Genomic DNA, 144,179 nt, shown 5'->3' with positions numbered 1-144,179 from the left:
GCAAAATTGTTGAAATATAAAACAGGATGATTATGATTCTAACACTGTCAAATTCATGTAAAATGCTAAAGCAAAATCAAGATGCAATTTACAGTGTCAGCAAACGTTTCCACAGACAAGTAAACAACTTCCCTGCTCCTCAAGTCATACAGACCGTCAAATTGCAACATGCAGCTCGGTTATGTCTCCCTTTCACTTGCACATATCATTACAAGCTAGCAAATCAAACAGTATACAAGACAAATTGCTAGCAACGACATGTTCCAGTCTCACTCCGAGCAAGCTAGCTGTGACGTGAGATTCGTGACAGACACACAGAAAATACATTAGACAGACTGTCACGGCATTTTGAGAAATAGAAATGTTATGCTACTTTTTTGGGAATGTTTATAGTAATAAGGCCCAAAGCTTTGTGTGAAAAAATAGCTTCTTAAAATGTTTAAAGATTCTCATACAACTAAAGCTAATGACACGCCTTATGGTTGAAGGTCAGATTTTTCTTGAAATAGAAAGATTACGTCTATAAATAAAAAATACAAGTTCCAAATTAAAGATTAAACTGCGACACGTGAGAAGTGTTCAATTTCATCTTCAGCAAATGAGCTATTAAGAAAAGGATTATGCTTACAGTGACAAGAAATGTAATTAGTAATAAAGCTTTCATCATATTTCCATCAAGTAGGTCTCTTAAATAAATTCCGTGCTCAACCGGGTAAAGATCACAAAGTAATATAAGATACTAAACTGCACAGTTTCACAGTACGGTTTATTTGATGACTGTTGTTTCATAACAATGGCTTAATTGTAAAGACAACACTGCAACATTCATGTGCATCCCAGCAGAAAAAATACATAATTTAAACTGATGTGGAACAGTGGCGACAACTGTAAATATTTCTAAGGAATGACCGCCCTTGTGTTTTGCATGCTGTTCCTAAACGCACCATGTAACTGACGAGTGAGAGGGAGGTCCGGTAGAGTGTGAAGTTTTCACTTGTTTTCATGTTGTTGGCGTCGGCTACAGCGAACAGTAGCCTTGTTGTGTTGCACTAGTTGTGAAATAAATTATTTAAAACTAGGGCTGTCAAACGATTAAAATTTTTAATCGGGCTAATTACAGCTTAAAAGTTAATTAATCGTAATTGATCGCAATTCAAACCATCTATAAAATATACCATATTTGTCTGTAAATTATTGGTGGAATGGAAAGATAAGACACAATATGGATTTATACATTCAACATACGGTACATAAGTACTGTATTTGTTTATTATAACAATAAATCAACAAGATGGCATTAACATTATTAACATTCTGTTAAAGCGATCCATGGATAGAAAGACTTGTAGTTCTTAAAAGATAAATTTAGTACTAGCTATAGAAATTTTGTATTAAAACCCCTCTTAATGCTTTCGTTTTAATAAAATTTGTAAAATTTTCAATCAAAAAATAAACTAGTAGCCCGCCATTGTTGATGTCAATAATTACACAATGTTCATGGGTGCTGAAGCCCATAAAATCAGTCGCACCCAAGCGCCAGCAGAGGGCGACAAAACTCCAAAAAAAACACAAGTAACAAGTGGACATTGCACTGCTGCTGTCATTTTAATCTGTTTGAACGGGGCATGTGCGTTAATTGCGTCAAATATTTGAACGTGATTAATTTTAAAAAATTAATTACCGCTCGTTAACGCGATCATTTTGACAGCCCTGTTTAAAACCTGATGAAGCAGACGACTTCCTTGCCGATGATACAATAATAATTGTCACCTTAACTTATAAAGACTGGCAAACGGAGGTCTGAGAGGACTGTCGAGATCGTAGACAGATTCCGAGCCAGTTCACTGATGCGCACACCATCCTTACGTTTTCTATCATTTCCATGTTAATTTCAATGGTAAGTGTCACCTTTTTCCTTTTTTTCACCACTTGCACTAACATTCTTGGGACCCATGTTGATTCCTCACACGAGAAAATATGCCCTGCGTCCGTCTTGCGAGAAAACAAAGTTACGATACTGTCGTAAATCGTCGTATTTCGAGCATGTCGTCATATGTCGAAACAAATGACAAGTCAAATTAAACGTCGGGTTTCGAAAGGACCATATGTCGATTTATTTGTATTTCGCAGTACCACTGTATTACTGAAAAATTCTGTACTGTAAATAAATGATGATTATAATTTTTATGTGCTTTGCAGTAGGTAAACATGATGTTTTTTTGTAAAATGTAACAGTACTATAATTCTTGACTATGCCAATGACTGCTTATTATTCAGAATTATACAATATTTAAAGACAGTAAAAATAAAGATAGGGCAAAAAAAAAAAATGGCTGTTGGTCTACGTTTAATAACAATTTGCCTATTAGCAATGAGCAAAATGGGGATGTTCATGCAACCGCACTTAATAAAATCCACCTTTAGTTCCATGTAGTGATTTGTTTTTCATTCAAAACATGCTGGACGTCTTTTATGTGCAAATAATCAGATTTAACAAACTCAATGTGATTTGGGTAGTGAGCTAAAACAATTCAAAACAGCCTGAATGGCAGCATCACAGTGGGGATCCCATCGCGCTGTCACAAAAGTCAAACATTGCGCTTTGGAAGGTGCTTCAAAAGGTGAATTGGAACAAAGGCCCTGCACTATAACCATTAGTCAAAGCACCGTTTAATTAGGTGTAGAGCAACAAATCCTCCCTATTCAGTGGCTGGACACTTGCAACGTCAAAGTGGTGTTTTTGGTCTGTGAAAGCCCCCCGTCATAACACTAGAGAAGTGTCCACTCCCTCACAAAAAACACACTAATTAAACTAATGCCTGTGTGTGTTAACAAGCCCACTGTCTGCTTCTCTTAAGTTATTGTCTTTTTAATGGGTGCTAATGGCGAGACAAAGCAGCATTTGCACACTCACTCTTTCTCTATTTATGTACTTACACTGGACGTTGGCCCGGTGAAGCACAACCATACATGAGTTATGTATGATCAGGGGTGAAAGTGGCTAGAATTTCTTGCCGGAACTCCCTGACATAAAGGTTATCAAGGAGCCACAATTTTTTTTGTTTTTCAATTGAGGCAGGGGTGGTGGGTCAAACCTCCTATAACCAGCGAAATGCAAAGAAAACTACTTTTGGCACAGTTATACCGACAACACACAATAAAACAAAATAGGATTTACACATGCATTAAGCTACTCCATGTAACTAGGGCTGCAGCTATCGATGATTTAAGTAGTCGATTAATCGCTGAACAAGTTAGTTCAAATAATCGAGTAATCGGATAAGGAACATGAAAAATTAAAATACCTGAGTTGAGCCTTAAACGGTATAATAAATAAATACGGTATTGGCCCGAATGTAAGACGGTGTTTTTTGCATTGAAATAAGACTGAAAAATTGGGGGTCGTTGTATATTCGGGGTCTAGACATTATACCCACTCACGACACTAGATGGCGCCAGATATCATTGAAGCAAAGGCTGAACTTGATTCCCCAGGCCAAAGCAACCCCTTATGGTTAATGCAGTTATTGCAATTTTGTTGTTTTATCACAATAGATTGGTTTATTTTCAAGCAAAAAGGGGGGGTCGTCTTATAATCAGGGCCGTCTTATATTCGGGCCAATACGGTAAATAAGGATCTATGTACAACAAAAGAACAATGGCTAACTTACATAGCAAAAGTCCGCTAGCTTAAATGCTATAAAATGCTAACGCTTTTTTTTCTTTTTTTTTTGTTTTTCAGAATACTCTTAACAAATCGAACACTTATTCCCCCCACCAAAAACAAAAAACGGCTAAATATACCAATAAACTAAAATTATGAATGCATTTAAAAAAAATATTAGCTCAAACAAATGTTGGCTTATCTTGGTCTTAACATGGAGCAGCTGGATTCAGCCATGTGAAACAAGGCAGACAAGAGGGCAGTATATCCACCCAAATCAATAAAACTAAATGCAAACACTTTCAAAATAAACCATTACAGCGCCACTTTCAATTAAACGCATATACGAAGTAGCAAAATTTAATTCAAATCTTTTTTTTTCTAATCAAATACTCAAGTTAATCGATTAATCGTTGCAGCATTACATGTAACAAAGCATACATGACAAATATGTTCATTCAAAATTGTATTTTTTCAATGATGTGCAAAATAACAGTTAACAAGAACACCAACCACATCTCGAAATGTTTGTTTTCCCTCATTTCCTCACATCTAAATGCAAAACTTCAGTTTTTACTTCTTTAGAACATAACTTAAGAAGGATGTACATTAAAATAGAAAATAATGAAAATATTGACTTATTTTTTAATGTATGTTACTTACATTTTTATAATTTACCAAAAATACCGTAAATTTTTGGACTAAGGCACACCTGACTATAAGCCACCACCCACCAAATTTGACACGAAAACAGCATTTGTTCATAGATAAGCCGCAGCTGTCCTCAATGTTTTATGAGATGTTCACACCAAAAGATATGAACCGGTAAAACTATATTTGACAGCGGCGTCATAAGACTCTCATGAGACCATCATAATTATGACATGACCCTGTCATAAGCATTCATGTCATTTAAGCCTCTTTCACACATACCTAAACACCGTTAAAATTCCAGAATTTAAACAGGTAGCCCTTATGTGTGAAAGCAATTTCCCGGGTCGACTGATACGGAGATGATGAGGACATTTACGACATTTAAGTTGCGTCTTAGTATAATGTCCAGGACTTTCCCGGGCAGCAGTATGTGTGAAAGCAGGCGTTAAATTCCCGGGTCACAGCACGATGGCTGATGTAATTATCATGGCGGGCCGATCGTCATTTCCCCTTTCGCCACTGTAAGACAAAACGCGGTAAACAAACATCGCAATTATCAACATGGCAAACTGGAAATAGCAAAATTAAACCAAAAACATAACGAAATTAAATTGCTACTGGATCGTAGAGCTGAGGAAGAGAGTCCATCGTCCATCTTTGGAAATGTGTTGTTTATGTGTTGTGTCGACCAAAAATCACGTAATGTCCGGGTTATAAAATCGCGCAAGCTGCCCTCCCTGCACAGAGAGCGCCAAGTTGGCAACACGGGACAAGTCTGAGAAAGTGTCCAACCCCGTTGTTCCCGGGATATCTTTCCAGGTGTGAAAGCAATGACACGGGTAAATCCTGCATCACTTTACACGGGAATTTACCGGGATATGAGTCTGAACTCACTTTTGAAGGGATGTAAAAGGTTTGAGTTGAACATAAATTGAGTTAGTGACAAAATTTGCCAGATGACACTTAATGACATCTGTCATAAGCATTCATTAATGCCCATGACATAGTCATTTCATAATTATGACGATCTTATGACAGTCTTTCGACACCGCTGTCAAATAAAGAGTTACTGATTGACCCAAATAAATGAACAAATAAGGTGCAATGGGCTAAAAGCCGCAGGATTCCAAATGAGAGGAAAAAAGTAGCGGCTTTTAGTCCGAAACTTAAGGTAAGTACAAATGACTCTTACATTATGCACCTTGAAATGGAATATACTGTATTTTAAAAGTAATGCAAACATCCACTTTTTGAAATTATAAGGAAATAAATAAGTAACTTAACATGAATGGACAAAAATAAGTCCAAATGTGCACATTAACATGGAAGATGTTCTCAACCTCCCTGTCAAAACAAATAAAATAAAGTAAAATAAAATGAGCCTGAGCTTTCTTTCTCTTAAAGATCGGATTTTCTCTTGAATCATCCTTTTTTAAATCACATTCATTCAACAAGTTGTTCGTCACCTGTCAGTACAACCTCTCTGTTTTGTCCTTTTTTTTCTTGTTCCAGAAACACTTGTATCTGAACCAATCAGAGCTATCTTTCCATGCTGATCACATGTCAGTCCATCGGCCAGTTGAACAGACAACTGAGCACATCGACGCAGCTCGTCAGAGTCAGATAGTATGAAGCCGCTCGGCAGAACTCCGTGGACTAAATAAATAACCAGCTTTGTCAGGTTTTTAATCAGTTCACAACGTGTACAGCACAACACAGCTACTGCCCACCATAGTCGACACCCAAACAGAATATGAAAAGAGAAAGTAAAAAATACCGCACCTCTCTCACTCTGTCGTCAGTCACTTGGTGCGTTCTGCGACAGCATGCAAAACACAACTGCCACATTCGAACCCAATTCGTTACATAATAATACAGTGATCCCACGCTACTTCGCATTTCAAACTTCGCGTTCTCAGTCCAATTTTTTTTCAATTATAAAAATCAATAAATGCAGTATTTTATAGAGCTGTCCCGATCTGATCGCATAGACCCTCTCGCTTGCTGCTGCCGCTTTTCTTGGTCAGGCAGTGCACTGGTGTTGCTTTTTAAAGTTAACTATGATTGACAGACAGTTAAGGTTTGATCTTGCCAGACACGGTTGTAAGCAGAAATTTCAAAGCGCTGCATGCGTCAACATTATTTAACTTGTTAAACAGTTGCTGTGGCAACTCATTGTGTGTAAGTAAGCAGCTTGAGTGGATTTCAGTGGACTCACTCAATGAAGCGTTTAACTCATTTGCTCCCAAAAACGTATTAATACGTTCTATTTTTAATTGCTTCAGTGTCCCAAAGACGTATTTATACATCTTTTACGTTTTTTTTTTTTTTTTTTTTTTTAAACTCTGGCTTCTGATTCAATGAGCTCCAGCGCACAAAGCTGAAAATCCATTTTAAAGCAATAAAACTGGCCACTGGAGGGCAGTAGCGCATTTGATAAGACCCGCAACCCTATTCAACGGCAACGAGAGGCCAAGCCGCAAAGCCGGGGCACCGGCGGAAGACAACCGAATGGATGCCAGTCGGCGGACACCGTGCAGAACAATTAGTAGGACGCCCGGGATGCCAGGCGCTGGACAACCGAGCAGAACGAGCGGGACCACTAGATGCCGTTTAGCCCATGCTGCTCGCGAGCAGAGCCCGCAGAGACTAAAAAAAATTCATCTTTTTGAGAAAGGCAACGATGAGGGAAAAGTTTAACCGGCTGTCGCGGCCACAATGGCGTCATTTTTCAGTTCGTTATGTGTAAATAAATTGTTACTTTGCTATCAAAAGCTCTATTTGTCTTGTTGTTTCTGTCATTTTGTAAAAGGAAAACATTCAGATTGGGATGTAACTAAAGCAAAAAATAGCTGCGTTAAAGTCAAACTTATGTTTGAAATGTATGCTTTCAAAAAGCTCAATTTCTCTGTTCTTAATCAGAAATTGGAAAATTGCTCAAACTAAGCTATTTTCTAATGCTGATTTTTAAAGAATGGAAAAAGATATGAACCTACTTTTTTTCCTGCTGAAAGAAGAGTCTAATTTTTCTTTTGGTGGGTTCCATGTTTATATAGCAATAGAACAGAATTTTCTGTGGGCCTTGCAAAATCAATCAAAATCCAGTAAAACGGCCGGGAGCGAAGGGCCTTGCGCCGGTGAAAATGGCTGGGAGTGAATGAGTTAATAAAGACGAGCATTTTTCTACTTTTTTTCTAATTATTCGTTGGGACAGTAACATGTTTTAAATGTATTATTATTACATTTGAAGTGCTTAAAAGCATGTATTAATTTTTTTTGTATACTTTGGGGGGGTGAATAATATATGTATCTCTTTCCAATGAAAAATCTGAATAACTACATTGAACACACACAATTTTTTGGGGGGGGGGGGGTCGCCATTAACCGTGAAAAACGAGGGATCACTGTAGTTATTATTATATCATTACTATATGCCGATTTGTATTTATAATTTATTTGTTTTACTATGTGCAATTGCCATTTGTAATTGTGCCATTAGTATTTATTGGGATTTAGCATAGGTTTTTGGGCTTTTGAACGCGTTAGATGAAATTATAATGTATTTTTTATGGGAAAATCCCACTCAATTTCTACCATTTCAACTTACAAAGCAGGTCCTGGAACAAAATCAATTCGTATGTAGAGTTACCACTGTAATTGAATGCGCAAATGTATTTTAAAAATAGCTACCATATCTTTATTCAATATTAATTACAGTATATCATTATTATCTTCAACATCAATGCATAGAAACTTAGTGAAAACATTTGAGTTTTTCAGATCACTGAAAAATACAAATGTTAAACGCAAATGTCATTTTTCATGAAGTTAAAAGAAATTTCAAACAAAAAGAACTTTTATCTGTGCTAGTTTAGGCACGTCACATTTAGCCACACGGTCAAATAAAGGACTCAATAAGCGAGTTTGGAATGGGTCATGGACTCTAATAATGCGGGTGGAAAAAAAACAGCACATCCAACGAAGCAAATCTTGTTTGATGGATCCCTGCTGCTAGAGCAGACCACAGACGACCGGGGCTGGGAGGCCCCCTTTGTGTTAGAGACACTCAAAGGAGGAAACACGCTCCAATTTTATTAGAAATGGAACTCTATACAATACAATAACAATTTCCACACAACATAAAATCCAATTATCATCATCTGACCGTGGACTGTGCATTCGCTCAGATGGAAAGGATAAGATCAGCGCTTATACATTTCTTAATGATGAGCAAGTGACTTTCGGATTTTTTTTTTTAAATTTCATAATTATAATTGTAATTTTTCATTAATTGACAATGAGGAATAATTTCACTTCGAGTATAGTTTTGTGATATTTCTATAGAAATAAAGTCTGTGTAAAAGGTAAAGCTAAATGCTATCAAATTTAAAAGCTAAATGTCATGAAATGTTGAAACAAGTTTATTTGTCACACTAAATGTAATTAGAACAAAAAATTATGGTGTTGTTGGTGTAGGTAAAAGAGAATTGTTTCGTGCGAAATTACAATGCAAGTCACAATTTCCCTTTCCCTCTCTTTAACTCTGAAACCAAAATTATGAGTATCTTTCATTTCTTCTGTTGTGGGTGTCGAGGCTGAGCAGTGGCTTTATAGTCAGCTCAGGTCGGTCCAAACACTAGCCGCTATTCATGAGCAGATCAAGTTGATGTGAGATTCCGTCCCTCTTTTGCCCCCCATTTCCATATGAATACGGGATAAGCCAAAGGAAGGGAAAAAAATGCAACCGAGATCGTTGTTCACGGCAGCTGCCACAGGGCGAGGAAAAGCACATTTGGAAAGAAAGGCTTGGACGGAGAGCAACCACTGACAACAGAACAATATTTTAAATTGACTTTGTGCATTATCTTTAGTCAAAATCACGTGCACGGGTAGTCAAGGTCAATCCTGCTGTAGGCGTTTAAAGCCTTAGAAAATGCATACTCATATTTTAAAAATGCTTTTTATGTTTTATTTTGGTCCTGCAAGGCAGACAAAAAAAAGTATCTAAAACTGTAATTTCAAATTAGTGATAAGCAATAGGTTTCTTACTCATTTTTAGTCACTACTTACTCATTTGTGCAATGAATTCAGAAGCATAGATTCTGTCTCTGTACTATGCTATATGTAAAAGCTGTTTTTAGAAACCAATCAAATTGTAGCCAAATATGCAGTATTATTATCTTCAAGCAACATTACATTAGTAACAATATTTTTTACACAAGGGCGTAGGTTTGGTCTCAACATTGGTAGGGACGATATAACAGCAAAACCTGCATGTACATTTTTTTGCTGGGGACGGGACATTAATAAGACCAAACAGATTGGGTCAACGGGGGTCAGGGCTACATTTCTCACGAATATGAACTTAATTAATTGATAGGCTAAATGATCAATGCAAAATAAATCTGTATTCACTTATACTAACTTTCATATGTGTGTTCAGGTGATACACTGTTCGATTAAAACCTTTGTTATGAGAAGAAAAAAACCTGCTATAGAAAAATTTTGAAAACTTCCAGAATAAATGTCTGGATTTTATTAGCAAATTTAAATTGCAACATTTGAACATAAATTATATTAATATGCACAATATATACGAACTTGATAATCTCTCAATGATCCAGGAATGCAAAAAATAAAACCATTTGTCTTAAGACCACTCAACATTGTTTGTCTAAATAAAGAAATGAAATATGATTGAAAAAACTTCGGCGGGGAATAGTAATTGAAAAAAAAAAAAAAAATTCTGCTTTTGTCCACAGGTACAGCAAACTCAAAAAATGAAAGCTCCTTTGGGCTGCTTTAAGACCAAATAAATAAAATAAATCTGAAAACTGTGGAGAAGGGGGTAAACCTTGGTCCACTACATCTCTCACAGTGTAGAATTAATAGAAGAAGACACATACAGGAGGACACGTCTCTCTAAGCAGCTTCCTACTCGAGTTTTACAGGTTAGCAAATTCACAAGGTTTAATGTTATGCTAACGCTGATGCAGGTCGGACTTTCAGTTGCAAAATGAGTGGTGTGTTCCCCACCTCCACAACATTGACGTCTTTTTACATTACTTACAGTGGCTGTTGCTTCTGCTGGCCCCCCCCAAAAAAACAACTACTATTATCCCTCTTCTTCGAAGGGGGCGAACAAAGCGTCTTGTTGTCGACGTGTTGTATTTCTGTCAGGGCTCTGCGTGTGGGAGTGTGTGTGTTTTGGAGTGCAAGTGAAGAGGGGTAAATATGGAACATGATGAATATAATTCACTTAATAACGGTAGGGTCAATTCTATCCTTACAACATACGTATGGGAAGACAATCTAAATTACCCATACAACTGAACTCATTATATAATATACATATGGTTGCTTAAAAGTTGGTGGGGACAATCTGAGCATCCTGAGGCTAAGTCTATACTAAAAAGGATAATTTTTTTGCCTTGTAATTCGGACATTATTTTATAACTGTCTGCACTACATTTGAGGTGCTTTTATAAATGCCACACTCCTGCAAGGGATGCCTGCATTTGCAGAGACTATGCTTGCACATAAAGGAGCAGTGTCATCGTCTGCGTGGATCACCTCTGAACCGGAAGCTTATCATTTTTCAGCATTGTTTGATGTCTACTCTGGGCATATTCAAGCGAAAAATTTACAAGCTCTTTCAGTTGTACAAAGAGGAGCAGGAAAGCCACGTCTGTACCATCCGCCTCCATTGTTTACAATGCTGTAATACCACACAAAAAATGGCGATGACGTCTTTTCCATTGGCTCTGATTTTACACGGGTAGCCGGCGGCTACACTAGAGAGTGTATCCAGTGTTTAACAAATTAGCTGACTCTCTAGCCCGTGTGATAAAATATCCAGACAAGCGGTACATTAGTGTAGCCGACATGCCGTATAGTATAATATTTTGAACGTTTAAGGCCATTATCCTTCCTAGCTTAAACGTAGCCTGAAAAATTGGTGCTGTTATGTTCCTACCGTCCCTTTGCAAACCTGCGTCTTTGTTTTAATAGCTCTATAAAGTGACATATTCACATTGTAAATGCATTCCCTGTAATTTAGGCACAAAAGGCGCACCTGACTATAAACCACACCCACCGAATTTAACAAAAAAAAACTTTTTAAAATTCCAATTATGATCTTAACTTCTGTGGTTTTTGGACTAATAGCCGAAGATTTCCGCATTGTATCATGAGATATTTACACCAAAATACATGTGGCTCATTAGCATGTAAAAATCCTTAAATTAGCTAAACTTGATTTTAAGCAGCTGGGTTCAATGGGAAGGCATTGTACACTGAAAATGATTGTACTTAAAATATATTAAAAGACAATTATTGGAAGGGGGGATGCACCTCTGCTTACCAAGTTCAAATCATATAAATAGCCATCAAGGTCATCATCGTAACCAAAAATGAATGAAATGATGAAAACTACAATTGAAAAAATGGGTAACTATTTACAATAAGGGTCCCTTAATTAACATTAGTCAATGAATTTTTAGACAATAAGTAACCTTATAATAATTCATATAATCCCTTATCTAACTAATAATTACTAGGGTTGTTCCGATCATGTTTTTTTGCTCCCGATCCGATATCGATCGTTTTAGTTTGAGTATCTGCCGATCCCGATATTTCCCGATCCAATTGCTTTTTTGTGCTCCCAATTCAATTCCAATCATTCCCGATAATTTTTCCCAATCATATACATTTTGGCAATGCATTAAGAAAAAAAATGAATAAAACTCGGACGAATATATACATTCAGCATACAGTACATAAGTACTGTATTTGTTTATTATGACAATAAATCCTCAAGATGGCATTTACAGTATTAACATTCTTTCTGTGAGAGGGATCCACGGATAGAAAGACTTGTGACTTTGTATATTGTGACTAACTATTGCCATCTAGTGTATTTGTTGAGCTTTCAGTAAATGATACTGTGGCCATGACCAAATGCATGATGGGAAGTGGAACCATGACTGTGCATAGTGCTACCAATTGATATATCTTCTCTGCGTTGGGAAATAACATAAGGTGTTAAGAAAAAGATCAATTGCTACCTTTCTTCCCCACATTGCTTCCCATGACTAATCGTACGGAGAGGGATTGTAAGGCTTTAGCCAATTAAAAAAAGGCTCCAAAGGCTGCCAAAATTCACTCTACTCATTTTACGCTGCCTTTTATCTCTCTATATGGGTAAAACGGTGCCATTACAGATTGAGCGCGACAATGCATGAGTGGGTCGTGCAGCGCATTCATTAATTGCTATGAATATTTTAACGTAGTACATTTTTTAAAAAATTAAATACCGCCGTTATCAGGATAAATTTGATAACCCTACCTTAAGCCTAAACTAAAGACTCTGGTGGAGTGTAACATATTATGTCTGTAACGTTAAATATAATTAGAAAACGATTTAATTAAAAAATATATATATATATTAAAAAAAGGCATGGCCGATATTTTTTTGCCGATTCCGATATCGATCGGGACATCTCTAATAATTACTATTAATTCACATTAGTTATTGCATAACCAGACAGTAACTAATAGTTAAGTACTAAAGTGCATTTTTTGTGTACAAGTCTCTGGTTGTGATTGCTTCAGCTTCATTCATTTGAACTATTAATGGTTCAGTTTATCTGCTACCCAAGGGTTACATGTGGTCCACTTTTCAAGAGTCAAAAACGCATTCAGTAATGATTATTTATGGTTAAGGGGAGGCACTTAAGCATTTATAATTTTTTACTCATGTGCTACACTTTACAATAAGGGTCCAAACAGTATTCAGTAGTAGTTCAGTATGGTAATACAATACTTATGAGGCATCTGTACGGATATTTGAATATTAGGTAACGAACATTAAAAAATACTGTAGGTTTGCAGCACCCAATGATTCACAGGGCAATGTTTCCCGATTTAGAAGAATATATTCAGTTACTCGGACCAGTATACATTAATAACTGTATTAATGAACTAATGTATATGTGAATTAACGTTTAATATTGCATTACATTATTTGTTTAATGGTACTTAACCATTAGTTTAGTTACTGTCTGATTATGCATTAATAAAGGGATTATATGAATTATTATAATGTTACTTAAACATGAGTTATTGTCTAAAATGGATTAACTAATGTTAATTAAGGGACCCTTAATGTAGAGTGTTGACAAAAAAAACATTTCCGTTAGCTGAAAAAAAAAACAAAGAACTGAAACTATTGCGTGTTTACAAAACAAAATGTTTTCGTTTTGATACTCATTCCTTTGTTGTCATATTTTATTCCCAAAAGCAATATTTACACGTCAAAATAAATCATTTGAGTTATGTTACTTTTTAAACTCCTGCACCTGACAAATAACCAGATTTATAAAGGATTAAACACAAATACTAAAACTAATAACGTCAAGAAAAATGAAAAAACTGAACCTGAAAAAAAATACCAAATCCAATCTTATAACTAATTAAATGAACAGAATTCAAGGGGAAAATATATGAATATATAATTAAACTATAAAGAAAAATTAAAGAATCCAGGAGACCATTAATATTAATAGTGTCTTAATCCTAAAATCATGTTAAATACTTCTGTAGTTTAAATAAATAAATAAAAGAATTGCACAGCCTCATAGCCGTGAAAAGCCCTTCTCTGTGACTGGGCCAGTCAGGCCCGAAGTCACTTGTGTCCTCATGGCCTCCTGCTACACACAGCGACAATGTCACAAGCTTCTATTGTTCCATTCGACTGTTTGGCCGCAGACAAACCTTTGTTCGCTCAATCTGTTTGAAAATGGATTTGAAAGCGAGATCAACGAGCCAAGAGGGGTGGGTGGGGGGAAGAGCCAGCTAATTTCAGTGACCAAAGCTTGCTGTAGTCACATTAGGATGACCACTGCGTTCACAACAGCTGGCAGACACACTGAAACTCCGATTCTTATTCACAGGTTTTTTTTTCCACTGCAGTGATGCCTGAAATAAATACCAGGTCGATCTGCTCCCTCACTCTGCAGCATGGGAAGAAATGGTGGTTGCAGAGACTCCAGTTGTATCAACTGCCTATTTCATCGATCTTCATTGCTAGACTATGTGGGCCATTCCCAGAATTGGAGGACAATCTTTCTGTTGCTCTACTATCTGAATCAAAAATAGAACCGTTTTAAAATGAAATTGAAATGTATTGTTTTTTATTTGCTGTCTCCTCTAACTGCGGGATTATTGATTTTAATAAATATAATTAGGGCGGTAATTAATTTTTTAAATTAATCACGTTAAAATATTTGACGCAATTAACGCACATGCCCCGCTCAGATTAAAATTACAGTACTGTGTAATGTCTGCTTGTTACTTGATTTTTGGTGTTTGGCGCCCTCTGCTGGCGCCTGGGTCCAACTGATTTTATGGGTTAGTACCATGAGTGAGCATGGTGTAATTATTGACATCAACAATGGCGAGCTACTAGTTTATTTTTTGAATAAAATGAAAACATTAAGAGGGGTTTTAATATAAAATTACTATAACTCGGGGGGGGGGGGGGGGGGGGGGGGGCAAACCGGTCCTCGAGGGCCGCAGTGGGTCCTGGTCTTTGTTCCAACTGATTCAGCACAGACAGTTTAACCAATGAGGTTTCAGTGGAAACCAGAAGCACCTGACTGCAATCAACTGATTGCACTTGTAAGAAACCAGATTGTTGAAAGGCTGTCCTCATGATGGGTATGAACAAAAACCCGCACCCACTGCGGCCCTTTGTGGAATAGATTGCCCACCCCTGCTATAACTTGTACTCAAATTTATCTTTTAAGAACTACAAATCTTTCTATCAGTGGATCCCTTTAACAGAAAGAATGTGAATAATGTTAATGCCATCTTGTGGATTTATTGTTATAATAAACAAATACAGTACTTATGTACAGTATGTTGAATGTTTATGTCCGTCTTCTGTCTTATCTTTCCATTCCAACAATAATTTACAGAAAAATATGGCATATTTTATAGATGGTTTGAATTGCGATTAAATACGATTAATTAAGTTTTAAGCTGTAATTAACTCGATTAAAAATTGTAATCGTTTGACAGCCCTAAATATAATACCACAAATACAGAGTGACCCCCCTCCCTCCCAAAAAACGGTAACTTTTTAACAATCCAATAAAACCAAGAGCGTTCAAAGAAAAATACTTCATTCATTGTAATTGAAACCTTAAAACATGCCATTTGCATACTTAAAATTAGCTTTTGACCATTGTTGAAGAAAAAAAAAAAAAAACGGACTTTCTGCATATTGGCAGACATGAGCAAGTGCTAGCACTTCGAGACGGTGACCTTGAGTAAGTCAACAATATGCCATTTTAGTCACCATGGTTATCCGGATGAAATTCACAGTATAGCGGTAGAGTAAAAATTTTACTCAAGTTGCGTTACTTTAAAATAATATTACCCGAGTAAAAGTAGTCATCTAAAATAGGCACTGAAGTACAAGTAAAAAAGTATTTGGTGAAAAGAATACTCAAGTAATGAGTAGCATTGTGAGTAACTGCTTCCGATGTTTGATTTTTTTTCGCAGTACAAAGTTATCTATATAAACTGTTATTATTATAGTGTGCTATAACCTATTAGCTAACCACATTAAGCTAAAGAAATAAAATTATATATGGCGGAAAACACAGACAAGACTTAAATGCAGTGTCTGCTCTTGCACCCCTCTTTAAAATAAACTGCTTTACTTTAAGCCAAAAGAACTGTTGTGTTTGACAGAACAATATGTGTATATGCTGCCATAGCAGATTCATGGCACATGAAACCCCCGAACTATTTTTAATTTGCCCATTTACCCTAGAAACCCCCGTTTGCAGACGTCGCGCAATCACTTTTGTTTCAACCTAGCCATAAAAAGAAGGTAAGTAATCGTATTTATTATTCGAAATGTGTGTCATTTTTAGCTTAGAATCATTAATTGATGTCTAATATTTAGTTAAAAAAAATATATATATATATATATATAAAAAATTATTCACTCGCAAATTACGTCACAATGAAAAAATTGGCGGCTGGAAAAAAGTCACGGATCTGTACCGCATAATTATCGCTAAATTGTATTTTTTTCGTTACTGTCGCATTTTCCCCAATATTTTAGATGCTAATAATCGGGTAAATATATATATATAAAATAAAGGGTAAATATATGAAAATCAAAATCTCGACCACTCCTTATGTCTCCGATTTCTGCATCGCGACCAATGTTATATTACCATGTTTCACCCTTAAAATCCCCCAAAAATCCAGCTGTGGCCATTCACAGCTGTGTCTTGACACTCTGTGATACATGCTACAGAGTTTTGGGATTGAAAAGAGGTAAGTACGCAATAATGCCTCGTTAAAATCATTGCGTCTTTAATTCTGCTCTCGTGTGCTCCCAGGTAGGGTTTTGCTGTTTAAAAAAAATTTTTTTTTTTTTTTTTGATGCCCTCCTGTTCAAAAATTTTCTTCCCCCCAAAAATTGAGATATTAAGCTTTCCAATGGTGTATCAATATCGGACAATTTTGATCTTTGGCCAAATTGTCTCAGAGCGGAACTTGCCTGAGTGTTTTGCGCTATATATATATTATATTGAATTCCGGCGAGAGAAAAAAAATCTACAGAAATGAAGCGGTATTCATCCAAAGAGCATGCGTGCCCACTAGTGGAGGTACATCCTTCTAAAAACAGCATTCCTATTATAAAACTTAGAGGGTCATATCTCCAGTTTTCTGTGGTCAGTCGTTACCAAATAAAACCTGTGAGAGAGATTAAAACCCACTCTTTCGAGTCATGTTGACAGAGGCGCTCTATGTCAAATTCTTAATTTTTTACAGTGCTTTAAAGACGCCACATGATTGAACAGGCCGGAGTGATCATAGCATGCTTGAGTCTGATTGGTATTATGGAGTCATGTGATTATTGTTTGGACGTCCCATTGGTGAAACTGGTAGAGCCACTCCTGGCGTCGCTGGCAAAAAAAAAAAAAAAAAAAAAAGTAAAATCTAACATGTAGAATAAAGAGGAAAACCTATCCAAATGTAGCCCAAAGTAGTGGAGTAAGAGTAGAGTAGTACATTTTTCTCAAAAAGTTACTCAAGTAAATGTATCAGAGTAAATCACTACCCATCACTGCAGATGAGTAGGTTTTAAGGAATACATTTGTACAGGAGGATGCCATTTAAAGAACGCCATTTAAAAAAATAAAATTCCATCACTGTTTCTTAAATGCCATGTTTTAAGGTTTCGATTATTCATTCGTTCATTTTCTGAACCGCTTATCCTCAAGAGGATCACGGAGGTGCTGGAGCTTATCCCATTTAACAACGAGCAGGAGGCAGGGTACACCCTGAAAGGGTTGCCAGCCAGTCGCAGGGCACCTACTAGTCCTTCTCAAAAAATTAACATATTGTGATAAAGTTCATTATTTTCTGTAATGTACTGATAAACAGACTTTCATATATTTTAGATTCATTGCACACAACTGAAGTAGTTCAAGCCTTTTATTGATGATTTTGGCAAAAAAGTCAAGAAAAACCAAAAATCCCTATCTCAAAAAATTAGCATATTTCATCCGACCAATACAAAAAGTTTTTTATTACAAAAAAAGTCAACCTTCAATTAATTATATCAGCTATGCACTCAATACTTGGTAGGGAATCCTTTTGCAGAAATGACTGCTTCAATGAAGCGTAGCACTGTTGAGGTGTTATGGAAGCCCAGGATGCTTCGATAGCGCCCTTAAACTCATCCACAGTGTTGGGTCTGGTGTCTCTCAACTTCCTCTTCACAATATCCCACAGATTCTCTGTGGGGTTCAGGTCAGGAGAGTTGGCAGGCCAATTGAGCACAGTAATGCCATGGTCAGTAAGCCATTTACCAGTGGTTTTGGCACTGTGAGCAGGTGTCAGGTCGTGCTGAAAAATAAAATCTTTATCTCCATAAAGCTTTTCAGCAGATGGAAGCATGAAGTGCTCCAAAATCTGATAGCGAGCTGCCTTGACCCTGCCCTTGATAAAACACAGTAGACCAGCATCAGCAGCTGACATGGCACCCCAGACCATCACTGACTGGGGGTACTTGACACTGGACTTCAGGCATTTTGGCATTTCCTTCTCCACAGCCTTCCTCCAAACTCTGGCACCTTGATTTCCAAATGACATGCAAAATTTGCTTTCATCTGAAAAAAAGTATTTTGGACCACTGAGCAACAGTCCAGTGCTGCTTCTCTGTGGTCAGGCGCTTCTGCCGGTGTTTGAGGTTCAAAAGTGGCTTGACCTGGGGAATGTTGCACCTGTAACCCATTCCCGCACACGCCTGTGCACGGTGGCCTGGATGTTTCTACTCCAGACTCTGTCCACTGTTTCTGCAGGTCCCCCAAGGTCTGGAATCAGCTCTTCTTCACGATCTTTCTCAGGATGCGGTCACCTCTTCTGGTTGTGCAGTGTTTCCTGTCACATTTTTTCCTTCCCACAGACTTCCCTGTGAGGTGTCTTGATAACAGCACTCTGGGAACAGCCTATTCGCTCAGAAATGTCTTTCTGTGTATTAGCCTCTTGCTTGAGGGTGTTAATGATGGCATTCTGGACAGCAGTCAGGTCGGCAGTCTTGCCCATGATTTCGGTTTTGAGTAATGAAACAGGCTGGAAGTTTTTAAAAGCCACAGGAATCTTTCGCAGGGGTTTTGAGTTAATTCGTTGATTCAGATGATTGGGTCAGAAGCTTCTTTAGAGTACGTCTTCATGATATGCTAATTTTTGGAGATTTTTTGGTTTTTCTTGACTTTTTTGCCAAAATCATCAATTTTAAAACAATAAAAGGCTTGAACTACTTCAGTTGTGTTTAATGAATCTAAAATATATGAAAGTCTAATGTTTATCATTACATTACAGAAAATAATGAATTTTATCACAATATGCTTTTTTTTTTTTTTTTTTTTTTTTTTTTTTATTTTTTTTTTTTTTTTTTAGAAGGACCAGTTGAGACAGACAACCATCCACACACATACTTGCAGACAATTTGAAGTGTTCAATCTGCTTACCATGTATGTTTTTGGGAGGCGGGAGGAAGCCGGAGTACCCGGAGAGAACTCACGCAGGCATGGGGAGAACATGCAAACTCCATACAGGCAGGCCGGAGCCGGGATTGAACCAGAACTCTGAATATCATAACTGTGTTCCAATTACCATAAATCAAACACATATTTGTTAAAAAGTTCCTGTTTTTTGGGTCACCCTGTTTGAATTAATATTGGTGGAACAAGTATCCCACAATGTGCACACAACCTTGTTACCATAAGTTTTAGCATGCCAGAAGAAGAAAGCAGTGAATCACATGATTCACTGGACTTGGTATCATCATACAGTTTTCCAAAAGAATGGGTGTAGCAAATGCGTGTACTCTTCTCTTCCCCCACTTTCTTTTTTGATAAATAGTTAGCCTTGATGAACTGTCTGACTCCACCACACACATTCATGTTATGTATATAAATGACTGGTGCATGGTAAATATTGGTCCGATAATTATTGGTCTGATAATAGGAATTATGACGTCATCCCAATTAATCCTTAATAGGGCCGATAATATGTTCTGTAATATTTTTGGCACGGTGTCGGTGGATTGGGTTGTGTGCGTTTGTAAATCAAGCGCTCCCTTTCTGTGACGTCACACTCAAGTGTGCCGCAAGGCTGGCGAGAAATGCATCTTAATAAGCCACTGAAAAGAAAACAATCGCTTCAATGGTGTTTTAAAAGAGTACGAGGACACGCGGGCTGCGAATGAAGCTGCCCATCCAATTCCAAAGCCAATTCTAAAGCCAGCTAATAAGCCGGGGTTGTACCACGAGGCCTTTGAAAAGTTTCACGAAGATGATTACAGAAGTGATGGCGCTAGACAACCAAGCCTTTTCCCTAGTCGAAAACATAGGATTCAGGCGGCTTCTTAGTCATTTACTTAGGTTCCTCATTCCAAGCCGCCGCCACGTTTAAGATGAATGTTTACTGGCAAAGTATGACGAGATTGCCACACGCTTCCATCCAACGATCGGCAACCATGCACGGCATGTAGGTTTTCACCCCGGACATACAGTATAGAAGTGTAATGTTAGTCCTGTCAGCATGCTTGGTAGGACTTCGTAGTATGCAGAGAAGAAACCTCATAATTTATTAAAAATGGGTTCACTCACTGCCGTTTATATTGATTATTATAAGGCAAGCCATTAACCCTTTTTGTTCTATCATATTTTTGTTATGAGGAATGAGTGATGCACCTTGCTATATAATGTTTGCATTTTACAGTGTTAGTTATAAGTTAGTAAATTATTGAGAGGCCTTTTGGTTATTGGTAGGCTTGATTTCCTAACCTGTGTCCCAGGTTAAGAAAGTTGTTTCATGAACCAAGACCACAACAGTCTCCTCTTCTATAGCACCAAATATTTTTGTCTGATGACAAAGCACAATACCTGTTGGGTTTATGTTTTAGTTCAGTGCTCATTGTTCAGGAAACACACCTTCAATTATATTGACTGATTGTGCTTGACTCAAATTATATTTATTTGAAAAAATGAATATTGGCACTTCATTTGAAGTCAAGACTGTTCGTGTTTTTGATTTGTTCATTATAAAAATGTTCATGTCGTTATGAAAAATCTTGTTAGGTCAAAGGCAAATCTATGTTGAATTCACAACTAGTTTTTTTTTCTTTTAAACCTCCAGGTGTTCAAAAACTCGATATCGGTTTTAAAAAATGGCAGAATTAGACAATCATCTTTTAAATTTCCTTTACTTATGTACAGGTTTGTCATTTTGATCAAAGTCAAAAAGTCTAAAACAACTTTATTGTCAAACTTGCAGTGGGTACTGGATGTCAGTAATAGCCAGATAAACAGCTATTTTCCAATTGTTTTGTTCCTTATACCGGTAATAATGTTCATGTCATTATGAAAAATCTGGTTAGGTCAAAGGCAAATCTATGTTGATTCCACCACTAGTTTTTTTAAACCTCCAGGTGTTCAAAAACTCGATATCGGTTTTAAAAAATGGCAGAATTAGACAATCATCTTTTAAATTTCCTTTACTTATGTACATGTTTGTCATTTTGATCAAAGTCAAAAACAACTTTATTGTCAAACTTGCAGTGGGTACTGGTTGTCAGTAATAGCCAGATAAACAGCTATTTTCCAATTGTTTTGTTCCTTATACCGGTAATAATGTTCATGTCATTATGAAAAATCTGGTTAGGTCAAAGGCAAATCTATGTTGATTCCACCACTAGTTTTTTTTTTTTTTTTTTTAAACCTCCAGGTGTTCAAAAACTCGATATCGGTTTTAAAAAATGGCAGAATTAGACAATCATCTTTTAAATTTCCTTTACTTATGTACATGTTTGTCATTTTGATCAAAGTCAAAAAGTCAAAAACAACTTTATTGTCAAACTTGCAGTGGGTACTGGATGTCAGTAATAGCCAGATAAACAGCTATTTTCCAATTGTTTTGTTCATTATAATAATGTTCATCTAATCATGAAAAATCTGGTTAGGTCAAAGGCAAATCTATGTTGATTCCACCACTAGTTTGTTTTTTTAAACCTCCAGGTGTTCAAAAACTCGGTATCGGTTTCAAAAAATGGCAGAATTAGACAATCATCTTTTAAATTTCCTTTACTTATGTACATGTTTGTCATTTTGATCAAAGTCAAAAAGTCAAAAACAACTTGATTGTCAAACTTGCAGTGGGTACTGGACATCAGTAATAGCCAGATAAACAGCTATTTTCCAATCTTGAGTAAAAGCTAATGTAGTATGATTATAACAAATATAGTAAATATCAAATCATCAATAAAAAGTATTAATATTCATCTGTAGCAAGAGCTAATCAAACCTTTGATATTTTATTAATCCTATTGATGAAGAGGGAGCAGAAAACAAGTGAACTGAAGGCCTGCTTTTCAAGAGCTTTAAATCCAAAATGTAATGCAATTCTGGAATGACTCATGTTCATATGATAACTGCTACTTACAAAAAAGCTCATTCTAGTGTATGAAGTGTTTCCATCCACACTGCAAGGTCAATTACAACCACAATGAATCCCATTACTCTCCCACTGACATTTTACACGCCTGGCTCAAAATTTGTGGGTCACCATTTTGAAACATAATAATTGTGTACTGAAAATAATTAGAAGATGAGAGGTTTGGATTATTCTACTATGAAGAGACCCCTTCAACAGCAACACTTAAGAAAATGCATTCTTGGCAAGTACTGGCTATTTGATACATGTGACAACAATCGTCTTTTCAACAGTAAGGACTGCGGCAAAGTGTGGCAAGCTGGAACTCAAAGCTGAGAAAAAACAAATTTCAGTTACATTTTGCAGTCACGGATCTGAAATTTGTGAATTATACAGTATATTGTACACACTGCAAAAACACACGTCCTTAAAACTAATTAAATTCATTTGTTATCAGTGTAAATACAAGAAATAAGTGAATAATCTGCCAGTGCTTCAAGTAAATTTTACTCAGATTTTTTAATATTATAAATTTGAATATTCAATCTTAAAAAAAGGTTTGAAATGTTCTCAATTTAAGAATAGATATTGTTCAAAAGATTATTTGAAATCAATTTTTATATGCAAATTTTGCTGAAAAAATAACTAACTTATAGATATATGGGCCTAGTAAGAAATAGTGATATTTACTTAAAGCAAGTGGAATAATGTGACGCATTAATCCTTTACCTAATTTTAGTTACTTTAACACTCAAAACAAGATGGAGAAAATCATTTGACTATATTTAGGAAAAAAAGAATCTGATTAAGACGTTATAAATTTGCAGAGCAGGTTGTAGAGATTTACATTACTTACAAAAAAACAGTATAACACCAACAACTCATGCAGTTTCATGTGGTAAGCAGCTAATCGCTAGCATGCTAATACAAACAAAAACAATTGAAAAAAGACCCCACCCCTGCCACCGGCTTGTCACAACATACGCAGTACTTTTAACGCTTTGACAGTGTAAGTTTTCTAGTTACCGTATTGGCCCGAATATAAGACGGCCCTGTTTATAAGACGACCCCCTTTTTCAAGACTCAAGTTTGAAAACAGACTTTTTGAACACCAAATTAATTTTTATACAGAAAATAATTACAGTACATCTGAAACAAATGATTATAACAAAATATTTGAGAGAAAAAGTTCTGAACATTTAAATATGTAAACTAAGGTGCAATCACATTCGTAAATGAATGGCTTCTGGTTTTTGAAATGTAAATAAACCAATCTATTGTGATAAAACAACAAAATTGCAATAACTGCATAAACCATCAAAGTGAAGTCTAACTGTAACTGTAGTCTTGAAACAAAATTGAATAAAGAAATCATTGAAATGATGCAAACTGGTTAAACTTGAGAGTAGCTGAGACTTGTCATAACAGAACATCACTTGCTTAAATGATATCTGGCGCCATCTAGCGTCATGAATGGGGAGAGTAGCTGAGATCTGTCATGAAAGAACATCGCTTCAATGATATCTGGCGCCATCTAGCGTCGTGAATGGGTATAATGTCTAGACCGTGAATATAAGACGACCCCCCTCTTTTTCAATATTATTTCAATGCAAAAAACACCGTCTTATATTCGGGCCAATACGGTATTTAATTTTAAATGGACAGTTAAATTTAACAGACCATAATGTGATGTGACACGATGTAAACCAACCATTTTCAACTATTGTCCCATGTAGGCTACAATACAACACAACTGAGAGTGCTATGCCTGCCTGCTAAGCAACAAAACAGTATTACCAAACATCCTGTGCCTGCCCCCTCCACATCCCTGGGGTTATCAAGCCCTCAGTGATCAACAGTGATGCGCCTAGATTTTTTGACAGCAAAGTCATGTTCCACTGCTGCTTGTATGTGCTGTTTCGGTGATGGATCCGTATTAGCGTTTGCTATAATACACAGTGTGTTGTAAACCCAAGATAAATCCAGAGTCTGTTCAGCCTCGCGCACCTGCTCCCCACAGACTAACATATATCCCTGATCTCCCATCACCTTCTCTCTCCTCAGCTCAACGCAAGCAGCATGTCTTGTCATACCGCAGCTCACTAGGCTACAAGCGGCCGGTGACAGAATTGAATCAGGCTTTGCGAATGTAAAAGTTTAGTGTTAGCGGCTGTTGTTCACTTATCGATATCACCGTCCACAGCCAACTCTAGCCCTAATTCTCTGGCTTTTTGTCCCCCTTTTAAAAACTTCATCATTTTTTTCCTCATTCACCTCTATGATCTTCATCTCTTTTTCTTTTTTCTTTTCAGCGCACCTGATTAATAACGACTTGCCATGTTTAGAGTTCATAACAGACAGATTTTAATTTCCCGCTTCAGGGCACGTACGTAGTTTGGCCTTGTGTGTTTCCAGAGCGGGGTCAAACCATTCTCTGCTAAGACATTTTGACATATTTGAAATATTTAATATGTTAAAGTTTTTAAGTATGTATAGAGTAGAACATAATGTTTAATCAGACAATGATTTGAATAAAAAAGAAATATGTGAATGTAAAGTAAAATAAATTTAGGGTCATTCAGGGGCCCCCATGGTCCTGAGGCCCGGGACAACATACCCAGTTCCACCCCCTGTCGACGGGCTTGCATTTTAGCATTAGATAATAATTTCCCCCTTTCAAATTCAAAACTGATACAGCTAAGTTAGCAAGCTAATGTTTAAGGCTACGTTCATACTACAGGACTTAATGCATGAATCCGATTTTTTCGAGTTTTTCCGACTCGAGTGAGGCATTAACTTGACGGTCTGACCGTGACAAGTCGCATAAAACTGGACCATTTCAAATCTGATCTGAGTCACTTTCGTATGTGGTTCAAATCCGATCTGGGCCACATTTTTCCAGAATGTCGCGGCGGTCTGTACTGTCAAGTCTCCCAAATCGGAATTCATGCAGCAATTACGTCATCAAAGAGCGAGAGAGACGCTACTGTAGCGGTGCAGCTGTGCGTTATTAGCGCCTAGCTTGCATTGAACACGGCTTTTGGGGAAGGGCCTGGCTTGACAATAGTCATAAAAAAATAAAAATGGTTTAAGGATAAGCCTGAGAATGCTCGGTTTTCTCTCTGCTCTATTGTTCAACATTGCTTACACGACCGAGAGTCGGGGCAAACTGCCCGTCTGTGTGCGTGACATGCACAAACAATGCGTGCATTCTATCGATCCATATAAACTTTGAATATAAGCCTAAACGGGGATTATTTGTGTCCTCTTTTTGAAAAGCAAAATATGATATCCCTGGAATGACGGATGACAGCCAGCATGTGTTGTCATATGTTTTGATGCTTCTGCGCATGCGGGTCTTCTTGCTCAGCGCGTGTCGGACTGCGAATTAGTGCACATTCGTAATACTTGAATGGTCTCAATGGACAAAAGCAGTCTGAACGGGCTCGCCAAAAAAACAGATATGACAAAAAATCGGATTTGTGCATTAAGACCTGGAGTATGAACCTTGCCTAAATGAATTCCTGTTTAAATTTCTTCTTAATTTGATAGCGCCAAAATTTAATGTTTTTTTTCTCTCTCTTCACAGATATAGAGATGCCTGAAGCAAGCATTTGGCATGCCGTTGGCCTACTATCATTTCTTATCAATTATTTTATTGTTAAACACTAAGCCGGCATCACATAATATTTTCATGGCATAAAATGTGACACGCCAATGTTTTTTAATGCTAGCACGGTCCAAATGTGACGTTTATGTTTTTATCTTTACATAAATAAGAATGCCTGAAGCACGCATTTGGCATGTAGCTGGCCTGCAACCTTTTTTATCAAATCTTTTATTGTTCAACATTAAGCATGCATCACATACTATTTTCATGGCATAAAATGTGACGCAATTTTTTTTTTTTAATGCCAGCCCAGTCAATGTTGCCCGTAGGTCGGTTGTAAAGAGTCATACTCAGCGAGTCAACTTTCCACTGAGCAAACCAGTTTCTCCTCTGTTCCGACAGAGAAATGCCAGTTAAAAGAAAAGAATAATGTAAATAAGATTTAGTCAATGAACTAAAATACATCCCTGTGTTTCTTAACCTTAACCGAACCTTTAGACTTACACATTGAACCCCTGGGGTTTGATCGAACTCTGGTTCCTAACTTATTCCCTCTTGTTAACGGTCACGTTGACAACAGAAAATGACTCATCTGTGGTAGTTGCACCGACAATTGGCAGTAGAGATGGCCCGATCAATCAGGATCGATCGAGTCCGATCACATCATTTTCAAAGTATCGGAATCGGCAAAAAAATATTGGCCATGCCTTTTTTTAATATATATATATATATATATATATCAGGGGTCGCGTTAACCGGATATTTTCCGTCGTTGACCGGTTTTTTAAAACGGTGACGGAAAAAACTGACGTCCGTCCGTCATTTTGACAGGTTGCAATTCACACCCCAGACCACAGGGTGGCGAGTTAGCATATTAATTAGCTATTGTCTCTCTTAATGCATGACGTCGTTGGCTCTTCTGTCAGAATATTGTAGCGTCACCGGGGTCTGGCGGCGGCACCGTGATTGACACATCAACGCGAGGTTCTTATTGGTGCACCCGGTGTGCCAGCGCGTCATCCAATTGATGGACAAGATTGCCGCCCAATCACATGACGCCACAACTCCGCCCCCCTGACTGGAGCCGCCATATTGTGTGTCAGCTGTTCATGTTTACACATTACCGCTACGTACATGCCTCCTATTACTGCTCGTTAATATTAATAATCAAAATGGTGAAGGCGTGTGTGGCGGTTGGTTGCTGTAACAGAAAAGATAGACGGAGAGACTTGAAGTTCTACCGTATTCTGAGAGACCCGGGAGGATGAGAGCGAGATGGACTGCTGTAATTCGACAAGAAATCTGGGCACCAAACGATCACCACAGACTATGTAGTAGTCATTTTATATCTGGTAAGATGCATTTAATATATATTTAGAAGATTTTGAGCTGACAACCACAATTAAGATCATTGTGTGACGTTGGTGATTGGGGTCTATATCGTTGCCTCTTTTTCTTTGGGGGTGGAGTTGTTGGCGGTAAGCAGAGTAAAAAGGGAGAAAAATACCACGACTCCCGTGTCTAATTTTTCGCCGCCAAGCAAGCGTTACAATATTAATTAAAAATGAATGAAAACTAAATACTATTGAATATGTCATCATTATCATTTTAAAAATTTAAGTGACCGGTAAATATAGGCTATGACCGGATTTTTATGACCCTGTCAGTCAAAATGACAGACAACGAAAATGTCTAGCGCAACCTCTGATATATATACATATATATATATATATATATATATATATATATATATATATATATATATATATATATATATATTTAATCGTTTTCTAATTGTATTTAACGTTACAGACGTAATATGTTACACTCTCCAGAGTCTTTAGTTGAGGTTTAAGGTAGGGTTATCAAAAATATCCCGATAACGGCGGCAATTAATTTATTAAAAAATGTGTCACGTGTAACGCAATTAATGTATGCGCTGCACGACCCTCTCACTCATTGTCGGGCTCAATCTGTAATGACGCCGTTCTACCTATATAGAGAGAGAAAAGGCAGCGCAAAATGAGTAGAATGAATTTTGGCAGCCTTTGGAGCCTTTTTTTAATTGGCTAAAGCCTTGCAATCCCTCTCCCTATGATTAGAATTATCATGGGAAGCAATGTGAGGAAGCAATGTGGTAATTGATCTTTATCTTAACACCTTAATTTATTTCCTAACGCAGAGAAGATGTATCAATTGGTAGCACGACGCACAGTCATGGTTCCACTTCCCATCATGCATTTGGGATTTCCACAGTATCGTTTACTGAAAGCTCAACAATACACTAGATGGCAATATCTAGTCACATTTATACAAAGTCACAAGTCTTTCTATCCGTGGATCCCTCTCACAGAAAGAATGTTAATAATGTAAATGCCATCTTGAGGATTTATTGTCATAATAAACAAATGCAGTACTTATGTACTGTATGTTGAATGTATATATTCGTCCGAGTTTTATTCATTTTTTTCTTAATGCATTGCCAAAATGTATATGATCGGGAAAAATTATCGGGAATGATTGGAATTGGATCGGGAGCAAAAAAAAAAAAAAGCAATCGGATCGGGAATATCGGGACCGGCAGATACTCAAACTAAAACGATCGGGATCGGATCGGGAGCACAAAAACATGATCGGAACAACCCTAATTAACAGCATCAAAAATCTGGATCTGTAACACTCATTTCACTATATGCAATGTTAATACATTGGATCTTTAAAATGGTGCCCAAAACACATTCACCATCTCCTTTCCACAAAAAGTCCGAGCTATACATAATTGCTAACTAGGACGCATTTAGAATGAATATTGGGTTTTGTATAGAATCGGCAAAAAGCCAACAAATATCCATCTCCCCCTTTTAGGAAGAAGTTTATACAGTATTTATGCCCTTCTAAGACCTTGAAAAACCTCTGGACTTGCACTTAGTATGTACCTAACCTTGACAATATGTCAGTATAACAACGCAGTCATGTGTTGGATTCTTTCACACTGTGATTGATGTTCTGTAAAAGGATTAAAGGATTGTTTTGATTATTTTTACTGCTGCAGACTTCAGTCCTGCCTGATTGCTATTAGCCAAGTCTCCTCCACTTTTATTTACACTGCGATAACCACACTACTAAGGAATTTGACCTGATTATATCTCTTTACAAGTCTACCCACTGAAAGGGAACACAGAAACATGGTATAAAATTTAAAGTACTGAACATTTAATGTAGAAAATGCAAAGATTGTATGAATAATCAAGTGGGCACCTTCTTATGGGAACTATTTTTCATTTGTCCACAGGTGAGCTACACCTGCGAGTCACCTGACTGAGAATTTGTCAATACCAAACGTTTTTTTTGTTTTGTTTGTTTGTTTTTTTTAAAACAAAAGTTCCAAACATGTTACAGTTCTGTACTTGTTAAAGTGCTTCTGCTTTTTTCCAAGAGTGTTGCGGAGTATAAAACATATATCTTTTTGTATCTTTCAGCAATGCCATTGTATTTCTGGATTATTTTGTTACTTTTTTAGCTCTTAAAAGTGGAAAAATATACATATAAATTGAGCCTGAATGATTGCAATTTAATTTGCCAAGGCTCCACACTTACTTTTTGCAGTTGTTGCTCTGGTGCGCCTAACTTTTTTCCTAACTTTCTTATTCACCTCAACAGGGGTGCTGAACGTCACTCACAGCAGGGGTTGCTGAGAATCTTATTTTGTTTTTCACATCCAAAACAGCCGTTTTGGTCCAAATATGTCATGCTCACGCTTTTCTTCAAACAAGACGTGCACAATGGCAGTGCACACGCATGCTGGATAGTTTATATACTACTACTAGGCTACTACAAAGACAGCATTCTATTTCACCTACAGTGTGTGATGGAGTTTTTGTATTGGAAATAAAAACACTCTTATATTTTAATACCAGTCACCGCAGCTAGACGGTGCATGTGAAACCAGAAGGTCGAATAAGCCTCGGTGTAACGCCCACTTTTCACAACACTCAAATAAATGGCACACGAATATTGCTGTTGCCAAACAGCAACAACAAACAATAATATGGCTACATTGCAAGCTATTTGAAGTTCTCCAGAGTCTAAATCTGCAGCTAACTTTTCCTCGCTAGGCACTGTTATAAACTATCATAATCATTTTCGACCTCGAATTGAATTTTGGAAAATTTTGCTGTTTTTCTAAAGAAAAAAATAATCACTGATTCGTTTTTGCACCATGTTAACACCTTCTCTGTCAACAGTTAACTTTTCCGATCCAATAGCGCCTTATTCAATGTGACCTGGTAGCAAGGTGTCAGGTGGTGACCATGTTATTAACAAAACAAAACAAAAAAAAACTTTCAACATACAGTATATATTTAATCCCCAAAGTTAAATACGCTATTGTTTCAATATGTTTTATTTATTGATTTAATTTTACCAACAACAACAAAAGTATACTAGTATACCCAAATGCTTTTTTTCTCCCCAACACCTGGGGGTGCTGCAGCACCCGATTCTTTTCACCCGATTCCGTTCCTCTGAAAAATGGCACGATCGGCCCTAGTATCTAAGGGTGTAACGGTCGACAGGGATATATTAAACCGTTTCTGTTCGATTCACTTGCGTACGATTTCGGTTTTGTTTCATGCATTTTCTTTTTTATCCGAAAAATTATGATTAGCACGAGCAAAGCACTGACGCCACGCCTTAAGTTATGAATAAGTTGTTTAGATTTACAGCCTGCAAAGTCCTTTAAATTACATGCTTGACAAATAGCAGCGTGAAAAATGCTAGCGATAGGCTTGAGCAGTCTTACATCACTACTGTTGGGCCAGCCCGCCTCGAGCAACTGGCGGCACGGCGATGGGCGCTCAGGCAGCGACCGGCTTAAGACACATCCGCCAGTGCTAGCATTGTTGAATACTTTTTTGGCTTCCTCGTTAAACTTATCAATGGACAAAGGCATGTGGATAAAGCCGTAGTTATGTCAACAATTGCCGTACAGTTATGTAAATCCACTTAAAATGGCACAATCAGACAATGAATATTGAATCTACATGTAATAAAGTCAGCTAGACATTGTCACTGCTCTATGTGCTTTCTGTAGAAAATGTGAATATTTTCATCTCTCTCGCAAAAAAACTTGGATAATTACATTTGTCATGTTCAGGTTGTTACTACTGAGGATTCAAAGCATAGTTGTGTTAGTTCATTCATAATTTTATGATGTCATAATTGTTACAATTGTTTATTTATGTTTTAATATCATGAACTCAGGTCGTCTATTGGTTATGACATATCAGACTTACGTGATTTTGACATAACAATGCTGGTGTCTCGTTCGCCGTTTTGTCTCCAGTCATTTTTTTTTTTTTTTTAGTCGCGTAACAATGTTTCGTCCACCACCTTTCAGCATTGATTGTAAGTACGGTATATTATTGTACATTTAATTTGGTTATTTATTACCGTATTGGCCCGAATATAAAACGGCCCTGATTATAGGACGACCCCCTCTTTTTCAAGACTCAAGTTTAAAAAAAGACTTTTTGAATACCAAATTAATTTCTATACAGAAAGTAATTACAGTACATCTGAAACAAATGATTATAACAATATATTTGAGAGAAAAAGCATGTTATTTTGCCTCATTCAAATCTTAATATCTGAACATTTAAATATGTAAACTAAAGTGCAATCACATTCGTAAATGAATGGCTTCTGGTTTTTGAAATGTAAATAAACCAATCTATTGTGATAAAACAACAAAATTGCAATAACTGCATTAACCATCAAAGTGAAGTCTAACTGTAACTGTAGTCTTGAAAAATATCTGAATAAGGAAAAACATTGCAATAAAATAATGCAAACTGGTTAAACTTGAGAGTAGCTGAGATCTGTCATGACAGAACATCGCTTCGATGATATCTGGCGCCATCTAGCGTCGTGAATGGGTATAATGTCTAGACCGCGCATATGAGACGATCCCCTCTTTTTCAGTCTTATTTCAATGCAAAAAACACTGTCTTATATTCGGGTCAATACGGTAAATCTAAATGGTTGATCTCTAATTGCTATGAATATCTGGTATATCATTTTACTAATCTATACGTGCGGTCCGCTTTCCTTTGTTGCACTCGAACTTGTTTGAAATCACGACAATGCTACTTTCCGTTAGCTTCGAGAGTTGCTTTCACGTTGGAAAGCGGGTGTGAACGCCAGTTAACATTTCAAGAAGGCAGAAAAACAGTAAACGGCACTTATTGAGCAGCATTCGTTTTCACTGGACCAGGTGCAACTAATAGCTGCTGTTTACCTTGTTGAATTGCCCAAGATTTGGACCTTATTACCCCTTGGTATTATTGTGCAGCCAGTGAGGTATGTTTTTGTAAGCAAATATGTCTCTACTGATTTACCTTATAGCATTACTGTACGCTCTTTGTCATTATTGTATTTTATTTTTTTAATTGTGTGTTCATAATTTGACGTTGACAAATTAATAAATATCAGTCGTAAAAAGAACTATGGTGTGATCGATGTTACTGGCAGGAAGTAATATCTATCCATCTTAATTTTTTACCTTATGTGACGGCCCCTGGCCGTTTAATAGTTAATTTTCTCAGACTCTTTCAGTCAGCTGATCGTCACCTCCGCCAGCTGGCTGCCTCCCCTTCTACTGTGACGTAAGCTGATCGACGCCGGACGGACCGACAACGTCACCGCCGCTGATTGACCACGAAAAAGGCGGCAGGCTTCAAAAACCTGCCGCTGTCAACGCTCGGAGAGGTCGCATTTGACAGCATTCTGCCGCGGTCCTCCTCGCCAGCTGTTTGCTCGCCATTCACGCTCGTTTGCATTTGATCGCTAGTCTGATACACTCCCGCTTTTTCGGTGAGGTCTTTTGTGTTTATTCGTTATTGGATCGTTTTTGTTCACCACTGTAAATAAGAGCACTGAAGCAAGTAAGGGTAAGTCGCCATTTCTGTTCAACCCGTTTTCTCCTGTTTTGTATAGAGTAGGAAGTTAGGTTAGAAGCTGTCTTTTCTTTGTTCCTTTTACATGATCAGGGTTTAGTTAGTGGGTGGGGTTTAAGTGTAGTTCCTTTTGTTTGTTGTTTTGGCCTGGGCTTACCCTGAAGTCCCGCTTCGTCGGCATTCTGTACATATTCATTGCGAGTTTGATTGTTGTGTAAATAAATTTGTGTCCACTCGTACATTTGTGTGGCTTGTTTTATGTTACGCCCTTCGCGAGCCGTCCTTGGGACGTAACACCTTATTTTATCAATATGACGTGTATTACATGTTTTGGATTGTTATTTTGAGATTTAAGGGGTATTTAGCGGGTACTTAAAGGTTTATTTCCGATTTAATCTGGCATTTGGGTTACGTCGCCAGCGTAAGAACGGAACTTGTTCATAAACTGGAGGCTACCTGTATATTGAAATCACACCCAAAAGGTTCATTTTTATTTATATACACAAGTTCTATTGCTTACAATTTTATAAAATACAATAGTTTAGTTTTTTCGTGCATTTTTTGTTCTTAAAACGAACCCAAATTAGCCATTTTTTTAAAATACCTATTAAAATAATTTAAATGCATCATCCATTTGTCAACTTTCTGCATTATTAATGTGCAAACAAATGCACTTCATTATTTTATAAGCGTTCATCACAATATAAAATGATCTGTAACATAAAAGTCAGCCGTTTCTTGTATTTAAAAAAAAAAAAGAAGAAAAAAAAAACCTGTTCCAACCAACGCAAACACTTTATCTTAGCTGAAAAAAACAGTGGAGAAAAAAAAACGGTCCATCTTGTGCCCCTCAATATTCATTGCTCCCGTTTAATTTATTTTGGGCGCATAATCCTTTCAGTTTCAACAGCAAATTTAACAGTCCCCAAGGTCTAAGCACCAGACTGGTCAATACAAAACCAGACACCTAATTACTGAGCACACCACACTCTCCTCCAACCCCTCCTCCCTTCTTTTCTCGCTCTCTCTTCTTCTCGCAGCTGTGGGGTTCGTATACACAAGAGCAGCAGTCAGGCAATATTAGGTTTCCACTTCCCAGGTCTGGCTTAAAAGCCTGTCCCATAATGGCTCTTCAGTCATACAAACACGCATTAGGTTTCTTCGAAGAAATAACGCACTCCGTTGGAATATACAGTGCAGACATTGCACAATTTTGAGAGAGCAAAAACACGTGTCTTTGTCTTCCTCCATGAACGCTCTCGAAATGTTGTATATTAGGTGGTTTTAGTAGTAAACAAATATGCCATCAGAGAAATCACCATTGAGAATGTCTTGTGTTTACGCCATTACAAGGGGGCAATTACTTAGTACTTGTTGTCAGGTAATAAATTATGAGTCCCAAGTTGAGAGGGTGTTTAACAAAAAACAGCTGACCTTCCTCTCAGCAGGATCTGTACTTTATCTAGTGCACTACCCCGATAGTAAAAGTAGGGATGTAAATCATTGGTTGCATGACAATACAATATCGATTTTTTGCAAAAGGATATTTACTGATATTACAAATTCTGCCATGATTGGGTTAAATTCCTTCAATTGATTTCTTAGAATATTATGTACCGTATTTTTTGGACTATAAGTCGCAGTTTTTTTTTCATAGTATGGCTGGGGGTGCGACTTATACTCAGGAGCGACTTATGTGTGAAATTATTAACACATTATGATATAATTTCACGTTATTTTGGTGTTTTGGAGTGACACTGATGGTTTGGTAAACTTGTTAGCATGTTCTTTATGCTATAGTTATCTGAATAACTCTTAATAGCTATGGCCACGTTCGCGTTCTGCCTTTGGCAATGTGTGTTCAATTGTATTATTGACTTTTTTTATATTGAAATTAGGGCTGTCAAACGATTAAAATTTTTAATAGAGTTAATTACAGCTTAAAATTTAATTAATCGTAATTAATCGCAATTAATCGCAATTCAAACCATCTATAAAATATGCCATATTTTTCTGTAAATTATTGTTGAATGGAAAAATAAGACACAAGATGGGTATGTACATTCAAAATACAGTACATAATGACTATTTGTTTATTATAACAATAAATCAACAAGATGGCATTAACATTATTAACATTCTGTTAAAGCGATCCATGGATAGAAAGACTTGTAGTTCTTAAAAGAAAAATGTTAGTACAAGTTATAGAAATTTTATTTTAAAACCCCTCTTAATGTTTTCGTTTTAATAAAAATTTGTCAAATTTTCAATCAAAAAATAAACTAGTAGCCTGCCATTGTTAATGTCAATAATTACTTACACAATGCTCATGGGTGCTGAAGCCTGTAAAATCAGTCGCACCCAAGCGCCAGCAGAGGGCGGCAAAACTCCATAAAACACAATTAACAAGCAGTTCACTGTACTGTCATTTAAATCTGTCTGAACGGGGGGAGTGTGTTAATTGCGTAAAATATTTTAACGTGATTAAAGAATTAATTAATGCCCGTTAACGCAATCATTTTGACAGCCCTAATTGAAATGCATGCTTTTAGTTTGTGGCACTTTCACGCCCAAGTGGGGGCGCACTCGCACTTGTTTATGCGAAGAAGAGCGCCAGAAAAAGACGGACAGCTACGCAGCGTCTGAGCGAGTGGGCGAGAGAGAGAGAAACACGGCTGCGAACCTACGTTCATTGTTTATGCTTGTAATATATCTTTACAGAGGCACCGCCTGTGTGTATCATCTTTTCTGTTGTTGTTGTTGTGTGTTTTCCACCCGCGATCAGACACTGAGATCCAGTTGTGTGGTTGAATGATGTGCTAATGCTAGCAAACGCATGCTAACTGTTTGTGTCATTGCTGTAATATCAGCTAATTATCATTTCTTTACGTTGATGCGAACCTGTTTGGTATCGAGGACGAAATTCATTAGTATTATTTCTATTTTTAGTTTCACTCTTCAAATGATGGTGTCATAACTACGGCCAAAATAAAGTCAGCAAATTATACAGATGTCCAGCATCGTCATTTGGGAGTTTAGCTCGCTGTATAGCCAGGCCCGAGCCATAGCGCCCTGGTGAGGACAGTATACTCGCATTTCGTTGTTCATGCATCATGTAACATGCATGTTGTTCTCTATTGTATTTTTATATTAAATTGCCTTTCAAGATAACATCTGTTCTATGTGTTGGATTTTATTTTAAATTTCCCCCAAAAAATGTGACTTATACTCCGGTGCGACTCATATATGTTTTTTTCCTAATCGTTGGCCATTTTATGGCTGGTTCAACTTATACTCAGGTGCGATTTATAGTATGAAAAATACGGTACATATTGAACACAACCAGGCCTATTTCACCTAAAGCAGGGGTCAGCAACCCAAAATGTTGAAAAAAATGGATGGGACTAAAAAAAAAAAATAAATAAATAAAAAAGACAAACAAACAAACAAATATGTCTAAAGCCGCAAAAAATTAAAAGCCCTATATAAGCCTTATAACCATGTTACTACTTTACTCTTACTACCAGTACTGTTGTACAATGCCGCCTTAGGTTTAACTTCATTCCAATATTAATGATTTAGAATGTGAACTGAAATATTCTAAATAACATTAAAATAAATGTAGTCCTTAAGGTGAGCCTAAACCCACAGCCACAGCTCAATATTATTACCATCAGAACAAAAATAATTATTTTCCATAGAAAGCACGCGTGTATGACTCGTACCATGTTTACATTATACACACACTCTTTCTCAACACAAACAGTTGCCAGAGAGAAAAGAACATCTTTTACCACCGCTAGACACTCTAAACATGCTGGAACTCTCATAGCTGGTAGGAAATGTTCATGACAGTGTTTACTAATCATTAATTTTGTATAATTGTCAAATCATATTGGCGGTATTGCCTCCTCGGTAGCCACCCTCCGCAAATATATTTTACATGTCGGTTGGACCTTCTCTAAGCCTCGGCCGTCTGTAACTTTTCTGTAGCCGAAGTATTCCATACCATTGATTTCATGTTCTTTGATGGGCAGGAAAGTTCAGGAGTTTCTCCTCCTCCAGCCATCGTGTAGCACAGCTGACTTACTGAAACTGAGCAACAACCGGTGGAGGAGGGTTGAGCCTTGCAGCTGCAAGCGGGGGATTTCTCCATGCATTTTCGAGACCTAAAAAATAGCCAAAACCTTAGGGACCGTATGACAGAAAATGTTTGCGATTTTGATACCTTGACATTTTCATACCACAGTATACCGTAAGATCAAGTGGGAGAACACTCCCCACCTGACATCCGCAAGATATCAGCCCTTAACTAACTTGTTCAAATACCACATAAAACAAACGATGCAATACAATAATGCCCGAAGCATAAGACACTCTAAAACATAGGCAAAATAATATGTGTAAATGATTTCTCCGTGAGCTTTTGAAAAATAAACATCTTTGTCGAAGTTCGCTCCTGTGGAAAGAAACTTCATCATATTTAAGTTCAAAGACTGATATTAATATTAGGGCTATCAAACGATTAAGATTTTTAATCGAGTTAATCACATCTTAAAAATTAATTATTCGAAATTAATCACAATTCAAACCATCTCTAAAATATGCCATATTTTTCTGTAAATTATTGTTGGAATGGAAAGATAAGACAAGACGGATGTATACGTTCAACATACTGTACATAAGTACTGTATTTGTTTATTATAACAATAAATCCACAAGATGGCATTACATTATAAACATTCTTTCTGTGAAAGGGATCCACCGATAGAAAGAAAGTAATTCTTAAAAGATAAATGTGATTACAAGTTATACGAATTTTGATAGTTTGTATATTGTGACTAAATATTGCCATATAGTGTATTTGTTGAGCAAAACGGAATATTTGAATAGAGTTTGACCAACGTCTGAGAATTATTTTGCATAGCTATTTTGATTGGGAATGCCAGTTGTCTTTGCATTGAGCACTCTTCTTTTTGTGAACATTATTATAGGAATATTTTTGTTGTTGTGCTTTCACTAAATGATAGTGTAGCGACTTAACTGCCCAAATGCATGATGGGAAGTCGGGCAACCATGACTGTCAGTGGTGGCTGCAAATGGTATATCTTCTCTGCGTTGTGTTCAATACAGGGTGTTAAGAAAAAGATCATCTCCTATCATTCTTTCCCACATCGCTCGCCACAATTGTTATAATTGTTGTGGAAGAGATGCCAAAGCTTATACCAATAAATAGCGCGGCTCCAATGAATGCCTGTATCCACTCCACTCGCTTGTGTCTGCCTCTTAGCTCTCAATATACCATAATTTCCCGAATATAACGCGGACTTTTTATCCCCAAAATCAACTTGTAAAATCATGGTGCGCATTATAAACGGGTAAATGGATGGAGACAGAAATATATACAGTATATATATATATATTTTTTTAATTGACACGGCCACGTTGTGTTGAAGAAACGTATGCGGCGAACCGTTGCCGACAATTACGGTACGTGACGTCACCATTTTGTTTTGGTAATACTTCACTCTGATCGGCCGATTGATTTCGTCTGTGTTAAATTCTGCTTTTTTCACTCTTCATAAAGCACAGAATTTAGTTCCTTGAACTCATTTGAGTCAAAGTTTATTACAGCTCCGCAACTCGGACCATAACAAACGTAACAACACAGACTTCCTGTGTGTGTCCGTCAACTATATCTGTCCCTCGGGAAACTCAAACCCAAATAACAATGGTTCCTATTGTTACTGTCGTGTCGACATCGATGAGCTCTCTCGGATTTTCATTTTACCGTATCAATCTATGGAAGAAACGTTGATTCATCATGATGAAACGAGCAAGTTATACAGCAGCCTTTAAAAGAAAAGTCACATCTGTTTTGTTTTCTCCTAGATTCTGGTAAGTTGGAGAAGTTGTCAAATCATATTATTACCGAAAATATTGTCAGTTTATGGTAATGTTTTGAACTACCAATATGCTATGCTTGTGCTGTGTTTCACCATTCAGTAAAATGACATTTCTGTATCTGTACACGAGCTCTGTTTTCTTGTATTCTTCTATTTATTAGTGCTAAAATTAGGGTGCACGTTATAAACGGGTACAATAATTTTCCCTAGATTTTACAAGTAAATTTGGGATGCGCATTATACATGGGTGCGCCTTATATTCGGGAAATTACGGTACATAAAACGGAGCCATTGTAGTCTGTTCGCGCCAATGCGTGAGCGGGTTGTTCCGCACATGCGTTAAATGCGTTAAATATTTTAACGTGATTAATTTAAAAAATTAATTACCGCCCCAAAACGCGATAATTTTGACAGCCCTAATTAATATACAAGTTAAAAATAGTCCTGTTAGAAAGTCATAGCAAAGTTAATTGAAAGTTCATATAATTAAAAAAATAATAATCAAGGGGAAATTATTATAAACTATGCATTTTTTTTACCCTGCCTATTGAAAGAATCGGAATCGAGAATTGCTTGGAACCGAAATCGAAACGTGGAATTGGAACCATTTAAATTCAAATGATGCCCAACGCTACTTTTGCGATTTTCTTTAGTTTTCCTTCAGTCATGGACAGCAATGGCAATGGAATGTGTGTATTTGAAGCTGAAGCTAATCAATATTGAACAACAAATGTTGCTAATACAAATGTTGAAGCGTAGGCGACACAGGAGATGTTGCGAACATTTGTAGGCAACACAGGAGACGTTTGTGAATGTTTGAAAACGGCGGTGTTGTTATGCTGAACCGGAAACAACGTTCTGAGTGGATCAATCACAGACGTTCACGTCACACGCGTTGACTTGACTCAAAAGTCAGGATTTTTTGGAGGTGCATGTCAGGCTATGGTGTAGGCTCGTAAATCGGGTCTGCGTTAACAGCGTAGGTCCGCCATCATTGCTACACAGAAGCATAAATCAGCCTTTGGTGTGCATGCGTATTACATTTACGGGCTCAATGGAAAAAGGCTGTCTGAACAGGCACGCCAAAAAAAATGAAAAATCGTAATTGGACACTAAGACTTTGACACTTTCATGCAATTTAAAAATGCAGACGATTTAAGACCTATCGGACAAAATTCTGTCATTTTAAGACGGACAGTATTATTAAATTTAAGGCTCTGAAGAACTACCAGCCAATTTTTGAAAATGAATAATAATGACAACTTTAGAAATGTATGATTATATGAAATAGAATAATATTTAAAGAAATGACAAGGGTAAAAAGTCTTGTAATGTGGTCCCATATCTGTCCAGCGTTCAAATGTTGTATTTCTATGAGATTCAATGAGAACCCTATAAAGGGTTAAGATCACTACCTTCAGACAATGGGAAGAGTTAGCCCCTCAGTGACCCGAGAGGAACGCCCTTTGTCCCACTGCAAATGTTTGCCGTTGCCCATTGTGTCCGAATTACCCATGCACCCCTCCTCACCCCACAGTTTGAACGTGGCGACCCGCTGCCCTGAGCTCCTGCCCACACAGAGGAAATACATACACAATCCCATATGCATGGTTACATACAGATACAACCGATAGCACAAAGAACCCCCTTTACCAACGGATGAGTTTCTGTCAGCTTAAACAAATTGCCATTGATCCTTGACCTGGCATAGGAAATTGCTTTAAAATGTTTTAAAAACAAAAGTGGCTCATAACTTTAAATGAATAAAGGAAATAACAACAGGCACTGGATTGTTGTATGCATATTCTTTTACAAAGGCTATTATTTTGTAGGAACGAATGTATGATTACTAAGTTATAAGTAGGGTTGTTCCGATCATGTTTTTTTTTGCTCCGATCCGATCCCGATCGTTTTAGTTTGAGTATCTGCCGATCCCGATATTTCCCGATCCGATTGCTTTTTTTTTTTTTTTTTTTTTTTGCTCCCGATTCAATTCCCATCATTCCCGATAATTTTTCCCGATCATATAAATTTTGGCAATGCATTACGAAAAAAATGAATAAAACTCGGACGAATATATACATTCAACATACAGTACATAAGTACTGTATTTGTTTATTATGACAATAAATCCTCAAGGTGCCATTTACATTATTAACATTCTTTCTGTGAGAGGGATCCATGGATAGAAAGACCTTTAATTCTTAAAGGATAAATGTGACTTTGTATATTGTGACTAAATATTGCCATCTAGTGTATTTGTTGAGCTTTCAGTAAATGATACTGAAGCCATTTAACTGTTCTGCCCAAATGTATGATGGGAAGTGCAACCATGACTGTGCGTAGTGGCACCAATTGATATATCTTCTCTGCGTTGGGAAAAAACACAGGGTGTTAAGAAAAAGATCAACTACTACCTTTCTTCCCCACATTGCATCCCACGATATTTCTAATTGTTGAGAGAGGGATTGTAAGGCTTTATATATAGGTAAAACGGCGCCATTATAGATTGAACGCGACAATGCGTGTGTGGCTCGTGCAGCGCTTGCGTTAATTGTGTTAAATATTTTAGCGTGATTAATTTTTTAAAAATTAATTACCGCCGTTAACGCGATAAATTTGATAGCCCTACTTTAAGCCAAAACTAAAGACTCTGGATGAGTGTAAGACATTTTGTCTGTAACGTTAAATACAATTAGAAAACAATTTAATTAAAAAATACACATATATTAAAAAAAGGCATGTCCGATATTTTTTTGCTGATTCCGATACTTTGAAAATGACGTGATCGGACCCGATCGATCGGGACATCTTTAGTTATAAGTGATTTTTTTTTTTTTCTCAAAAAATTCAAGAGTTTGTGTTTTGGCACTCGTTTAACACATATGATAAGCAATTGTCAAACAGTAATTATAGACTCTTAGCTTGTACCATATTGAGAGAATGTATAAAATGTAAATGCTTACATATGATAAATGTTTCAAATTTTCATAAACATGATCATTATCTTTAAATGGTGGCTATTCATGAAAGACTTAACATGAACTCTCCAAAAAAGTCGATTTTAAAGCAACACTAGGTAAATTTTCAACCTTTATAAACATTTTTCATAACATTTGAAACCTCTTTTATATCCTGAGGGGGTCTGTATCGCTTTCACCGGCACAATTTAACTCATTTACTCCCAAAAACGTATAAATACATGATATTTGTAATTGTTTCAGTGTCCCAAAGACGTATAAATACGTCTTTTACGTTTTTTTTTTTTTTTCACAAGAGGGTTCTGATTCAACTTAGCTCCAAAGCACAACGCTGAAAATTAATTTTAAAAGCAATAAAACTGGCCACTGGAGGGCAGTAGCGCATTGGGTAAGACCCGCAACCCGATACAACGGAACGAATGACCGGGCCGCATGGCCGGAGCGCCGGCAGAAGACGACCGGGAGGACGCCCGGGTTGCCAGGCGCCGGAAGACCGAGCAGAACGACCGGGACCACCAGTGCAGTGAACTATTCCGTTGAGTCCATGCTGCTCGCCGAGCAGAGACAGGCAGCGGTGAGGGAAAAGTTTACCCCGGCTGTCGCAGCCACAACAGCGTCATCTCTCAGTTAGTTATGTGTAAAGAAATTGTTATTTGCTATCAAAAGCTCTATTTGTCTTGTTGTTTATGTTATTTTGTAAAAGAAAACCATTATTCAGATGTTTGGGAGGTAACTAGAGCAAAAATAGCTGTGTTAAAGTTATGTGGGAAATGTATGCTTTCACAAAAAGCTCAATTAGTCTGTTTTTTCATCACAAATTGGAAAATTGCTCAAACTAAGCTATTTTCGAGTGCTAATTTCTCAAGAATGGAAAAAGATATGAACTACCTTTTTTCCTGCTGAAAGAAGAGAGTCTAATCTTTCTTTTGGTGGGTTCCATTTTTATATAGCAATAGAACAGAATTTTCTGTGGGCCTTGCAAAATCAGTCAAAATCCAATACAACGGCCGGGAGCGAAAAATGGCGGGGAGTGAATGAGTTAACTTTGAGGAGGGTGGCAGGCACCCTGCCATACAAAAAAAAAAAAAAAAACTACAAATGTATGACTGCTTTACGGCATGCGTCACTTCCTCCTTTCCCCATTCATCTTAAAGACGGAAGTTGATGCGAACGCTTTCGTGTGAATTCTGCAAAGATGGCAGAGCAACTAAAAAGCCAAAAAGTTTTGTCCGAGGAGGGAAAAAAAGGGAGGCTACCAGGATACTCAAGAATAAACACTGGCACGGCTTTCACTCACTGGAGTGACGCCCCCCCTCCCACACCCTTAACCGAATTCGGGGTGGGAGACGGCGTTTAGCCACGCTAAGCCACATGGTTGCTAACCGTCATATACTATTGTTTCACCACAATTGGATTCATTACCTTATTACTATTAATCCTTCACACACCGCGGGAAACAAAAATGTTGTTTAATCCATCTGCAGGTGACTGGAAGATCAGGATTTTACAACACTGTGCGGGTGTGCACAGGTCCTCATGGGAAACGCAGTCTTCCTTAAGGCAAAACATTACTGCTTTTGTCCACCGGCGACGCTAAAATCAACCAAAACTGAAAAATTACCTCGTGTTGCTTTAACTAGTTTTTAACTCAAATTTGGGAGATAATATTTTCAATTCAGCTAAAACATTTATTTCAACTCTAGGTGTGGACTAATGTAAGCACCAGTAAAGGGTTCCAATGGTTAACATGTGACTTGATTTGTAAGTGGGACCAGGAGTGCCAAAATTAAATGAATTAAACATTTAATGAAATATTTTTATTTTTTTATTTATTTCCCTTTTTATTAATTTCAAAATTTATTTACTTTTTTACATTTCAAGTACTTATACCTTTACTTGCATAATATTATTTTGAAGTAACGCTACTCTTACTTGAGTAAAATTTTGGGCTACTCTACTCTGTGCTCGATTGGTAGGAACAAAAAGCAAAGACCCACAAAGGCCTTTGAGGACCGACTTGGACAACCTTAGACTGTAATCTAACAGTTTGTCCAAAGTAAAATGAGATAGATTACAGCTGATTTGTTAGACGATATAATAAAAACTACATTTTATTACATTTATCCACTCTTCTTCATCGAGGTCGTAGGCGAGTAGGATCTTAAATATTGATTCAGATGATTCAGATTTACTGAGAATCTTCTCTGTGAAGGAACAGAAAACTTAATACACACAAGGTAAGTCAATATAAAAATTCAACAAGTCTATGTCAGCACTCAGAGCATATTAGTACAAGATGTCAGGCCATAAAATCTAACTCAAAGAAATTGCGACGTATTTAAGGAAATATGAATCGCAACAGTTCCCATCATGTGCATTTCATAGCTTGCGCTGGGAAAAGCCTTGTAGTGACACGGAAGCGGTTAAATCTGACACACATATAATAAAATATCTAACATACCACAATGTCTTGATGAACAGACAAAAGTGGCTTATTTGCACAGCCTCGTGGGCCTCCAGAGAGAAGACCAGTGTTGGAGAGAGGTTAAACTCCGCGCTTTCGAGTAACGTTGACTTCATGTCAAATAGTTTAATTTTTACAGCGCTTTAAAGACACCAAGTGATTGAACAGGCTGGCATAATCATCGGGCTCACCACTACAAGCTTGTCCACTCCCTCCCATGAGAATGCGCCGTCTTAAACAACAATAATAACTTTTGCCCAGCCAAGTCTGGACACAAGTTGCATAACTCCACGAGTAAGTGTATTATCTCATGGTGTTCTTAAAGTATAGTTGTCCATGGAAGGTGTGCAGTGGATTGTCAAATAAAACATACAGCCTTGAAACGTTTAACACTTCCTCATTTATTTTGTCTGCACACTTTCATGTACAACACAATGACAGACAGTAATATAGTGCCACGTCTGGCTGAGTGTATATTGCACGAAACCACAAGTATACGCGTGTGAATGTCTGTCCGCTTGTTTCATTTTCCTGTCAAGATTGCTGCTACTAAATTACAATAACCAACTGTTGTTTTTTGTTTTAACACAAGAAGATATTTTGGCAAAATGCATAGGTCTACATTTGAAAATTGAACCTATATGCATATTGTTCATTGGCAGTGTTGTTAATAACGGCGTTACAATATAACGGCGTTACTAACGGCGTTATTTTTTTCAGTAATGAGTAATCTAATTAATTACTTTTCTCATCTTGGCAACGCCGTTACCGTTACTGAGGCGGGAAAGGCGTGCGTTACTATGCGTTACTAAGTTGGTTGAATAAAAAAAAGTCTGAGAGAAACGGACTCACGGGGACGAGAGCAGAGCAGGAGTGGGGAAGACGCCGTTGCAACTGCGATGCTAGGTGGCTCCAATAATACCTGACTGCAGCCATAGCCGACAAACTACGCCCACATGACACGGTAGATATCATATTATAGAATTAGATGCAAGTGTAGACACTGCTGCACTGCCAACATGTTTTAAGGACTACATGCGTTTGTAAACAGCCGCCATCTTAAAGCAGTAGACCTCTCAGGAAGGCCCTGATGTAGAGATCCTTCCTAGCGAACCTAAGTAATTTTTTAAAATCTAAAATGCTCCTAAATCGGCAAAATCTTAACTTAAATCTATCTTTAAATGATGAAACAGTTTTAAAACTTACACATGTTTAAAGTAGACAGAAGGGAACTAATGCAATAACGGGAGAAATTTTAACAACTTTAACGATTGATTCACAACTTTAAATGACTTCCACACATAGCAAAGGTTACTAGCTAGTTATCGCAATACCCTTGTGTCTAGTTAAGTGGAGGGTAAAGAATTGGGCTAGGGCCAATTGTCCCCCAAACACTTTAAGCTTCACATTGTGTGACCTGTGTGTGTGTGTGTTTTTTTTTTTTTTTTTTTTTTTTTGAGAAAGAAAAAAACATATCACTAGTTACTTTGCCAAGTAACTAATTACTCTTACATTCAGGTAACTGAGTTACTAACGCAATTACTTTTTGGGAGAAGTAATTTGTAACTGTAATTAATTACTTTTTTAAAGTAAAATTAACAACACTGCATGGCACTAAATGCGTTAGTAGACAGCCGCCATCTTAAAGCAGTAGACTTTTTAGGACGGCTCTGTTGTAGAGAACCTTCCTAGCGAACCTAAGTAACTTTTTATCTTCTTTTAATCTTTTTATATAAATACTTCTAAATCGGCAAAATCTTGACTTGAATCTATCTTTAAATGATGAAACAGTTTTAAAACTTTCATATGTCGAAAGTAGAGAGAAGGGAACAAATGCAATAATGGGAGCAATTTTAACAACTTTTTACAGTTGATTCAGGGTAAAGGGTAAATTAGGGTAAAGAATTGGGCTCGGGCCAATTGTACCAAAAACCTTCACAAAAAACTTCACATAGTGTGGCCAATATTTTTTTTTTTTTTTTTTTTTTTTTTTTTTGAGGGGGAAAAAAAAAAAAAGTAATTATCACCAATTACTTTGCCAAGTAACTAATTACTCTTACATTCAGGTAATTGAGTTACTAACGCAATTACTTTTTGGGAGAAGTAATTTGTAACTATAATTAATTACTTTTTTTCAGTAAGATTAACAACACTGTTCATTGGCCCAGTAATATGTTTGACCTGACGTCTTTTGTAAAGATGAGGTGCTCATAAACCTAATGGATCATTTTGGCTAGGTTCATACTGCAGGTTTTCATGCACGGATCAGATTTTTTTGTTTTTCTGACTCGAGTGAGTCATTAACTTGATGGTCTAAACAGGACAAGGAGGAGACGTTTTCTCGGAGGCACCGTCTAACTGTTTGTATTACTCTAACACACCCAATATAAAATAAATAGCTCTTATACCATAGTTTAAGGAAAACAAGCACAATATAGGGCATAAAAGATGCACGACACCTTGTCACGGAAGCCCAACGTGTGCGTCATGAGCAAAATTGACGCAACAACTCTCGCAATCAGTTCTCCCGAACAGTCCAGAACAAATGAAGGGACGCCCTGTCCCGACACAAGGAAAACCAACACCCGATATCCAACTGATAACACGACTGAAAAGACTCCAAGAGCTCCTTTGACGCTGAGGTTGCAAAATCCACAACCCTCGTTGCCCGGACAACAGTAACTCCCGAATCCTCCTGTCCAATCCACAAACAGACAATAATCCCAAAAACACCCTTCTTCCTGCCCATGGCCCGACCCACAAGAGACTTCAAAAGACTGAATGTTTAACTAAGTGTTGTCTTTTTTTCCTCGGGAACCTTTTGTTGACTTCTGATATGGTGACCTTTGAACGAGTTTGCCTCCTCGCCTGAGTGATTCTCTTTCGCCTTGTCGTTTTGATCGCTGTCAACCCAAATAAATTGTCAACTTGTTCTCGGTGAGCCTTCTTTAAAGTTTTCAAAATGGAGTCAGTACAGGGTTAAGACTAAGGTGAACACGTGGAGTTTGCCCTTATGGCTAGAAGGTCAGATTCCTTCAAAGTGCACCATTTCAAATCTGATCTGGGTCACTTTCATATTTGGTTTAAATCCGATCTTGGACACATTTTTCCAGAATGTTGCGGCGGTCTGAACTGTCAAGGCTCCCAAATCGGAATTCATGCAGCAATTTTGTCATCAAAGAGCGGGAGAGACAGGGCGCTACGGTAGCGGTGCAGCTGTTCGTTAGCGCCTAGCTTGCCTTGAACACGGCTTTTGGGGAAGGTTTGGGCTTGACAACTGTCATAAAAAATTAAACTGGTTGAGGATAAGCCTGAGAATGCTCGGTTTTCTCTCTGTTCCATACAAGCAATATTTCAAGATACCTTACCCGGCCGAGAGTCAGGGCAAACAGTCGGTATGTGTGTATGTCATGCACGGACAGTGTGTGCATGCTATCGATCCATATAAGCTTTGACTATAAGACTAAACGGGGATTATTTATGTCTTATTTGTGTCCACTTTTTGGAAATCAAAATATGATCACCTTTGAATGACGTTGAGCCAGCATGTGTGTTTATTTGTTTTGATGCTCCTGCACATGCGGGTCAGTTTCCTCAGCACATCTCGGATTGCGAATTAGTGCACATGCGTGATACTTGAACAGGCTCAATGGACAAAGGCAGTCTGAACAGGCATGCCAAAAATACAGATATGACAAAAATTGTGCATTAAGACCTGCGGTATGAACCTAGCTTTTGTTTATTACCTTAACAGTGGTGCATATTTGTGTTTGTTTAGACAAGGTGATTGCCACCTTGCATATTGTTATTATTGAGCGACAGTTTTGCACTAATAATTAATTTATGTAAGACCAGAGAGAAATGTGACAGCACATCACCCTGAGCCTGGCTGCCTACGTACTTCACCTGGCAGACTTGACTGACAGGCTGGCTAGCTGCTCGGCAGACTGACTTGCGGAAAGACTATTTGGTTTACAGACTGACTGACTGACTTTTCTCATCGTTGTATATGCACGTTCTTCTTTCATTATCACTTTAATTAAGAACAGAGCTGGAGTCTGTTGTATAACTATAATGCTCTTAATCCCAAGGTGTTGTTCTGTGTCTATTAACCAGTGTTGTTTTCGTCCACGATGATGATAACGAAAATATTTCGTCAACGAACAATTTTTTTCATGACGAAGACATCACGATGACGCACTCAAAACGTGTCTCGGAAGACTAAAACATAACGAGACGGATGCCAGTTGTCGTCTGACGACACAAAAACGAGATGAAAATTCGCAATAGTTTGTGTCATAAATACACAATGTGTGATAGTTTCTTATTTTATGTGTAGTTAGAACACATTTAGCAGTGTTTGGTTGTGTCACTAATGTGACTTGCTGTGCCTCCCCCGTCCCACACACACACACACACACACACACTTATTCACGGTGAGTAAGCATGTGCCCATTCCAGGCTCATTTGGTGAAATGTGTCAGGTGCTGCTTGGTAAGTTTTGCTTTCTTATCTTGGCCAGATATGCCATGTTGCTTTAGCCTTTACAGGTCTGTGCTGAGTGATTCTCACACACTAAACTAAATTGTAGTGTTAGCATAGCGTTCGCGTTAGCATTAGTATTTAGCTCGGTGACTCAGTGTCTTCTTAAACTCTTGGGGAAAAAAATTAGATGCAGTATGTGGCATCCAGGTGAGTTTAATTAATGCAAATAACAGGCCGTTATCCTGTTGAGTGTGTGTTATCATCATGAAAATGGTGATGTCCTTGTAGACTTCACAGTCATGTGCTCGTCTGTCATGTTCGTTCGCTCGTTCGTTCATTCAATTATTTATTTATTCAGGGACTAAAACTTTTGAAGTTTATAGACGAAAACATTGAGAATTGTCAACTAAAAGTAGACGAAGACGAACACATTTTGAAATGACTAAAATAGACTCAGACTAACAAGTATTTTCGTCCAAACGACAAAGACGAAAATTAAAATGGCTGCCAAAAACAACACTGGTATTAACAGAGTTAAAATCACTGGCACTTTCAGTTCTAATAAAGAAAACATAAGTTTATATAGAAGACATTATAAATACTGTATTTTTCGGACTATAAGTCGCAGTTTTTTTCATAGTTTGGCTGGGGGTGCAGCTTATACTCTGGAGCGACTTATGTGTGAAATTATTAACACATTATTATATCATTTGACATGTTATTTTGGTGTTTTGGAGTGACACTGATGATTTGGTAAACTTGTTTGCATGTACTATATGCTATAGTTATCTAAATAACTTAATAGCTATGTTACATTAACATACCGGCTATGTTCGTATTTCGTTGTTCATGCATCATGTTACATTATCATATCGTACACTTATTCAGCATCTTTTTCTCTATTGTATTTTCATTTTAAATTGCCTTTCAAGATGACATATCTGTTCGATGTGTTGGATTTTATCAACTAAATTTCCCCCCAAAATGCGACTTATACTCCGGTGCGACTTATATATGTTTTTTTCCTCTTCGTTGGGCGTTTTATGGCTGGTGCGACTTATAGTCCGAAAAATACCGTACTTTATTTGTCATTATTTTTATCTTACCAAGAAATCGTAATCGATATCGGAAAATCGGGTTGAAAAAAACAATCGGGATTTTCTTGTTAGGCAAAATCGAACAGCCTAGTGGTACGTCAACGTTTGAGCAGAACTACTCAGTGGCAGTCATAGATATGTCCAAAAACACATTGTTTTTTGTTTTGTTTTTTCAAACAGTAAAGGGTTGTGCAAAAGGAAACTATTGTTTGTTCAAGCTGTGAGAACGTACTGAAACAGCCTGCTGATTTGCCGCTTTCATCCTGAATGGCACCTCTGTCATTCACATGGTAGCAACAGGATCGCAACTAATAAATCACAGCTACTAAGTGAGCTTTTCCTTTCACTGCTTGCAAACAACAACTGGGCTAATTTATAACCAGGCACGACACATAGAACAGAAGCTATAATTGGCTGTGGAGGTTAGGAAGGTTATCTGACAACAGCCCGCAAATGCAACAATACCAACAAGTCTTCACTTTGTTTACAGAGGAAATCTTCATGATAAGTTTACAACAGTTAGGTAATATTTTCAAAATAAACTCAGTCCTCCCTTCTCAACATAATAGTGAAACCTTTTAACACATTTGATGAGACCTCATTATGAGAGCTGAGAAGCAACATTAGATTGTGACCCACTTGCTCAAAATAGAGAACTACATTCTGCTGCAAACATAATTTGTGTATATTTTTAAATCAGCAGCGGTTGTGGCTAAAATCTAGGACCCTCAGCCCCTCAGGGTATTAGAATCACGGGCATTTTGCTACTCTAATTACAAAGTCAAAATGGTATCCTGAAGAGAATTAACATTTTTATTTAAATAGCGATGATTAATATAAGGAAAAATTATCTACCAAAAATCTGGAGAAAATACGGCATACAGACCAAATCCCGCCCATATAAGGTCTGTGACCGGTCCTCGCAGTCTTTAGAAAGTTAACATCAAATGTTTTATTAGCGATATGCTAGCTAGCGCTAGGGCTGCAGTTATCGATTATTTAGAGAATCAGTCAATTAGTTTGTTCAAATAGTCGAATAATCGGATTACAAACATTTAATGAGTTGGAGAATAAATTTGTAATAAATCTGTAAACAAAGAAGTGTTTATGCTTGCAGTAACTTATTTTGGCTTGCTAAGATTGCACTTTTAAAAGAGCATTAAATGCAAATATAAAATTCCTGAGTGGTTCTTCAAACTATGCAGATTTTCACTTTTTCACAAGAGCAATAAATGCATTTAAAAATAAATTCCAATACCTGAGCTTAGCCTCAAATGATATAAAAATAATAATAAATGAGTATCTTAGTACAACCAAAGAACAATTGGCTAACATGCATAGCAAAGGTCCACTAACTTAAATGCTATAAAATGCTAACTTTTTTTTTTCTTAACAAGTCTTAACAAATCGTTCAAACATATAATTCTACAAAAAACTGCTGAATGTACTTTTGAACTAAATAATTAATGCATAAAAATATTAGCTCAAACAAAAATATACCTTATGTTGGTCTTAACAGGGAGCAGCTGTATTCAGCCATGATAGACAACTTATGGCATATTCACTGTTGCCGCGAGAGGGCAGTGTACCACCACCCAACTCAATAAAACTAAGTGCAACACTTTCAAAACAAAGCATTACAACATTAGGTAAGCGATTTAGCAAATCCTCGAAAATACAAAATTTGATTTGAAGCTTTTTTTCTAATCAAGTGAATCGATTAATTGTTGCAGCACTAGTTAGTGCAATGACTTGCTGTCAGAATGGCCAACTTAACAACATTTTAAAGTCTATGTTTCTCGGAAATCAATCATAAATGCGCCATTCGAGAATTGGAGGACATTTGCGCTTGCTTCAAAATTCTTGAAAATAAGTATATATATACATTTAAATATCAATAATAGGTATTAAACTGTCAAAGTTTGATTAGATCATCTTAGAGATCAATGGGGGGTTTAGTTGATTTAGTTGATATTTATAGAATTTGGTATAATCACAGGAACACTGCAGGAAAATGGATTGCCAATCAGTACTACAGTGTTGTCTCTTCTTACGTCACTACGTAAAGAATTTTCAGGTTAAGACACGCCTCAACGGGAAAATATTGCCTCGCTATGAAATAAATTCTAGGATACGAAAGGCAAACATACAGTATGGGCTGTTACGTGCAACTCCCAGGGTTTACTGAACATAACATACTTATAGCTGCTCTGCCATTGGCTATTGCAGAGCATCTTCCTGGCATCCATTGGCTAAGATGGACCTCTACTGTATGTGTATGTGTGTATCCCAGCGTTCGTCCCTCGTATTCAGACAGCTTTAAATGAGGGCATTAACTTTTATTGTTTATCCTGTTTTTTATCATTATTGTTAATGTGAAATATTGTAATTATAACATATTTGTTATACTGTATGTTTTGATGCATTTTAATGCTTTATGAGAGATTTATGTCTGAATTTTAGGTGACTTGGAACAGAATAGGGCATTTACATGGAAAACACCTTTCTACCTAATTTTCAATTCACAAAACTAGTTCCAGAACCAATTATTTTCTAAGTAGAGGTCCCCCTGTATTATCTTTTTCTCAAAGATAGAAGTTGAATCGAGATTCAAACTTGGTCATTGGGGGTTGGGATAGAGGGAAAATATCATTTTAATGGGTACTTAAGCTTTTTTGCAATTATAAAAAATGTTCAAAGAAATAAAATTAATCATTCCAATATACTCTGAAACTTATTTTTTAAAAGCATTTTGTGTGGGAGTTATTAAGAATTCAAAGGTTGTGATGCAAAATACCCTCCAATTCTTGAATGATAGACATAATAAGCGTTCAGTAAAATTGCACGTTGCAAGTTAGCTGCAAGTTAGCTGTCGGTAAAAAAAAAAAAAAAAAAATACGAGCATATTTTTAAAATATATAGAAATATTTGGCTTTTTAAAATAAATGTTAAATATAAACTGATAAAATCCTGAAAAGTGTCTTTTGAACAAGCTTATAATTTCGTGTAAAGAACACATAAAAACCAGTACATTACATTAATAAGAAAATACTGTATTCATTTTTTTTAATGATAAATCACACCTGCCAGAATAACAGAAAACGTTACTTCATCATATTAACAGCCTTTTTGACTATAATCTGAAAGGAACCTGAAAATAGCAAATTTAATTCACAATTAAAACATAAACCAACAAGCTATTTGAAACAAACATTTATTAAGTGATAATTGACCTAATTATCCATGACTTCATACAGAACAAAATTTTGGACCATCAATTTCGAAACCAACGTTATTTCATAACCAATATCAACTTGCCCTGTGAATGGGCACCTTATTATTCCAGTAAACTAAATTATGTCAAGTCAAAAAAAAAAAAACTTTCAGCTTCACCCCTTCCCCCATTTGGCCCCCAGCCCACCTCTGGTCTCGTTCTACCTTGACCCTAAACACGATTCAAAAGCCTTTCTTACCCCTTCAAATGAAAAGCTAACAAAATAAGACCACCGACTTGAAATAAATAAAAGGTAAAAATCTCTTAAAAACAGACGAGCCAAACCATTTTTTTTTCTTCCCAAATTGGTTATCAAACTTCCAAAAGTACAAAAAAAAAAAGCAAGAAAAATACAAGCACTTACCGGAGCGATCCCAACATCCGAAAAGGAGACGTAAAGTTAGTCTTGATTCCCGATTGCTTTTGTTCGATTCTCCTTCCATTTTCTTTTCAGACAGGACTTGGACAGGCAGAAAGAAGCGAGTGAGACCGAGGGAGAGTGGTCGAAAGAGATGGGGGCGGGGGGTGTAGACATTAGTTCTGCTTTGGACAGAGATGGAGGGAGACTGTTGCAGCTGTGCACCCCTATCAGTATCTACTCAAATGCAATCCTCTTGTCCATGTGGGACTGTGGCACCGTTGAAAAAAAATGCAACGGAAACAAAGTGATCCTCTTACATGCAGCCCAGGGAAACTGAGCGAGACAAACAAGGAGAGGGACAAGAGAAAGGGAGTGCACAGGGAAGGAAAACACGTGAGCTGGCTAGAAGGCCTGGGAAGAATAGCAGGTTCAAGTTTTCAACGTTTCCTCGACTTGGTCATCCGAGTGGGAGGGAACAATCCGCGGCTTCTAAGAAGGCGAGGAAACAGTGGATAATACCTTCCAGCTTCTTTCTACCCCCACCACTCCCTCTCGCTTTCTCTCACCCAAAATCCCTCCTTTTTCTGTCTCTCTCGCTCTGGTAATAAGTCTTGCTTGCACCAACCCCCCTCCTCCTGGAGCTGGAATGCAAGAGTTTCAAGAGGCCCAGTTAGACAACCCTCAAAGTCAATGCACCTTGACCTCCAGGTCAGACAGACAGTGCGTGTATGTGTACGTGCATGAACGTGGGAGGGAAAAGGAGTTGTAGTTGTGTCTCTGTGTACTTCAATTTCTGGAGGCCAGCTTCGCCTCACAAGATCATATAACCGTGGCTGCGCAACCACTTGACAGAGATACACTATCATGCATTGATGGGAAGGAAGCAGCCCTGAGTCCAAATCTGAGAACACTCCATGTTTTTAGCCGCGCACAATAGCGGCTTTCATTCCGAGAGCCGAATTGTGGTGAGCTGTTATGGTTAGGAAATGAATGAAATTAGTTCCGCAACAACATCGCAAATGATTCTGACCTTGCTCAACAATCAAAACACCGCTTTTAGTGTTTCGTGAAAAAGATTTATCAAATTTATTTTTACAAGTGGGTCTATTAGAGAAAGTGTTACCATTCACCTCTGGCAGACAGGTTTTGAAATTAAGTAAGCGTAAAGCAGTGCAGTTATTTGCTGTTCCAAGGAAGACATCAACTTTTCGTGCCCCCCCCCCCCCCCACACCTTTTCAATATATAAAAGATAATAATAATAGAGATCAAATTACAATAAAGTATAACCAGTTATAGTGGTATGAAAAAGTATCTGAACTTTTTGGAATATCTCACATTTTTACATTAAAATCACCATCAAATGTGATCTTTGTCAAAATCACACAGATGAAAAAACTGTCTGCTTTAACTAAAACCACCCAAGCGTTTATAGGTTTTCATATTTTAATGAGGATAGTATGTAAACAATGACAGAAGGGGGAAAAATAAGTAAGTGAACCATCACATTGAATATTTTGTGGCCCCCCCTTTGGTAGCAATATTATAATATAATTCAAACAGACACCTCCTGTAGCTGCAGATCCGTCTGGCACATCAATCAGGACTAATCTTGGCCCATTCCTCTCTACAAAACTGCTGTAATTCAGTCAGATTCCTGGGATGTCTGACAATGAATCGGTCTCTTTAGGTCATGCCACAGCATCTCAATGGGGTTCAAGTCTGGGGTTTGACATGGCCACTCCAGAACATGCATTTTCTTCTTCTGAAACCATTCTGAAGTTGATTTACTTCTGTGTTTTGGATCATTGTCTTGTTGTGGCATCCATCCTCTTTTTAGCTTCAAGTGCCTGACAGACGGCCTCAGGTTTTCCTGCAAAACATCCTGATAAACTTTTGAATTCATTCTTCCATTGAGGATTGAAAGCTGTCCAGGCCCTGGGGCAGCAAAACAGCTCTAAATCACGATGTTCACTCCACCATGCTTCATGGTGGGAATGAGGTGTTGATGTTGGTGAGCTGTTCCATTTTTCCTCCACACATGAAGTCGTGTGTTACTCCCAAACAATTCAACTTTGGTTTGATCAGTCATGCTCTTTGCTGGGTGCTATTGTTCGGTTAAAAAAAAAAAAAAAAAAAAAAGAAACTTGTTTATTTAGATGAAAAAAAGAAAAAAAAATATTTCCACAAAGTAGCCGCCCTTAGTGCGGCCAGACATTTCATCAATGCCAGTACCATTTTAGCCAATTAAATGAGAGTATTTTTATACTGCTTGCCCTTCATCAGGATGTTTGTAATACTCATTGTCCAATCAACCCGTGTTTGATTCTATCAGTGTTTGTGTGTGGGGATAACCAAGTACTGGATATAAATAAAAAGATTATAAAGTAGATAAGTATGTTAATGTGAATATGTGAATATAGGCACAACATGTGTGTTAAACATGAATACAAACCAAAGAGAATGACCATGTTTAACCTACATTTTTTTTTTATCTGTCGTGTTCAGCTGCTTTGAAACGGAGAATAAGAATCTGAGTGTCCTTATGGTCTGAACAGTTTTCATGGATCACATGGGAGTATGATATACACCCGTTGTTATTATTCATTGTGTTTTGTTTATTAGAAGAAAGCATCAAGCAGGAAGGGGTTAAGTTGGGACAGAAAAGGAGAGACAGAGACAGAAAAGGATAAGAACGAACAACAAGAAGAAGAAAAGCAGTGAACGCCTACACTACCTATGAATATAGTGGTGCTATCGTTAGCTAATTGTATAATTCACAATGACCAGACCGGCTTTATCAAAGGACATAACTCTCCCAACAAAATAAGACGACTGCTAAACCTCAAAAATATGGTACAGAATAACAAAGAGAAAACAATTATCCTTTCTTTAGATGCAGAAAAAGCATTTGATCAAGTTAACTGGATCTTTCTCTTCAAGATACTGAGAAAATTTGGCTTCGGAGAACCATTTATCCACTGGATAACAACGTTTTACAATGCTCCTAAAGCCAAAGTCAACACTAAAGTGATTATATGGTAAAGTTTTTGTCTTCAAAGAGGAACCAGGCAGAGCTGTCCACTCTCACCCTATCTATTTGAATTATTTATCGAACCATTGGCCATTGCAATTGGAAAAAATGCTAAGATTAAAGGGATCTGTACAACCTACATTTAAGTGAATACACTACAAAGACATATTTAATGTTCAAACTGACAATAACTTAGAATTTTATGGCTCAAAAATGTTCCAAAAAAGCTGAGACATGATCATCCTTACCACTGTGTTCCATCACCTATTCTTTAACCAACTTTAAATAAAAATTTGGGAACTGACACTAATTGCTGAAGCTTTGTAGGTGGAATTATTTCCTATTCGTGCTTTATGTACAGCTCTTGCTTTTCAACAATCCGGGTATTCCATTGTCATATTTTATGCTTCATATTGTGACAGGATTTTCAATGGGTAACAGGTCTGGGCTACACGCAGGCCAGGCAGAATGCGGTTTAGGCATAGTCTTGCTGAAATAAGCAGGGGTGTTCATGAAAAAGACGCTGCTTGGCAGCATGTTTCCTCAAACACTGGTATGTACTTTTCAATATTAATGGTGCCCTAACCCTAACTTACCCGTGCCATTGGCACTAACACCACACCATTCCATCACGGACAGCTTTTGAACTGAGCACTCAACAACTTGGTTTCAAATTGTGATTCATCTGACCACAGATCAGTTATCTACTTTGCCACACTTCATTTTAAATGACCTCAGGCCCTGAGAAAACGCCTGCACTTCTGGATCCTGTTTAGAAATGGCTTCTTCTGTGCACTGTAGTTTAATCCAGCAACAGCACATGTGATTGTGTTCACCAACAATGGTATCTGGTAGTATTTCTAAGCACATTCTGTGATTTATTTTACAGTAGCATTCCTGTTTGTGTGGTGCCGTGCAGGGGGGCTGGAAGTCACTCACAGCAGGCGGTGCTGAGGATCTTTTTTAGTTGTATCCGATCTAAAAACAGCTTTTTTGGTCCAAATTTGTTATGCTTATTTTCTCCATACAAGGCGTGTACAATGGCAGTGCACACGTACTGTATGCTGAAAAGTTTACGTATTGCTACTAGGCTACTATAAAGACAGCCTTCTATTTCACCCATTGTATGTGTTTTCACATACAGTTTTTGTATTGGAAATACAAGTGCACATTTATTTTAGCGCAAATCAGTGCAGCTAGATGCCGCAGTGACACAAGGACACATTTGAAAAGTAAAAGTTCCAATAAAAACACCCCCCTTTTCACAACACTAAAATAAATTGCGCATGAATATCCAACAGGGCTTTGCGCGGTGGCAGTTCATAAGCAACAACAAACAATAACATGGCTACGATGCGAGCATGTCTTACCTCTTTTAAGACACCACAGTTAGATAGAACTATTGTCATGATAGTCTTAATTTTCCACCGCAAATTGAACTTTAAAAAAATTCGCTGTTTTTTTAGAGAAAAAAAATCACTTTCATTTTTGCACCATGTTAACGCACTTGTCAACAGGTTAATTTTCCATTCCAAAAGCGCCTTATTCAACATGACCCAGTAGCAAGCAAGGTGTCAGGTGGTGACCATGTTATTAAAAAAAAAAAAAAAAGTTTTTAACATATATATACCGTATTGGCCCGTTTATAAGACGGCCCTGATTATAAGACGACCCTCTCTTTTTCAAAACTCAAGTTTGAAAAAAAGACTTTTTGAACACCAAATTAAATTTTATACAGAAAATAATTACAGTACATCTGAAACAAATGATTATAACAATATATTTGAGAGAAAAAGCATGTTATTTTGCCTCATTCAAATCTTTATATCTGAACATTTAAATATGTAAACTAAAGTGCAATAACATTTGTAAATGAATGGCTGCTGGTTTTTGAAATGTAAATAAACCAATCTATTGTGATAAAACAACAAAATTGAAATAACTGCATTAACCATCAAAGTGAAGTCTAACTGTAACTAGTCTTGAAACAAATCTGAATAAGGAAAAACATTGCAATAAAATAATGCTAACTGGTTAAACTAGTAGCTGAGATCTGTCATGACAGAACATCGCTTCAATGATATCTGGCGCCATCTAGCGTCGTGAATGGGGAGAGTAGCTGAGATCTGTCATAACAGAACATCGCTTCAATGATATCTGGCATTATCTAGCGTCGTGAATAGGTATAATGTCTAGGTCGCGGATATAAAACGACCCCCTCTTTTTCAATCTTATTTAAATGCAAAAAACACCGTCTTATACAGTGAGGAGAACAAGTATTTGATACACTGCTGATTTTGCTGGGTTTCCCACTTGCAAAGCATGTAGAGGTCTGTAATTTGTATCATAAATTCTCTTCAACTGTGAGGGACGGAATCTAATCTAAAATCCAGAAAGTCACGTTGTATGATTTTTAAATAATACATTTGCATTTAATTGCATGAAATAAGTATTTGATACATCACAAAAACTCCCTGCAGATCTTCTCCAGAGCCTTCAGGTTTTGGGGCTGCTGCCGGGCAACACGGACTTTCAGCTCCCTCCTTAGATTTTCTATTGGGTTCAGATCTGGTGACTGGTGAGGCCACTCCAGGACCTTAAAATGCTTCTTACGGAGCCACTCTTTAGTTGCCTTGGCTGTGTGCTTTGGGTTGTTGTCATGCTGGAAGACCCAACTACGACCCATCTTCAGGGCTCTCACTGAAGGAACGAGGTTGACAGCCAAGATCTGGCGATACATAGCCCCATCCATCCTCCCCTCAATACGGTGCAGTCGTCCTGTACCCTTGGCAGAGAAGCAGCCCCAAAAAATGATGTTTCCTCCTCTGTGTTTCATGGTTGGGATGATGTTCTTGGGGTTGTACTCATCCTTCTTTTTCCTCCAAACACGACGAGCCGAGTTTAGACCAAAAAGTTCAATTTTGGTCTCATCCGACCACATGACCTTCTTACATTGCTCCTCTGGATCATCCAGATGGTCAGTGGCAAACTTCAGACGTGTCTGGACATGCACTGGCTTCAGCAGCTTGACCTTGCATGCGCTGTAGGATTTTAATCCATGACAGCGTAATGTGTTTCCGATGGTTTTCTTCGAGACTGTGGTTCCAGCTCTCTTCAGGTCATTGACCAGGTCCTGCCGTGGAGTTCTGGGCTGATCCCTCACCTTCCTCATGATCAGTGATGCCCCACGAGGTGAGATCTTGCATGGAACCCCAGAACGAGGCAGATTGACCGTCAACTTGAACTTCTTCCATTTTCTAATCATCGCTCCAACAGCTGTTACCTTCTCACCAAGCTGCTTGCTTATTTTCCTGTAGCCCATCCCAGCCTTGTGCAGGTCTATTATTTTATCCCTGATGTCCTTACACAGCTCTTTGGTCTTGGCCATTGTGGAGAGGTTGGAGTTTGTTTGTTTGAGCATGTGAACAGGTGTCTTTTATACAGGTAACAAGTTCAAACAGGTGCAGTTACTTCCGGTAATGAGTGGAGAACAGGAGGGGTTCTTAAAAAAGAACTAAGAGCCGAAATATTTACTAGTTGGTAATGTATCAAATACTTATTTTATGCAGTTAAATACAAATGTATTATTAAAAAATTATACAATGTGATTATCTGGATTTTTGAATTAGATTCCGTCCCTCACAGTTGAAGAGAACTTATGATACAAATTAGACCTCTACATGGCTTGCAAGTGGGAAAACCAGCAAAACCGGCAGTGTATCAAATACTTGTTCTCCCCACTGTATTCGGACCAATACGTATATACAGTATATATATATATATATATATATATATATATACACATATACAATTTTCACAAATTGATCAATAACGTACCTTTGAGCAAGCACAAGTACTTGGTAATTGTCTTGACATTCAGTTGTTTATGTGGTCAATGACAGAGCCTTATCCAGTAATCTCATCATAAATCACTGGATTTTGGATACTTTTGTTCCATTTTTTAATTAAAAACAAGCTTGCTTGTTTATATTAAAAAAAAAAATCACAGCTAATACCATAAGTGTTAATCTTTTCGTGAATAATTCTATATCTCGTAGAATTAGAAAAAGCAGAACATCAACGCTATCAATATGCGCAGCGCATTTAGTGTTGTTAAACTAATGTATTTTGTCCGACTACACTTCCCGTTGTTTCCCTGTTTTTGCGTGACAAATATGAGGCGTGACTTAGGGTGTGAGAACAGCCGAAATGCATGTCACACATTGTGTGAGAGTTGAGAATCCTGATGTTGTCGTAACAAAATGGCTTTGCTTGTAAGCCTTGTCATTTTTAGTGTGTGTTTCAACATTATTTCCGTATCAGAAGTCAAAGAAATTCATTTGCATATTAAAATGCTTTGACCAACCGTTTAACAAATGATATTTATACTAGGTGTCGTCTGTCCCTTTAAAGACTTTGTTGTTGAGGCTGTTCAAGTAAAAAGCTATTCTTTGAGCTCACTCAAGTGTCCCTGCTGTTGCGGCAACCTCCTGTGCATTCACTCTGGGGCACACATAGACCTTTCAGTTCATTATTCCTGTAAGAAGAGTACGCCTACATAGCAGCAATCTAAAAGTGTCAGGTGTTTGAAGTGAAGCTTATTTAATATACCCTACCACCGCTAGTTAGAACAAATTGCAGTCCCTTCACAGGTGGCTAGAATAGAGGGAAAAAACAGCAGACACAGCTGCCGGTGCCCTGGTAAGGAAACAGTCAACACAAATACATTCTCAGATAGCCTGCTGATGGCCTCAACTGACCCAAGAGTGGCTAACATTTAAGCCGGTTATAAGCAAGGGAACTCTACTTTCTCATGCTCCCACGTCCACGTTAAGTAACTAGCCAGGCCCGCTTTTTAACTCTTATCCTTCCAATCGGACCCCAGTTGGTTTCTGCAATGTACAAAAACACTACAGTGCCTTTGTCTTAGAAGGTTTTTTTTCGTGGTATGAACTTAATTTTAACTGAACAGCAATTCTGTTTACTCCATTAGGGTCCAGTCAAATCCCAACTGAATGTACTTTACTGTAGTTATATATAGAGATGTCCCGATCGCATATTTTTGCGCCCAAGTCACCTGATTTTGAGAATCTGCCGATACAGAGTCTCTATCCGATACCGAAAACCAACAATTTTTTTTTTTTTTTAAACAGAAATTTTAAACATGTTACTGTCCCACCTTGCCGCCTTCATAATATGAATTATTTTAAAACAAGAATAAGGTAGAAAAATGCTCGTCTTTAGTCAGTGCTTCATTGAGTGAGTCCAATCAAATCCGCTCACGCTGCTGAGAACAGCCGCTCATTTAGGGCACTTTCACATTAGATGAAGAGGACCAGGGTCCAGTTGGAGAGCTACCTCGCAATAACACTTGCAAATGACTTGTTGAAAAGGTTCAGCATTCACACTGCGCAACCAAACTATCCCCCTCCTGCATCCCTGCCGGAAAAAATGGTGGGTGGGAGGGGGCAACCGAAAAATGGAGCCTCTGGTGCAGGCGTCTGTTTCCTTAATACTGTAACAACGACAAGTCGCCAGCTTCGTCAGGTTTTTTTATCCTTTATTTTAGAAGCGGCGCTACACCAGTACTGTCCACCATAGGCGACGCCAACAACAACAGAACATAGAAAGTGAAAGTATCCCGCTCCACGCCTATGCACTCTCACACGGGGCATTCAGGAACAGCATGTAAAACACAACCTCCACATTCGACCCCAATACTGTTTGTCAAATGCAACTGCGTAGCGCACAACAACATTTGGCCATTGTTAATAGTCTGTCCTCTTGCCATTGTTAATTTTGAAAAGCTTGCGCGTACTTTGTTTGTTTGTTATTGTGTACTGCATTTGTTTGGTCCGAACTAGGGGTCGGATGCGCGTTGATATTTACAAAACGAAGCGGACTATCTGAGGAAAAACAACTCTGGTCATTTAAAACGGACCAAACAGTGCTAGTGTGAAAGCGCTGTTACACAATAGCACACTACTGCTAGTGTGTAACGAGCTAAACGATGATTGACACATGTGCGCCTTTGATTGTAGAGCTACCAAGCTTCTCTGGAAAAATCAAAACTATAAACCTGTCAATCATCGTTAACTTTAAGTAGCTAACTTCAGGGCACTGATGACCAAGAAAAGCAGCAGGAACGAAACTGAGGCTGTACGAGCATGAAGCAGAAAAACAAATATTTTTTTAGATTAAAAATACGGTCCTTTTCACCTGATTCCGATCCTCTGAAAAATGATGCGATCGGCCCGATTTATTATCATGTGATCGGATCGGGACATCCTTTCTTATGTATTATATCGACCTCAAAATTCGATAACAATAATGAAATAATTGTTTTTTGTTTTTTTTTTTCTTATAGATTGTTTGAAAATATAAGACAGCTCTAGATGGGGTCCAAGTCGACCCGCTTGGTTGGTAGGGTGTAAAGACACACACACATTTAATGTCACAGATACTACAGTAGATAGTGTCTTAATGGGGACCCAAGGTAAGGTAAATGCATACACCTCACAGGTAAAGCTTACTTTTCATGGTCCCTAACTGAGGACCAATCACATGCCCCTTACCCTTACACTAAACATAACTAAAAACCCTACCTCACCGAGCCCTAAATATAACTGAAAACCCTACCTCATCTAAGCTGACTTTTAGGGGTTTTAGCTATGTTCAGTTTAAGGGACATGTAATTGGTCGACAGTTAGGGACCACTAAAAGTAAGCTTTACCCACATCACATGGATCTCTAAAAGAAATAAATGTGTGCATATATTGCTATAAACATTAAAGAAACTGTTAATATATATCTTTTCAATCCTGTAGCTATGGCATAGAACCTTAAAATCAGCAGTCATCTAGCATTTTTAAGCACAGTGTTTACAATTTATTGTATTTAATAGCAGGGAATTCATTGTGAGGCTTTAAGTGGTTAGGCAGTTTACTCTCATAAATAAATAATAAATTCAGATGCTGTGAGCCATTTGATAGAACACAGCCTTCCTATAAAATGTTAGCTCCGGTGAGCGGAATCAAACATTGTTGGCTGAGACAATTATTTTCCTGGGGGATTACATTTTATATAGGTTACACTTGATACATAGCAGAGAAGTAAAGGCTGTCTTGTAAAATGATATCAACAATCCAGATCCAATTCTAACCTTGGATTTTAGATGATTCTTGGCTAATCTCAGACGATCTTGGTGATGAAAATGCTTGATGTTGATGTCCTGGGTTGGTCTGGTTACATGTGGTCTGTGGTCTTGAGGCCAGTTTGATGTACTAAAAAATGTCTGAAACCACTTTGCAGACGGTTAATGGTCGAGAAACAAACATTCAACTCTAGTGAACAACCTGCAGTCAGCATGTCATTTGTACACACCTGTGCAATAAGCATGCTAATCCGCATCTTGATTTGCCTAGCACCGCCGGACTATTACATTCTCCCTGTATTTTTCAAACACTGTGAGAAGAGTCTGGGACCCATCTCCTTTTTGGCCTCTCGAGCCAGAACAAAATCATCCGGGCTATCAGATTCGTTTATTTGCGTGATGTGTTTTTAAGGAGCAACGTCACTCTGGCGCCTTGGAAGTCATCTCAACAACAACACAGATGGCGAATGGGAGAGCCGAAAATATGTTCCAATCCGTGGTAAATTCAGTTTTAAATGACCAAAAATACATCGATTTGCTAAAACCAACAGTCTATCTCGCGCTACCCATGTTGGATAAACCTCTCCGTTCTCCTCATATGTTTATTCCCTCGCGCTAGTTACTTGTCGCTTTATCAACGGCACGTGCGCCCGTCGCTGATTGGTCCACTCCGCTGTCTGTTTGCTGGGGCTTGCTCCGCCCTGGGAATTTGATCCGCTGAACGGTCGCCAGACTCTGCAGCTGGAACAGCGGTGAGTCTGGTGTACCAGGCAACATCTTGATATGTCACACCTGTGAGTTGTCTTCTTGACAAAGGAGGCCATGTCTACACGTAGCAGGGTATTTGGCAAAAAGAATAACTTTTTCTACAGTTTGGCCACGCACATTTTGGACATCCAAAACAAGGGTTCTTAAAAACTCCATCCAAAGTGAAGATGTGCATATCCTGCGTTTGTAGCGCCATCATGTAGACACTAATAACCGAAGATTTAACTGTGGAAATGTCACTGACTGCGACAAACTTTGTTTCTACGTCACACGTGAGACCAATATTGACATTTGGAGTAAACATGTATACATTCGTAGACGGTTTAGACCTAATTATTAGACAGGTGCTTTTAGCTTCCATTTACTTACTTACTTACTTTACTTGCAGTGCTTCGTATTGAAGAACACATGCAAAGGATGGGGGTATTATGGAAAATTATTTTTCACGCATTTTTATGAATGTACTTAAAAACGAATGAATGTGGTCGGCTGTGGAAACTTTTTTTTCTCCCTACAAACGTGCTGTGTAGACGTACCTATTTTTTCTGGACGTATTAGGGTAGGCTCCTCGGTTTGAAACAAATAAAAAAAACCTGCTAGGTGTAGACACCAGCCTTGGACAGATTTGAGAAGAATATTTGAGGGAAATCAAAGTTCTAGATATTTGAGTCAAGCACTGGAAAATATTGTTGTTCAGTGTGTACTGTTGCCCTCAATAACGAAAAACAAGTGATCACTGTTAAAGATGCACCAATACCAGTATCGGCAGGGAGGGACGATCTGGCCTGAAATGGTGGTACTGGTATTGGAGAGTACCAACAAAGAGGGTGCCAATACCATTTACCGGTCCAGTATTATAACACTTCACCGCAGCCTTTTTTTCTCCTGACGCTCACTAAACACTCTCTTGTTTGATCACTTTACATGCCAACAGCTATCGCTATTGGCCTGCTTCAGACCAATGAGAGCGGGCCAATAGCCACTCTTAACCAAAGCCGGGGCAGCTTTTTCATATGTAAGAAAAACAAAGAACGAGAGGAAAATGTCGGCGGTCTGGAAATATTTCAGTTTACAATATCCGTCGCGTACAATGGCTGCATACAAGATTTGCGGGCTGAAAGTTTGGAGAGGTGGAGTTAAATCAGCCAGTTTCAATACCTCAAACTTGATAAAACACTTGAAGACGAAACATGTGAACGAACACAAAGAGTTCTGCAACAGGAGGACTGCTATCTAGAGGAAGGGGCCTGGACTGGAGCAACAATATCTGGTTTGTTCAGTTCATGTACTTTACTTTTATTGTTTTTTACTGAAAGAAACGCCGCAGTAATTTGAGACCCGTTTCAAAAGGAGGGTTGCCACCTTTTAGAAATAGATATAAGGGACAAAAAAATAAGGCACATTCCCAAAACTCTAAAATGCATAGAAATGAATCTATTTATATACAGTGGGGCAAATAAGTATTTAGTCAACCACTAATTGTGCAAGTTCTCCCACTTGAAAATATTAGAGAGGCCTGTAATTGTCAACATGGGTAAACCTAAACCATGAGAGACAGAATGTGGGGAAAAAAAACAGAAAATCACAATGCTGGAGTTTTAAAAAATTTATTTCCAAATCATGGTGGAAAATAAGTATTTGGTCAATACCAAAAGTTCATCTCAATACTTTGATATGTACCCTTTGTTGGCAATAACGCGGCCAAACGTTTTCTGTAACTCTTCACAAGCTTTTCACACACTGTTGCTGGTGTTTTGGCCCATTCCTCCATGCAGATCTCCTCTAGAGCAGTGATGTTTGGGGGCTGTCGTTAGGCAACGCGGACTTTCAACTCCCTCCACAGATTTTCTATAGGTTTGAGATTTGGAGACTGGCTAGGCCACTCCAGGACCTTGAAATGCTTCTTACGAAGCCACTCCTTTGTTGCCCTGGCAGTGTGTTTGGGATAATTCTGCATCAAGGAATGGGCCAAAATACCAGCAACAGTGTGTGAAAAGCTTGTGAAGGGTTACAGAAAACGTTTGGCCTCTGTTATTGCCAACAAAGGGTACATAACAAAGTATTGAGATGAACTTTTGGTATTCACCAGATACTTATTTTCTGCCATGATTTGCAAATAAATTCTTTAAAAATCAAACAATGTGATTTTCTGTCCCCCCCCTCCCCCCCCCACACACACACACATTCTGTCTCTCATGGTTGAGGTTTACACATGTTGACGATTACAGGCCTCTCAAATATTTTCAAGTGGGAGAACTTGCACAATTAGTGGTTGACTAAATACTTATTTGCCCCACTGTATATTCCATATTGGTTCAACAGGGAACACAACTTTTAATTCGCAATTCGGAACGATTCCCTATTTCAAAGGATGGGTGGCAAGCCTATTCAAAAGTGCTTTAGAAGTAAGCTAAGCGGCTAAGTGTTTGTTGCTACTGGTGCACAGACAAGGAGGCTAATAGAGAGATGCTGTGGTCAATTTTTATTACTTAAATTGTCATAAAAGTTTGGCCTTTGAGAGCCAAAACTCAGGGTTTTAAAACATTTATTAATTTATTGTATTTTTACTTTCTTACTGTTGGGCTAGTATTAGACATGTTTTAATTTCACAAATTTAGCACTATTTTGGCCTTTGAGAGCCAAAGGTTTATTTAACTAGTGTCACCCATACCAGCTATGCAATAAAAAGTTCTACTGGATTCACTTTGTATATACTAGTATATATGAATTACAAACAAAGTGGTATTGGTATGGTATCAGCCGATACTGCACAGCCAGGTATCGGTATCGAGGCCAAAAAATGGTATCGGTGCAACACTAAACTCCCATGTTGCAAAAACGAATGTGCTGTTAATGGTTGAGGAAGTAAGAAAGCGGGTCTTGATTTTACAGTCATTCATTTTCACGATTATGAAATACCCTGAACAATTGTGCATTTTTAAAACATTTGTTCTGAGTTCACCTTTAACCTAGTCAACGCTACTGGTGCACGATAATTATTGGTCCGATAATTATCGGTCTGATAATAGGAATTATGACGTCATCCCAATAAATCCAATAACATTATTAATAGGACCGATAATATGTATTGTGCTGGCTGGCCTGGAAATCAGGTGACCATTTGCAGGGCATTGCTGCCACCTGCTGGTCAGAATAATTCGCTGCATCTATAATTTGTTCCACGAACTCATTCACTTTACACAGTGCTGTGTCTAGCGGTAGCATTGACAATCGTGAATGCTTTCTGTTACTTATGTTTCCGCCTCAGAATTATATGTCTGTAAGTATTTGTTTACTATAACATATGGATGTGCAATATATGTTTTCTTTGGTGGTGAAGGGTTATATGTGCAGAACTTCATAAGTTGTTGTGTTATAGAAGCCAGTCAATGCTTAAGGCTAGTAGCTCAAGCTAGTGTGCTATGCTATGCATACATATAATAGTTGTCGTGTAATGTTAGTCCTGTCAGCATGCTTGGTAGGATTTTATACTATGTAGAGAAACCTCATACTTTATTGAATATGGGTTCACTCACTGCCGTTTATATTGATTATTATAAGGCAAGCCATTAATCCATTTTGTTCTACCATATTTTTGTTATGAGGAATGAGTGATAAACCTTACTATATAGTGTTTGCATTTTACAGTGTTAGTTATAAGTTAGTAAGTTGTTGAGAGGCCTTTTGGTTATTGATAGGCTTGCTGTCCTAACCTCTCCCAGGTTAAGAAAGTTGTTTCATGGACCAAGACCACAACAGTCTCCTGTAGCACCAAATATTTGTATCTGATGACAAAGCACCATACCTGTTGGGTTTGTTTTAGTTCAGTGCTCATTGTTCAGGAAACACATCTTCAATTATACTGACTAATTGATTGTGATTGACTCAAATTATATTCATTTGAAAAAAATAAATATTGTGAAGCGGTATGCAATGTTAAGAGTGTTGTTAGCTCGAATTGCTATGTCGAGCCGCTGTAACTATGCTGCTCTCTGTGAACGCTCATGAACTCTCAACTCACCCAGAACGCGAACGGCTATTAAGTATATGTCACGTGACTGTGACGTAGCCGGTAATGCGCTCGGCCAAACGTACACACAACTTCCGTGGGTGAATTATGTGCCAAAATAAAGGGTCACCACAATTGGCACTTTATTTGAAGTCAAGACTGTTCTTGTATTTCTTTTGTTCATTATAATAATGTTCATGTCATTATGAAAATTCTGGTGAGGTCAAAGGCAAATGTATGTTGAATCCACCATTATTATTATTATTTTTTTAAACCTCCAGGTGTTCAAAACTCGGGTGAATATACATTTTAAAAATTATATATTTATTGTCAGTTATCGATATCGGTATCGGCTTTGAGGAGCAGGAAGTTATCGATATCGGTTTCAAAAAATGGATATCGTGCAACCCTAGTCAACGCACACACAAAAAAACAAAAATCACAAAACATGTATTCATTTGGCCAAAAAGGGCCATAAATAAAATTTTATTCTATGGATTTATAAACAAGCCACAGAAAGTCCATGGCTGCCCACCACAGCACTTAAACCATCTCATTCTGGAGCAACCCACAAAGACACGAGACCCATTTTTAATTAACTTTCAAGCCGCTGATAATTCCGGAAGATTCTCTTCCTTCCTTAGAAAAATGAAACAGAACTTATTAATACTGTACCAAACTGCAGGCTGAGCGGCAGGGCAAACAAACCTTTTCACGCAGAGAAGAATACTTTGAAAGAGGGTTTGTATCTTGGTTCGGGGAAGCTTGAATCAAAACAGTAACAACACTGGTAAACTATGAACACCCCATAACTTGTTTGGACTTTGTCTTGCAAAGCTGAAGCTGAATGTGCTTGGCTTTTAACTGCAGGGTAGCCTTTGTGCTCCTCTAACATCTCTGTTTTCATCATCCCTCCTATAACAGTCCACCTTTTCCTCTCCCCCTACACTTCCTCTGTTGTTTTTGCGTAAAATAAGTGAAACGATATCTGCAATGATACAACCTATAGCAGCAAAAGAGTAACAGAGGAATACGAGCTAGAAAGCAAGTGAGCCCTGGATTTCTAAAGGAAGGCATGGGTTAAGAGAGGTCCATGGGATTCAAGCCCAAGGTCTAGCCTGGGATTAGGGAAGAGGTGCCTGACTCATCCTCATAGCTCATCTCCCATGGTTGACCACCTTGCTTAGGGTGTTCATGATGCGGCCGAATCTTTCACATAGCTCCAAGGTGGAGTAGGCGGGCACCTTCGGAGGGTCGTGGAAGCTTTTGATCTCCGTCGAGCAGTCCAATAACTTCGGAAGGAAGTCGGTCAGCTTTTCTTGGAGGTTGGCTATCAACAGAAAATAGCCAGACAGAGAAAGATAACATGATTAATTGGATGGGCTTTGCATTCCCATTTAGACCTCAAAACCCAGATATCAATTGAGCAAATATTTGGACTATGATATCGTAAATGGCAGCACGTTCCACAGACAGTAAAAGTTTAGAGAGATTAAGCATGGCGTTTTAAGATAAAAGGCAGCCTTTCCTGAATATTAGCCTGGGCAAACCCATGCTGATATGGGTTTTAAAAGTGTGTGCGTGTGTGTGTGTGTGTGTGTGTGTGTGTGTGTGTGTGTGTAAAGACAACTGTGCAACATTATGTGCGATCTGACAGCTAACTTGATTAATATTGCTTAATACAATCATAAATATTATGAAGAAGCGATGAGACAATCTTTTTCTGAACGTTGAACTGTTTCAGAGAAGAGTTTGAATCAAAAGTGCTGACAACAATAGAAAAAGAAGGCTTCATTTTAAAAAGATGACAAAGTTGAAGACAACAATTATTATGTGCATCGCAGCGGAAAGAATCTTGTGTCATAAATTGGAAACAAACTGAATTTCATTTTTCTGATATAGAGCTGGCCAAAAGTATTAGCACCCCTGCAATTATGTCAGATAATGCTAAATTTCTCCCAGAAAATGATTGCAATTACAAATGCTTTGGTAGTAATATCTTCATTTATTTTGCTTGCAAAAGACAAAAGAGAATGAAATTTTTTTTTTAAATCATTATCATTTTACACAAAACTCCAAAAATGGGCTGGACAAAAGTATTGGCACCCTTAGCCTAATACTTGGTAGCACAACCTTTAGAAAAAATAACTGCGAACAACCGCTTCCGGTATCCATCAATGAGTTTCTTAGAATGCTCTGCTGGAACTTTAGACCATTCTTCTTTGGCCAGCTACTCCAGGTCTCTGAGATTTGAATGGTGCCTTCTCCATTGCCATTTTCAGATCTCTCCTATGGGATTCAGGTCTGGACTCATTGCTGGCCACTTTAGAAGTCCCCAGTGCTTTCTCGCAACCCATTTTCTAAGTCTTTTTGAAGTGTGTTTTGGGTCACTGTCCTGCTGGAAGACCCATGACATCTGAGGGTGACCCAGCTTTCTCACACTGGGCCCTACATTATGCTGCAAAATCTGTTGGTACTCTTCAGACTTCATAATGCAATGCACACGGTCAAGCAGTCCAGTGCCAGATGTAGCAAAGCAACCCCAAAACATCAGGGAACCGCCGCCATGTTTGACTGTGGGGACCGTGTTCTTTTATTTGTTTTTTTCCCTGTAAACTCTATGTTGGTGCCTTTTCCCAAAAAGCTCTACTTTTGTCTCATCCAGAATATTCTTTAGAAATGTTTTTGGCTTTCTCAGTTAAGTTTTGGCAAACTCAAGCCTGGCTTTTTTTATGTCTCTGGGTCAGAAATGGGGTCTTCCTGGGTATCCAACCGGAGAGTCCCTTTCATTCAGACGCCGACGGATAGTACGGGTGGACACTGTTGTACCCTTGGACAGCAGGACAGCTTGAACTTGTTTGGATGTTCGTCGAGGTTCTTTATCCACCATCAACACAATCTTTCGTTGAAATCTTTGAAATCTCCCGTCAATTTTTCTTTTCCGTCCACATCTAGGGAGGTTAGTCACAGTGCCAGGGGGTTTACACTTATTGATGACACTGCGCAGGGTAGACACAGAAACATTCAGATCTTTGGCGATGGACTTGTAGCCTTGAGATTGCCCATGCTTCGTCACAATTTTGCTTCTCAAGTCCTCAGACAGTTATTTGGTCTTCTTTCTTTTCTCCATGCTCAATGTGGTACACACAAGGACACAGGACAGAGATTGAGTCAACTTTAATCCATTTTAACTAGCTGGAAGTGTGATTTAGTTATTGCCACAGGTAGGTAGCTAACTGCACTTTTTTTTTGTCTGCTTTTAACCAAGAACCGAGACTGTTTTACGTCCATATCTATAAAAAATTCAGGGATTTAAGCATTTATTCACAAGAATTTTCACCGGAAAAGCTCTGTTAACATATGGCGGCCGCCACGTTGACTAACAGACTAGTATCATTCTTGTACATATTTACGTAAAATATATGGTAACCGCACGTTTTTTTTTTTTTTGCTTTTAACCAATAATCGAGACTGTTTTACTTCCATAGCTATAAAGAATTGGGGATTTAAGCATTTATTCACAACAATTTTCACCGGAAAAGCTCTGTTTACATCAGGCGGCCGCTAGCTACATTCACTGACAGACTAGCATTGTACTTCGACATATTTACGTCAAAAAACACCAACTGCACGTTTTTTTTCCCTTGTAACCAATAATAGAAACTGTTTTGCATCCATATCTATTAAGAATTCAGGGATTTAAGCATTTATTCACAATAATTTTCACCGGAAAAGCTCTGTTTACATATGGCGGCCGCCACATTGACTAACAGACTAGCATCGTACTTCGACATATTACGTAAAATAAATGCTAACTGCACGTTTTTTCTTTTTGCTTTTATCAAAGAATCGAGGCTCTTTTACATCCATATCTATAAAGAATTCAGGGATTTAAGCATTTATTCACAAGATTTTTCAACGAAAAAAGCTCTTTGTCTGTGATTCCACGTGGTCAGCTTTGACGGCCACGCCAACAATACAGGCCTCCTATTAATCGGCCCCACGCCCCGTCAATATCATTATGGTGGCAACTGTGAATATGACATCACTCTTGTTTGGCTGAAGAGCAGCTGTTCCCTGTTAAGGACAACATAAGGCTTAAGTAAGTTTTTGTTTGAGCTAATATGTTTGCATTGTATGCATTTGTAATTTAGTTTAGAGGTATATTTAGCAGTTTTTGGCAGAAATATGTGTTTGAATGATTTGTTAACAGAGTTTCAATCATCTTTTCAATCAAAAATCAATTAAAAAAACATTGCGTACTTTTTCTATGCAAGTTAGGCTAACTTGATCTACTAATGTTTTGTGTTAAAAGTTTTACTGTTGAAATTTCACAATGTGGGGTGGTGTGGCTCAGTAGTAGAGTAGTTGTCCCTCAACCCAGAGGTTGTGGGTTCAAGTCTTCGCCCTGATGAACTCGCCTAAGTATCCTTGAGCAAGATACTGAACCCCACATTGCTCCTGGTGTTGCGTCTAAGCCTGTCGCAATATGCAATAATTATATTTATCGCACGGTAAATTAAAATGAAGGCGGTAATTTTTCCGCTGCGATTTATTGCCTCGCTTGCACGTGCGTGCGCGCGTGCCGCAGACGCGCTGTTAAAAGGTCGGCTTCCTTGTTACCAACTACGCAAAATGCATCTTCGTTCCGGGTCCGGCAAGAAATAGCGCCGGAGCCAATCCATTCCCATCATACCCATCCTATTGTTCAACTTATACCGGCCGCGTCATTGCTCCGGATTGACTGCGGACCATCACCACCGTGCCGGAGCCCGTTGGTGGTTTAGGCTATTTTTTATTTTTGCCGGAGACACAATGGTCAAAATGGACGGAGCCGAGCCTGGAGTCAACAGCCCAGTTGCTTATTCACAGTTTAACCAGCGAACATGAACGAAGAACGCTCCATCATGGAGGTGGAAAGTCACAAAGGGACTTATGATGCAGCAGATCATCATTACAAGGACAGCATTAAAAAGGAAGCTGTATGGTGTCCTATTATGTGTGTTTTTCTGGCAATGATATCAAACACACGACGTGCTGACAACTTTTTTTTTTTTTTTTTAATTAACACACAACACTAACAACACTTCCTCAACCTGAGGCTCTCGGCGGGCTGTGTGTCTCTTACTGCCGCGTCACATGAACAAAACAACATCACCGTTGCGTTCAGGGTGCCTCGGAAAACATACAATCAGAATATTACACATGGAACGCCATGGCAGAAGCTATGAGGGGAAAAGTTTTCATTTGCTTAAATGCTTAAGTTATTAAGTGCAATATAATTTATTTTCTTGAAAAAGACATTTATTCTGTGTTTCTGTACGGTAATAATATTGTTGTCTTTTACTTAAAAGAGGCATGGCCTATTGTTTTTAGTTATGATTTCTTAAAAAGTATTTTTGTATTTAAGAGTAAACATTTATCGCGTTTAAATGGGTGTACTTGATCTATTAATATATACTGTATTCTCACTGTGTTATTGTAAATTGGTTTTAAAAAAAAATAAAATAAAATTGGGGGGGGGGGCGCATTAATATCGCATATCTCAATGATTTATGAGATAAATTATCGCACAATAAAATTTGTTGTCGCGACAGGCCTAGCTGCGTCACCAGTAGGTGGATGGCGATGTAGTGTAAAGCGCTTTGAGAACCTTGAAAGGTGGAAAAGCGCTATACAAGTATAACACCATTTACCATGTAGAGAAAATAAAAATCATTAAAATATTTTTTGTACTTAGGTATACGATTTTACCAGTACGCTTGGTTATTTTTAAATGCATTTATTGCTCTTGTGAAATGAAAGTGCAATTCTGTAGAGTTTGAAGAAAACTCAGGTATTTTATTTTGTATTTGCATTTTATGCTCTTTCGAAAGTGGAATCCTGGTGCCAATGGATGCGAAGGTCAAAATTAAAGTTATTGCATATATAAACATCTTCGTTTTACATCTCATGAAATTTTTCTGCAAAGCATTTAATTTTTGTTATTCGATTACTTGATTAATGCAACTAATAAATCGATTACTTAAATAATCGATAGCTGCAGCACTAGATGTCAGTAACACCTATGGTCCCATGCACCCGTGTTTGAGTCAATTTTAACGTGTGTGGGTATAACTGGTGTCTAAGCAATGGCTGTTCTCATAGGCTAGGCCATTTTTTGTGTTGATATTTTTTCCATTAACGCATATCTTACAAACTCATCATTTGCATAATAAATGCCTTGAGCAAACGTCTTTTATATGAAAGTCATTTATAATAGTTGTCCGTCCCTTTAAGTAAATTTAAAGACTACTACAACTAACTACAGAATATGAACTAATGAAAATTAGGCAATGACTTGGTTTTGTAGTCTAACAATATAACAGAATTATTTTGAATCCAAAAAAGATTCCCGCAAAATATATGTCTCAAAGCAGCGCCACTCCACGTGGAAATAAAGTGGGTGCATTGGCGGCGAATCAGAGGGACGCCTTCCAAGTAAAAGAAGTAAGTCACTCCAACTGCTAACGTCACTGTTTACAGCACAATTTGTGTTGGCAAAGCCAAATAACTGAGTAAATAAACAAATTATTTATTCAAATAAACACTACATTGTATGATTTAAGGGCTATATAAATAAACTTCACTTCACTCGACTAATCCAGTGTGCTGTGAAGCAAACCAGGGACTTTGGACACACAAACTCATACACCTGAGTGGATTGTCATCTGTAAATCTGCAATTGGGTCATTTTCTTATAGGATGCCATTTGTGTCCCCAGTATGAATTAAGCTGTATTTTCACTAAAGTTGGAAAAATACTCATTCAACTTTTTTTGTGTGTATTATCAGTCGCCATCAATTCTAAATTCAAGAGTATAGGCTCCTAAATTTTATTTTTTAAATTCAATATACTTCTGGTAAAAGGTTGTTCTGGAATTTTGCTTTGTCCCCCACTGTGCTTCACTGAAATTCAGTCTGTTGTTTTTTTTTTTGTCCTGGATGAGTCTTAAAAAAAATCCCTAGTGTAACTGTGCACTCTGTAAAGTTGTGTTAGTGTCCCTTTAAGAAAATTCCCCAATTATTATTGACATCACTAGATGTCGACCGATATATCAGGCCGGCTGTTATATGGACTTTTTTTTTTCAAACATGGACCATCGGCCGATTAAGAAAAAAACATAGCCGATAAAAAAAAGGATTCTGATCGGGCATCTGTGTGGGCAACTGTAGCCTCCGCTGACTGACGGTTGGACCCCGGAAGGAACCTGCAGCAACTTGAAGGCATGCCGCTACAGGAAGCTTCAGCTTTTCTGTTTTGTTGGTTGGTTTGTTTGGTTTAATTAATGAAAATAATGTACAGTTCTTGCTGAGTGTGTATAATAGTAAAAGGAATTGCTGCGTTCATTGGTTTGGTAGCACTAAACCGAATTAATCCTTTAAGTCTCAAGTTATCATTGTGAATTTGAAGCTGTAGATGCAATTTTAAGGAAAATTGCCTTTCATAATTAATGTGCTTTCAATAAAAAAGTATATCGGCTTACAAAATTGGCTATGGATATTGGCAATTGAATGAAATATCAACATCGGCATTTGAAAATCCCATATCGGTCGACCTCTAAACATCACTCTTCTGCGATAACATCCTACCAGTGGCGGGAAATTCAACTGTGGTCAGCAATATTATTTTTTACCTCTTTTAATAATCAGATTTTTCAGTTTTAGGAAGTACGCTCAGTGTGGTTATCATAACGTCATCCACTTTATTAAAACTGTATATCAAAGAAATTAAAATAATTCAATCATTTCAAAAGGTTCTCAGGTATCCTAAGTCATGCTAGCTATTATGCTAGCAAAGCTAGGCTGAGGGCTAACTTCACAATATGTCCCCTCTGTTATGTCCAAATGGCATCCTATATTAAAAAAACGACAATGAACTTCCATTTTTTTTTATCCCATAATCCGGTTAATCAAAGGAATAATACTTAGAATAAGCAACATTTTTATAGCTACAGCCCAATGGTAAACTTACCTTTTTTTTTTTTTTTTTTAACCTTTTAATTACTGCATTAAAATAATTTGTATTAATCCTGTTGAAATGGGACCAACCGTCAACAGAATTTTGCCCTTTTCCTTATAGGCAAACTTCTGCAGTTGACTTGTGTGTGAAGGGTGTTACATCCAGACAATATGTGTTTCAGCTCCTTCCACAGGTGTTCAATAGGATTAAGATCAGGGCTCATACAAAGCCACTTAACAAAAGTCCAATGTTTTGTTCAACGTTTTGACCAGCTGGGTGTTATTCACTGTGCGTTTTGGTTTATTATCCTGTTGGAGGATCTATTGTTGCTCAGTCCAACCTTTCAGACATGGGCAGTACTTGTCATGATAGTGATGTCATGCCTTCCCTTGAAAATGATAGTTGAGATGTTGCTGTGCTTTTCACAGATTTTAGATAACCGGTGCTGAATCCAGCAAAACAGCGCTAAAACATAGCTAACCCTCCATTCAATCTTTCACACACAGGAACGCTAGTGTGACCTGACAAAAAAGCTCCAACAGAAGTGGGTATTGTAATGGTAAATGGTGTTATACTTGTATAGCGCTTTTCCACCTTTCAAGGCCCTCAAAGCATTTTACACTACATCATCCACCTACTGGTGATGCAGCACAAGGAGTAACATGGAGTTCAGCATCTTGCTTAAGGATACTTAGACAAGTTCATCAGGGCAGAGAATCGAACCCACAACCCCTGGGTTAGGGACAACTACTCTACCACTGAGCCACGCCACCCCATTGTAGCCAAATATTTTACTTAAGTAAGAGTAGTTTTACTCAAATACAAGTAAAAAATTACTCGGTGAAAATGATACTCAAGTAATGAGTAACATTGTAACTTCTGACCATTGACTTCATAATAAAAAGTTAAATAAATCGATAAATAAAAAGCCATCCGACGAGTTGATGATGTGTTTTTATACACTATACACTTTACCATCCACTCGAAGGAAGAACTGGACAAAAGAACGACGAATGAGCCACAAGAATCGCCGGTCCACTCTGTACCAACGTTCGGACTTGAGAGCACCGCTTTACCAAAAGTGCAGATTTGTAACAACAGCATGTAGATTGTATTTGTTAGAATGTTGGACGCTCAACAAACAAAACAAAACAAAAATAATCGAAATCATACTAGAAAAGTATGGAGAAATTAAATATCACCTATCCAAAGAGTATGAATTCCCTCTTGTGAATAAAACATATTTCCTACCTTTAAATGAAAAACGCTCATATCTCCGGTTGTTTATCAGTGCCAAATAAAACTGGAAGGGAGGTTGAAATCCACGCTTTCAAGTAATGTTAACGGCAGCGCTCTATGTCAAATACAAGTAGTTTCATTGTTACGGTGCTTAAAAGACACTATGTGATTGAACAATCTTGCATGATCAAATGATTTCTGACTGCAAGCTTGTGTGTGGTCATGTAACTGTAGGCCCTGCTGGAAAAAATAAAGTCAAATCTAATATGCAGAATAAAGAAGAAACAACTGTAGCCCAAAGTAGCAGAGTTAGAGGAGCGTTTCTTCTTCACAAATCTACTTAAGTATGGCGTGGAACAACTTTTTAGAAGCACATTTTTCTCAAAAAGTTATTCAAGTAAATGTCACACACTACCACTGCTTGTCGATGTACATAATGTTCATGTGAAACTCACCTTCCATCTCCTGGCCCAGGTATGAGCACCAACGGTTCCTCATGTCTTCCACTGCCAGTAGGTCTCTCTCAGTGTCATGGACCAGCAGTAAGGGGATGCATGGTACCACCAACTCGTTCATGATCCCCAAACCGGTTGTCACCTCTGGTTCTTCTCCTGACTCAAACATGGCTGCTGCTTGCTCATTTAATTTCTATGGACCATGAAACACATTACACACTATTTTATAGTTCATGTCTTACTAGGAATGTGCATAAGTAAAACCAATGAGCCTGTGGATTTGTATCCTTTAAGATCACTAGGCAATAATATAATAATGACCAATGCATAAAATCAATAAATTCTAATAACGGGAGGTTTTGCAAGGATTTTAATAAGTAACGCATTTTGGTTAAAATTAAGTAGATTTGTATGTGTCTTTATGTACTCAAATTTTGATTGCCGTAATGTAATCTTGTTACCCCTGAAATTGAAAGTGTGTGTACGCCAGCGTTCCCTCGATTTCTCTGGGACATTGCATCCGTTTTACTCGTCATAAAGATGTCATTTTTGACCACTGTATAGATCAGACATGTCCAAAGTCCGGCCCGGGGGCCAAATGCGGCCCGTGGTCAAATTTCATCCGGCCCCCAGTCTCTGTCATAAAATCAATAACATCTGGCCCGCACTCAGACTTAATGAATTTGTCAGCAGTACTGGTACCAGCATATACAGTAGCTTACACACTAAATGTTGCTCCTCATTTACCCACTAAAAGGTAGCAGCACTCTAAACAACATGACCCCATCTGACCCTTGACTTGCAATTTTCTAAAATGGCGCCAATCAACAAAAAAAAGAAAGTTGACTGCGATGGCAGACGCTTCAAGGATAGGTGGAAATTGGACTATTTCTTCACTAAAATACGCAAGTAAGGCAACAACTGTGTTTGCCTCATTTGCAAAGAGACATTCGCTGTTTTTAAAGAGTTCTATGTGAGACGATGTTACCAAACAAGACACGCTGACATGTGCGACAAGATTACAGGGAAGATACGCAGCGAGAAATTGAAGCAACTTGAAGCTAGTTTAATTTCACAGCAGCAGTATTTTGCTAGAGCCCGAGAGTCGAAAGAGAACGCCACAAAGGCTGGTTGCGAGATTGTTAAAATTATTAATTAAAAAAAGAAAAATAAAGCACATGTTACACTGAGAATGGCTTTCTAAAGTTTGCTTAAATATATTGTTCTACATAAAGGACGTCAGCCAAGGTCAGGCCCCCCCTTTTTTACCACACCAAATCTGGCCCCCTTTGCAAAAAGTTTGGACACCCCTGGTATAGATGAATAGTAGCACTTTCATTCAACATCAGATGGCAGCACTCGCATCGTGACTAAACGAGTTTTGGAGAGTCGACTGGAACAATCCTTTCGAAGTTCTCGTCAGTGGTCCCCATCTTGCAGCCGTGAAGTTTTATAACCTCTCTCTCTGCTGGAAAATGTGGCATCGCAACTACAAGCAGTGTTGTTAATCTTACTTTTAAAAAGTAATTAATTGGAGTGACAAATTATTTCCTTCAAAACGTAATCGAGTTAGTAACTCAGTTACCTCAACGTAAGACTAATTATTTACTCGGCAAAGTTACAAAGTTATTTTTCATGTTCTACATGTAACTACATGGTCCATTTTATAAAGTCTTTCACATCAAATATGTTAATAGTAACTGACTGAATTGACTTATTCCGCGCAGATTTACACTGAAAACATGGGAATTTAACTAATTTTAAGTTGGTATGTTTTTGCAGTGTATAAGACATGTGTTCCCCAAAGTACAGTATAATTAAAAAAACAAAAAAACAAAAGTTTTTTAAGCACTGCTAATTTAATAATTATTCTATGAGATACATATATAAGAAAATAATGATTTGTACGTGTATATATATATGCATATAGTGCTGGCCAAAAGTATTGGCACCCATGCAATTCTGTCAGATAATGCTCAATTTCTCCCAGAAAATGATAGCAATAACAAATGCTTTGGTAGTAATATATTCATTTATTTTGCTTGCAATCAAAAAACCCAAAAGAGAATGCGGGAATTTTTTAAAAAATCACTATCGTTTTACACAAAACTAAAAAAATGGGCATAAAATAAATTATTCTAAAAAAAAAAAAAAAAACAAGTATTGTAATTAGGGCTGTCAAAATTATCGCGTTAATGGGGGGCAATTATTTTTTTTTTTAATTAATCACGTTAAAATATTTGACGCATTCAACGCACATGCCCCGCTCCAGACAGATTAAAATGACAGCACAGTGTCATGTGCACTTGTTACTTGTGTTTTTGGGTGTTTTGTCGCCCTCTGCTGGCACTTGGGTGCGACTGAATTTATTGGTTTCAGCACCATTGTGTAATTATTGACATCAACAATGGCGAGCTACTGGTTTATTTTTTGATTGAAAGTTTTACAAATTTTCTTAAAAAGAAAACCTTAAGAGGGGTTTTAATATAAAATTTCTATAACTTGTTTTAACATTTATCTTTTAAGAACTACAAATCTTTCTATCCATGGATCGCTTTAACAGTAAATAATGTTAATGCCATCTTGTTGATTTATTGTTATAATAAACAAATACGGTACTTATGTACAGTATGTTGAATATATATATATATATATCCGTGTTGTGTCTTATCTTTCCTTTCACTAATAATTTACAGAAAAATAGGGCATATTTTCTAGATGGTTTGAATTGCGATTAATTACGATTGATTAATTTTTAAGCTGTGATTAACTCGATCAAAAATTTTAATCGTTTGACAGCCCTAATTGTAATATATGGGGGCGCTCGTAGCTACTCTCTCGCTTAGGGCACCAACCGGTAGTCACCCATGGCCGGTCCTACATATACCTGTACTGTTGACTAATGTAATTTTATTTGAGAAGCTAAACCAATAACAAAATGGGACAGACTAACAACATGTGTTTGCGATTCAAACAAAGCTCGCACGCATTAAGGAACTATTAGTCACTGGTGTTTTAACCAACTCACATTTTCAGTGAGATAGTTGTAAATCAGTTTTATTGTAGCTGTTCAACAAAATACAACTGGTCCCCTCCTTGTACGAACAGTACACCCACAATCATCATTACTTTCTTAGGTTGGAGCCAATGGAATTTAAGGATGATGCAGACTATTGGTGCTGTGCTTGGACAAAAACATCTTGCTCGAACAAACTCAGTGACCTTCTAAAGGGGGGGAAAAAAAGTTTTCTCTAAAAACCAGCTTGGAGACCGGGGATTCAAGGTTGGCTACACAAAACAAGCAAGTGAATTAACTATGTCAATGTTGGCAGTGTTTTCAATTAAAACAAGAGCAGGAGGTAAACAGCTGAGCCAGAAGTTCTGGACAGAGATCTGAGATGACCGATGTGGCTGCGCGGAGCCAAATTTTGAGGTTAGCTGAGGACATGCTAATGTGTTTACACTCGCTGGCCCTGCTGCTTCCTAGTCCCACGCCAATGATTACATTACAAGCACAATGCTCGCCTAAGGTTACTGAGTGCAGACTGCTAAAAATCAGATTGAGACTGAACGCACCGAATACCACCAGCTCTAACCAAGCACAAAGCACCAAAGCTCAGGGGGGGTTTTATCAAAGTGTAGAGGGAATTTACATCGCTGGCTTCTGATGAAAGCCCTTTAAGCGGAATATTTGCTTGTAAATGAAAGTAATGTCGCAGCAAAAGGGATAACAATATAGTAAAACTGTTCAATTTAGAGGAGGAATATCAGTCATGCTCGTTTTGCTGCGTCACTGAGATAGAATTCTTATTCAAAAGAAAAACGGGTTGTATTACAAAGCTTTACCATAAACACAATTTTTTTGTCCTCCAAAGAAGAGAATTTGCAACCAACTACAATAATTTTCAGACTATAAACTGCTACTTTTCTCTCTCAATTTGAACACTTCAGCTTCAGTAATGAGTTGGCTATGTCTAAAGTACTATATTTTTGCGTGAATGAGATTCGTCCTTTTCTCATTTAAAATAAAACCCACATTTCCTTTTATCCCATATGTTTCGCTTAGGGGCTTAGAGCATCATGCTAACGTTGCCACTTGGGGTGCGTTCAAAGTCTGTACCGACTAGCGTGAGTGGTCCATTATAGCACTCTTGAGTTCCAATGTGTGTATTTGCAAGTACATGCTGACTTGTTGTCAAGAAAAGACCCCTGTTGACACAGTGTTGTTTTTTGTCAGTGATAACTAGACATGTGCCGATTACCGGTTTCAAGGTACACCATGGTATGAATACATCAAGGTTTCAAAACCGGATTTTTTCCCGTCATACCTTCTCTAAGGTAAGAGCGATTTTTTCAAGTCTCAAAAATGCATGGAGAAATCCCTCGCTTGCAGCTGCAATGCTCAACCCTCCCCCACTGGTTGTTCCTCAGTGTCAGTGAGTCAGCTGTGCTACACGGCGGCTTGAGGAGGTGAGACTCCTGAAATTGTTTCCCCATCGAAGAAAACGAAATTGCTGATATGAAAATACTTCGGCTACAGAAAAAGTTACAGATGGCCGCGAATTAGAGGAAGAGGGCCAACCGACATGTTGGCGGAGGGTGGCTGCCGAGGCAATATCTCCAATACTCATTTTTGTTTCCATATGTTTCGAAAAATCCTGTTCAATGGGATTTTTTTTCTTAAATTCAAAAATCTCAAAGTAACACATTTTAGAGCTGTAATTGCAATATGATGATATCGTGAAACCGTGATATTTTGTCTTAAGGTTATCATACCGTCAGAATATCATACCGGCACATGCCTAATGACGACGATAACGAAAATACAGTGGTACCTCTACATACGAAGTTAATCCGTTCCAGGACCTTGTTTGTAAGTCGAAATGGTCGTATGTCGAGCAGGATTTTCCCATAGGAATACATTATAATTCCATTAATTCGTTCCACAGCCCAAAAACCTGCACTAAATCCTTAAAAAATACTGCTGGTGCTATTACAAATGGCAATTACACGTAGCAAAACAAATAAATTATAAATCAAAATTGGAATAATGTAATAAAAAGAATAATAATAATTCCTGTAATAGTGTAACGAATCGGGTTCTAATAAGGCGGACGTTTTTTTGTGTACCTGAACGCACCGCGGGGCTCACGTGCCAGAGACAGACCGGTGAGCTTGAGTTTCACTTTCACTTTGAATGTTCTCTTGAGAACACCATCAATTGCGGCAGACAGCAGGCGTTTTGTGTTGAATAAGTTGTAAAAGAAATGATGAAAACGTGGCGAAGCTGGCGATTTCTTTGGAGACAATAAGAATTGTCAGCTTAATTTATAAAGACTGGCGAACGATGGTCGGAGGAGGACCGTGGAGATGTATTGTTGAGCCATTTCACGGATGCCCACCCCACGCTCATATTTTTCTGTCATTTGCATCTTCATTTCGAAGGTAAGCATCAACTTTTTCCTTGTTTCACCACCTGTACCAACCTTTTCTGAAACCTGTGTTGATTTGTCACACAAGAAAATCCGCCGTGCATTCGTCTGCGGTGCTGCCATTGTCGTCGTATTTCGAGCATGTCGTCGGATGTAGAAACAAATGGCGAGTCAAATTATACGTCGGATGTCGAAAAGTTCGTGTGTCGAAGCGATCGTATGTAGAGGTACCACTGTAATAAAAAAACACTTTTTTCACGATGATGACGAGACGATAACTAGCTGCGCCCCCCAAAACAGCGTCATCTCCAGTCACTCCAGCTTGCACACACAGTAAGATTATCTTGACCAGAGAGAATATACAGTGTTGCTTTAGCCTTCATAGGTATGTACTGAGTGATCATTACACACTAAATGTGTGTAAGCTAACGCTAACGGAGAGCGTCCTTAGACCACATGGGTATAATTCATTGAAAATAATGCACTGTTTTCCTGCTGAGTGTGTATTATCACCAAGTTAGTGTTGTCCTTGTCGTAGCTGCAATATGTGCTTGTCTGTTGATGTTCATTCGAAATAGTTGGAAACCTTCATTTATTTTTTTATTTTCGGAGAATTTTTTTTTTTTTTTTTACAGACGAAAACATTTTCAGTAAACGTCAACAAAAACTAGACGAAATTAGTCTTGAGTTTTTGTCAACAAAACCGAGACGAAGACAAACACATTTTGAGATGACTAAAAATATAACTAAGACTGATAAGTATTACCGTCCAAAAGACTAAGACGAAAATTAAAAGGGCTAGGAAAAAACAACAGTGCCATGAAAGACAAATCCTTTACGGCTAAGAACCATAGAATGTTTAACATATTTTATAATAATTTTGCCACAAAATGGCTCTAGGCTTCTAGCGCCGAGAAAGCTTGCCAGACACTACGCAAGACTCAATCAAAAACTCTTGGGATTTTAGCGATAGATAATTATTTAACGCTAACTATAGGTGGTGAGACGGAAAGGAGGCCTGTATGCTATGACGCCTTTATGCTAGCACCGATACGTGGCCCCTTGCTAGCCTTTTTCATCGAGCACTCATTGCCAATAAGGGCTCTGTCTGATGCTTAATGCTATTACAGAAGAATAGAAGGCTAACATAGGTGATAAAACAAATTAAAGAGGACAAATAGACAAAACTGCCACGCTAGCGGTTAGCCCTGTTCATCAAGCCCTATAGGGAGAATTCTGTGTCCTGCAACTTAAGAAGTCAGATAAAGTGGATTTTTTCCCCCACATAGCTGTAGTGACATTTTCTAAAGTTAAGTGATTTATGATTTCAGACTGTCTCAGAGAACCATACAGTGAGTGGCTGTACTGGCTGGCTCCCCTGAGAGGCTGCTGCATATGAATGAGCGGGACACAACTAGGCGTGTTTATGATGGTGTTAATTTGGTTAATAAAGAGATACTTGATCAAATTTGGACAACATCCCTCAATGTAAATATTCCACATTAAAATGTGAACACCTGCGGCAAAATCAGGTATGTGTGTATGTCTTTTTTTTTTTTTTAAATAGTGAATTTTTTCCAGTGCGGCTTATTTTCAGGTGTGCTCTATAGTGTAAAAATTATATTATTAGAATAGTATTTTATAGTACAGTTTGCCTCACCAGCAAACAATCCCTACGGTAATGCCCAAGGAACTCCTCATCATGTCCTCTGTAAAGCCCCTTAGACAAAAGCTCCTTGTTGTATTGGTACGAGTATATGAGATATATCAGCGCCTCCATATATCTGAAAAGGAAGAAAAAATTACAGGAAAAAAAAGTTAGGCTACATACAGGAAAAACAACTTAAGGTATTGTAAGAACAAGACAGTACATGATTTTAGTATGATGTAATGGAATTTTCATAGTCTTTATTTTGCTGCCCTCTGCAGGTAACATTCAAGATAGCTCAAGTTTGAACAACCTAAAGTACAGGAGTTGTAAATGTGGTATGTATAACCCCATCTAATAATACAAGATAATGATGTTCGTTTGGGACCATACTTTGTCTTATGGAAGAGCTCCAGGCCAGTTATCATGAAAATGGTTGTTTCACGGAAGTTCCTGTAGTCCTGATGCCATATCTGTGTTGAAGAATATTAATTACATGACAGCTCATTGAGATAGGTGGTCTAAAAGGAATGCATTTTAGATAAGGAAACCCCTGCTGACCTCATACTCATCCATGTTGACCTCCTCAGGCGTAATTAGGTCCAGTTTTGCGCGTGCCACATTCATAATGCTTTTGCATCTGTAAAGGAGGAAGGAAAGCCATAAGACCAAGTGGCATCAACTCAAATGGTGAGTCATTGTCAGGAGATGAAACGGTCTAGCCTGCCCCTGGGCCACAACTTGGCCTAATGAATCACTCTTTAGTGCTGAGAGGAAAAGTGAAACACTCCCCCAGAGGCTCCTATTGAGGCCACATGCAAGCATAAATCTAATTATCTTGCTCAAAATAGAGAAGTGAGAAGTCAATTTTTCACTCAGGAATTTGGATAGAGGCCAATAAGCATTGGAAGAAAGATTTAAGAGATGTAGCATTGGGAGAAATAACATTATGCACTGTGGAACAATCAGGAATTCATTGTAAATACAAGGGGAATGCTCATATCTGCTAATTGTGTCAGGAGGAATGACAGTGCACTTAGGTGAAAATTCAACGTTGAAGGACAAGATAAGTGCTGTCGAATTGCAGTCTTGTCTCTACAGCAGACAGAAAGGAGGACTTCAGAACTACAAGTGTCTGCTACCCTCTGTTGGCCATTCTCAAGATTTGAAAGACTCATTGACTCTATGACTAATTCATAATCACTGTCATGTCAGAAGGAACTTTACTGATTGGACTTCACGGAACTACTAAAAAACAAAGTAGCTGTTTTAATCCTAATCTCAAAATCCTGCCCGTGGTTAGCATTCCGTTTACCGGAAATTACGTAATTAAAAGCAGCGTAGTTTCGTTCCAGTATGAACCCTATACAATTTTAGTGTTTGCTACACATTGTGGTGATCAACTTTTTACTTATTTTTCTATGTATATTACCCAATTTACATTGAAATGATTTTTAATATCCGCTGTTTAGGATATTGCTCCCAACACAAACATTTAGTAGTAGTTTTAAGTACTGTATTTTCCGCACTATAAGGCACATCTTCAATGAATGGCCTGTTTTAAAACGTTTTTCTTATATAAGGCACCGCATTACAAGGAGCATTATGCATCCACTAGATGGAGCTGCGCTAAAGGGAATGTCATGCCATGATGAACCAATATTGATCCCTATACTAGTATAAGGCGCATCGGATTATAAGGCGCACTGTCTGCTTTTGAGAAAATTGAAGGCTTTTAGGTGTGCCTCATAGTACGTAAAATATGGTAAATGTATCTGATTTTCATATGAGAAATGATTTATATTTCAATCGTTCTGCTTGTAGCCTAGATTCGAGTGGCATAAAAAAAGATATTTACTGTAATTTTTGGACTGATTTTTCCCTCATTTTAAATCCTGTGGTTTATAGTCCACCGCTGCTTATTGTTGATTTATTTGGGTTAATAAGTAACACTTAATTTGACAGCCACGTCATAAGACGGTCATAATTATGACATGGCACTGTCATGGGCATTAATCAATGGTTATGACAGATGTCTTTGAGTCTCATCCGGCAAATATTGTCACTATTTCCATTTATGTCTAGCTCGGATGTTTTACAGTTATTCAAAAGTGAGATACCGTAATTTTTGGACTATAAGGCGCACCTGACTATAAACCGCCACCCACCAAATTTCGCACAAAAACGGCATTTTTTTAGAGATAAGCTGCACCAAACTATAAACTGCAGGTGTCTTCACTATATTATGGTACAATTATACCAAAAGATATAAACCGGTAACACTTTATTTGACAGAGGTGTCATAAGACTGTCATAGGAGAGTCATTACATGACACTGTCATGAGCATCAGTGAATGATTATGACATATGTCATTTAGGCTACGTCTACACTAGGATGGATAATGGCCTTAAACGTGTAATTAGTTAGATTACGGCATGTCGGCCACACTACTATACCACTTGTCCGGATTGGTGGCTACGACTGCTGTCACCGTTCAACAATCAGATACTAAGGAAATGACATCATGGAGCGTGCCATCACCACTTTTAGTGCGGCATGACGGCAGTGTAAACCATGGAGGCGTACGATCACGACTTGGCTTTCCTGCTCCTCTTTTCTTTTCCACAGGCGGGCTGGCTCGACTTGAACGAGCTGTGATGAGCTGATTATGCAGTCACACATTATTCTAGAACCTTCAAACGAACGTCGCAATAATGTGCTTCGATTCAGTGCCCATTTGCGATCCTCCCATCGCGAATTAGTACATCGTTTCTGGTCAGCCAGCAGCGGGGCCCCTCCCAACACAATGCCGGCCGAACTGAAGTATTTAAAAATGTGTAGAGGATGTGTAGAGGAAATTAAAACCCTGAAAAATGAACTGCGTGGTACCCCAAGTAACAGAGGTGCTGGATCAGTTTCATTTTGATGACATTTCCGCCTGTCCAAACTGTTGCCACTTCCAGGAGTAGTGCTGCAACGATTAATCAATTAACTCGAGGTTTGGATTAGAAAAAAAGATTTGAATTAAATTTTGCTGCTTCGAGTATTCGTTTGATTGAAAGTGGCGTTGTAATGGTTTATTTTGAAAGTGTATGCATTTAGTTTTATTGATTTGGGTGGATACACTGCCCTCTAGTCTGCCTCGTTTCACATGGCTGAATCCAGCCGCTCCATTTTAAGACCAACATAAGCCAAGTTTTTGTTTGAGCTAATGTTTTTTCCAAAGGCATTCGTAATTTAGTTTATTAGTATATTTAGCCTTTTTTTTTTTTTTTTTTTTTTTTTTTTTTTTGTGGGATTATGTGTTCGAACCATTTGTTAACAGCATTTAAAAATTTTTTTTTAAAAAAAGCGTTAGCGTTTTATAGCATTTAAGCTAGCGGACTTTTGCTATGTAAGTTAGCCATTGTTCTTTTGTTGTACATAGATCCTTATTTATTTATTAATATACCTTTTAAGGCTCAACTCAGGTATTTTAATTTTTCATGTTCCTTATCCGATTACTCGATTATTCGAACTAACTAGTTCATCGATTAGTCGACTACTTAAATAATCGATAGCTGCAGCCCTATCCAGGAGCACCACTATTATCCTCTGAAGCAGTCTTCTGCGTCGCCTGGGCCTCAACATTTGTATGATCAACATTTGTTGTTCAGTGTTGATGAGCTGAAGATCCACATTCAAGCGTTTTATCTCTGTTAGCATTTTAGCATGGCGGTGTAACAGGAAGAAAAGTAGAAGTCATCAAGAGTCCCCCAAAACCCTACAAACACAACACCACACCCCTCTAGTGGCTTGGCGGTGATTTACAGCGCAACGCCGCAGAACTATCGAATGCTCATTGACGCCGTAGTCGCTTCGCCGTAACCGCAACACAGTAGCATAACTCCGGCTTTAGTGTCATCTGTCAAATTATCTCACTTTTGAATGGACGTAAAAGATCAGAGCTGGACATAAATGAAGTTAGTGACAAAATTTGCCGGATGACATCTGTCATAAGCGTTAATCAATGCCCTAGACAGTGTCACGTAATAATTATGATTGCCTTATGAGTCGTATGACCCCGCTGTTAAAAAAAAGTTTTATCTTTTAACCCAAATAAATCAACAAAGAAGCCTGGACTATAAACCGCAGGATTGAAAATGAGGGGAAAAAATAGCTGTTTATAGTCTGAAAATTAGGTTAATTTACCGGATGACACTAAATAAAATCTGTCATAAGTTTTCAATAATGCACACAACAGTGTCATGTCATAATTATGATGGTCTTATGACACTCTTATGATGCCCCTGTCAAATAAAGTGTTACCGGTTCATATCTTTTGGTGTAAATATCCCGTAATACAGTGAGGACAGCTGTGGTTTATAGTACAGTACGGCTTATGTATGAACAAATGCTGTTTCCAACGTCATATCTGGTGGGTTGTGGCTTACAGTCAGGTGCGCTTTATAGTCTGAAAATTACGGGACAATTGAGTATTCTGTTGTCATCTGAGCGCCGTTAGCAATGGAGACCTGACTTATAAAGACTCATAAGAGTATTATATTTATGTGTGTGTATACCTCTCATCAAATGCCAGGTTCCGGTCAGCAAACTGAGTGAGCAAAGTCCTCTCCAGGATTTTCTTAGGTGCTTGGTTCTGGAGAAAGTAGACAATGACGTGCTGTAGTCGGTAGTCATTCTCCGGGGGAGTGTCTTCTTGGGCAAATCTCAAAAGTCGAGCATATTCTAGCTTGAGGGCCTGACCAGGAAAAAATATCACACATAGTCATTAAAAACACACGTCACTCCACTGATTGCTCAAACTGGATTTAGACTGCATATTGAAGGGGCACGGTTACGATGGTTTTGCTCGCGAACACGTGGCACAATCCAAATATATCAAAGCAGCGTAAAAAGGGGAAATAAACGTGTGAAATCAGATCTCATACCTGAATCACGTCTCTTCCAAATGTCCCAAAAGTTTACAATCATGCATATATTTAAATTTACTTATAAGGCATTAAATGCAAATCATTTTCACTTTTTATAATAGTAATAACACTTTCATCTGATCAAAAGTTTACAAACCCAGATTTTTTAGTACTGCATCATATCTCAACTGACTGACTAGTCTGCCAATGGCGCCACTAGTGGGTGGCCATACCCCCCCCCCCCCCTATAAATTTGTTGGCCAGTATAATGTCAGATTGTTGTAGCTGTGGAACTCAAAATGTTGACTGGACTGTTATTGACTATGCACATCAAATCATTAGTAACTGAAAATATAACACAATAAACCAAAGTACATCAGTAGGTGGGTCCTGAATTTAATAGCATAATAAAAACCTGAAATTATGGCTTTTGGTTTTGGTGTGCCACCTCAAGATTTTAAGTGGCCCCACCTGCCCACCCCTATGAAAAATTTCTGGAGGCGCCATTGCAGTATGTATATTTGATTATGTGGTAGTTGTGGTGGACAGATCTTATTTTCTTAGATTTAAAGCTACACAGAAATTGTCTCTATTATATTGACAGCTCAATATCATTTGACAATAGATGAATTCCCCATTCAATTAAGTATTCACCAGTTGGTGACATGCAATATGCACACCAGCATCAACACTGAAAATTAAGACGTTAAAAATGGAAATCACAGTCTGAAAATTAAAACTCAACATTTACAAGATTCACAATTAACTCTTTTTTGTTCTCAATGCCCAGACTTTTGCTCTTGATGCCAAGCGTTCTCGCTTGCACCACCTGTCTTTTTGCACGCAGAGCAGATTTCTCTCTCGCGCTCTTTTTTCGTGCGCTTCCAGTTTTTGCGGTTGTAATATTTGACACTAAGATAACGAGTGGGCGGACAAGATGTGTCTTGTGTCCTCATTGGTCAAGTAGATTTACAGTTCGGTGCTACTTACTGTTCATATGATTATATGGAATCTTCTGATGCCATACAAAATGACCACAGTGGACTAAATTCATTTAATAAACACTGTCAGTGTTTAACGCAGACGTTTTCATTTTATAATCATATGAACTTAGTAAGGAGCATCATTTACATCAAGCAATTTAGCAGTATTTACTATCTTAATTTGAAAATGGAAAATCTCAACAAAGTTGCCCAACTATCTAGAGAGGTTATGAAAAAAATAATCAAAGCAAACTGATGAATTGTTAGGCTTTAATAGAGCAGTGTTTTTCTACTTTTTTTTTTTTTTTTTTTTTTTTTTTTAAAAGCCACGGCACACTTTTTTCCATTCAAAAAATCCAAAGGCACGCCAACATCAAAAAATGTAAAAACGATTGTAAACTATATTAACAATATAAACGTGTGCATTGAATATGAATTAAACACAAAGAAAAACATTTTATAATCATAAATGTACTCTCAGTGTGACATCTGGGCTTGGAGTAGGTATCACTGCATCCCCGTTGAAAGTTAATCCTGTTATGTTCAGTTCTTTACAGCCTAGCCTAAATCCCAGTGAAAGATTGCTTTTGCGTCACACCTAAAACTCTTGCCATTCAACAAATTTTGTCCAGTTCTGATTTAGGTTTTTTTCAAAATATAGCGTTACTAACTAGCTGCTACCGCTAGCCCCAATGCCACTCTTACCTCTTCCGCATCACTAAACAAAGTAATTAGCTACCTATTGACACCTACTGCCATGGGAGAGTATCGCATGATTACCGACCATTGGATATAACAAGAACATCGGATTTTACGTGTTTGCAGATTCATTTTCCTAAAACAGTTTTGCATCAATTCGGTGAAAGCGGATGATTTTCTACAGCGCACCAGACACTGCGCCACAGCACAGTACTGTGCGAGTCTGCGCCGCAGCACAGTAGTTGAAAAACACTGTCATAAAGACTTAAATGTAAGAATGTACACAGTAGGCAAGCTCACTGGTTTGCATGAAAAGGTGGAAATGGGTGGAGACATAATGCAAAAGCTGAGGGAGAGACAGTACCTTAAAAAAGGCTGCCTCGGGCCCATTCTTTTCATAAACTCTGCTGGATTTGCCAATAGCCATAATTACACCTTGCATGTTTGGGGTCATCATTGCCTGCCCAGGAAGCAGGAACTGCATTAAACAAAAATAATTGGCACCTGTGATGTAACAAGTGCAGGCAATCACAGAGTTATTCACTCTGAAATGCTAAAATACAGACATGCCAGACATACATCACTCTCCAGTCCATGCATTTACTTTAGTGAAACATTCTTGAGGAACACTACCATCCAATTTAATGGCTGAAGCAATATTCCTCATTAGGATAATGTGTGAAATAACAGGTAGCCATGACAACTGGGTTCGGAGTTACTAAGACCCAGGGTGAGTGGTGATTGCCGTTCCTAAAACAAGATGCAGTGATGTACAAACCATCATATTATGAATAAAAAAATGAAACTGCACAAGTTAAAGCTTGTCCAAAGGCAGCATTTACCTTTAGCCCCTTTCACAGAGTTCAGTAAAATTGCAAAATCTGCGGTGTAAAATGAACTACGGGCGTGACAATATATCGAAAATGTGAATATCGTGATATTTTGTTTGCCTGGCATGGCCAGACTGTTCTCCCGGTATTTTTTAAATACCGGGAAAACAGTCTGGGACCCAGCTCCTCATTGGCCTCTCGAGCCCGAACGAAAGTAACCGTGCAATCAGATTTGTTTATCGGCGTGACGTGTTCTTAACGAGCAACGTCACTTTTGTGCATCGGAAGTCATCTCCACAACAACACAGATGGCGAACGGGAGAGCTGAGAATATGTTCTAATCCGCGGTAAATTCAGTTTTAAATGACCAAAAACACATCGAGTCGCTAAAACCAACAGTCTGTCTCGCGCTAGCCATGTTGAATAAACTTCTCCCATCGCTGATTGGTCTACTCCGCTATCTGCTTGCTGTGGCTTGCTCCACCCTGGAAATTTGATCTGCGGAACGGTCGCCAGACTCAGCGGTGAATATTTTGTAGCTCAAAAGGTTATCGATATGCTCCCACCAAGAATCGGTATATCGTTTTAAAAAGGTGTCACTATTTAAAAATAAAAGGAACCAACAGGCTGCTCCCAAAATCCTCCATTATATAATAATAATAATAAATATTATTACAGTATTCCATTTTCAGTAACCCAATATCAACAGGAAATGATCTGTAAATGCCCCCAAATCAACAACAAAATGACATGAAATGCCTCAAAATGTATTAATTGCCTGGCATTGGCTGCCACTGACACCCATAGTCGTCCAATCTGAACTGGGAACGAATGGTCATTCGCTGCCATCCCTCCCACTTCAAACGGATAGAATATCTACTTATGATAAACTCATTCCATTTAACAGCAGAATGACGAAAATAGCTTGTTATTCTGTTTATTAGTTGTATTGTAGAACATCGTGGAATGATTTCCTGACCCATGTTTCGAAAATTATTGTATTTCCATATCGTGAGATCATGATTATCGTGTGCCTTGTTTCGCAAATCGTATCATGAGCTACCCAGAGGTTCCCACCCCTAATATGTACCGACATTTACTCATCTTTCACACATAACTCACCCAAATCAAGTCAAGCATTGTGGCGTCTGTGCAAGTATGAAAATGTGTATTTTCAAACAGCAAATATTCCTTTGAACTAGGGCAGCAGCTATCAATTATTTTAGAAGTCGATTAATTGATGAACCATTAGTTCGGATAATCGAGTAATCGGATAAACAACATGGAAAACTGAATTACCAGAGCTGAGCCTCAAACAGTATGAAAAATTAATAAATGTTTACCTATGTATAACAAAAGAACAATTGGCTAACTTACACAGCAAAAGTCCGCTAGTTTAAATGGTATAATATGCTAACTTTTTTACAATGCTATGAACAAATGGTTCAGACACATATTCCCACTAAAATAGGCTCCAATATACCTATAAACTCAATTACGAATGCATTAAAAAAAAAAACATTAGCTTAAACAAAAACTTAGCTTATGTTGGTTTTAACAGGGAGCACCTGGATTCAGCCATGTGAAATGAGGCAGACTGCAGTGTATCCACCCAAATCAATCAAACTAAATGCAAACACTTTCAAAATAAACCATTACAACACCACTTTAATTAAGCGAATACTCGAAGCAGCAAAGTTTAATTCGAATCTTTTTTTCTAATCGAATACTCGAGTTAATCGATTAATTGTTGCAGCACTATTTTGAACACAAACATATTGTTTTAAATCCGCACTCTGGTACCAGCTTGCCATTCCCTTACACACTGGCAGCTATGATACCAAATATGTCAACTACATACCCTTCCATATGGGTAATGTTCACTCAGCGAGATGATAAACAGCAGATTCTGTCAGAGTTGAGAGAGTTGAAAAGTACATTGGTACCTCGACATACGATCGCTTTGACACCCGATCATTTCGCCATCCGATGTAAAATTTGACGCGCCATTTGTTTCTACATCTGACGACATGCTCAAAACACGACGATTTATGACAGTACCGTAGTTTCTTTGTTTTTCCGCAAGACAGACGCAAGGCGGATTTTCTTGTGAGAGAAATCAACGTAGCTTCCAAGAATGTTAGTGCAGGTGGTGAAAAAAAGGAAAAAGGTGAGGCTTAGCATTGAAATGAAGATGGAAATGATAGAAAAGTATGAGCGTGGTGCGCGCGTCCATGAACTGGCTCGCCATTACGGATGTAGAGTGTCTAACAATCTCGACGGTCCTCCAGTCGCCAGTCTTTAAACGTTACGGTGACATTTATTATTAGATAGATAGATAGATTTATTGATTTATTGTGGTAACATCGCCAAAAAAAATCGCCTGCTTCATCAGGTTTATAATCATTTACTTTAGAACTTGTGCAACACAACTTGCCTACTGTCCGCTGCAGCTGAACAAAGTGACTCTGTCAAGTCAGCCACGCAGTGCGTTCAGGTACACCGCGCATAACACATCAGCCACATTAGAACCTCATTTTATATTATTTCGGTATTACTATTATTATTCCAATTTGTAATTCATAATTTATTTGTTTTGCTCTGTGTAATTGCTATTTGCAATAGTACCAGCAGCATTTATTAAGGATTTAGTGTAGGTTTTCGGGCTGTGGAACGAATTAATGGATTAATAATGTATTTCTATGGGAATATCCTGCTCGACATACGACCATTTCGACTTAAATTAAAAAAAAAAGAAGGTCCTGGAATGAGTTCATATGTAGAGGTACCACTGTATTTATTCAGATTTAGTGTTGGAAAGATATATATATATACGTTTTTTCACATTTTATCCCAAATTACAAAAAAAATACTTTCATGTATATGTATGTATCGAATTATTTTTAAACAAGAATAAAGCAGAAAAATGCTAAATATTAAATGCTTCATTGAGTGAGTCCACTCAAATCCGCTCAAGCTGCTCACTTACGCACAATGATTTGCCACAGCAAATGTTTAACAAGTCAAAAGATGATTGACGCATGGGGCGCTTTGAAGTCCGCTTCTCTGGCAAGTTCAAACATTAAACGTCTGTCAATCATCGTTAACTTTAATAAGCAACTCCAGCGCACTCATTGCCTGACCAACAGAGAGCAGGGGAGGGAGGGATCGGCGCGATCGGCTCAGGACAGTTCATCTGTATTAATATTTTTTTCAATTGAAAAAAAAAATCCGCAGTGGACTGAGGGCGCGCAGTTTGAAGTGCGAAGTAGCAAGGCATCACTGTATTATAATAGTACTGCATAATGCTAATTTCACTTCCTATCTTCATCAATCCAGACGTATAATACTACATGTAAAATAAAAACTATGATTGGCAGTCTGAAAGGGGCTTCTGTTTCTTTTTGTGTGACTGCTTGTTGGAGGTACAAAATAGCCTGCTGCAGAACGGCAACCTGTCTTTTTACAAAATGCAGTTGGACAAAAGAAAAAAAAACCTTTTTATGCTATACAGGCCATGCAAGAAGAGCTTCACAAGATTACATTTTTAGACAGAAGCCATTTCTGATATTGTAATCCATTACTATTGAGCAGCAAGCATTAAAAATGTGTATAAATGCGGTTGGGTATTGGCACGCTCACTCTTTTATCACTTAAATCACATAGGTTATTTTCTGGGTCTTGCGCTACCTCATCATCATATCCCCCTTCTTCTGACTCAATGACAAAGGTTCCCACATTAGGAATGGCCACCTCTACTGTGTGGTGGCCAGGGGACTCATCCTCCGTGACCAAATCAGGAGGTGGAATAGTGGGAGTGTCCAACTGGACTTCAAGCTGAGGGGAAGTGAAAGGGTGAAGTGACTGCAGAGACAATTGGACAGATGAAACAGGAAATACAGAAGACATGGGATGAACATTGAAATAAAATATTTAAAAAATATCATGGAAGTAGTTTATACATATTAATAGTCTTTAAAGTACCCCTTAACTGAAACCTGGATATGCTACTTACTTTACTTCACCTGACACATTTTAAAGAATCTTGCTTGAACTCACATCAATGGTATTCTAGCTGCAATATTCCAATTGTAAATGTACCCATAAAACTCAAATATTGATTATCTTACTCAATATGTGCCGCTTACTTTTCCATATCTTAATATATGCAGTAAATGAATTTTATTTTTATTAAGTAAGGAGGAGGTTAAAGTGGCAGAAAAACGTTAACAACTAAATTGCAAAGAAACTTGAAGAGAAAGTTTAAACTGTTTATAATGTACAGGACTTTGTAAAGTCATTTTCATGAATTGTTTGTATATAAATTATGATTGAAAAAAAAAAAAAAAAACATGCAATAACTGAAAACGATAACGAAAATAATTAATCAACAAACACTTTTTTCATGATGGTTATGAGATGATAAGCTAAAAACGCGTTTGGGAAACATAACAAACCTAACAAGAACGAGACGAAAATGTGCAATAGTTTCCGTCACATGTTCACAATATGTGACATTTTATATGTAGTTAGCCTGCATCGTAGCAAAGTCTGGTTGTGTCACTCATGTGACGTGCTGTGCCCCCCCCCCCCTTAGCAGTGCAGTGTCCTTGCCACTCTCAAGGCTTGCACACATGACACACGGTAAGATTTGTGTTCTTATCTTGGCCAGAGAATATGCAATGTTGCTTTAACCTTTAAAGGTCTGTGCTGAGTGATCATCACACACTAAATGTAACTCGTGGCATTCACATTAGCATTTGGCTAAAGGTAAAAAAAAAACTCTTAAACTCGCAGACAACTTTTTGATTTTTTTTAGATACAGTATACAGTATAGTATCAACAAGTTGCCGTTGTCCTTGTAGACGGGACAATATGTGCTCATCTGTCAATGTTCATTCGAAATAGTTAGAAAGTATTTATTTTTTTTAAATTTTACAGAATAAAACATTATTAGTAAACGTCAACTAAAACTAGACGAAATCAGTCTTTTTAGTTTTTCTCAACAAAAACTAGACACAGACAAACACATTTTGAGATGACTAAAATATGACTAAGGCTTGGATCATACTGCAGGTCTCAATACATGAATCCGATTTTTTCGTGTTTTTCTGATTTGAGTAAGGCATTAACTTGACGGTCTGAACGTGACAAGTCGCCTAGAAGCGGACCATTTTAAACCCGATCTGGGTCACAAATCCGATCTGGGGCACATTTTTCCAGAATGTGGTGGCGGTCTGAAATGTCAAATCTCCCGAATCGGAATTCATGCAGCAATTACGTCAGCAAAGAGCGAGAGTAGCACGCAAGACGGCAGCGATGTAGCTGTTCATTAGCATTAGTGCTTAGCGTGAACTCGGCTTTTACTATGTAGGAGGCGGGCTAATGCTCGATTTTTTACTGTACGCCAAATGAGCAATATTTCAGTATTGCTTACATGGCTGAGTTGGGGCAAACTGTGCATCCTTCTGCACATGCGAGTCAGTTTGCTCAGCGAGTCTCGGACAGCGAATTAGTGCGCATGCGTAATACAGTGGTACCTTGATATACGATCGCTTCGACAAATAATTTTTTCGACATCCGACGTAAAATTTGACTCGCCATTTGTTTCTACATCCGACGACATGCTCTAAATACGACGATCTATGACAGCACCGCAGTTTCTTTGTTTTCCCGCAAGACGAACGCATGGCAGATTTTCTTGTGAGAGAAATCATCATGAGTTCTAACAATGTTAGTGCAAGTGGTGAAAAAAAGGAAAAAAGGTTATGCTTACCGTTATCATTGACATGAAGATAGATATGATAGAAAAATATGAGCGTGGGGTGCGCATCCATGATATGGCTCGCTCAACAATACAGACGTAGACAGTCTATGACGGTCCTCCTCCGTTCGCCAGTCTTTATAAGTTAAGGTGGCAATTATTATTGTGGTAGCATCGGCAAAGAACTCGCCAGCTTTGTCAGGTTTCTAATCATTTATTCCATCAACTTGTGCCTAGTGTCCCCCGCAGCAAGTAAATAAGGTGAAAAAGAAACTAAAAAGGCTCACTCTATCAAGTAAGCCATGCAATGCGTTCAGGTACACCACGCAAACACATTCGCCACATTCGAACCTGGTTTGTGACATTATTACAGGTATTAATATTATTATTGCTATTATTACATTATTATTCCGATTTTAATTTATAATGTATTTGTTTTGCTCTTTGTAATTGATATTTACATAGTAACATCAATATTTATTGAGACTTTAGTGTTAGTTTTCGGGTTGTGGAATGAATTAATGGAAATATAGTGTATTCTTATGGGAAAATCCTGATCGATATACGACCATTTCGACTTATAAACAAGGTCCTGGAACGAATTAACTTCGTATTTAGAGGCACCACTGTGCTTTACCGGGCTCAATGGACAAAGGCAGTCTGAACGGGCACGTCAAAAAAACAGATATGACAAAAAATCGGAATTGTGCATTAAGACCTGCAGTATGAACCTAGCGTAAGAGTAATAAGTATTATCGTCCAAAAGACTAAGACTAGATCTATAAAAGGGCTGCCAAAACCAACACTGGGTCCAAGGGGTATGGATAATGTGGCAAGCCACTGCAAATCCCTTACAATTTACACAAATTATTGCTATTCTTTTGGGGTTGTTCATTACTTTGGCACCCTTATCTGCCATTGTAATGACCTCAAATGGTTCACCACCTAGACCTGGGAAACTAAGAAGAGGGTAAAATCAGCCATTGAGGGCCAGCCTGGACCTAGCGCCTGCCCTGATTGCCTTTATGTTCCTTCAGCACCAAAAGCAACTGCCACCCAAGGATTCAAAGAATCCGAAGTGTCCTACACCAGCGGAATACAAGGGAGTTTGTAAATGTCTGCTCTGCTTGCATCTACCAAAAGACCCGATGGTTTCCTGTATCCTCTCCCTTTGCCTCACTGGATTTTGTCACGTGTCTTCCACTGTCTGACGGAAACACAACTATTCACTATCTTTACGGTCGTCAATCATTTGCATAAAATAGGCTTATTTTTTGCCCTTACCTTAACTCCCATCAACCAAGGTGACAGAGGAACTAGTTCTACAGCCCGTTTGCCCCAATTATGTGATTTCAGCAGGTACTCCAATTCTGATCTGTATTCTGTATCCTAACCCTTCAGTCCAATGGCCAGAGAGACATAACTTCGCTGCGTTGTCTCCAAGAACCCTTTGTCCATGTCCTAACAGTTGGTTTAGATCAGGGGTTCCCAAACGGGTCCTCAAGAGCCGCTGTGGGTCCTGGTTTTTGTTCCTACCAAACTAATGAGGTTTATGCTAAAACAAGCAGCACCTGACTACAATCAACTGATTACACTTGTAGGACACCAGATTGGTGCAAAGGTGTCGTCCTGTTTTGTTGGAAATAAATCCTGCACCCACTGTGGCCCAATGTGGAATAGTTTGGGAACCCCTGGTTTAGATAGAATATGCTCATAGCACTTTTACCTACCTACCTACCTACCTAACTACCTACCTACCAACCGTTTAGCTACCGAAATGTCACCCTTACAGTGTACATTTGGATTCAGGCGTCGTCTGATCCCTTCTCTGGAGAAACAAGTCTCTTGCCCATTCGCTCAAACTTTTGTCTGTCACTTTCACTGGACTTTGGCACAAGCCAGAGCTTCATTTCTGCACTCAGTTTCGCGGTAAACCACCACTGCCAATTGTCGTTGCACGGAAACACCGTAGCCAAATCCCCGGCAAGAAGTTACAGCCGTTCTGCGAAACCTTTCTTTGCGAGTGGAATCCAAAAAAAAGCCATAATGGCCCATTCCAATTCTGTTGTGTGCTTATGTTTAGACAGGCAAGAGAATCTGAAACAATTGTCCAGTAGTCTTTCATGCTACCAGATTATCTTGTAGTCTAAGGCCTTACTCTAGATGTTATTTTTCAAGACAAGTATGGTGAGTTTTCCTGTGTTTTACATACAGCATTTAGCAGTGCTTCAGGGCTTCTCTCCTCCTGTTCAGCAGTTGCCCTACATATGGCTCTTTCTGTGTCCTCCTGGAGATGTTTGGAGTCATTAGTAGGGGATGGCTGCTCCATGTACTCAGGATCTTGCTGTGGTGCTGTAGGAAAGCAATTAGAACAATACAATAGTCATAAACATATATAATCCAACAAGGCAAAGTGTTTTAAAATTGTAATGTATGACCAGCAAGTAAGTAACAACAGTCCATTACTTCCAGTTATCAATTTGAATACTGTATTTGCATTTGCAGTGCACGCCAGATATAAAAATACACCATAAACACTGCTGAACTGGTTTCTTTTTTCCCCCAATGATGTCATCTGTTGAGCCTTGCGTAATGCTGCAATGATTAATCGATTAACTTGAGTAATTCGTTTAAAAAAAAAATTGCTGCTTCGAGGATTCGTTTAATTAAAGAATGACGTTGTAATGGTTTGTTTTGAAAGTGTTGCATTTTGTTTTGATCTGGGTGGATACACTGCCCTCTAGTGGCAACAGTGAATAAGCCATAACTCATCTAACATGGCTGAATCCAGCTGCTACCTGTTAAGACAAACAGAAGCTATGTTTTCGCCTTAGCTAATATGTTTATGCATTCCTTGTTTAGTTTAGAAGTATATTAGGTAGTTTTTAGTGGGCATTTGTGTTTGAATGATTTGTTAAGAGCTTTGTTGAAAAAGAACCCCCCCCCCCCCCCCCAAAAAAAAATGTTAGCATTCTATAACATTTAAGATAGCGTCTTTTGCTATACAAGTTAGCCAATTGCTCTTTTGTTGTACTTATATCCTCATTTATTTATTCATTTATATATTTTAATTCAGTTTTAAATGCATTTATTGTTCTTGTGAAATTAAAGTGCGGTTCTGCATTGGTTGAAGAAACAGTCAGATATCTTATTTTGTAGTCGCAACTTTATGTCATTTATGAGCGTTCTACTACTGATGAGCTACACCTAGAACAGTAATTGTTACATCTTGTTGCTAATGTGCGGCAGTTAAACTCGGCTTGGTTTTATTCACCGTACATGATTAGTTCAGCTCGGGGAACCTGGACGCATGTAATTTATCTACCTGCCACATCTCTCAATGAAAAGATATTTTGACATTTGTCGCTGTTGTTTTAATCTTAAGACGTATTTTGATGGTTCATTGTCACTGCTAAACACTGAGATTTAAGCTTGCCAGAAACATAAATGAGGAGGTCCCGTTGAGCTCAGACAACATGGGCTCTCCATGTGTTTACAAGACACACAAGGGTTTTTGTCTTTTTTTCCCCTCCTTTAAAACATTGATCAAACATATTTTCTAGTTTGTTTGTTTTTTAAACATTTTTTAGATATCTTTTTTTTTTTTTTTTTTTTAAAACATTTTTGAGATATCTTTTGGCTGTCACACTTGCCATAAGGCAGCGTTTCGCAATAACAATGTTTAAATGATCAGAATTGGGAAAAAAAAATAAATAAATAAAAATCTGTAGCGCCACATCACTCATGAAATTACTATTTAATAAGGCCAATTTAAAAGTTTAAAGGTGCTCACTATTCTTTTCATGGGCTTTTTGCTCAATAAACTTGAATATGAAAGTTGCAACTAAATAGTCTGACGACAAGGATATAGTTTTGATTCCCATTTTTCTAGCTTCTTGCTAACGGTTAGTTTAGCTACAGACTAAAATCAAGCAATTGTGATTGTCACAATTTGGATTGGGACACCATCAACACTTCGAAGGATTCAAACAGCAAATTGTGAACTTGTTCTAATTGAATGCTCACCTTGTAATGATTTAAAAAAAAAAAAAAAAAAAAAAATTTGTTTATTAAGATAATTAAACAAAAGTTTGTTATAATTTTCGAATAGCATATAAAATTTCAATTTAAATACAGTGGTACCTCTACAATTTAATTCGTTCCAGGATCTGGTTAGTGAGTTGAAATGGTCGTATGTTGAGCGGTAATTTTCCCGTAAGAATACATTGTAACTCGATTAATTTGTTCTGCAGCCCAAAAACCTATGCTCAATCCTTCATTAAATACTGCAAGGTACAATTACTAATAGCAAATAAACAAAACAAATAAATTATTAATACAAATAATAATAATATAATAATGTAACGAATCTGTTTCTAATGTGGCGGTTGTGTTTTGCATGCTGTTCCTGAATGCACCATGTGACTGACGGGAGAGTGAGAGGTGCGGAACTTTTTACTTTCTCTTTTGACGTTCTGTTGTTGTTGGCGTCGGCCACTGCGGACAGTAACTGTGTTTGGTATGCACAAGTTCTGAAATAAATGATTAAAAACCTGACGAAACTGGCAACTACCTTGCGGATGCTACAATAAAAATAATAATTTGGGGGGAAAAAAATACATTTTTATTATCACCTTAACCCAGTGGTTCTTAACCTGGGTTCAATCAAACCTTAGGGGTTCGGTGGAGCCTCTACCGCTGAAGTGAAAACACACAGACTTATCATGCCTATACAAAATGGCTTACCCCGCTTGGCCATCACTGGCAGCAGGTGATCACATGACATTGCTTGGCCAATCAGTGCTGCACTCAGGAGTAATCCAAACATGTGAATGTCATTGTAGTGCGCCGTGTAATTACTTTATTCACATTTTAATCCATTATAACTATGTCAAGCAAAAAAGTGGTCAGAGGAATATGTAAGTATGTTACGGACTGTCATGTATCACAGAATGGGATGGGAGTCAGCGTCCTATCTCCGTGATTTGCAATGCTAAGACAGCCTGATAGGAAGACATTCATGTAAAAGTACTAAAAATTATGACAACCAAGCCCGTTCCCCCAAAAATAAGGGGCAAGTACATGAAAAGAAGTATTCCCACTCTGACGTATTACAAATCTCCTGAATACAAATCCCACTTTGTGTTTGTGAGTGTGACTCTGACCTGTATTGTCTGGAGGGCTGCAATCAATACTCATGGGCTGGGGTGAGGAGGAGGAAATTGAGGTGCTGGATGCTGCAGCTGCCGCTGTAGCAAGAGCCAACTTTTCCTGCTGGGCCTTGCGAGCCTGCAGAGCATTCCACTCCTCAATCTCCTTGTCAAAGAGTTCATTGTCCTCCTTTACGTACTGCTTTAGGTCCGGTGGAAGCTTGTCCATGCCACTTAGTATTTGTCCGGTTTCTTTATCAAATTCCTCTGTGTTGACAATAGATAAAACAAAGAGCGCATAGTAAAAACGTAGAACAGTGCAACGGTAAAGTATTTCAGTCCTTATTGTAGGGCCAGGAATATTTTTTCAAAAATAATACATTCAAGTATTTTGGTTGATACTGACATCACAATTACAGTACATCACAATAAATAAACTATCATTTTGTATTACTTTACCTAGAACATTTATGAAGCTAATAAAAGTCAACTTTACAGTAAATATACAGCATTTTCCGGATTACAAGTCACACTTTTTCTCCCTCAGAGTTTGGCTGGGCCTTTGACAACCTCAGGAGCATCTTGTTAAGATACAGAATTTTAAATCGTCTTAAATGTTATTGAACACTGGCCGACCATATAGTAAACATTACCCACGACGAGCTGCTAGAGGTATCACTTGACTTCTGATTAAGAAGCCAAGAAATAGTAGCGCTTTTACAGCAACGATTAGATATGATTATTGATTTGGAGGTTTATGAATCAAATATTACAAGCTCTATTTATGTTTTCATCCATTGAGTTTGTCCTCGGCACTGCTTGCATCAAGTATTGCTACATAATTCTGAACAGTTCTAAATTGTCTTTGGAACCGACCGAATGAAGATACGATACATCTGTGGCGAACGGACTGGACATGGAACGCTTTAGAGGCGAGGTGGCTGTCAATTTGCTTTTCCACTATAGAAACTAACACAAGACTAGATGAAGCCATGTAGCTAAGCTAAGCTAACGGACAGTCAGTGAGCTGATTATTATCCCAAACTGTGGTTAAAAGGCTGTGTGAATGCCACTAAGGTTTAAGAAAGCTTTCCAAGTCCCTGATTGAGCCTAATCGCGGCAACGATGTAGCTCTCCAAACTAAAGGGAGTTTTTGCTAAGATTATGGCAGATAGCTATGTCATGCACGATCCCGTGGTTTCGGCAACTTTTCAATTCTTTTCAAATGCTCTTTTGCTGCTTAATATATATACTAGTGACCGTGTTTTCAATACTTGGCGACAACTGACTAACGACACATTCCCCCCCTCGAAAAATTGACTTCAATTATCGTGCGACTTATATACTGGTATGTTTTTTTTTTTTTGTTTGTTTATAATGAGGAATGGACCTATGCTGCATTTGAGGAGGGTGGAAAGTCGGGAGATTTCCAACCTCCGACCAGGAAAAATATCATTCAAACGCCACTCGAACTGGGAGGTCCTAAAAATTAGTTACATGGTTATAAAAAATATACTCTTCTTATCATTACATTTAGTTACTCAACAAAACTACCAATATCACTAATTACCTTCTATGAGAAAGGGCTTCTTTTCATTTATATACATAAGACAGTAGGCACTGGCGTTGCGGTAGCCTCCAAACGAGTCCCGAACCAGTTCCTCCCAGGAGGATTTTGTAACAGAGATATCGTTGTACTTCATCCAACAACGTTGATGTGGATCATAGATGTAGGCCCAGTAGTGCCCTGCGTTGGCCTGGCCTTCATGGACCAGCACTGCATGAAGCCGGTAGGGGACCTTTAAGAACACAAGAGTAATTTTCAGTGCAAATAAAGGCAACTAAATGACGAATGATTCCACTAATGACATCACCTGCAACATTGATTTGTCTGAGTACATCAGCTCAATTGTTCTGTGGATTCTTTTTATACTCTCCTGTAGATCTGGTGACAGAAATATAAAACAATTGATGAGTAATTACCCTGTGTAGTGTATTTTAAGATTAAGTGGCAAACATTCTAAATGAAAATATATACAGAGGCAGGCAGTAAATGAATACACTTACCACGAGTATCATTTTCAACTTCACTCCTCCATCGATGCAGGCATCCCTCCAGCACCCTCAATTCCTCTTCAGTAATGTGGCGTGGAGCAGGATGCATAGGGAGATCAGGAGGTAGTCTGGACTGGGTGAAAGGCTTATGAATCGGTGCTCTCTGCTGCTGGGCTGCAGTGACAGTAGAAGCAGGGCCTGAGGCAGAGCCTGAGCTCTCTGCAGGAGCCAAAGAGTCCTGTTCAGGCAAGCTGAAGGGTGAAAATATGGGTACCAGGTTTAAAGGAGATACAAAGGTCTTAGAGTATTTTTATGCACACACATGCTTAATGAAATTCCGAATATTTTTTTTTAAATGGTTGTGAAGATTTCTGTATTTATTGACATCAATATACAATAAGCTATAAGACATCAATATAATATTGTAGGAAGGATTATGTGTAAAATATAATGAAAATCTGACTTCAGGTAAGGTAAAAAAATCATTTATGTATAGTCATTTTCAACATTTCTCCAAATTTTTAAGTCATTGATTTTCCTCTCTTGTAATTTATTGTAAACGTACAGTACCTCTGAGAGGGGAGCTGTAGTCCAGTTGTGCCACCAGGGGGTGCTGACGAGTCAATATCTTCCACAGGAGAAGTACACACAGGTTTGCTAGAAGCAAACTCCATTGCATATTGGAGGACATCTGCCAGAGGAAACCTCTTAGGGCCAGAGCCATAGCTCAGATACCTTTGTGTTGACAGGGAAATCAAAACAAACATATAATGCAATGGCGTGTTAGGACAATTTGTTGAATAGGTTCTTTGTACATAATCTCTTGCCAGCAGAGATGCTTTTTAAGTCTAAAACAAGCAGGAGTGTGTTACAGTACAGCCTGAAGGCTGTAAACAAAGAGCGTTGTGCATGCCCTCTATAGGCTAAGTCATTACCTACGGCAATAATAAGTCTGCAATTACTGTAATTTTCGCACTATAAGGTGCACCTGACTATAAGCCGCTACCCAACAAATTTGGCACACAAACGGCATTTGTTCATAGATAAGCCGCACTGAACAATAAGCCGCAGCCGTCCTCACTGAACTATGGGATATTTATACCAAAAGATATTAACCGGTAACACTTTATTTGACAGCGTCATCATACGACTGTCATATAACCAAATGAACCACCAAGAAGCTTTGAACCAATTGGCTGCAAAGCTTCATTGCTTCAAGAAGCTTCATTTGGCCATCACTGCTCTCTTGGAGAAGATAAGCAACCTCTGCTGCCACCTGCTGTCAACACTGTTGTTGTCCAACATGCCTCCAAGCATGCATTGCAGCACTACAGATGTAAATAAAAATCAAAATTTATGTTCAGTGTTATAAATATTTCTTCAGTTACTGTTCCAGTTGTTTCATTAGTTGCGAGTTATGTTTTTTGGTGAAACTTTATTTGACAATGGCGCCATAAGACTCATTAGACAATCATAATTATGATATGATACTAGAGATACTAGATGTTTCGTTTCTTTTTTTTCTTTTCTTTTCTTCCTAATGTCATTGTATAATACTTTCCTGCCTTTTATTTACTATGTGCCATGTTTGTCTTTGTTGTAAAGCACTTTGGGGACCTTTCGGGTTTTGTAAAGGGCTATATAAATAAATTTGATTTGATTTGATTTGATAGATTCAAGGCAAGATTTTGCCGATTTAGGGGTATTTTAGATAAAAAGTAATTAGGTTCTGTACAACAGAGCCTTCTAGAGAAGTCTACTGCTTTAAGATGGCGCCTGTTTACTAGCGCGGGAAAGTCTGTCTATTCACATCTAGTCTAGATATATGTGATATCTACCATAGTCGTATGTTGCCGTATGTTTGTAGCAACTAGCAACCGGATGTTGTTTGTAGCGGCTGACGGCCGCAGTCAGGTATTATTGTTTTTTTTTTTACCTAGTGGCATTAGCTGCACATGATAATTACTCTCGGTCCGTTCCTCATTGCGTCCCGAAGACCGCGCTGACTGCGTTTTAGTTCCGCTTTACCTGGTATAATTCAATAATCGGAATTTGGATGTTTGTGAATCGTTCTCGAATCTTCCACGGCCGAATCGCGAATAATCTAAGAATCGGAAATTTTGCACGCCTCTATATGATACTGCCATGAGCATTAATGAATGCTTATAACAGATGTCATTTAGTGTTATCCAGCAAATTATCTCACTTTTGAATGGATGTAAAATATGCAAGCTGAACATAAATGGAGTTAGTGACATAATTTGCCGGATAACAATGACATAAGCATTCAGAAATGTCCATGATAGTGTCATGTCATAATTATGACGATCTTATAACAGTCTTATGACGCTGCTGTCAAATAAAGTGTTACCTAATAACCCAAATAAATCAACAAATAAGCCCCACTGGACTATGAACGGCAAATTTTTTCCTTCATTTTGAATCCTGCGGCTTACAGTCCGGAAATTACGGTAATCTACTGATACAAAGAAGAAAAAAAAACAACAGGCTCTGAAGATCGATTGATAATTGCCCATGCTTAATAGCTACCACGGTTTCAAGTCGATCGGTTCTCAAATAAAAGAGGATTAGGATTTCAAAGTTAGTGTCCACAACAAGTAAAGGTAGAAGAACAACAGCAACTACTTGATTGTCGACCTGACAGTCCTTCAGCCTGTAAAAATTTAGTTATTCCTAATGCCACGTTTACAACACTTGCCAAAACTAAGAATCAAAGACTTCCTTGTAAAACACCGGACAGCAATTTAGAGAAATTCTTCGGATGTATGTATCCTCTTTTTTCTGCTTCATGCTCGTACAGCGCCACAGCCTCTCACCCTCCCTCCTGTTATGCAGTGTGACCAAACTGTCTAGCTTGTGTTTGGTACTTATAGATGATTGACACGTTTGTAGGTTTGATTTTGTCAGAGAAGCTTGGTAGCTCTACGATCAAAGGCACGGATCTGTCAATCATCATTAAACTGGCATCAGTGGGCTGTGTTAACTCATTGTGTAAGTGAGAGGCTGTTCTCAGCAGCGTGAGCGTCAACGCATGAGTGGATTTGAGTGGACTCACTCAATGAAGCAAAAAGTTAATCGAGTTTTTTAAAATCGAGTTAATCACAGCTTAAAAATTAATTAATCGTAATTAATCACAATTCAAACCATCTATAAAATATGCCATATTTTTCTGTAAATTATTGTTGAAATGGAAAGATAAGACACAAGACGGTTGTTTAACTGTGTGAGAATAGGGCCTCATTAATATAGATTGAAGTGCTTTTCTTTTTGTGAACATTATTTTTTTGAGAGATATTATTTTTGTTGTGTTTTCACTAAATGATACTTATGTTTGTTGTGAAGGAGTTGCCGAAGCTCATGCCAATAAACGGCGCGGTCCAATGAACGCCTGTGTCCACTTGCCTTTTGTACAGTGTTGTTAATCTTACTGAAAAAAATTAATTAATTATAGTTACAAATTACCTCTCCCAAAAAGTAATTGCGTTAGTAACTCAATTACCTGAATGTAAGAGTAATTAGTTACTTGGCAAAGTAATTGGTGATAATTACTTCTTTTTTTTTCCCCCCTCAAAAAAAAAAAAAAAAAAAAAAAAAAAAAAAAACATTGGCCACACTATGTGAAGTTTTTTGTGAAGGTTTTTGGTACAATTGGCCCGAGCCCAATTCTTTACCCTAATTTACCCTTTACCTTGAATCAACTGTTAAAAGTTGTTAAAATTGCTCCCATTATTGCATTAGTTCCCTTCTCTCTACTTTCGACATATGAAAGTTTTAAAACTGTTTCATCATTTAAAGATAGATTCAAGTCAAGATTTTGCCGATTTAGAAGTATTTTAGATAAAAAGTTACTTAGGAAGGTTCTCTACAACAGAGCCGTCCTAAAAAGTCTACTGCTTTAAGATGGCGGCTGTCTACTAACTCATTTAGTGCCATGTCTGTCATTTTGCATCTAGTTATATCTATGTACAGTACATGTGATATCTACCATGTCTATCATATCTACCATAACATGCGGGCGTAGTTTGTAGGCTATCGGCTACAACATGTATTATTGGAGCTACCTAGCATCGCGTTTGCTCGGCGTCACAACTTTCTTGCCTCCTCCCTACTCCTGCTCTGCTCTGTCGTCTCGGTGAGTCCGTCTCCCTCAGACTTTTCAACCAATATAGTAACGCATAGTAACGCATGCCTTTCCGTCCTCAGTAACGGTAACGGCGTTGCCAAGATGAGAAGAGTAATTAATTAGATTACCCACTACTGAAAAAAATAACGCCGTTAGTAACGTCGTTATATTGTAACGCCATTATTAACAACACTGCTTTTGTAATATTCTGATATAGAATTATCTGAGGCACCTTGAAGTGACCGCGGCGCCAACATGTTATTTACTCAAATGATGCAGGAGTGAGTTAGAGTTACGGCCTGCCGAGAGCCATAAGCTGTGTTAATGTTGAAGCTGAATGTGCTAATAGAGAAACAAAGTGCCAGCACGCCGCGTGTGGTATACCTTTGTTAAGAAAAAGCACAAAACAAGACACCTTTCTCTGCCTCTTAGCTCTGAAGTGCGTCATTGCAATCTGAGACAATGCATGAGCGGATCATTCCGCACATGCGTTAAATATTTTAACGTGATTAATTTAAAAAATTAATCACCACCCGTTAACGCGTTAAATTTGACAGCCCTAATAAAGACATGCATTTTTCTACGTTATTCTTGTTTAAAAATAATTCACATTATGAAGGCGGCACGGAGGGACAATAAAATATTTGGAATTTTTGTTTTAAAAAAAATTTGGTATCGGATCAGGACTCCGAATCGGCAGATTCTCCAAATCAGGTGACTTGGACTCTGGTGCAAAAATATGCGATCGGGACATCCCTAGTTAATATGTAAACAATCCTACTTGGTGGTAGAATATGCATGTAGTGTTGTTACTATGATTATTACCTTTCCAATCTCTGCTGGAACAAAGTCAAATGCTCTTTAAGTCTTCTGATTTCCTCCCTCTTGATTCTGGTTATTTCTCTGTTTCTGTCCATGTATCTGAAAGGAATATCAGATGAGATCAGAGGGTTCAGTCTAATTACCTGTTCATTGGGGTAAAAAACTGAGTGAAGTGGAAGTAACATTACTGATGTCATAGCCTTTAGACAGCTGCACACATAATTCAACAAAAAAAAAAAAAAAAAAAGAAAGAAAAGAAAAGAAAAACTAAAATACGACGCAACATGAACATTAACAATATGCTGTGATATTTAGGAGCCAATAATTAATGTACAGCACTACCGTTACAACGAGCATGGGTTGGTGCAATTAGTTAGAAGACAATGACAAAGAAGAAACAACTGTGTTGGCTAGAGTATAGTTGTGAATTGTTTGATTCATCAGAATAACAAGTTACTGTTTATTAACAGTGCTTTGAATTAGGACTGAGAGCTCTGGCCCAAAACGGAACACAATTTTATTTTTCATATCACACAATCTTCTTCTCACGATTTTTTAATGAATTAATCTATTGTTTTGTTTGTTTGTTTTTTTACTGGAAGTTTTGAGGAATGAGCAATTCAAACATAAGAAAGTCGAGAGTAGGGTAACATTTTATTCAAATATAAAGTAATTGTTTCGAGATCGAAATAAAGCAAATTGTGCTATTTTTTGTTAGCAGGTGAATAGTGTCTTCCAGAATTTTGCATTATAATGCACAGTACGCGCAATTCTTTTACTATGCGTGTTTCTTGTTACGGTTTACCTGAACATGCTTGTAATAAACTCCTTAAAAAAAACATCAGACTGCTAGCTAGGTATCTGCCAAACTGAATTAAATTTGCATCTCCAGGTATGGTTGATTAAATGTGATGCAATTTATCACAGAGATCCACCAGATTTTTTGTACTGACAGTCTCTATCTTAAAATTGTCACTGGAGCGCACAACTTGGCTACATCTAGAAGAGGCATTGTGGATAAATGCGTTTGCACTTTTCCCCCAAACACCAGTTAATGCAAGACCACACAGTTGTTTGCAGTTAACTGCCTTGGTTTTGGAAGTTGGCACAATTGCTCAGTTTTTTTAGTCACTTTTCAGCCTATTAACGGCATTTTGGTACACGACAAAAAGAAAATTAATTGACAAAATTGCATGGGAGCCAACAGAATACATTCTAAGTGCTCGCTGTTTGCTCACTTCTGTAACTCCGTAATCATTTACCATACCGATGAAAAAAATTGTTCTTACTAAACTTAATGTGTATCACCTGTCCATGTAGAGCATTGAGGGGAACTCAAGCTTGTTGTGGATCTTTTCAGGCCGTCCAAGTGCTTGATTAAACTCAAATCTTGACAGCTCGAAAGTCAACACAGGAGGGAGTTCTGTGAACCAGTGCTGAAAGGAAACAATGTTGCTCAGCTCATTAAATCCATTGGTTTCAAGTTGTACACCAGAAAAACAGTAGTTGTGCTCCCTCACTACATTCAGGTGAGGAGCTTTTTGTCACACTGTGCTACCACTTGTTTACTGCCGTTGCTGTGGTTGTACTTAATCTCACCTTATATACAGTACTGTAGAATACAAAACAATAAAAGAACAACGAGGTCAACTTTTCAGTGATTTCATTCTACTTCATTCGTTCGTCAGCATTTGTAAATACAGGTTCACAGTTGAAGCCACCATGTGGACAAATGAAGGTTTCTATAGGTATCAGCAATTCAATTTAATGCTTTTTAATGTAACTTTTAACGCTACGTGAAACAAATTTAATGCCCATTCCCAACTGCAGATGGTTTCACACACACAAATTGTAAGTAAAGTTGTCTGATAATGACGTTTTAACCGATGATGATATCCAGATATTGTCCAACTCCAAAAAGCCGATACCGATATCAAACCGATCTGATATATGCGGTCGTGGACTTAACATATGATGGCTAATTGTATTGTGATGCCTCACTTGATACTTTAATCATGATAAAAGTAACAACTTCAATGTTTTCCAATATACATTCTGTGAAAAATAATGGAACAACTTCAACTAAAGTTATGGAAAAAGAGCCTATACTGCACCACTGTATTTATTGGAGAAATCCAAATACCGTATTGGCCCGAACATAAGACGGCCCTGATTATAAGACGACCCCCTTTTTTTCAAGACTCAAGTTTGAAAAAAAGACTTTTTGAACACCAAATTAATTTTTATACAGAAAATAATTACAGTACATCTGAAACAAACTGTTCTAACAATATATTGGAGAGAAAAAGCGTGTTATTTTGCCTCATTCAAATCTTAATATCTGAACATTTAAATATGTAAACTAAAGTGCAATCACATTCGTAAATGAATGGCTTCTGGTTTTTGAAATGTAAATATACCAATCTATTGTGATAAAACAACAAAATTGCAATAACTGCATTAACCATCAAAGTGAGGTCTAACTGTAACTGTAGTCTTGAAACAAATCTGAATAAGGAAAAACATTGCAATAAAATAATGCAAACTGGTTAAACCTGAGAGTAGCTGAGATCTATCATGATAGAACATTACTCCTGAAGTTCAGCATTCGCTTAATTGATATCTGGCGCCATCTAGCGTCGTGAATGGGTATAATGTCTAGACCCCGAATATAAGACGACTCCCACTTTTTCAGTCTTATTTCAATGTAAAAAACACTGTCTTATATTCGGGCCAATACGGTAGTGCAGACCTGAGTTTTTTGTGTGTAAGTGCAAGTGCAAAGTGGCAATAAGGCACTGCCACATCACGTATGGCTCACACAGTGCATCTTGCTCAAAATAACAACAAAGGCACACAGCTTCGGTACAGTGAATGATGTATGTAATGAGTTTATAATTCATGATATTTCAGTCACTTATTGTTCATTTAATCTTTGTGTCGTGAATGCAAATGGTCTGCTCACATAGCAAATCCCAAGCATCTTGGTTTGGAGACATCTTATGGTCAACAAGCATAACTGCTGTGCTAGGCTGTGACCAGCCCTTGTATCAAGGCAGAAGGCTTCTACATTCATTTTGAAAGCAACAGGCCAAAAACCAATAATAGAAAAACAGATGTCAATATTATCTTATCAATTTTTAAATGATTTTATCGGCCGATATTACCGGCTAATTGATTATATCAGACAACTCTAATAAATTATGTAAAAAAAAAAAAAAAAAAAAAAAAAAAAAGAACGTTTAACCGTCAAGTTTACATAATTTTTAATGCCTCGAATATTTAGTTTAATGCTTTTTAAGGCCTGAATTTTGACAATATCCATTTAACTACATTTAAGGCTTTTGATGACCCGCATAAACCCTGTGACGAGATGGCAGTCTGATTCTTCATTACTGGCAAGGCAACAACTCTACCATCCCGAGCTTATGAGGTGAAGCGCTCCTTGCACGCACCTTTCACTCTCCACCTCCATGCCTGCACATGTTGTCTGATTCACTATGTGGTGTGTAACACAAATATACAAAACAGTGAGACTGGAATTTGCCAGAGAAAGCATCATCACTTAATGTGATACGTTATTTTTCCACCTTAAAATTCTATACACAACACCCACGACCAAAGAAGGAATGGGATTCAAGAGTAATAAATTGACCAAGAATCCCTGATTGATTAAACCTTGATTGAAGAATTGTCCTTCTCTTGAATTATCATTAGTGATGCACGATAATGTATTTTTCAGCCGATACCGAAAACCGATAATTTCCTCCTCGTTCCAACCGATTACCGATAATGTCAAGCCGATAATTTTATTAAAGATTTATGTAAAATTTTAAAGTATACACAAGAGAAAATATTGCTGTGCAAAAATAATATTGCTCTTTTTTTTCAACATCAAATGTGAACAAGTAGTAGTAGTAGTAAATTCCAACATCTAAATAAAGACAGATTGTCTGACATTGTGTAATGGTAAACTTTTGGCAACAATTACTTACAGAATAAATACATAGGTTGCACAAAAATGGCTTTAAAAGTATGCCATTCCTAAAGTATAACATTACTACACAGCAAAAACACAGCTCCTTAAGACTAGTTAAAGTCCCTTGTTTTCAGTGTAAATCTATTGGAAATAAGTTAAATTAACTGCCAGCACTTCAAGTATATTTCACTCAGATTTCCTGAAGAAAAATGGGCAGCTGAAAATAAGATTAACAGCCTTATTTTAAGCAATAAATTATTATACATAATCCTAAAAAAAAAAAAAAAACTTGTCAGAAATGTTCTTTATTCAAGAATATGTATGGTTCAAAACATTATTTGAAAGCAATTTTTTCTTGATTTAGGTGAAAAATGACCTTATTTTTTTAGATGTTTGGGCTTAATAAGAACAAATTGCAATATTTAGTTCAAGTAAGTGGAATAATCTGGCGCATTCAACTAGTCTTCAACACTCAAACAAGATGGGGAAAATTATTTGACTAGATTTAAGAAGAATGATCTGATTAAGACGTCATAAATTTAAAGCGTACTGAATGCATTACTGACTGGATGACTTCTTTGTGTCGTTTGGTGCATGTTACAATTATCAACTAACCACTGTGCCGTCATGATAAACATGGTTTGTTGACATCCCCTGTGTAAATGTCCGTGGTAAAACTGATGTGATCGACATGTCTTTCACGAAGAATCGTGGTCATATAAACTGCATTATTTTTTCATCCAGCGGTTTGGCTATCGGGTCATTTCGGGAATTTCCTCCCGACTGTGCCCTTCAGTCCGCCCGGCTGCCAAATTAGCACCCGCGCCAGGCCTCTGTCTTGAACCGGAATGGCGGCGGCAGCAAAGTTCGTACCGTATATCCGCCCGCCCCGGCCGGCTCGCTGCGGCGCATTCGGTGCATGGCTCTGCTCTCATGCTCTACCCGCCTAGGGCGAGGCGGCGGCCTGCCGGACTGGCGGGCTCCATCGGAAGACAGCTACTTGTCAACTATCGATCTCGTGAGGTGTTTAGCCATAGATGGGAGTTTACCACTCGCTTTGGGCTGCATTCCCAAACACCCCGACTCCGGGAGGACCGCAGCGTCTCTGTATCGTCACAAGCCCCGTAGCTTCCTTTATAGTTTATTTGTTAACAATAGCTTTAGCATTCGTGCTAGCAGCAGCATATTCGTTCCAAAAATCATTGTGATGCAGTTTTAAATGGCTGCTGGGTTAGTGCTAGTGGTGTTCAATGAGGACGCATTCTTTAGGCCTTGAGGAACTGTTTTGTAGATGGCGAGAGCGTCGTTTATTTAATTTCACACACGGGAAAAGTAACGCACGCTAGTGAGAGCGCCTCAACACTGATGTGTAACACCGCCTCCTCTATGACGCCGTACTCCTAAACCCCTCCTCCCACAGGGGCTTCAGAGAGGGGAGGGGTTGAGCAGGCAGCAGTGAAGAAGTGGAGAAAACTGCTTGGTTGCGCACATTTGGAGGCTAAATCAAGTATATAATTATCGGATTGCATTATCAGTTGATTTTTTTATTATCTGTATTATCTGTGTGACGTCATAATTGCCATTATCGGCCGATAATTATCGGCAGCCGATATTATCGTGTATCTTTAATTATCATCAATGTATACATTTAAGAAAATATATGTATCTGACCAATTTGTGCTTAAACGTTACAAAAAGCTATTTTTTAATGTACACAAAGAAAACCACGATTAAGCGAATTATGATTCACATTTTAATTTTTCCAGGTTATTTATTTATTTATTTATTTGTTCTTATTGAATATAAATTCTTAATAAGGGTGACACTGTTGGCAGATCTTAGCACATCTGCCCAATGGAATAGAATAGAATATTATGGTAATTGTACAGAGTACAATGAGATTTAAAGCTCAAACATAACATGCTCTACATAAGACAAAAGCAAAAGTTTAAATGGGAAGTTCAGAATTTTTGACATTACGCTTAATCCTCAAGTTAGCGGGGTTTAGCGCTATCTTAGCCACTCCGGATCGCAGAAACTAACAAATAACTGACAAACTGCACATAATTTGTCGAAATCAACTCCACCGACTAATTAAACCCCCACTAACTCGAATATTATGCCTGATGTCAAAAATTCTGAACTTTCCCTTCAATAAGGCTAATATTAAAACAGAGTTTACAGGGTACACAGATTAGGAATAAAGTGAACAAGTGACTAGCAGAATGTGGTGATGTAAATGGCAATGCTGTGGCATTAGCAGTGCAATGACAGTGACAATGTTTTGAGATCAAGGGTTCAATCACATCCCAAAAATATGCATGGTAGGCTGACTGGACACGCCGAATTCTCCAATTAAATTCCGAATGTTTAGAATTACATTAAAAATATATTTTATAATATTTATTAGATACTGGCATTTAAATAATGCAAAACATAAAATATGATTAAATACAAAACTAAATGCTTAATTTGACCCATTATACTGTTAGAGTAACAAGCATGTTCAAATTGCGAATAATGTGCTCATGGTTCACAGACACCCCCTTTGTACTTGTAGTTGTATCTTCACAATTTGTATTATATTTTGGTGTTCTCTAGTTTGAGTTTCCGGACAGTAATTGAAGGGATCATTTTGACAGCCTTTTCTCTGAGTGGCCATTGAATGCACCCTTTTAATTAAGCTTGCTTGCAGTTGAGTTGCCGTGAGAAAATAGAACTTTGCTCGCATGCGGCAATGAACAATGTATAGGTATCCAATGCTGGAAAGAAAACCTTGTAGCTTCATTTTTAGCTATTTAAAGGAGCTAAGAAGAGAGAAGATCTAAAACTGGGAAGTGAATGTCACAGGTGCAGTTCCATTTTGAGTGCTAACTAAAATCACGCACTTTTCGGAATGAAACGACATTTTTGATCACGTTGCGGCCACCTAATTTAAGGTGCATTTCTAGTGATAACATTATATTTTAAGTAGGGCTGTCAAAGGATTAAAATTTTTAATCGAGTTAATCACAGCTTAAAAATTAATTAATCGTAATTAATCGCAATTCAAACCATCTATAAAATATGCCATATTTTTCTGTAAATTATTGTTGGAATGGAAAGATAAGACAAGACGGATATATACATTCAACGTACATGACTACTGTATTTGTTTATTATAACAATAAATCAACAAGATGGCATTAACATTATTATTTGTTAAAGTGATCCATGGATAGAAATGATTTTTAGAAAGACTTGCAGTTATATAAGATAAATGTTAAAAACAAGTTATAGAAATTTTATATTAAAACCCCTCTTAATGTTTTCGTTTTAATAAAATTTGTAAAATTTTCAATCAAAAAATAAACTAGTAGCTCGCCATTGTTAATGTCAATAATAACACAATGCTCATGGTGCTGAAACCCATAAAATCAGTCACACCCAAGCGCCAGCAGAGGACGACAAAACACCAAAAAACACAAGTAACAAGTGGACATGACACTGTGCTGTCATTTAAATCTGTTTGAGCGGGGCATGTGCGTTAAATGCGTCAAATATTTTAATGTGATTAATTTAAAAAATTAATTACCGCCCGTTCACGCGATAATTTTGACAGCCCTAATTTTAAGACATTTATTCATGACACTGACCTCTTGTCCAGACCTGGCCGAGTTTTCTGCTGAGTGTAGGGATTCAATCTCCCCTTCGATCATCGCTGCCTCAAGACACTCATGCAGATCCTTGAAGCCGTTTACTTGCAGCGGGTATTGGCCAAACATCTCTGTGTTCTCAAATTGTTTACCTACGAAGTTGCACACATATTAGACAAGGGCTTCGTAACTGCCGAGGAAAAGTGCCAAATAAGTTTATGCTGTGGGAGTGTAACAGAATTTATGTTGTGCTCATTGTCTCCTCGGCTGCTCTCTCTTGTTCCGCGAGACATCATTCATTAATTAGTGTTGTTTACACTACAATGATAAGGGAGGGGGGGTCAGACATGCAGATGTGACAAAGTTCAATTTAGACCAACAGGCCTAGGTTTTGGTGGCTCTGAGCAGTATTGTTATGCATAATAACCACAATGTCAATCAGCTGTCAAGGTCTTCCACGATCAATGCATCAGCACTCCTCTACATGAAGATTAACTCATTAAGGCAAGGTCACCTTTCATTACCAGGGGCAAAGACATGTTTTATGGGGACTACAATAAAACCACCCACACTTTCTTTTCCTCACACTTTTGTTTTGTTTTTGTTTGTATGGATTTCAGTTTGACATCCTATCTTACCTTCAAGGACACCAACAGCAAGGAATCGCCCATAGAATAGTTCAACCATTGGGTTCTTTGGTTTGTCTTCTTCCCTTAAAGTTTAAAAAAAAAAAAAAAAAGATGAAAACAAATAAGCGAAAAGTGCATACAAAGCATACCGACAATATACATTAGTGCTGCAACGCTAAATCGAATAACTCCAGTAATTCGATTAGAAAAACGCTTTGAATCAGAATTTTGCTGCTTCGAAGACTCATTTAATTAGAGTGGCGTTGTAATGGTTTGTTTTGAAAGTGTTTTCATGTAGTTTTATTGATTTGGGTGGATACACTGCCCTCTAGTGGCAACAATGAATACAACATAACTCATCCAACATGGCCGGATCCATCTGCCTGTTAAGACCAACATAAGGTTGTAACTTTTTGTTTGAGACAATATGATTGTTTATGCATTCGTAATTCACATTAGAAGTATATTCAGCAGTTTTTTGCAGGAATATGTGTTTGAACGATTTCTTAATAGATTTAGATTTTTGCTATGCAAGTTAACCAATTGTTCTTTTGTTCTACTTAGATCCTCATTATTTCTGTATACCGTTTTAGGCTAAGCTCAGTTACTTTAATTTATTTTTAAATGTATGTATTGCTCTTCTGAAATGACATATGAAATTGATATTTTTTGTATTCACATTTAATGCTCTGTTGAAAGTACAATCTTAGCAAGCTTTGTTTTACATCTCCTAAAATATATTCTGCAACAATTAAATGTTCCTAACCCGATTACTCAATAATTTGAACTAATTGATATATTAATCGATTACTTAAAGAATCAATAGCTGCAACCGTAATATAGATAATCGATAAATAATTTATTCTGTATTTCAAACTGGTCCATTGAAAAATTCTTTAGTTACCCATCTTCTTCAGCCTTCATTTGAAAGGCATCCTCCAGCCAGTCCAGGAGCTTGTGCGTGAACTCACTCACATCCTGCTGTAGAGCAAAGAACGTAACTTGCATTGTAAAAGAGAGGAACATGATCAGTTATATTTGGGGAAAACAAGGTTGCATTGGGTTAAATTTGACATCAATTTCATTTTAAACTCTTTTTCTGTTTTTATTTTATTTTTTTTAACAGTACCGTAATTTATTATCAAAGACATCCTGACACTTTGTGAATTCCCAATTTGGGGTTGATTACCTGTCACATACCATTGGGTTGGTTGTCACTTTATTTTTATTTTTTTTATTGTATTAATGAGGAATATTAAAAAAAAATACATGTTAACATTATCATATTCGAACATGTTTACAATGTTGCTTCAACAGAACAGAACACATCATACGTACGTATTTTTTACTTTATTAATATAATACCATACATGTTTTGTATAGTTATTCGGGGATTTTGGGGGGTATTTAGGAGTACTTAAAGGGTTAATTCTGACTCCGGAAATTCAGGTTACGTCACCAGAGTCGGAACGTAACTTGTCCGAAACCCAGGGACCACCTGTACTGAGTCATCACACCATTCAGTTATTTTAATCTAGCTTTGGTAAATATCCTTCATTACAGCAATACATTGTTTTCACGAAAAGCAGTCTATTGTGTTGAAGCCTTTAAAGAGAATTGTGAAGACCTTAAAAATTGTAAATAAATCTTTAAAAAAGTAATTGCCTCCCACCAACCCGCTTGAAAACCAACCCCATTCTCCCCCTACCACTGTTGGAATATTGTTTTGTCAGCCGAGATTTTGAGAGTGAAGTAGGTCAAGAAATTGAAATAGTCTGCTCATAAAACCTAAACTCAAGATTTGAAATGTTTCATCGTCACAGATGAGTTCTTAAATTGCTGAATTTCAAAGAAATCTTATGACCATGTGACTACTCCTAGACCTAAGGACTCACTGCTGATTCGGGTCAATGCATACCCAACCTGACTAATATTAAGTGAAGCGGCATGACTGATGAGTGGCGAGGCCAGGTGCTTGACCCCAGTTACACGCCACAAAGCCACTGTCTAAGTACTACCGCTTATGTAAGGAGAAGAACCAAAGAGTTTTGTGTTCTGACAGGAGGGCCTCACATTGTAGAAATGTGGTTTTGCATAGTTCAGCAAGGGATGATGTGGTTTTGAGGATTAATTGTTACAGATAAGAAAGGTTAAGTGTCCCATAGTCACTGACGCTGAGTTAGCAAAAAGGAAATTTGCTGTCAGGCCTGGGGCAGTAAAAAGAAGGCACAACTAAAGAGATTTGAAATTTTAACCACTACAGGGTTTCTACAGGTATCAGCAAATCTCTTTTAATGCTTTTTAACGCCACTTTAAACTAATTTAATGGCCATGCCCAACTGCAGATAGTTTCACACATACAAATGGCTAGTAGAGTTGTCCAATAACGACTTTTTAACCGATAACCGATATCAAACAGATACCGATCTATGCGCTCGTTGACTTAACATATTTATGGCTAATTGTATTGTAATGCCCCAGGGGATAATTTAATAATGATAAATGTAACAATTTCAAGGTTTTCCAATTAACATTGGACAGTGAAAAAAAGGGAACAACATCAACTGAGGTTATGGAAAAAGTGCCTATATTGCACCACTATATTTATCGTTGAAATTAAAATGGAGCAAACATTAGATCAAGTGCAAGTACAAAGTGCTAATAAGGCTGCAATAAGGTGCTTCTGGCTCAAAAACAAAAACAAAGGCACACAGCTTCAGTAAAGTGAATGAGGTATTTTATAATTCGTTATTTTTCATTCATCATTTATTGTTAATTTAATTCTTGCACCATGAATGCAAATAGTATGCTCACGTAACAAATCCCAACCATCTTGGTTTGAAGACATCTAATGGTCAATAAGCATAACTGCTGTGCTAAGCAGTGACCAGCCCTTGAACAAAGGCTTCTACAGTCACTTTGAAAGCAACAAGCATATTGGCCCAAAACCGATAATAAAAAACGATGTCGATATTATCCCATATCATTTTAAAATGTTTGATAACGCTAATTATGTTTTTTAAAAAAATTCTTTAACCATCAAGTTTACATAATTTTTAATGCTAATATCTAATTTAATGTCATGGAATGCTTTTTAAAGCCTGAATTTTGACCAAATCGATTTAATGACTATTAATGCTTTTTAATGACCCGCATAAACCCTGCATTAGCAAGGAAACTGCAAAATGACTAAAAGACAATAGCTTAATGTAAATATTCTAAAGACACAAAAATGCATTTGTGAATGGCACGAGATTTTTGCTTTGGCTGCCGTTTTAAAAAGATACCAGTTAGTCGTTTTCACTTATTTGTATGTGTAATAAAAGGCACCTTATAAACAAGTGCAGTAATGCGTGCATCTTTTTTTATTACATTATAATTAGTAATAATTGAGATGCACTGTCTAAACATACAATATACAATACTCCTTCTTTCAAGTCATGTTCACCCTGCCTCATTGTTTCTTATTTAGTCATATTTCATGAGTTTCTACAAAACTGGTCAAGTGGAATGGGCCAATGAACAATATTCTATTGCGGAATGACTTTGTGGACCAGTGCATGAAAAGTACTAAATAAAATTACATTATAAATACAGTAATACTAATTTTGTTGATTATTTGAATGTGATTTTATTGTGTCAAGTGACTATCATGCTCAGCTGGACAATTTATGGCTTACCTGCTGTGACTCACTGGACTTAAAGGCGTCTTTGAGGATTTCCACTGCCCGTGACGGATCTACATATTTCCTCTTGGATCCAACCATAAGGGAAAAGAGAGTCCGAAGCTCTTGCATGAAGGGAAGGTTCCGGTGTTCCTACAAACAGCAAGATACACAGAGAATTTAATGCAGGGCTGGGCAACCAATCATCCAAAGAGGACATGTGAAAAACGAAAACGATTATGGAACACCACAGTTTTGTACATACATAATATTAGAGCTGAAACAATTACTCAAATAATTCGAGTAACTCGATTTTAAAAATCGATCGAGAAATTTTCTGCGCCTTGAGGAATTGTTTCATTTCGCCAGCTCTAAGCTTAACGTTTTGCCAGGACTACGTTTAATGCGGCATAACGCGCTGACGTCACGTACAGAAAGAAGACAGAGGCGGCGGATATACAGTATTTGATTTCAACCATGCATGATTACAGAGGTAACGACGAAGAAGCCGACAAAAGCAAAGAGAAAGGCACCAAGTAAAAGCATAAAATGTCAAAAGTGTGGGAGCATTTCAAGCTGGAGAACACTGGCGAACACTGTTTCATGTATTCACTGTAAGACAGCGCTTGCATAACACTACAGCACATCTTCAATTATGCAGCTCAACCGAAGGCACCATGTTTACTCTGAGAGCAGAGGAGCGACATTCGGGACAAGCTAAAATTAAGTTAACGTAGCGCTAATTAATAAGACTAACAGTACTGTACCTTTGCGCATGGAAATGGCAAAAAGACTTGTGGGTACAATATGACGATAACGTCAAATAATAAATTCATCAGTACAGACAATCCAGTATTTCAAGAGCACAGTGCCAGTGCCTCCATGGGCTCCAGTGTAAAGCACTAGACCTCCTACCTTCTGGTTTCGGGGAAGATCATCAACCCTGGCCGGTGGAGAGTAGTGGAGTACCAGTCTCTGGAACTCGAGCAGGTTAAACAGAGACTGGGAGATCGAAATGAAATTAAGATATTTTATTTATTGAATGTCCAAGTACATTGAATAGTAAAAAACAGCAAGTAAACAGATAGAATAGTCAGATAACATTGTGAACTGTATTGAATTTAGCTAATTTTGGTCCCAATATGACAGCTCAGAACTTGTAATGTGTATACAAAAACAAAATTAAATCTCTGACCAGACCTCTGAACAATTTGCAGACCTAGCAGAGGAACGACAAACGTATTCCAGTTGGGTAGAACAATCACCCAACAATGTCAGCAAATGACAACATAAATCAAACAATAACATTGCTTTAAGTCATTATGCAGTCTTCTTGTAGAGTACACAAACCTTTTCAGAGATCTTAGACCTTGTTATGAAATGGGAATGTTGTTGACAACATCTCTTGTTCTAAAAGCATCAAGCTCGAGTTCATACAGTCTTCTTCAAAAAGGCTTGGGAGTCACATTACAGAGGAGCAAGGCAACATGTGATGATAGTGTCCAGTGTTTAGCTGGCATATTTAAGCTCTGGTCCAATTGGTTTCATTACGGTGCAGGCAGTCTTTCAAAGACATTTTCCTTCACAGCTACTCTTAATGTGTTTCTTAGAAGAAACATCGGATACAAATATGACACCTTAATAAATTATGTTTCACTTGAATCAAACACTAAGTTAAATGAATAATATTTACAAAAGACAAAATTGTATTTTGTTATTCTCACAATATTGAGCAAAACAATTTGCCTAGAAAGCATGCATGTGCATGTGTGTTTGGGTGTGCCCACCTGGATGACGGCACTGAACCAGCAGGTATTGCCGACATTTTTCAAGCCTACGGGGCAGTTGTCTATCCTCTTCCTGTCATGTGGGTTTGGCGAATCACTCCATACTTCAGTGTGGGTGCGCTTTAGACTTGCTTTATTCTCTGCTATGCTGGCCTCCAGAACTCTGGGCACATAAGAGTAATAAACAAAACTTTACATTATATTCCCTTTGTGTGTGGACTTTTCTAATCGCATTTAAAATTGGGGATGCTTTGCAAAGTAACTTCCTTTAATTCAGTACTTCTCAAATAGTGGGGCGCAGAGCGATGCCAGGGGTGGCGCATGCGACCTCGGGGGAAAATACTTTTTTGCCGTACTAGAATGAAATCTAATTTAACACCCACTCAGTGGGTGGCAGTGGCGCTCTCATTTTCATAGTGTGCGAAGTATTTTTTAACAAAAACAAGAGCACACAGTAAAAAGTACTGGAGATATGAAGAACTAAGACGAGGAAATATGACAAAGCGTTTTAGGTTTGACTTTTAAAACAGTGGGAGATTAGAAAAGACCAGCCTGTTTACTGTGTCGAAAAATGTTTGCAGCGGACAACAGGACGCCAAATCAATTAAGACATCACTTAAAGACATTAGTCCCTAGTCACATTGCTTGTTAGGGCTCCTGCTCCTCCCTCCTGAGCCCTGGCCCACCTCCTGCAGGTGTGCCTGTTTTTATTTTGATTACAGATTGCACGAGACGGGGTGAGCGGCCACAGGTGATGGTGATGATAATCAGCCCTCTTTAAAAGCAGTGGACGCCGCCACCTCGTCGCCCGATCAACGTGTCTGTTTGCTAAGTCAGTTGTATCTCGCATTCTTTACTTATTTCTCTGATCACCGGCTCACGACATTTTTTGCTCTTGTCCCAGGTCCTGTTTTTTGCGCGCCACTTGTCGGATTTCACGCCTGCCTCCTTCCCGAGCTTCATCGCCTCACGCCCACTCGACTACCCCGATCAGGAAGTTCCACTGCTTTTGTGTTGGACACAATAAAGCATTTTTATTCATTGCCACACCGTGCCTGTGTCTGCATAAAGATCCCCTCCATTCCGAGAATCCTAACAGTTTGATCGGGCCACGATGGATCTCGCAGACAATCCTTCCGGCTCTCCCAGGTCACTCCGGGACCAACACCAAGCCATTGACTTCCTCTTCCATAAGGTAACGGCCATTTCCCACTCACTCCGGGCCATACAAGCACAACTAGCCCCGTCACCTCTTCGCCACGCCGCCGCCTCGCCAAGCCGCGTTCCAGCAAGTAACCCGCCGTCATTTGCTACGGGCCGAGAGCCTCACGTCCCCGCTCCGGCGCCGTACAATGGCAACCTCGGCACTTGTCGCGCCTTTCTGTTGCAATGTAGCCTAGTTTTCGAGCTACAGCCACACACATACCACGAAGATAGAGCGAAAATTGCCTACCTTATTAGCTGCCTAAGCGGGGTTGCTCTCGATTGGGCGTCATCAGTCTGGGAGCAGGGATCCCCCGTGTGTCGCTCGTATGCGTCCTTCACCGAGGAAATGCGCAAAATATTTGACCACCCAGTCCGCGGCAAAGAGGCAGCCAAACGGCTCATGTCGGCTCGCCAAGGGTCTCTGAGCGTCGCCGAATTCTCAGTGGAGTTCCGGACGTTGGCCGCTGAGAGTCGTTTTAACGACGCGGCCCTACAAGAGGTATTCCTCCACGCATTGAACGAGCCTCTCAAGGACGAATTGGCCACCCGGGACGAGCCAGATTCCCTGGACAATCTCGTCAGCCTTTCTATCAAAATTGACAATCGCCTGCGTGAACGCCAGAGACAACGCAGGGTGCGGCCGGACGCCCCGCATTTGCCCCTCACAGTCTTCCCGCGACCATCCCCGCTTCCTGTCCTGGCCACTGACACGGCGCCAACGACATCACCCCCTGCTGAAAGGACCGCGCCAATGCAGTTTGGCCACACCAGGCTGTCGCAGGAGGAGCGTACACGCAGGTATCCAGCACAATTATGTATTTACTGTGGTCAAGGTGGGCACTTTATTTGCAGCTGCCCGCTGCGTCTGGGCTCACCCAGAAAAGGGGGACTACTCGTGAGCCACATGTCCAATCATTCCTCAAGCCGGCTCCAGCTCACAGCCACACTCACCTGGAAGGACCAGTCCCGCACAGTGACCGCCCTTGTGGATTGTGGTTCTGACGAGAACTTCATGGATCGTGGCCTCGTGGAGCAGTTGGGGCTGGTTACGCATCCGCTTCCTGCCCCGTTAAAAACCACAGCACTCGATGGGCGTCTCCTTTTTAGTGTGAGTCATAAAACAGAAGCCGTCGACGTCATCTTGTCCGGAAACCACAGAGAGGTGAGCTCCTTTCTAGTTTTCCATAGTCCCGGCACACCTTTGGTCCTCGGCCTGCCATGGCTAAAAACACACAACCCTGCCATAGACTGGACACACCCCAAGCTAACTGCGTGGAGTGACTTCTGCCATGCTAACTGTTTGAAATCCACTTTAGTGCCTGCTCGTCCTGTCCAGAGCATGGGACAACCTGACCTGTCCGCGGTACCAAAATGCTACCACGACCTGGGGCAGGTGTTCGATGAAGACCGCGCAGCATCGCTCCCCCCGCACCGTCCTTATGATTGTGCTATCGACCTCCTTCCTGGTGCGGCTCTTCCCAAAGGTCGCCTCTTTAACATCTCGCTACCAGAAAGGGAGGCGATGAAAAAATACATTACAGAGTCCTTAGCAACTGGTGCCATTCGCCCGTCGTCTTCCCCTGTAGGTGCGGGATTCTTTTTCATAGGCAAGAAAGACGGCGGCCTGAGACCCTGCATAGACTTCCGAGGCCTGAACGAGATAACAGTAAAGAACAAGTACCCTCTTCCCCTTCTTGATTCCGCGTTCACCCCCCTCCAAGGTGCTGCTATTTTCACGAAACTCGACCTACGTAGCGCCTACCACCTTGTCCGTATTAGGCAGGGCGACGAGTGGAAGACCGCCTTTAATACACCCATGGGCCATTATGAGTACTTAGTAATGCCATTTGGACTCACAAACGCTCCAGCGGTTTTCCAGAACCTCATTAACGACGTCCTGGGAGACATGATTAACAAATTTGTGGTGGTCTACTTGGATGACATCCTCGTGTTCTCCCGCACACCTCAAGAGCACGAGAACCACATCCGTCAAGTGCTCCAGCGGCTCCTTGAGAACCGACTGTACGTCAAGGCAGAAAAGTGCGAGTTTCATGTCCCGGAGACCACGTTTCTCGGCTACGTCGTAGGGCAGGGTGAGCTACGCATGGACCCGGCAAAAGTCACTGCAGTTCTGAACTGGCCTCGCCCCTCTGACCGAAAGCAGCTACAGCGGTTTCTCGGTTTTGCCAATTTTTACCGCCGCTTTATCCGTAATTACAGCCGGATCGCGGCTCCACTCACGGCCCTCACTTCCACTGCCAAGCCGTTTCTTTGGTCCAAGACTGCAGACTCCGCCTTCAGCGACCTCAAGAGCCGTTTCACCTCTGCCCCGGTGCTAGCTCATCCCAACCAGTCGCTGCAGTTCATGGTGGAGGTCGACGCCTCGGAGATAGGCGTGGGTGCTGTGCTATCCCAACGCCAGCCCGCCGACGGCAAGACACATCCATGTGCCTTTTTCTCCCGCAGGCTCTCTCCCGCTGAACGCAATTATAGCATCGGGGACAGGGAACTCTTGGCGGTAAAACTGGCCTTGGAAGAATGGCGCCACCTCCTGGAAGGGGCATCCCAGCCCTTTGTCGTGCTCACCGACCACAAAAACCTGGAGTACCTCAAGTCCGCCCGGAGGGCTGAATCCACGACAAGCCAGGTGGGCCATGTTTTTCTGCCGCTTTGACTTCACCCTTTCATACATTCCAGGTTCCAAAAACGCCAAACCAGACGCCCTGTCATGCCAGTTCCAGACCACCGAACCCAAGGACCTCGCCGTCCCATCGGTCCAAGGACACATAGATCGTTGTTCCAGGGTCTGGGAGCAAGCGCGCGCTGCACTCCTCCGTGCCTCTGAGAAATCCCGTGCCCAGGCTGACCGTCGCCGCACACCTGCACCCAGCTACGCCGTCGGCCAAAAAGTGTGGCTGTCTTCAAAGTCCCTGCCACTGAAAACTGAGTCTGTTAAGCTTTCCCCCCGGTTCGTTGGCCCTTTTGAGATCACAAAGTTAGTGAACCCTAGTGCTGTGCGCCTTAAGCTCCCTGCCCATGTCAGAGTCCACCCTACCTTCCACGTCTCCCAAGTCAAGCCGGTTTCCACGAGTCCCTTGGCCCCCCCTGTTCAGCCGCCTCCGCCACCTCTCTCGGTCGATGGGGGTCCTGCCTACCGTGTGGAGCGGCTTCTCGACGTCCGCCGTCGTGGCCGGGGGCTCCAGTATCTGGTGGACTGGGAGGGTTATGGCCCGGAAGAGCGGTCCTGGATTCCAGCCCGGTGGGTGTTGTCCCGCGAGCTGATCCGTGATTTCCACCGCACCCATCCTGGAAGTCTTTGTCGGGCGCCAGGTGGCGCCCGTAGGAGGGGGGGTCCTGTTAGGGCTCCTGCTCCTCCCTCCTGAGCCCTGGCCCACCTCCTGCAGGTGTGCCTGTTTTTATTTTGATTACAGATTGCACGAGACGGGGTGAGCGGCCACAGGTGATGGTGATGATAATCAGCCCTCTTTAAAAGCAGTGGACGCCGCCACCTCGTCGCCCGATCAACGTGTCTGTTTGCTAAGTCAGTTGTATCTCGCATTCTTTACTTATTTCTCTGATCACCGGCTCACGACATTTTTTGCTCTTGTCCCAGGTCCTGTTTTTTGCGCGCCCCTTGTCGGATTTCACGCCTGCCTCCTTCCCGAGCTTCATCGCCTCACGCCCACTCGACTACCCCGATCAGGAAGTTCCACTGCTTTTGTGTTGGACACAATAAAGCATTTTTATTCATTGCCACACCGTGCCTGTGTCTGCATAAAGATCCCCTCCATTCCGAGAATCCTAACATTGCTGGGTTTCCCCTAGAGTTTTTTTAAGCTTTGGTGTTGGTGGACTACATCAGAGTCGGATAGTCCCAACATGCCGTGCCGTTGCGAAATTGCTTCATTTCATAACAAAGGAGAATTTTTTTTCCACATTAAAATTTTTACAAGACGAACCATGACAAATATCAATTTGAAATATTTTATTAGCCAGGCTTATATCATAGCACTCAGCTACGGTAGATGTACAGAAAAATGCGTAGTTGATTACAGCTATTACATAGGTTATTGTAAACGTAAAATACTTAGCGACTTATATTACGGAGGCGGAAATGTAGCTGAACGCACTCATGAGTGTCAATGCAACCGACAGACACAGCACTGTGCAAGTAAATGACTTGTCAGCCAAAATCTCAAAAAATAGATGCAGTGAATTATTCTGACCAACATGTGGCAGCAACACAATGCAAAAGGTCAACTGGTTTGCGGTGCGCCACAATCTTTTATTTGTAGGGGAAACGCTACTAAGCCGATTGATTTTTATTTTCAGTGAAAACGTGACAAATATTGGCAACAATCGTCCCGCTTTGTCAGTGTTACATCAATAAACCAGCGTGCACTCTTAGCATCATATAAGGTGGCATACCAAATTGCTCAGTGCAAAATAACCCCACACCATGGCAAAGGAGCTGATACTACATGCAGCAAATAAAGATTTACATTTACATTTGTAATAAACATTTACGCCTTCCGGAGTGGGGGTGGGGGGGCTAACAGAAAATAATTGAGAATAACTGCTTTGGTTGTACCCAAATTAACGGTTATTTACCCAAAAATCAACAGTAAGGGAACTAAGGGTGTAACGGTACATGTATTTGTATTGAACCGTTTCGCTATGTGGTGCTCGGTTCGGAACGGAGGCGTACCGAACGAGTTTCTGACGTAATGTAACCCTTACTTTTCGAGGCTGTGAGTCGATCGGGTTACAGTTTCTTTGTGTAGATTATATTCACTCCGTCTTCTCTACTATAATGAGGACCAACACGATAGGACAGTATAACCCAGAAATGTCAACGGCGCGATAACGTGGCCGCCGCGAGAACGCAGTGAAACGCCGGCGTTAAAGTCAATCAGCCAATGCACACCAGTCGTAGTGCGGCCGCGTGTTAGACGCGCCCCAGAAGCGGCTCAACACGACGCACGCGAAAAGAACGGCAGAGTTTATTATTTGACGCGAGACGCGACCCTGCTGCGTCAATACTACTACCGGTAGCTAGGATTGGGCAGACCGGAAGTCACTCATGTAAAAATACGGTGGATCCGGTTGACTTTCAAACTAATATGCAATCGTAGCCCATTTTTTGATTCCACCAGATCTCTTGAGTGTTAGATCGGGGCACAGTTGACTTGTCTTTGTTGACTTACTGCTGTCTTCTCTGCTCTCATAATAACCAACACGGCCCCGTGTTCAATACAAAACCCTCCTACCACAACAAAACACGTAGGAACTAATATTCACATAGGAACTTAAGTTATACAGCATAAAAATATACAATATAAATGTAAATATAAATATAATACTACATCACATTTGTAAAATATAAACACATAATAAAATAAACAATAGTCCATTTAAATAAAATAAATGGAATGAGCCAAAACACCTGTAATTAAATATTAAGAATAATACAGAGGTCCTGCTTACACAATTAAATTTATTAATTTCTGTGTGGCGCTTTAACTTGAGAAAATCCACCAATAAAGCTTTTGAAAACCGTTCATAAGAAAAAAAAATGATTCATTGAGGCATTTCATTTGTAAAATACATGTTAAAATCTTTGTCATTGGGATTGCTTTTCTCTTTAGCACAGGACTTCATTTTTCTTCTTCCTTTCAGAAAGAAAGCTGACCAATACGCGAGGTCTGAAAGGCAAATTGTTTTGGATTATCTTTAAATACCCACTACTTTTTGAGCAGAATTCTAGCTTTGTATAGGCTAATTTTCCTATTGTTGAAAGCACAAAGGTGTGTAATAAACAAATAGCACATTTATATTTTGCATTTTGTTTTCTTACTATACCGAAAATGAACCGAATCGTGAGGTATGTACTGAACCGAGATTTTTGTGTACCGTCACACCCCTAAAGGGAACCATAAATGCCCCAAAATCAAAAGGAAGTGACCTGTGGGAGTTGTCCAACCAGCAGAGCAAAGCTTCCCCATGCAGTTTCTTGGATTTGTTGGATTTTATGTATTCATTTTATTTATTGCATTTTCTAGTTGTAATGTATCATTCAAATATTTATCGGAGTGCCTGTAATAAAAAATAATAGTAAAAAACAAAAGCTGTGATACGAACCTGCTGATGGCCTGCTCCTCATCAGTGATGCCAGTCTCCCTAAAGGCGCGACTGGACTCTGCCAAGCTGAGGGCAATTGCTCTCTGGAGATCATCTTTATCATCTCCTGTCAGGTCAATAACATCTAAACCAATGCAAAACCAAACGATTTCAAATAATGGTCATATTAGTGTAATAGATACTAGTGTAAATTACACTTTTAGACAAGCCGTAGATGCTTACTTGAGTCTGCTTGGCTGCCCACACTGATGTATCGGTCACCTGACACCTGAGAAGTTTGGTAGTAGGTGGTCTCATCTTGCTGAGGGACCTTGGCATTTTTCTCTGTCAGAAAGGCCACAGCTTCAGCCAGATCTCCATTGCTCACCTGTAAAGTGACATGCGAGTTAAGGCCAGTAGTCTTTCAAAACGAGTTGTGAACATTCGGAACGGATGAACTTCTGCTTGATTCAGGTTTAATGCAGAAGAAGCGAAGCAAACCGGTGTTATGAGGTTAAAATGTAACCGTTTGCCTAAAAACTTCAAAACACTTAAAACCTGAGTCGCGAGTATTGGACTGCCATTACTAAAACGTTGTTCTGCTCTTCGGATGCAAGCTAGGGAATACTGTGTGGAAGTGCAGAGAGAAGTACGGTTATTGATTTTGTATTGTGTACTGTACTTCATTAATGCAGTCATCATGTTCCTCTTCAATTCATATCTAAAACAAGTGAACTTACTACGAGTCATTACTTGGAACTCAATGTCTGTCCACTTTGAATTTCTTTACCTGCAAGGCCTGTTGAAGGAGCTGAATATCTGTGGTGCCTGTGACCTCTCGTAACTGGTTTAGTAGGGTCTGCTGGTGCTATTAAGGGAGAAATAGCATCAGTTACTGTAAGGGCATTGAAACATGAACAATGAATTTCTCATGAGTTCACTGATAAAATTAAGAAATAACAATAGTGTTATTATTACATTATTCTTACTCAAGTAATATAAACTCAACCAAAACATTTACTCAAGTAAAAAAGTATTTGGTGAAACGAATACTTGAGTCATGAGTAACACTGTGAGTAACTGCTTACAATGTTTTAATTTGAAGAAAAAAAAATTTAAACAATGGTAGATAGGCCTGTCGCGATAACAAATTTTAGTGTGCGATAATTTATTTAATAAATTGTTGCGATATGCGATATTATTGCACCAAAGAAAATTACAATAACACTGTGAGAATACAGTATATATTAATAGATCATGTGCACCCATTTAAACGCAATAAATATTTACTCTTAAATTCAAAAACTTTTTAGGAAATCACAACTAAAACACAATAGACCATGCCTCTTTTAAGTAAAAGACAACAATATTAATACTGCACAGATACACAGAAGAAATAAAATGTGTTTTTTAAGAAAAATAAAAGGCCACTTAATAATTTAATCATCTAGGCAAATGAAAACGTTTCCCCTCATGGCTTCTGCTATGGTGTTCCATGTGTAATACAGCGGTACCTCTACATACGAAGTTAATTCGTTCGAGGAGCTTGTTTGTAAGTCGAAATGGTCGTATGTCAAGCAGGATTTTCCCATAAGAATACATTATAATTCCAATAATTCGTTCCACAGCCCAAAACCCCACACTACAGCCTTAATAAATACTGCTGTTACTATTCCAAATAGCAATTACAAAGAGTAAAACAATTAAAATATGAATAAAAATCAGAATAACAATAATATAATAATAGCAAGAATAACAATAATACAGTACAGTACCTATAATAATGTAACAAATTGGCTTCAAATGTGGCTGACTTTTTTTTGCTGTACCTGAACGCACCGCGGGGCTGACTGTGAGCAGGAGAGCCTATTTTACTTTCTGTTTCGATCCTGGCGTCAACAGCAGTGGACACTCGGCGAGTTGATGGAATACATGATTTGAAACCTGACGAAGCTGGCGATTTCTTAGGCGATGTTACCACAATAAGAACTGTCACCTTAACTTATAAAAACTGGCGAATGGAGGGGGACCGCCGGCCGAGATCGGCATTCTACGACACAGTTCATGGATGCACACAACATGCTTATATTTTGCTATCATTCACATCTTCATTTCAATGGTAAGCATCACCTTTTCTTTTTTTTCTCCATCTGCACTAAACTTAAACTGCACTAAACTAAAAACAGAACTAAAATGCGTTTTGTGTAGTTGGTAACAAGGAAGCTGAACTTTTAACAGCACGTCAGCCAGACGCGTGCACACAGGTGCACGCGAGGCGATAAATCGCAGCGGAAAAATTATCGCCTTCATTTTTATTTACCGTGCGATAAATGGAATTATTGCATATTGCGACAGGCTTAATGGTAGACCGCTGGTGTTTTTCCCCTCTCATGTGCGGCTCAGCGTCTTTTACCCCCATTGTCCCAAACACCAAAGTCTTTTAGCAAGACTTTGCACCAGGCGGGCGCTGTTGTTATTATCACCAGGGGCCAACCACCTCTTAAATAAACCATCTTCCATCCACGTACACTGAGGTTGCGGACAACGTACCTTATATGTTAATCTCAAACTCTCGCATTTAGTGCACGGCCATGAATAAAAACAAATACACATCATCAGAAGTTCAACAGCGGACTAGTGATTTCCCTGGCGTTAAACGCATCGTCTCGAGTTCTGACATGATGTGAGTATCAAATTATAACGTTGTGTATGAAAACAATTCAGGTAAAATTTATACCGTATGGAATATCCCTAAATTTCATACTCAAGATAAATTACGCGTTCAGTTCACTATAAGGAGAAGAATAATGGATAGAGGATAGAAAAAAGGATGAAGGATAGAAATAATGGAAATTCCTCTGAATTGCTGCAGTGTCCCATTTCCCACTTAATATCATTTTCATAAAATATTATATATATATGTTTATTGGCTAGCATACCTCAACAGGGCAAGCTCAAGTTTAAGAATCCCATCGCTGGATATATATATATTTTTACACAAGGGTAGTTAACTGTCTAAATTTAGAAAGTCTGGGTCCTTCCTCTAGACACATTCGCTGCATCCCCATACATTTACATAAAGGAAGTGAAATCATAAAATGCGCCATAGAACTGAAATAGGAAATAAATATAAGGCCGTAAAACAAACGGTGTGTAGTGTACAGTGCAGACAGTAGGCACACAAACTATGAATATATTTCCAAAGTGCAAATGCCTTGTCTGTCATCACTAAGTTTCAGACAGTGAATAGCTATCAAACTAGATGTTTACCGGTATGTTCAACCGGTATGTTCAATTCTGTACGCAATTTAGTTAGTTTTTGGTTTTACTCACTAATCTGGAAAATAGGATGTGTTGTATTCTGTTGAAGCAACATTGTTGTAAACCTGTTCTAATATGATGGTAACATTATCATGTATTCTTTTTAATTTTCCTAATTATTAATATTAGTGATGCAACGATTAATTGATTAACTCGAGTGATTCGATTAGAAAAACATTTGAATTAAATTTTGGTGCTTCGCGTATTCGTTTCATTAAAGTGGCGTTGTAATGGTTTGTTTTAAAACGGTTTGCATTTAGTTTTACTGATTTGGGTGGATACACTGCCCTCTAGTGGCAACAGTAAATTTGGTATAACATTTCACATGGTTGAATCCAGCTGTTCCCTGTTAAGACAAACATAAGCTACGTTTTTGTTTGAGCTAATGTTTTTTAATGTAATGTGTTCATAATTTCATTTATAGGTATATTTAGCCATTTTTTTCTGGGAATATGTTTGAACCATTTGTTAAGACCATTGAAAAAAAATATATAGCATTTAAGTTAGCGGACTTTTGCTATGTAAGTTAGTCAATTGTTCTTTTGTTGTGCTTAGATCCTCATTTATTAAGTTTTTAAATCACGCTTGAGGCTCATTTTAGGTATTTTAATTTTTTGTTCCTTATCCGATTACTGGATTATTCAAACTAAGTGGTTGATCGATTATTTGATTACTAAAATAATCGATAGCCGCAGCCCTAATTAATATAATAAAAAAATAAATATATAAAAGTGACAACCAACCCTACAGTGTGTGACAGGTAACCAACCTATAATTGGGGATTCACAAAGTGCCAGGACATCTTTGATAATAAATTACTATTTAAAAACAAAAAGTAAAAAAAAAAAAATATATATATATATATATATATATATATACTAAATATAAAACGTTTCAAATGAAAATGATGTCAAATTCAACCCAAGATATTAAGCTTCAATGTGACCAACCCAGGTCTCCCCTAATCTAACTGATCATGTTCTACTCTTTTACAATGCAAATTACATTCTTTGTTCTACAGCAGGATGTGAGTGAGTTCACACACAAGCTCCTGGACTGGCTGGAGGATGCCTTTTAAATGAAGGCTGAAGAAGATGGGTAACTACTAACTACAGACTTTTTCAATGAACCAGTTTGAAATACAGAATAGACTATTTATTGATTATCTATAATAGGGCTGCAGCTATAGATTATTTAAATTATCGATTCATCTATCAGTTCAAATAATCAAGTAATCTGATTAGGAAAATTTAATGCGTTGCAGAATTAATTTCAGGAGATGTAAAACAAAGGCTTGCTAAGACACTTTCAAAAGAGCATTAAATGAGAATACAGAATTGCATTTTCATAAAAAAAAAAAAAAAAACCTAACCCTAACGGTATTAAAAAAAAAAAAATGAGGAACTAAGTTCAACAAAAGAATAATTGGCTAATTTGCATAGTAAAAGTCTGCGATCTTAAATGCTATAAAAAAATTATTATTTTTTTTTTTTTACAATGTTTTTAACAAATCGTTCAACCACATATCCCGCCCACCCCCGAAAAAAAACGTCTAAGTGTATCTATAAACTAAATTACCAGTGCATAAAAAGCATATTAGCGCAAACAAAAACTTTCCTTAGGTTGGTTTTAACGGAGCATCTGGATTCAGCCATTTTAAATGAGTTATGTCATATTCACTGTTGTCACTAGAGGGCAGTGTATCCACCCAAATCAATTAAACTAAATGCAAACACTTTCAAAACAAACCATTAGAAAGCCACTAATTAAACAAATACTCGAAGCAGCAAAATTTGATTCGATGCTTTTTTCCAATCAAATTACTCACATTAATCGATTACGGTAATCCTAGCAGCAATAGTTTAATTGTCTGTTTAAGTTTTTGATAAAAAACAAACACAATGGCTCGTTTCCTACTTCATACGTGGTGCAAGCAGTTGTGAACACTGTTGGTGTTGCCCTATCTACATGTCTTCATACTCTCGTCAATGCACAATTTGTACTTGTTAAACAATCAAACACAAATTAATCTGGAAAAATCTAGAATTGAAACACTAATGAATTAATAAATACTAATTGATAACATAATTTATGCACAAATCAAGGCTCTACAATGATTATCTCCAGTGGTGGCCAAAAGTATTGGCACCCCTGCAATTCTGTCAGATAGTGCTCAATTTCTCCCAGAAAATGATTGCAATTACAAATGCTTTGGTAGTAATATCTTCATTTATTTTGGTTGCAATGAAAAACCACAAAAGAGAATGAAAAAAAAAATCAAATCATTATTATTTTACACAAAACTCCAAAAATGATCCGGACAAAAGTATTGGCACCCTCAGCCCAATACTTTGTAGCACAACCTTTAGAGAAAATAACTGCAAAAAACGCTTCCGGTATCCATCAACGGGTTTCTTAAAATGCTCTGCTGGAATTTTAGACCATTCTTCTTTGGCCAACTGCGCCACGTCCTTGAGATTTGAAGGGTGCCTCCTCTAAACTGCCATTTTCAGGTCTCTCCACAGGTGTTCTACAGGATTCAGGTCTGGACTCATTGCTGGTCACTTAAGAAGTCTCCAGTGCTTTCTCTCAAACCATTTTCTAGTGCTTTTTGAAGTGTGTTTTGGGTCATTGTCTTGCTGGAAGACCCATGACCTCTGAGGAAGACCCAGCTTTCTCACACTGGGCCCTACATTATAATGCAAAATTTGTTGGTAGCCTTCAGACTTCATAATGCTATGCACACGGTCAAGCAGTCCAGTGTCAGAGGGAGCAAAGCAACCTCAAAACGTCAGAGAACCTCCGCTATGTTTGACTGTGGGGACCGTGTTCTTTTCTTTGAAGGCCTCGTTTTCTTTCCTGTAAACTCTACGTTGATGCCTTTTCCCAAAAAGCTCTACTTTTGTCTCATCTGACCAGAAAACATTCTTCCAAAAAGTTTTTGGCTTTCTCAGGAAAGTTTTGGCAAACTCCAGCCTGGTTTTTTCAAGTCTCTAGGTCAGAAGTGGGGTCTTCCTGCGTATCCTACCAAAGAGCCCCTTTTAATTCAGACGCCGACGGATAGTACAGGTTGACACTGTTGTACCCTCGGACTGCAGGACAGCTTGAACTTGTTTGGATGTTAGTCAAGGTTCTTTATCCACCATCCGCACAATCTTTCGTTGTAATCTCTCATCAAATATTTAGTGAGGTTAGCCACAGTGCTATGGGCTTTACGCTTATTGATGACGCTGCGCACGGTAGACACAGGAACATTCAGGTCTTTGGAGATGGACTTTTAGCCTTGAGATTGCCCATGCTTCCTCACAATGCTTGCTTCTCAAGTCCTGAGATAGTCTCCATGCTCAATGTGGTACACACAAGGGCACAGAACAGAGGTTGAGTCAAATTTAATTCATTTTAACTGACTGCAAGTCTGATTACACAGAAAAAGTCCGCTATCTTAAATGCTGAAGTTTTTTTTTTTACAATGCTCTTAACAAATGGTTCAGACACATTGTCTCACAAAAAAAAAAAAAAAACGGCTAAATACACCTATAAAATAAATTAAGAATGCATTAAAAAACATTAGATCAAACAAAAACTTAGCTTACGTTGGTCTTAACAGGGAACAGTGTATCTACCCTCATCACTAAAAATTAAATGCAAACACTTTCAAAATAAACCATAACAACCCCACTTTAATTAAACGAATACTTGAAGCAACAAAATTTAATTTGAATATTTTTTTCTAATCGAATACCCGAGTTTATCGTTTAATCGTTGCAGCACTAGTACCAATACTTAAACTGTATGTCCGTCCTACTTTTTTATTTTTTTAGTTTTGTGAAAAATGATAATGATTTAATTATTTCCCCATTCTCTTTAGTGTTTTTTCATTGCAAGCAAAATAAATGAAGATATTACCACAAAAGCATTTTTAATTGCAATCATTTTCTGGGAGAAATTGAGCATTATCTGACAGAATTGCAGGGGTGCCAATACTTTTGGCCAGCACGGTACATAATTTACAGAGCAAACTGTGCTGAACATGGAAGTAAATCCCTCTGATTTTTTAAAAATCTCCTCAAATGTGGATTCTTTGATCTCCAGCAAACCCTTGAATGGAGAAAACTGTTTCAAAAGGATCAAGGCTACAGACTTCAACCCTCTAAAGGTGACGTTTTCGTGTAGTTAAACATGTTCCATGCTGTCTTGTGTTGAAGTAGTCGAGTCACTAGAGCAGAAGTGGGTGGCAACGAGAAATGGAAGAACGCTTAAAATTAGGTATCGTATGTTGCCGCTTGTAAAGACAGACAATTGTCGTTTATATCCTTAGGAGTCTGTACGTTTTGTTTGTAAATTAGTCATTCAAGTGACAGATACGGGTTGTTAAATCTCCGCTATGTATCAAGACTCGGCCATCCCTGCTAGCTCGGCTATGTAAACAAAAGCTATCAGATACTTCGGGGATGAGTAACCTCGACAACATTAGCACACCCAAAACCAGAGAACATTAGCAAACAGAACACCCCGTGGCTTGTTGTAACCTATTATTATAACACAACACACCTACAAAAAAAATAGAAATGCTTTGCAAATGTAATTAAGTAGTCAATGAAAGTGGAGTTACGTGACACTGGCATTTGGCGCTGTTTATTTCTACTGACGCCACGGTTGGGTAATATTACTAAATCTGGTGAACCGACTAAAGACTCGTTTTTAAAGGTCAGCGAGAAGAACGCGTATGCTTTTTTTGGCAATTTTCACAAACGGCGCCAACATAAACCAAACGTGGGATCGACTGCTAAGTCTGGCTAACAAGAAGCAAAACATTGGCTTGTGCGTTAGGCTACGATAACACCAGGCCTCATGTAAACAAATTGCATTCGAGTAACTGCGAAACACATCTCTAAAATATAATACCATTGCATAATGATGCAACGCGCCCAGAAATGCATGGTTTGAATCCGAAGAATGCATTGCCTTGCACTTAGGATAAAGTTAGCCAAGGCAGATAGCGTTAAGCTTACCTTCTGAGAATGCTGCTGGAGGACATTCTGCTCTACAGTCATGGCCGATTCAGCGATAAATGTTGACCCCCAAAAATCGGATCAGCAAAACACACAAGTTAGTTTTGCTCAAGTGACTTTAAAAGCGACCTGAATCCTCAGTCTGCGACACTACGGGTGCCATAGTAGAGTGGGTTGGCCAGATTGTCAGCAGGCATGAAAACATTGCCTCCGTCGCCTCCCAGTGATCTGCTATCGATTACTTACGTCTGGTGTTCGAGACTACGTCATGAACAATATTTACGTAAATCGTTCATGATTTTTCAAATTTGAAATATAAAAATGTTGTTATTAATATTCTAACCTTAGTGATAATAACATTGAATATTCAAATATCTCCATAAGGGTTAATGCTTGATCCTCTGATGCATGAATTATGAAATCCTTGGTCAAGATTTTTTTCTGATGTGTTTTTATTCTTCCTAGGACATGAAAATAATGTTGAATTTCTCATTTTTCGAAAATATGATTTTTTTTTTTTTCATGAAGTTACAGACACATCCAATCCAGTGGACTCCATGCACCTGCACACTTAACATAAAACTATTTAAATGTACTATCAAAAATGAATTAACTTGTGTTTGACTGTGAATAGAAACCCTTGATCCCTGTTATGCTTTGATAAGCCTTGTAGCAATTTTTGGGAAATTTCAACATTTGTAGGCACAATGCATAGGCCTGAATGAGAAAACCAATGAAACTTCTAGTTGTGACTCCTACATCTAATCACAAATGTCTCAGTTGTTGTCTGGCAGCCACTCATCATCACTATTGTCACCACAGTCATCATTACTGAAGCTGGATGGAATTTCCTGGTCTACGCTATAATAGGGTGACCATATTTTGATTTCCAAAAAAGAGGACACTCAAGATACTCTAATTTTACTCGAAGTTCACTCAAAGACGCCTATATCACTTTAATATATTTAAAGTGTGCCCCCTCACTCTGGATGGAAAAATGCATTTTGAAAAAAAAAAAAAAAAAAAAAAAAAAAAGATAATGACTAATATACGTATATGTATGTGTATATATAAAATTCAGACCCATGGAAATGTAGTCTAGTCAAAGAACATACACACAGTAGGCTATGTGCCAACTAAACATTTTATAAATTACTATAGCGACAATTGTCCTTGACAAATTGTTATTCCCATTCATTTGATATTCTCATTTAATGTTCTAGATTGCACACAAACAATAACCAAAAAAAAAACTGACAAACTATTCAACCAGCATGTATCCAAACGTAGCAGTTCAAAACTACGTTTCCCATAATGCGTAGCGTGGTTTAGCCTACTCATAGTTAGCTGAGGCAAAAATCAAACTTTGCTATAAAAGTTTACAATCATCGTCAGTGCAACAATGCGACATCAAACAGGATTTTACAGTCTAAGCTCCACCAGAAGTCAACAGTTGCCATTATATACGTATTTATCGTAAAAAACTTAACAACTGGGCAGGCGTTGTGGCCAAATCGTCAACCCAGTAGATGGTGGTCATGCCTCATGATAGAGGTAAACTGCCAACAAAAACAAGAAGAACTACTCCTTCCCTCCCTTCTAGTAGGAGCCATGTCAACTGCTGCCACCCAGCGGCCGGAGGAATTCTCTTCAAATTGGTCCCGTGAAAAATCATAAAAAGCGGACATTTTTATGAATTTATAAAACCCACCTGGACCACGAGGATACTACGTGAAAGTAGGACTTGTCCGGGCAAAAGAGGACGTTTGGTCATCCTACTCTATAACCTGCCTCATTCTTTGCTGCTTTTGAAGTCTACAAAATAAAATAAAATACATATACACTGCTGGCCAAAAGTATTGGCACCCCGAAAAATTCTGTCAGATAATGCTCAATTTCTCCCGGAAAAAGATTGCAATTACAAATGCTTTGGTATTAATATCTTCATTTATTTTGCTTGCAATAAAAAAAAAAACACAAAAGAGAATGGGGAAAAAATCAAATCATTATCATTTTACACGAAACTTCAAAAATGGGCCGGACAAAAGTATTGGCACCATTTGAAAAATCATGTGATGCTTCTCTAATTTGTGTAATTAAAAGCACCTGTTACTTACCTGTGGCACATAACAGGTGGTGGCAATAACTAACTCACACTCGCAGCCAGTTAAAATGGATTAATGTTGACTCAACCTATGTCCTGTACTACATTGAGCATGGAGAAAAGAAAGAAGACCAAAGAACCGTCTGAGGACTTGAGAAACAAAATTGTGAGGAAGCATGGGCAATCTCAAGGCTACAACTCCAAAGACCTGAATGTTCCTGTGTCTACCGTGCACAGTGTCATCAATAAGTGCCCATGGCACTGTGGCTAATCACCTTAGATGTGGACGGAAAATAAAAATTTGACGAGATTTCAACAAAAGATTGTGCAGACGGTGGATAAAGAACCCTGACTGACATCCAAACAAGTTCAAGCTGTCCTGCAGTCCGAGGGTACAATGTGTCAACCCGCATTATCCGTCGGCTTCTGAATGAAAAGGGACTCTATTATAGGATACCCAGGAAGACCCCACTTCTGACCCAGAAACATAAAAAAAGCCAGGCTGAAGTTTACCAAAAACTTACCTGAGAAAGCCAAAAATATTGTGGAAGAATGTTCACTGGTCAGATTAGACAAAAGCAGAGCATTTTGGGAAAAGACATAAACATAGAGTTTACAGGGGGGAAAAACGAGGCCTTCAAAGAAAAGAACAAGGTCACCACTGTCAAACATGGCGGAGGTTCCCTGATGTTTTGGGGTTGCTTTGCTACCTCTGGCACTGGACTGCTTGACCTTGTGCATGACATTATGAAGTCTGAAGAATACCAACAAATTTTGCAGCATAATGTAGGGCTCAGTGTGAGAAAGCCCTCTCCCTCAGAGGTCATGGGTCTTCCAGCAGGACAATGACCCAAAACACACTTCCAAAATCACTAGAAAATGGTTTGAGAGAAAGCACTGGAGACTTCTATAGTGACTAGCAATGAGTCCAGACCTGAATCCCATCGAACACCTGTGGAGAGATCTGAAAATGGCAGTTTGGACAAGGCACCTTTCAAATCTCAGAGACCTGGAGCAGTTGGCCGAAGAAGAATGGTCTAAAATTCCAGCAGAGCATTGTAAGAAACTCATTGATGGATACCAGAAGTGGTTGTTCGCAGTTATTTTGTCTAAAGGTTTTGATACCAAGTATTAGGCTGAGGGTGCCAATACTTTTTTCTGGCCCATTTTTGGAGTTTTGTGTACAATTTTAATGATTTTTTTTCTTTTTCCATTCTCTTCTGATTTTTTCATTGCAAGCAAAATAAATGAAGATATTACTACCAAAGCATTTGTAATTGCAATCATTTTCTGGAGGAAATTGAGCATTATCTGACAGATTTGCAGGGGTGCCAATACATTTGGCCAGCAGTGTAAGCATCAATGTCTCCGTTTTTGTCTGGCAGCCATTCATCAACACTGTTGTCACTACATTCATCATTACTGAAGCTAGATGGAATTTCCTGGGCTATTCTATAAACTGCCTCATTCTTTGCTGCTTTTGAAGTCTACAAAATAAAATAAAATACATAAAGTAAGGCAAACAACTGCTAAGATAAAATGTATATACTAATGCCAACTATAGCTAATTTGCACAAAAATGTACATTTTAAATTAACTGGCATGGAAGATGAATGAATGAATGAATGAATGCTTATAAATATAACTATTACTTACTAACTTATCACTAAAACAGTCATAAAAACCATTATATCAGCATAAAAAAAAACATCTTTTTGTTAAGATTTTTTTTTTAAAAGTCCTTCTAAATGCTGCTATTTGTATTTTGTTTTGTTATGCAGTGGTACTGTGCCATGTGACCAAGTCCTGTAATTCGCTCAATGTGCGCCATTTGTAATTGTGACTCAAAACCTGATATAGAAAGCGAGTGGTTACTAATAATACTAAAACAAATTCTTTTAAGTTTGGCCATTTCAACCACCGTTTCCACGTTGTTTTAAAAAAACTTTATATCTATCTTCCCTCATAGCTGCAATATGCAACTAGGAATTATCGCGGACCATTAACTCGATTGATATTAATATGTTGTCCCTAAACTCAGAACCCCAAGAGTATTTTTACTTCATTAATAATAATGCAGTGAAAGCCATCAGGTCCATGAGGAAAATAAATTATACATTCGATTGTCCAATTTCAATGTTATT

The 144,179-nt window shown here is 38.4% G+C and overlaps 1 protein-coding gene across 5 annotated transcripts; it reads right to left on the bottom strand.

The window, feature by feature from the left end:
• Positions 1-66,755: 66,755 nt before the first annotated feature.
• usp25 (ubiquitin specific peptidase 25) lies at positions 66,756-140,168 on the bottom strand. Of its 5 annotated transcripts, none has more exons than XM_057820386.1 (26): positions 139,932-140,168; positions 132,389-132,466; positions 131,842-131,986; positions 131,620-131,743; positions 124,273-124,435; positions 123,401-123,487; positions 122,501-122,638; positions 119,725-119,801; positions 118,830-118,903; positions 118,192-118,343; positions 111,886-112,013; positions 110,581-110,676; positions 106,182-106,346; positions 105,624-105,862; positions 105,431-105,501; positions 105,127-105,355; positions 103,572-103,823; positions 100,619-100,758; positions 96,333-96,479; positions 92,177-92,290; positions 89,780-89,958; positions 85,778-85,856; positions 85,610-85,689; positions 85,229-85,352; positions 78,137-78,329; positions 66,756-69,771 (listed from the first exon to the last, which is right to left on the bottom strand). In XM_057820386.1, the coding sequence occupies exons 1-26, from the start codon at positions 139,971-139,973 to the stop codon at positions 69,599-69,601; spliced, it is 3,489 nt and encodes a 1,162-aa protein (XP_057676369.1). In that variant the 5' UTR covers positions 139,974-140,168; the 3' UTR covers positions 66,756-69,598. The 5 variants fall into 5 exon arrangements, with proteins under 5 accessions (XP_057676369.1, XP_057676370.1, XP_057676371.1 ...); XM_057820387.1 differs by having other exon boundaries at positions 92,177-92,272; XM_057820388.1 differs by lacking the exon at positions 96,333-96,479 and having other exon boundaries at positions 66,757-69,771.
• Positions 140,169-144,179: the final 4,011 nt, after the last annotated feature.

The sequence above is a fragment of the Corythoichthys intestinalis genome, chromosome 18 (assembly GCF_030265065.1).
Source record: "Corythoichthys intestinalis isolate RoL2023-P3 chromosome 18, ASM3026506v1, whole genome shotgun sequence".
Taxonomy (NCBI): domain Eukaryota; kingdom Metazoa; phylum Chordata; class Actinopteri; order Syngnathiformes; family Syngnathidae; genus Corythoichthys; species Corythoichthys intestinalis.
Note: the sequence above shows the minus strand (reverse complement) of the source record. Positions and strands in the feature narration are given on the sequence as shown.

Excerpts from the sequence above, each read along its gene's own strand:
- usp25 (XM_057820386.1), bottom strand. The coding sequence starts at position 139,973 with ATGACTGTAGAGCAGAATGTCCTCCAGCAGCATTCTCAGAAG. Across the intron at positions 112,014-118,191 it reads CGGCCAGGTCTGGACAAGAG|CACTGGTTCACAGAACTCCC; the intron begins GTCAGTGTCATG and ends GTTTCCTTTCAG. Across the intron at positions 105,502-105,623 it reads AGTTGAAAATGATACTCGTG|ATCTACAGGAGAGTATAAAA; the intron begins GTAAGTGTATTC and ends TTCTGTCACCAG.